This window comes from Hylobates moloch, unplaced genomic scaffold, assembly GCF_009828535.3.
Source record: "Hylobates moloch isolate HMO894 unplaced genomic scaffold, HMol_V3 SCAFFOLD_5, whole genome shotgun sequence".
Lineage (NCBI taxonomy): Eukaryota > Metazoa > Chordata > Mammalia > Primates > Hylobatidae > Hylobates > Hylobates moloch.
Genome location: NW_026652280.1, coordinates 58,792,739 through 58,936,917, shown reverse-complemented (window position 1 = coordinate 58,936,917; position 144,179 = coordinate 58,792,739). Strand labels below are relative to the sequence as shown.

The window sequence follows — 144,179 nt, the reverse complement described above, 5'->3', positions numbered from 1 at the left end:
GAGGCTGAGGTGGGAGAATTGCCTATTTAAAAATTATGTTTTTAACTTTTTGACAATCATGACTTGATGTGCTACTTTTATAAAATGCTTCTGCCTCTAGGATGATGTAAATACTGCTTTTGTGACACAGGCCAGGAGTGTGAGACCAGCCTTAGCAACATAGGGACATAAAGAGATTCCATCTCTAGCAAAAACTAAAAACAAACAAACAAACAAAAAAAGATTAGTAGTTGTCAGGTGGGAAAAGGGAGGGGAGGGGAGAGGGCTGAATATGTGGCATGCAGGAGATTTTTAGGACAGTAAAATGGTATGGGAATTGTGATGATAGATGCATGATGTTTTACATTTGTCAAAACCCATAGAACTTTACAGCACAAAGAGTGAACTTCAATGTTTACAAATTTTTTAAAAAATCATTTAAGAGGTCAAAGGATCCCAAGAAGAAATGCAGTCTGTAACATGAGAATCTAACTGTATTACAAATGTACGAAACAACCTCACTGAAGAGGGTGGGGGGAAACATGCTGACCTAGTAACTCTGGAAATGAATGGAGTCTGCAAGACTAAAGGCAAAACGACCTGCACACCACCACTGTCCTCTAGTTGATGGAGTGGTTTCCCATGGGGCACAGATGAACAGTTCTGCTGCTGCTATACATGTTTACTGGAATTGATCAATTAAATAAATGAATGGCAGATGCAGGGGACAGTGTCTCACTCTTGGAGTGGGACTTAAACATAGGCTAGAAGGAGGCTAGAATGATCCATGCAGTCGTGGATTTGACTTGGAGATATCAGTATGAACTCATGTTTGGCTTCATATAGATACAGATGTTATGTATGCATAGATATGTGTGTATATATATAGAGTTAATATACATAAATATATTTCTGTGCTCTGTCCACTGCAAGCCCAAGAGAAAAAATACCCCAGTATCAACAAATAAACCCAATATGCAGTATCCATGAGTCCATACTGTTACAATAAATGATTGAATAATTTATTAAGTGGAGGAGAAGAGACAACACTCCCATGAAGAAGAATTCCAAATGATTTACGTAGCTACTCCATCCTCAAGGATGGGGAGTACAACTCCTCACTCCTTAGGTGTGGGCTGCAGATAACTTCTTTCCAAAGAGCACAGCATGGAAAGGAAGAGGAAGAGTGAGTTAGCGGTGGAGAAACCTGACAAACGCTACCTTAGCCCGGTGATGAAGATCAACATCAGCAGTCATAAATCATGTTGATAACATGTACCCTTGATATGATGTAATGAAAATGGCAGTTTACCTCTTGGTCTTTTCCCCCAAACCCATAAAATGGGTCTAATCATGAGGAAAACATCAGAGAAATTCCAATAGAGGGACATCCTACAAAATACCTAACCAGTACTCCACAAAACTGTCAAAGTCATTGAAAACAAAGGAGGTCTGAGAAACTGCCACACCAACAGGGGCCTAAGGAGACTTGACAACTAAATGTAGTGTGGGATCCTGGATGGGATCTTGACACAGAAACAGATATTAGGTCAAAACTAAGGGGCCGGGTGCGGTGGCTCACACCTATAATCTCAGCACTTTGGGAGGCCAAGGCAGGAGGATCACCTGAAGTCAGGAGTTCGAGACCAGCCTGACCAACATGGAGAAACCCCCTCTCTACTAAAAATACAAAATTAGCTGGGCGTGGTGGTGCAGGCCTGTAATCCCAGCTACTCGGGAGGCTGAGGCAGGAGAATCATTTGAACCTGGGAGGCAGAGGTTGCGGTGAGCCAAGACTGCACCATTGCACTCCAGCCTGGGCAGCAAGAGCGAAACTCTGTCTCCAAAAAAAACAAAAACGAAAACAAACGAACAAAAAACCACTAATGAAAACTTTGGCTAATAAAGATGTATCAGTATCAGTTCACTCATTATAACATGTATTGTGCTAATTTAAGATGTTCATAATAGGGAAAACCGAGTGCAGGGTATAAGGAAACCCTCAGTACTATCTTCTCAATTTTTCTGTACATCTAAAACTGTTATAGAAAAATAAAATATATTTTAAAAAAATAAAGATTCTTAGAATAAGACCACTAAATTAGATACAAAATTGTCCCACAGGGCAATGGAGTCATAACCTTTGGAATTATATTTTTAGCCAAACAGAAGTTAACTGCCCCTCTGCCAGACAAAAATCCTTTGCAGCTTGCCAATTATCTTCACTAACATCTAACTTTATAGTGTTTGAGCCACTATCAATATAGTCGTCAAAGTTACATTCCCCTGGAGGTTCAGATGGCCCTTGGATGGGCTTGTGGGTCAACAGTGCAGGGTGACATTTGCATGCATCTACGGTCATCCTTTTACCTAATTTTTGGATTACTTTATCTAAACAAACATAACTTGTCACCCTTGTGCTTCTTTCTTCACAGAAGCCATCACGACTAGCCAGACCCATGGTTCTTCACTGGTAGGTCACATGTAGCACTGTGGCATCCCACAAACCCATTGCTAGCATGCAGCCAAATTTCTATCACAGTATACATTTCATTTTTGGTACAACTAGAATACTTCCTGTTGCGGACATGTTCAAAAGATGAAACACAGAGGTGAGAAGGCTGTGAAAAGGGATATAGAGCTATATGCAACTCTCTGTAATTATAGGAGCAAAATGTATTTTTTATTTTTATTTTTATAGATTTAAGGGATATGAGTGTAGTTTTGTTACATAGATATATCATGTCGTGGTGAGGTCTGGGCTTTTAGTGTACCCATCACCTGAATAGTGTACATTGTTCCCAATAGGTACTGTTTTCATCCCCTAACTCCCTCCCACCTTTTGGAGTCTATTATTCCACTCTCTATGTCCATGCCTACTAATTATTTAGCTCTCACTTATGAGTGAGAAGATGTGATATTTGACTTTATGTTTCTGAGTGATTTCACTTAGGATATCGGCCTCCAGCTCCATCCATGTTACTGCAAAAGACGTGATTATATTCTTTTTTATGACTGAGCAGTATTTCATGGTGTATATGTGCCACACAAAATGTGTATTTTTATTGGGCCAGTACCAAAGTTGAATTTTATACTTATTTAAGCATGTCATTGAAAGGTTAAGGCAGTGAAAAGCTCTTCTCAAACACCATCGGCCTGAAAAAATGCCAGGTGAATGAGGCAATAACTGTGGATGCTTTTATAGACACTATGAGAAAATGTTAAACCCTAATAGTGATGGCGTGGTAATTACTGCTTACTCATTTGCTATGGTTTTGGGTATCTCATTCTCTTCAGGTATGCCACCAAAAATTTTAGCATTCGAGAATGGGCTGGAGACCTATGAGTTGAGAATCATTGAGCCAAACCGTTAGTATGTCAAGACTAAGAGGAAGCAACATTATGGGAATTGAGTGAAAGGCTGATAGATTTTATGACCCTATCTGCAAAGTTTCTGCTTTCACGATCAGGAGCTAGGCAAAAACACTTCTGGGCCCATCCAGTCCATTTCAAGAAATAGCTCATAAGTTGAGAATTCATCTCCAACCAACTGATCTCAGAAGAGAGAAATGAAGGGGTGGAGGGAAAGCAATTTTTCATCTCACTGAGCCTTAGACCACTGTCAACACTGTAATTATATTACGCGCACTGGATATTTTGGTCATTTATCGAAATAAGGTACATGGGATAATTTAAAAACTAAATTCAGTCAGTCACTTCCAAAAACATCCAGCTGGTTTGTGTGTGCAGCAATAAAGTGTGAAAGTGACACTGCATTCAAATTGTAGCCATGTGTGACTTGGCTTTTTTATTTGAGAGAAAGAAAATGGCTAGGCCCTAAGGCTTGTATTTCTCTGTGTCACTCTGACTTGCAGGAATAATGAATTCCTGCTGGTGACACAGTGTCTTGCGGAGGAGGCAAGGAGAGAGGTGGTTTGGCGCACTTCCAAAGTTGTGTGTGAGCCTTCACCACAAGAACCCTGGTTCTGTGGGAGGGACACGCAGAGGACCTTGCTGACGCAGGAGCTGGGAGTGCCACACATTTGCATGCAGACTCCCCTGAGATCCCAAAGCACTTCTCAAACATGAATTAACTTGAGCACTTTCACTGCAGGGCGCTGCGCACAGTTACTCATTCAGGTATTCATCAAAGATTCACACAGTCAACAACACAGGGCCCCCCCATTATGTTCCAGATGTTGTGCCAGGTGAGGGAGCCATTCTTGAGTTCCCTGGAAAGCAGATCCCAAGACAGATAAAACTTCACTTCCCTCCCTCACCCCCATTCTTGATTTCACTCACCATTGGCCAGCACTCGGGGGAGTCGAGGCTGCCTGCCTGATGGGCAGACCCAGAACTTCAGCACTGAGTCCTTGGCTGCCTCGGCCTCATCGAGCCACAGCTATTGCACTTGCCCATTTCCTGTTATCTCCTGAGCATGGAAGAATCAAGAGATGCCCCACTGAGTCCCCCAGGTTCCAGTCACACTCCATAATGTCAGACCAGCCCTAGCTCCTCTTGGTAATTAGGGCCAATTTCACCTGTCAATGTAGTAATTCTTTTCTTTGCCAGTTTGTTCACTGACATTGAATAGCCTCAAACGACCTGGCAGTAGTCACAGCTTCAAGTTCAACAACTGCCTGGTTTCCCCTGTGAGAACCAGAGCCATGAATATGGCAGAACCTAAACCCATAAGCTTGAGAAGCAGTGATTGTAAAGGAATCCAAAGCTACTTCTACTCCCCAGCTCCTGTACCTGTGAGTTCCAGTTATAGGGAACATAGCACCATAGCCACTGTTTTCATGCATATACAACCTACTGGAGAACAGTGCCCTAACCCTACAGGCTATAGCCCCAAAGCTAGCACCCTACCTGAGCCTTCAAATAATCTTTCCACTCTCCCCTTAGACTAGCTACTTCCAGTTGATCCAATAACTGATAAGAGCAGTGGATCTCATGGCCATGTGCCCATTGCTACAATCGGGTATTCTGTGAGTGCTGGGATGGTGGTGCTAACCGAGACATATGGGCAGCATAGGTTATCAATTCTGATAAGGACAAAGTGAAATTGAAATCAATCTGCTACCAAGTGGCTGGTCTGGTCTCCTTAAGAAATGGTGTCATGGTGAAGGCTCAGCATTAGCTGTCCACATCCACAAAAGGAGACATCCTGTCCACCTTATTGTTGAGAGCTTCCTCTGTAGTGGGAGCTCCCTGGTGGGCATTAATTTAATCTAAGTTACAAAGATAGCTGCAACCGTAAGTCCATCCTCATGCCTCTCCCTTACATTTTCTTTTCATGGACCTTCCTATCTGGTTCCTTCTGGGCCCTGACCACTTAAGCAGCCAAGCCATTCATCCTTGCCCCAGAGTCCATGCCTATCTGTTCTCAGGCCATTTCTCCCTGTTTATAAAGTGAACCACCAAGTGTACTGCTTACATTTCTGCCCATGTTCCTTAGGGCCACCCCAAGAGGGACTATATTGTAGCAGCAGTCCATTTTCAGCAAGTACCAAGACCCTGTGATCTTTCTCTTTCACTCTGCTGGTAAGTGGTAGGTAGCTGGTTAATTTTCCTGCCGTGGTAAGTTCAGGGCAGATATGTGATGTGAGACTCTTTGGCACTTAAGTTTGTGCATTTCCTTGGCAACTTACCCTGGGAGTAATGCGAGGCTGGGGAATGCATAGTTTCTCCCATAAGCTTGCCCAGTGGGTGGTCACTCCTATTCTAGTGACTAGCCAGAACATGACACCCTCTATGGAGCAGATCAGAAAAAATGCCTATAGTGCCAGATCCCACTCTGCCTAGTTTTCAGGTGCACACTTTAGGCTGTGGCTGTTATTGCCCATTTGGAAGCCACTGCTATAGAAGAATGAAAAGCCACAATTTAGACTGGGCCAATCCTGGCTCACAAATTGTGTTCCAGCCAGCTGAGAGACTGGCATCTCCTAGGGGAAGAGAAAAGTTAAGAAATCTGCAAGAGGCCTGCCTTGTGTTGATTTTTCCAGGGATTTAGAAGTTGCTGGATGCTTCAAAGTATTGAGTGACTAATTTCCCTTCCTTTTTTCTAAAATCTCACATGGTGAGCATTTGTTTCCTGAAAACCTGCCAAAACAATAATTTTTTCAGAGGTGGCATATTATTTTAAAATGTAAAACGAAGTCCTGATAGCAAATATTATCCATATAGGTACTTGAATTTGCATATAGCAACTTAAGAAGTATTGCCTTCTTTTGGTTTAGGGGCTTGGGGGAGAGAGAGAGAGAAAGAGAGAGGGAGAGAGAGAGAGAACTTGCAATGTTTCTGAAGTGCTTGTATTTCTGAAATTCAGGCTTGCTTATGAGATGAGAACAGTCAATCCAGGACAGTTGGCAACTCCAGGTAAAAATGAGCCTATGATTTGTTTTTAGTTGTGTTATTACACCTCTTGAGCCAGGGTTGCAAACTGGCTGTGCCCTGGAGAAAGGAGAGAACTGGACACCACCCACACCTTCCTTTAGGGAAGCCTCCAGACAGCCTGGAGCAGGACCATGCTGGAACTGACCACACCAGGCCTCCCTGAGCTGTCCTGAATCACAGTAGTACCCTCCAAACCAATGTTCACATAAGTCTACTCTGCACAGGCCTGTCTAGATGCAGATGCAGATGCAGATTTGCTACATGGGTGCTTGTCCATGTCATAAGAAGTTAGGCAGGAGGATGGTGATAAAACAGTATGGGAACCACTACCTGTTCTTGCCATTTAGTAAAGGTGTAGACCCTGTATTCCAGAAAAGTGCTTATTGAAAGTAAGGTATTTTATCTCAAGAAGCAGATGTGCTTGGGTACACACAGACATATAGATGGGAACAACAGACACTGGGGACTCCAAAAGGGGAAATGGAGGGAAGGGGGAAGGACTTAAAATTCTTCTATTGGGTACTATGGTATGTTCACTAGCTGGGTGACGGGATCAACAGAAGCCCAAACCTCAGCATCATGCAATATACCCTTGTAACAAACCTGCACATGTGCTCCCTGAATCTAGAATAAAAATAAAAGGTATGAAAAGAAAAAAAAAGAAGTAAATGTGCAATTAATCTGGAATTTTAAAACATTTTCCAAAAATAATAATAAAACTTATTTTAAAAGAAACAGTGTAAATGCCTTGTGTATTATGAAATTTCTTTGATTAATAAGTCATGTTATTTATGAACTTTTGCAGGATCAACCTTTCAACCTACTGTACAAATTACTAATTGATCATTTGGGAAAGGAACCAAAGGAAGTCCTTTTCATCACACTAATGCAAAAAGACACACAAAGCATGACCCAGATATTAAAAAGGGGTCAGCACTTTTAGCGGATGCCATTCATGGTTGAACCGAGGAGGCTGCTGTCTGGGAGCCTTAAAAACAAAGAAAATGATGAAGGAAAGGTCGGGGAAAATACTGGCCAGGGTGAGACACACTGGTGAGATCAGGAGGATTTGAGAGGGGTCTTGCTTCAATAAAAAGATAAGATGTAAAAGGATCCCATTTTTCTAGCTTCTTCCTCACACTCCTAAAAATTTGAATCCAAATAGACAGCATCCGTGATTGCAATGTAGGTACCCTTTCCATCATGGTTCCATCAATTAGAAGAAGAATGCATTAATTAGGATAACACTAGTTGCTATAACAAACAGACCCTTATAATAGTATATAAGGTTCAAAGACAAATAGAAGTTTACTTCTTGCCCTAATTCAGTGTGAGGTAGATATTCCTAGTTGCTTGACAGCTCTCTTCCACATAGTGATTCAGGAACCCAGGTTCTGTCATTTCTCAGGGCTTTGTCATCTTCTGCATCAAGAATCTAGAAAGGGAACGAGGATGAAGAGGGCACATGTGCCTCTTTAAAACCCTGGCTCAAAAGTGACATATAAAAAACTTCTACTGATAAACCATTGGCTAGAACTCATTTATGTGCTATGCCTACCTGCAAGGGTGCTAGAAATGTAGTCTAGCTACATGCCCAAGAAAAAGAAGCAATGGATTTTTTGGTGAACAGGTAGCCAGCTGCTTAGAAGCAGATGAATGCTTTATTCGTGTCTTCATGAATACCTCCTGCTGCACGTTGCAGGGTTTGTGGTAAGTAAACATTAGTGAAATAAAGGAACACTTGAACGACTACTGAGATCATAGTAGTAATAATAATAAAAGCACTTATTGGGAGCAGATCATACGCACCCTTCTAAGTCATTTTCACATATTAATCCTCAAAATTTTGTGTTATTTTACAAGTGAGGAAACATGCACAGAGAGATTAAGCAATTTACTGAAAATCATATTGCTGGTAAGTGGCAAAGTTGGATTTTGAGTCCAGATTTCTTATTCTTATCCACTATGTTTTGCTGCCTCCCAGAGTGTAACTTTTAATCACAACTTTTATTCATGCTCACAAGAAACCATCTTTTGGAATGCTATAAACCAAAGTTTAGCATAATATAGTGTAGTGTTTCTCAGATTGGATTCATGGGTGGAGCCCATTGAGATCGCTATGACAATTCTTAAGTTTTGGATTTCCATTGCAATGATAACCTTTAAAACAAAACCATGGAAGGTATGAATCCCAGCATGCAAACCTATTTATGTAAATATATCACTTAATTTTCTATAATTAAACTTAATTTCTAATTTTGAGTCTACCATTCCACCAGGAGGACAGGCAACTTAACCTCAGGTCTCTTTCTTCCCCTCACCCCACATCTCCAGGGTTTTGTCACAATTTCATGGCCTTTCACAGAGCCCAACACCAAAGGATGTGGGGGGTGTGGTGTGGGAGGAATGACATCTGTCTAAACAAGTGGCCCCTGAGATGTGGCCCTCCAACCTCACCCTAGTGCCTCCCACTGACCAAATCTAAGCAGAAGCAAAAGGCAAGAGGGCCCAATTATGCAATTTATACAGGTCAGCCCTCAGGGGCACAGATAAGGGTGGAGACGGAGAGTAGATGTGGAGGCAGGAATGGAAGATAACCAACACACTGAAGAAGGGTGTACTCTGAAATGCCCCTATCATCTGGAAATTTAGGGAACACAAACCAAGAAGCTTGCAAGCAATAGCTGCTTTTCTTTTTTTATTTTTTCTTTTTTTTTTTTTTTACTTTTATTTATTTATTTTTTGAGATGGCGTCTCGCTCTGTTGCCCAGGCTGGAGTACAGTGTTGTGAGCTCGGTTCACTGCAATCTCCACCTCTGGGCTTAAGCCATCCTCCTGCCTCAGCCTACCAAGTAGCTGGGACCTCAGGGGCATGCCACAAAGCCTGGCTAGTTTTTGTGGGTTTTTTTTGTAGAGACGGGGGGTTTGCCATGTTGCCCAAGCTGGTCTTGAACTCCTGAACTCAAACGATCTGTCCACCTTGGCCTCCCAAAGTGCTGGGATTACAGGTATGAGCCACCGTGCCCAGCCCAATTGCTGCTTTTCTGACCAATCAGATCTCTCCCATGAGGTCATCGGCATAGAACCTAAGCACCTGCTTGAGTGGCTGGGGTAGGAAGAAAGGGAAGAGCTGTAGAAGAAAATCACAGAGAGAAATCAATCAATAATTAATTTCTCAGAACACTGTATCAGCAATATTAACACGTTGTTTAAGCCTCTGGATGACCATCTGACAATGTTACTGCCCCCAAGAGTTCAGGACTTGCATTTGCATATAACAGTGTACTAGAACCAAGTATTTCTTCATTCACCAACTCCTACAGTCAGGAAATATTTACTGAACACCTTCTATGTGCCACGCACTATTCTAGATACTAAGAAAACGGCAGTGAAAAAGGCAGACAAACGACCCACCCTCAAGGAGTAGACATTCCAGTAACATAATTCTATTTTTATTACCATGCGCTAAGGTGGTGTTAAAAGAAAAACTTCAGCCAAATTAAATTTAAAGGAGTTTCATTGAACAATGAGTGATTCGCCAATCAGGCAGCCCGCAGAATCACAACAGACTCAGACTAGGGGTGCCTCGTGGTCAGAACAGATTTATAGACACAAAAAAGTAAAATGACACACAGGAATCGGCAGTGAGGTGCAGAAAAAGCTGGACTGGTTACAGGTTGGCATTTACCTTATTTGAACACAGTTTGAACACTCAGCAGCGTATGACTGGTTGAAGCACAGCCGCTGGGACTGGCCGAGACTCATCTGTTGTTACAGGCACATACTCCTAAATTAGGTTTTTAATCTTATCTACTAATTACGTTAGGTTGCAGTTCATCCACAAGGACTCAAATATAGACGTATGGAGTCCTTCTCGGGCCATATTTAGTTTGCTTTAACAATGGATTTCATAATAAAATAATCATCTGAGTCAAGCAGAGGCTAAATTTTATCACGATGTGCTGTAAAAATCTTGGACTTTTCACAGCGGTTCAAAGAGAAAATAATAATGTCAAAATGGAATCATCCCACAGCAGACAGCAGTAGAGAACAGCTTTAAACTTTAAACATTAAAAGTGATGGCGAAAACCGCAATTACTTTTGCATCAATCTAATATATTGCGAGTCTCCATTTCATTTCAACAAAATGATATTCATTGCCTATTAGTAATGTTAGTTTGAATGTTATTGATGTTTTGTTCCCATTTAATTTGTATATTTACATTTAGTTCTGTGGTTTTATAAATGCCATAGGCATGAGATGTTTACATCTAGTTTTATGCTTGTTTATTTAAGAAACATAAAATAATTTTAGTCAACAGAAGGGGTCTGTGGAAATGTTTTCCTTTAAAACAAAATTTATACCTCATCCAAATTTGGAAAACCCTGGGGTAGTATGATTAGCCTTGATCTTATTCAAATCCCAGCTTCCCCACTTACCACCAGCTTATTCAATCTCTATCAGTATCTACTTCATCCTCTGTATAATGGAGATATTAATACATTATAGGGATTGTGCTGACAATTGAATGAGAAAAGCCATGTAAAAAAGTTGTCTGGGGCCAGGCCCAGTGGCTCATGCCTGTAATCCCAGCACTTTGGGAGTCCAAGGTGGGCAGATCACGAGGTCAGGAGTTAGAGACCAGCCTGGCCAACATGGTGAAACCCCATCTCTACTAAAAATACAAAAATTAGCTGGGCATGGTGGCGTGCACCTATAATCCCAGCTACTCGGGAGGCTGAGGCAGGAGAATTACTTGAACCCAGGAGGCGGAGGTTGCAGTGAGCCAAGATCTCATCACTGCATTCCAGCCTGGGCGACAGAGCAAGACTGTCTCAGAAAAAAAAAAGAGTTGTCTGGTACTTGGCACATCCTCGGTAAAAGCTGATTTACATTCCCTTTCTGATAACATTTTCAAAATGAATGATAAAAAGAAAATACTTGAAATGGGAACTAATAAGGCCATATCTTTAAAAAAGTCTTCTCAGGAAAATGGAACCATAATTTAGCCTGGAAATTTCCAGAGTCTTGGCACCTAGAAAACTGATAAACATGCAAATGAAAGAAAAAAGGAGGAAGAAGCCATAGCTAAATAAGAAAGGCAATATTCATGCTACAAATCTAAGTGAAAGTCTAGCTCCAGTTTTGTGGGGTTTTTTTGTTTGTTTGTTTGTTTTTACTTTAAGTTCCAGGATACATGTGCAGAACGTGCAGGTTTGTTACATAGGTATACATGTGCCATGGTGGCTTGCTGTACCTATCAACTTGTCATCTAGGTTTTAAGCCCTGCATGCATTAGGTATTTGACCTAATGCTCTCCTTCCCCTTGCCCCCCACCCCCTGACAGGCCTCTGTGTGTGATGTTCCCCTCCCTGTGTCCAAGAGTTCTAACTGTTCAACTCCCACTTATGAGTGAGAACATGCGGTGTTTGGTTTTCTTTTCTTGTGTTAATTTGCTGAGAATGATGGTTTCCAGCTTCATCCATGTCCCTGCAAGGGACATGATCTCATTCTTTTTTATGGCTGCATAGTATTCCATGGTGTATATGTGCCACATTTTCTTTACCCAGCCTGTCAGTGATGGGCATTTGGGTTGGTTCCAAGTCTTTGCTATTGTAAATAGTGCAGCAATAAACATACATGTGCATGTGTCTTTACAGTGGAATGATTTATAATCCTTTGGGTATATACCCAGTAACGGGATTGCTGGGTCAAATGATATTTCTGGTTCTAGATCCTTGAGGAATCGCCACAGTTTCCACAATGGTTGAACTAATTTACACTCCCATCGACAGTGTAAAAGTGTTCCTATTTCTCCACAGCCTCGCCAGCCTAGCTCCAATTTTTTTTTTTTTTTTTTTTTTGAGACGGAGTCTTGATCTGTCGCCCAGGCTGGAGTGCAGTGGCACGATCTCTGCTCACTGCAAGCTCTGCCTCCCAGGTTCACGCCATTCTCCTGCCTCAGCCTCCCACGTAACTGGGACTACAGGTGCCCGCCACCTGCCCGGCTAATTTTTTGTATTTTTAGTAGAGATGGGGTTTCACCGTGTTAGCCAGGATGGTCTCGATCTCCTGACCTCGTGATCCGCCCGCCTCAGCCTCCCAAAGTGCTGAGATTACAGGTGTGAGCCACCTTGCTCAGCCTGTTGCCCCTTACTTTCAAAGCCCTTTTGGTCTTTATGTCTGCAAGGGCTTAAAGTTCATTTCAAGTCTTGCCTTTAAACATGGCTCCTATTTGATTTGTTAACCCAAGTAATGGCTTTGTCTGTTCTCTTGGCCCTGTAACTCTCTCTAACTTGGAAACTTTAGTTACTACTTTAATCAGCATTTTCTCTCTCCTAGTGACTTTAACCCTCAGTTAAGAGAGATGGACTTATTTTGCTCCTCTTGGAAAGAAGAATCACTTCCTTATTGGGGTTCGACCTAAAACTGGATTTCCACATTGCTTAGGGCAATGGTTCTTTTAGTGTAACATCGGCAATTCCGTCTCCAATCCTCTGCCCCACTCCCACACACACATTTTAAGAAAAACTTCTCAAGACTCTGACTCTGTAACTGAGAGCAGGGGCAATGAACACAACTGAATGGATCAGGGAGGGATAACTACAGCTTAATTTAAGAAGAGGCTTTTTTTTAGATGGAGTCTCCCTCTGTCACCCAGGCTGGAATGCAGTGGCATGATCTCAGCTCACTGCAACCTCTGCCTCCCAGGTTCAAGCAATGCTCCCGTTTTCACCTCCCAAGTAGCTAGGATTATAGGCACCACCACACCTGGCTAATTTTTGTATTTTTAGTAAAGACAGGGTTTTACCATGTTGGCCATAGCTGGTCTCAAACTCCTGACCTTAAGTGATCTGCCCACCTCGGCCTCCTAAAGCGCTGGGATAACAGGTGTGAGCCACCATGACTGGCCTAAGCTGAGTCTTAAATAAAGAAGGATTTGACCAGTTACAGCAGAGGAGAAAGACATTCCAAGAAGAAGCAAAAACATATGCAAAAGTTATTAGGTATGAAAGGAACTGAGAGTAGCTGAGACTGACTGGTGAGTATATGGGTGTGAGGAGAGGAAAGATGAGAAAAGTATAATATAGTCATGTATTGCTTAGCGATGAGGATGCATTCTGAGAAATGCATTGTTATGTGATGTTGTTGTGCAAATATCCTAGAGCATACTTATACAAATCTAGATGGTAGAGCCTACTGTACATGCAGGCTATATAGAATAGCCTATGACAACTAGGCTACAAAGCTATACAGCATGCTACTGTACTGAATATCATAGGCAATTGTAACACAATGGTAAGTGTACATCTCAACCTATCTAAATATAGAAAAGGTATAGTAAAAGTATGGTATAATAATGTTATGGGACCATCATATATTACACATATACAAAATATACATATCTAAATATCATTGTACAGCAAATGACTGTATATAGTTATGACTTTGGAGCAGTACACACCCAAGTGCAAATCCCAGTTTGTGTAGAGATATTTTAAGTTCTGAGTTTTAGTTTCCCAATTTGCAAACAGTATCTTTAAAAACAAGGAATGAGATCATGTATATAAAATATGAAACATAATGATGGCATGTGATGTGTGCTTAGCATATAGTAACTTATTAATATGAATATATATATATTTTTAAATTGAGACAGGATCTCACCCTGTCATCCAGGCTGGAGTGAAGTGGTGCAACCATTGCTCACTGCAGCCTCAAACTCCTGGGCTCAAGCGATCCTCCTGCCTCAGCCTCCTAAGCAGCTGTGACTACAAGCAGGCACCACCATGCCTGGCTAATTTTAAAAAGTTTTTTTGTAGAGACAGGGTCTTACTATTTGCCCAGGCTAGTCTCAAACTCCTGGCCTCAAGCAATTCTCTCACCTCCCAAAACGTTGGAATTACAGGTATAAGCCACCATGCTGGGCTAATATGAATATAAGACTGAACGGTTAGGCAAGGGCAATTTATAAACAGTTTTGAACACAGAGTTAACTATGTCTTGAAAGCCATTTGGAACCACTGAAGGATTTTCAGCTGGGGAATAGATTGATCAGCTTTATTTTCATTAGGGAAGACATTCAACTACAAGGCAGTGAGCTAAACACTATGGGAAAGATGTTTGAACCAAAATGCTATTTTTTTTTTTTTTTTAGATGGAGTCTCACTCTGTCACCCAGGCTGGAGTACAGTGGCACGATCTCGGCTCACTGCAACCTCCGCCTCCCAGGTTCAAGAGACTCTCCTGCCTCAGCCTCCTGAGTAGCTGGGACTACAGGTGCGTGCCACCATGCCCGGCTAGTTTTTGTATTTTTAGCAGAGATGGGGTTTCACCATGTTGGCCAGGCTGGTCTCGAACTCCTGACCTAGGGTGATCCACCCACCTTGGCCTCCCAAAGTGCTGGGATTACAGGCGTAAGCCACCGCACCAGGCCTCAAAATGCTATCTTAAACTCCTGGTGTATAATTTGTTGCCATCAATGCTGAGAATCTAGTGTAGGTCTGTTGCTAACTTCAAAACAGGAAACTATTCATTTCTTTCCACTTTTTTACAAAGTGGGTGGAATCTGGTGTTGGGTCAAAAAACAGTGTAGTGGAAAGTCTAACCAGAACCAAGTGGCAGATCTCTCTTCCAGCCCTGAGGGCAAAGTGCTTCATTTTCCTCTTAGAGGTGTTAATAAAATAATACACGCTAAAGGTCACAAAACCTTGTGAAATGATCACAGTTTAGTAATTCCCCCAATGCAGATGTGTACCACTTATTTTCTAAACTGACATAAACAGCTATTAGAAAAGAAACAGTTTGAAAGAAAACCACTAAAGTCCAGATGAGCCTTCCTGACATCTGCAGTATAGAGATGCTGAGTGACTCGAAACTAACGAAAATGAAGTACAGTATTCTAACACAACACTTGCTGTGACAGTAACTTACTTAAAATTTCCATTGACTAAGATAGTTGAAGGTCAGTATCAGAATCCACTCCAGACAGTAATACATCTAAATACAAAAAGTTTGTGTGTGTCTCTGTTTTCCCACTATACTACTTTGAAGGAAATATTTCCATGCAAATGCTGTCCTCGTGTGGTCGGAACCAGTTACTTCAAAGAAGATATTCCAGTGGAATCTAAAATAATTTGTGTTACTATGGAAGGAGACAAAGTAAGTTAAATTATCACATTTTAATGGGTAAAAAAAAAGGGGATTCATCTCCAAAATGCTTTTTCCTTGGCAATCCCCAGAATTTTCTCTCTTTCTCTTGTGGCTTTCTCATTAAAATCAATTTTGCTGATTATATTCCTGTTGAAAATTATGAAAGTAAGACATGATCACTGCAACCAGTGAGACTTGTTTGTTCTTTCATTTTCACTGCCTGACACACTTATCAAATAAATGTTTTAAAATTTATTCATCGATTCATTGATTGATACTTGGCATTTCCAATTCTGTGGCATTGTCAATGATACTACAATAAACATTTTTCTATGTCTGTGTGTATACACAGTTGTACATGCATAAGAAATCCTCTTGTGTTCAGACCTAGAAAATTCAGGGTGGAAGGGTATTACATCTTCAGCCTTACTAGAATGTGAGATTCTTCCCTGAAATGGTTGTACCAAATTACATTTCCATCCGCTGAGTACACTCGCCCAACTTCCTCACTCACATTCACGTTTTTTAACTTGCGTCAATCTGCGAGATGAGAAAACGATGTCTCAGTGTTGTTTTATGCATTTGCCTGATTACTTGCGAGGGGTTAAGCAGTTTTTCATGTTTCCTCTTCTCTATCAATTTCCTGTTTATGTCTTTTGCCATTTTAACTGGATTATTTGCCATTTTCTTACCGATTTATAAAAGTTTTTAATATATTGTAGACACTAATCACTAGTTATATATGCTGCAAATATCTTCTACCACTCTAAGTCTCATCTTTCACTTTTATTATACTGTCTTTTGATAGGTTAATGTTAATTTCAATGTAGCCAAGATTATCAATCTTCTCCTTTTTGGTTGATGTTTTTTGTATTTTGTGAAATCTCTCTCTACTCCAAGATAATTAAGATATATTCTAAACAATTTAGTTTTGCATTTCATACTATATCTTTAATCCACTTGGAATCTTTTTGTATGATACAAGGGATCAAATTTTATTTTATTTATTTATTTACTTATTTTGAGATGGAGTTTCACTCTTGTCAGCTAGGCTGGAGTGCAGTGGCGCAATCTTGGCTCTCTGAAACCTCTGCCTCCCGGGTTCAAGCGATTCTCCTGTCTCAGCCTCCGGAGTAGCTGGGATTACAGGCACACGCCACCACGCCCAGCTAATTCTTGTATTTCTAGTAGAGACGAGGTTTCACCGTGTTAGCCAGGCTGGTCTCAAACTCCTGACCTCAGGTGATCCATCCACCTTGGTCTCCCAAAAGTGTTGGGATTACAGGCGTGAGCCACCAGGCTCGGCCTCATTTTATTTTTTAACAGATGTTCCAGGGTGATTCATCAAACAATTTCCCATTTCCCTATTGACTGCTTTACAGTGGGATACAATGAAACATAGGTGAAGTTTCTATATATACGTGTGCGTCTGTTTAGGGGCTCCCTGTTCTCTTCCTTTAGTCTGTCTATCCCTAAACCATTACTATGGCATCTCAATTGCTATAGCTAAGAAATTTACAGTAAGTAGGGTGAGTTTTAATTTTGATGAAGTCCAATACACCAATTGTTTTTCTTCTACGGTAAATGAACTTTGCATTATATCTGAGAAATCTTTGCCTAACAGGCGTTCACGAAGGCATTCTATTTTCTCTCCTAAAGCATCACAGTTTTAGCTTTCATATGAATGTGTATAATTGAATTTAAAAAAGTAATTTTTCTGTAAGACAAAAGTTAGGGTCGAGGTTCATTTTTTTTCCCCATGTTAATATTCAGTTCCTCCAGCACCATTTACAGGCATACCTCAGAGACATTGAGGGTTCAGATCCAGACCACCACAATAAAGTGAATGTTGCAATAAAGCAAGCCATACTAGTTTTTTTTGGTTTCCCTGTGCATATCTAAAATTTGTGTTTATACTATACTTCGGTCTATTTAGTGTGCAATAGCATTAAGTCTTAAAAAACAATGTACATACCTTAATTTAAAAATGCGTTATGCCAGGCGCAGTGGCTCACATCTGTAATCCCAGCACTTTGGGAGGCCGAGGGCAGTAGATCGCTTAAGTCCAGGAGTTTAAGACCAGCCTGGGCGACATGGTGAGACCCTGTCTCCTCCAAAAACAAAAAAATTAGCTGGGTGTGGTGGCTCACGCCTGTGGTCCAAGCTACTCAGGAGGCTGAGGTGGGAGGATCACTTGAGCTCGGGAGGCAGAGGTTGCAGTGAGCCGAAATCACACCACTGTACTCCAGCATGGGTGACAGAGCGAGGCCCTGCCTCAAAAATAAAAACCAAAAATCAAAAAAAATTCTTTATTACTAAAAAAAAATACAGCCATTATCTTTTGCTGGTGGAGAGTCTTGTCTTTTTTTTTTTTAGATGGAGTCTCACTTCTTCGCCCAGGCTGGAGTGCAATGGCGCAATGTTAGCTCACTGCAACCTCCACCTCCCGGGTTCAAGCAGTTCTCCTGCCTCAGCCTCCCCAGTAGGTGGGATTACAGGCATGTGCCACCATGACTGGCTGATTTTGGTATTTTTAGTAGAGATGGGGTTTTGCCCTGTTGGCCAGGCTGGTCTCGAACTCCTGACCTCAAGTGATCCACTCGCCTTGGGCTCCCAAAGTGCTGGGATTACAGGGATAAGCCACTGCGCCCAGCTGAGAGTTGTCTTAATGTTGATGGTGCTGATTGACCAGGGTAGTGGTTGCTGAAGGCTGGGGGAGCTGTGGCAATTTCTTAAGACAGCAATGAAGTTTATATCAATTGACTCTTCCGTCACAAATTGTTTCACTGTAGCATGTGATGCTATTTGATAGCATTTTACTCACAGTAGAACTTCTTTCAAAGTTAGAGTCAGTCCTCTCACAAACCCTGCTGCCCACTGCTTTACCAATTAAGTCTATATAATATTCTAAATTCTTCATTGAAATTCAATGTTCTCAACAATGTTCACAGCAACTTCACCAGGAAGAGTCCACCTCAAGAAATCACTTTCTTTGCTGATCCATGAGAAGCAACCCCTCATCCACTCAAGTTTGATCGTGAAATTGCAGCAATTCAGTCATATCTTCAGCATCCTCTTCTAATTCTAGTTCTCTTGCTATTTCTACCACATCTGCAATGACTTCCTCCACTGAAGTCTTAACCCTTCAAAGTCATCCATGAGGGGTGGGATCTAATTCTTCCAAATTCCTATTAATGTTGATATTTTGACCTCCAATGAATCACAAATATTCTTTTTAAATTTTTTTTTTTTTGAGACAGAGTTTCGCTCTTGTTGCTCAGGCTGGAGTGCAATGGCATGATCTCGGCTCATTGCAACCTCCACCTCCCGGGTTCAAGCGATTCTCTTGCCTCAGCCTCCTGAGTAGCTGGGATTACAGGCATGCGCCACCACTCTAGCTAATTTTGTATTTTTAGTAGAGACGGGGTTTCTCCATGTTGGTCAGGCTGGTCTTGAACTCCCGACTTCAGGTGATCCACCCGCCTCAGCATCCCAAAGTGCTGGGATTACAGGTGTGAGCCACTGCACCCGGCTAACATTTTTTTATTTTTGTTTTTGTAGCGATAGGGTCCCACTGTGTTGCCCAGGTTGGTCTTGAACTACTGGACTCAAGTGGTCCTTCCGCCTCAGCCTCCCAAAGTGCTGGGATTACAGGTGTGAGCCACTGTGTCTGGCGCACAAATGCTCCAAATGGTATGTAGAATGGGAAATTCTTTCCAGAAGGTGTTTTATTTACTCTGCCCAGATTCATTGAGGAATCACTATCTATAGCAGCTATAACCTTACTAAATGTAATTTTTTTCACAAAATGTAATTCTTAAATAATAAGACTTGGAAATTACTCCTTGATCCATGGGCTGCAAAATGAATGTTGTGTTAACATAAAAACATTTTAATCAACTTGTATATCTTCATCAGAGCTCTGGGGCAACTAGGTGCATTGTCAATGCACAGTCATATTTTACAGAAATCTTTTTTTCTGAGCAGTACATCTCAACAATGAGCTTAAAATGTTCAGTAAACCATGCTGCAAACAGATGTGCTGTCATCCAGGCACAGAGTAGATTCACATAATTCTTAAAGGCTCTAAGATTCTCAGAACAGTAAATGAGCATTGGCTTCAACTTAAAGTCACCAGCTGCATTAGCCCCTACCAAGAGAGTCAGCCTGTCCTTTGAAGCCAAGCATTGATTTCTCTCTGGCTGTGAAAGTCCTAGACAGCATCTTTTCCAAATATCAGGCTGTCTTGTCTCCTTCATCAATGATCTTAGCTAGATCTTCTGGATAACTTGCTGTAACTTCCATCAGCACTCTCTGCTTCACTTTGCATTTTTATGGTATGGAGATGGCTTCTTTTCTTAAATCTTGGTGAACCAACTTCTACTAGCTTCAAACTTTTCTTCTGCAGCTTCCTTACTTCTCTCAGCTTTCATAGAATTGAAGAGCATTAGGGCCTTATTACATATTAGGCTTTGGCTTAAGGGTATGTTGCGGAGAGTTTGATATTTAATCCAGACCACTCAAACTTTCTCCATATCAGCAATAAGTCTGTTTCACTTTCTTATCATTCATGTGTTTACTAGAGTAGCACTTTTAACTTCCTTCAAGAACTTTCACCAGCCTGTGCAACATAGTGGGACCCAATCTCTGCAAAAAATTTAAAAATTAGCCAGGCATTGGTGGGGTGCACCTGTGGTCCCAGTTTCTTAGGAGGCGGAGGTAAGAGGTTGGCTTGAGCCTGGGAAGTCGAGGCTGTAGTGAGCCATGATCATGCCATTGTATTCTACCCTGAGTGACAGAGTGAGACCCTGTCTGAAAAAAGAAAAAAGCAAAAATTTTAAAAGAAAGAAAGAAAAAAAAGAACTTTTCCTTTGCATTCACAACTTGGCTGTTTAGCACAAGAGACATAGCTTGTGGCCTGTTTCAGCTTTTGTCATGCCTTCCTCACTAAGCTTAATCATTCCTTGCTTTTGATTTAAAGTGAGAGACGTCCGACCCAGCTTGGTGGCTCACACCTGTAATGCCAGCGCTTTGGGAGACTGAGGCAGGAGAATCACTTGAGGCCAGGAGTTCAGGCTGAAGTGAACTATGATTATGCCACTGTTACTCCACCCTGGGCAACAGAGTGAGACCCTATTTAAAAAAATATATCTAAAGTAAGAGATGTGCAACTCTTCCTTTCACTTGAACATGTCGAGGTCATTACAGGGTTATTAATTAGCCTCCTTTCAATATTGTCTTGTCTCAGGGAATAGGGAGGCCCAAGGAGATGAACAGAGACCAGGAAATGTCAGTAGGTGCAGCAGTCAATGGAGTAGTCCAAAGACACACAACTTCTGCTGATTAAGTTCGCTGTCTTATATGGGTGCAATTCATGACACCCCAAAACAATTATAATAGTAATGTCAAGGATCCCTAATCACAGATCACCATAACAGATATAATACCAAAAAGTTTGAAATATAGAGAGAATTACAAAAATGTGACACAGAGACACAAAGTGAGCACATGATGTTGGGAAAATGGTACCAATAGACTTGCTCAACACAGAGTTGCCATGAACATTCAACTTGCAGAAAAAACAAAAACAAAAACAAACAAACAAAAGAAACAGGCCAGATGCAGTGGTTCATGCCTGTATTCACAGCACTTTGGGAGGCCAGGGTGGGAGGACTGCTTGAGCCCAGGAGTTCAAGACCACCCTGGTCATCATGGTGAAACCCCATCTCTACAAAAAATACAAAAATTGGGGCCGGGCGCGGTGGCTCACGCTTGTAATCCCAGCACTTTGGGAGGCCGAGGCGGGTGGATCACGAGGTCAGGAGATCGAGACCACGGTGAAACCCCGTCTCTACTAAAAATACAAAAAAAAATTAGCCGGGCGTTGTGGCGGGCGCCTGTAGTCCCAGCTACTCGGAGAGGCTGAGGCAGGAGAATGGCGTGAACCCGGGAGGCGGAGCTTGCAGTGAGCCAAGATTGCGCCACTGCACTCCAGCCTGGGCGACAGAGCGAGACTCCGTCTCAAAAAAAAAAAAAAAAAAAAAAAAATTTAGGTGGATGTGGTGGCATGAACTTCAGCTACTCGGGAAGCTGAAGTGGGAGGATCACCTGAGCCTTCAGGAGGTTGACTCTGCAGTGAGCCATGACCGCACCACTGCACTCCAGCCTGGGCGACAAAGTGAGACCCTGTCTCAAACCCCCCCACCAAAAAAAAAAAAAAAAACCCACAACAACAACAAAACTACAATATCGCAATAAAGCGAAACACAATAAAACAAGGCATGCTGGTATTACATAGATCTTCATTTTCTATATTGGATTCTATTCACACTTTTGTCAAAAACCAAATAACCAACAGTCTGCATCTGTTTTTGCACACTCTGTTCTGTTCCTTTGGTCTACTTTTCTACCCTTATGACACTATTTCAGTACCTTAATTACAGTAGCTTTATAAAGTCTCAAAATCCGGTAGTGTAATTCCTCTATTATTCTTCGAGATTATTTTAGCTATTAAAATTCCTTTGCATGTCTGTGTAAATTTTAGAATCAGCTACTCAATTGTTACAAAAAGTTTGCTGGGAGTTTTATTAAGAGTGTTTTGAATCTATGATTAATTTGGGGAGAATTGATATGTTTATAATACTTAATCTTCAAAACCATTAAGACGGTTTGTCTGTTCAAAGACAAACCATTAAGACAATGTGTCACTAGGCTTGAAATTTCTTCTATAAGGAAGAAATATTTTATCTTCTTTATCTCAGCAATATTTTAAAATTCTTGTACATCTTTTAGGAAATTCATTATTAGGTACTTGGGGTTTATACAACAGTAAACAGTGTGATTTTTAATATTATTTTCCAAATTTTTAGAATTACTATGTAGAAATAAAAATAGATTGATCTTATTTTATAATCTTGCTAAATTAACTTATTCATACTGAGTTATATATCTTTTTTTTTTTTTTTTGAGACAGAGTCTCTCTCTGTCACCAGACTGGAGTGCAGTGGCACGATCTTGGCTCACTGCAACCTCCACCTCCCGGGTTCAAGCGATTCTCCTGCCTCAGCCTCCTGAGTAGATGAGATTACAGACATGCACCCCACGCCCATGCTCAGCTAATTTTTATGTTTTTAGTAGAGACAGGGTTTCACCACATTGGCCAGGATGGTCTCGATCTCCTGACCTCATGATCCTCCCACCTCGGTCCCTCAAAGTGCTGGGATTACAGGCAAGAGCCACTGCGCCCGGCCTATATACCTTTATTATCTTTTAATTTTCTATGTAAATAATCATGTCATCTGCAAATAAAGATGCTGTACTTGTGCCTTTTCAATCCTGTGCCTTTTGTTGCTTTTTAAAATCTTAATTCAATGGCTAAGACCTTCATTATAATGTTGAATAAAACTGGGTGAATGTGGACATCATCTTGTTCTAGGCTTTTTAGGGGCAAAGATTTTAATATTTCACTATTATGATGTTAAAGATTTTTAAAGATATCTTTTATCATACTGAAAATTTCCCCTCTATTTCTAGTTGGCTGTGTTTTTAAAAATCATGAATAGATGTTGAATTTCATCACCTTTCCTGCATTTATTAAGATGCTTATATTTATATTTTTCTCCTTTATTCTGATAACAGTGAATGATATAGACTTACTTCAGATGTTAAATCAAGCCTATATTCCTGGAATAAACCTTACTTGGTCATGATATACTATCCTTTTGATATTTTATTGGATTTCTGTTTTTTTAGGTTTTTAAGACAGAGTCTTGATCTGTCATCCAGGCTGGAGTGCAGGGGCATCATCTCGGCTCACTGCAACCTTTGCCTCCTAGGTTCAAGCAATTCTTGTGCTTCTGCCTCCCGAGTAGCTGGGATTACAAGTGCAAGCCACCATGCCCAGCTAATTTTTGTATTTTTAGTAGAGATGGAGTTTCACCACGTTGGCCAGGCTGGTCTCAAACTCCTGACCTCAAGTGATCCGCCCACCTCAGCTTCCCAAAATGCTGGGATTACAGGCATGAGCCACCGTGCCCAGCCAGGATTTCCTTTTTTCTTTTGGGACTTTTATACCTAAGTTCATAAAGGATATTTATCTGTAATTTTATTTTCTTGTACTTGTAAGGTTGTGATATCAGAATTATGCTAGGTTCACAAAACAAGTTGGTAGATGGTTTCTGTTTATTCTCTAAAGAGTTTGTGTAAGATTGGTATCATTTCTTCCTTAAATGTATGGTAGAATTTATCAATGCAGCCATCTAGACCTAAAGTTTGCTCTGGGGAAAGCTTTTAATTACCAATTGCATTTCTTTAACAGATATAGGACTATTCATATTTTCTATTTCTTCTTTGTCAGTTTTAGTAACTTGTGTTTTATAAAAATTTTCTGTCTTCTAAATTTTCCAATTTAAGGGCCTAAAGTTTTTCATACTAACCTATTATTATTATTATTATTATTATTATTGAGAAAGGGTCTTGCTCTGTCACCCAGGCTGGAGTGCAGTGGCACTATTGTAGCTCCCTGCAGCCTCAAACTCCTGGGCTTAAGCAATCCTCTCAACTCAACTTCCCAAGTAGCTGGGACAACAGGTGTGTGCCACCATGCCTGGCTAATTTTTTAAATTAATTTTTTGTAGAGATAGGGCCTCCCTGTGTTGCCCAGGATGGTCTCAAACTCCTGAGCTCAAGTGATCCTCTTGCCTTAGCCTCTCAAAGTACTGGGATTACAGGTGTGAGCCACCATTCCTGGCACATCATATTATATTTTTAATGCCTGTAGGATCTGTAACAATGTCCCTTTTTCATTTCTGATATTGATAATTTTGCTCCTCTATTTTATTCCTGATTATATTGCTAAAGGTTAATTTATTAATCTTTTCAAAAAACCAACTTTTGGTTTTGTTCATTTTGTCTATTATTTGTTTTCTATTCTGTTGCCCTTATATTTATTATTTACTTGTCTACTTTCTTAGGGTTTCATTTGCTCTTCTTTTGCTCACTTCTTGAGATGGACATTTACTAAATTGATTTTAACCTTTCTTCTAATATATGCATCCAAGGTATACAAATTATACTACAAAATAAAATATGGTAAAGCTACAGATTTTGCTCAATCATTGCTCTAGCTGCATCCACAAATACTAGTAAGTTTCTGGGTTTGTTTGGTTTTTGATTTTTTGAGACAGGGTCTGGCTCTGTACCCAGGCTGGAGTGCAACGGCATGATCTTGGCTCACTGCAACTTTCAACTCCCAGAATAAAATCATCCTCCCACCTCAGCCTTCCAGGTAGCTGAGATTACAGGCTCATGCCATCACGCCCAGCTAATTTTTGTATTTTTGGTAGAGACGGGATTTCGCTGTGTGGCCCAGGCTGGTCTCGAACTCCTGGGCCCAAGTGATCTGCTTGCCTCAGTTTCCCAAAGTGCTAGGATTACAGGCGTGAGCCACTGCACCCAGTCATATTGGTAAGTTATCATTATCATTACCATCAGTATACAAAATTTTCTAAATTCCCTGGTGATTTCTTCTTCGACCTATGCTCTTTCAGGATTTTGTTGCTTAATTCCCAAATAGTTGATTTTTCTAGATATCCTTTGTTTTTCATTTCTAAATTCCATTATGGTAAGAGAACAAATTCTGTATCATTTTAATCCTTTGGTTGTTTTGAGACTCACATTATGACCAAGCATATGGTCTATTTTGGTGAATGATCCCTGTGTACTTGAAAAATTCATTCTGCATTTGTTGGGTGTACTGTTTTAGAAATATCAATTATGTCAAGTTTGAAAATAGTGTTCAAATATTGTATTTTTTATATATGTTCTATCAAATACTGAGAGAAATGTATTAAGATCTCCAACTATAATTATAGATTTCTCTATCCTTTCAGTTCTGCCAATTTTTGCTTCATATGAAGTTTTGTTTTTAAATAGATCCATGTTTAGGACTGTTATGTTTTCCTGATTAGATTATTGTTTAAGAGATTAGCTTTTTACTTCTAATAATACTCTTTGTCTAGAAGGCTTTTTCCTCAATATAGTAATACTGTATTTCTCATGATTAGTGTTTGCTTATTTTTCCATTCTTTTACTTTAAGCCTGTTCTTAAAGTGCATTCTTTGGAACAGTATATAGTTGAATCTTGTTTTCTCTTTTTTCTTTATTTTTTGAGAAAGGGTCTTTCTCTGTCACCCAGGCTGGTGTGCAATGACACGATTGTAGCTCACTGCAGCCTCGAACTCCTGGGCCCAAGCAATCCTCTCACCTCAGCTTCCCAATTGGCTAGAACTGCAGGGGCACACCACGCCTGGCTAATTTTTATCGTTAAACCAGGCTGATCTCAAGCGATCCTCTTGCCTCAGCCTCCCAAAGTTCTAGGATTACAGGCATACCTGGCCAGAGGCTTGTTTTCTTAATCCAAACTGACAGTATATGATTTTTATTTGATATTTAGTCTATGTACATTTTAATAAACATTTTATTGTGGAATAACATTGTAGGTACAGAAAAGATGCAAAAATACTACAGAGGTCCTGAATACCCCTCACCCATTCTCTACAAATGTTAATATCTTATATAACCATAGTACTTTCATCAACACTGAAAAACCAAAACTAGCACATTACAATCAAATAAATTCCAGACTTTATTTGGGTGTCACCAGTTTTTTCATTAATGTCCTTTTTCTGTTCCAGAATCCTATTCAGGATTCCATATTGCATTTATTTTTTATTCCACCAATTTTATTATTATTCTACCATTTACTTTTAATGCAATTACTAATAACGGATAGGTTTAAGTCTGTCAGCATGCTATTTGTTTTCTATTTGTCCCATCTTATCTTGTTCCTCCTTTCCTGACATCTTTTGGTTAATCAAGTATTTTTTAGTATTCTGTTTTATCTAGAGACTTGCCTGCACTACTATATCTTCTTGGCCCTCATTGACAACTTCTCCCTGGTGGGCCCCACTGAGCATCCAGACACCAAAGACAAAGATATTTTTTAAATGTTGCTCTGCTCCCCACACAGGGCTCAACACTCAAGTTTCAAGGCTGCCTCTCCCCACCGAAGACTGGCTTGCTGGCGGCAGTGGAAGGAAGGGGAACCGAAGACAGGAGGACATGTCTGGCCAGGCCAGCTCTGGCTGTAACTGTCATGTGACCAAGCAATATCAAAGAGCTGGAGTTCTCAGAGCAAGAAATGTCACTGGAGCAAGAACTAGCAGAGGGAGTCACAGATAGGGAACACCCAATAGTGAGTTGTGAAACTTTTTTCAGTTTCTACACTATCGATAAAAAAAAAAAAAAAATTCCACTATACTAAATTATATTTCTGGTTCTTTTAAATTAAAATATTATGTAATCATTGCCATATAATGAGGTGATCAAAGAATATGCAGCCTAAAATGTTGGGGGAGGCTAAGTGCAGTGGCTCATGCCTGTAATCTCAGCATTTTGAGAGTCCAAGGTGGGAGGATCACTTGGCCCAGAAGTTTGAGAACAGCCTGGGCAACGTGGCGAGGCCCCATCTCTTAAAAAACACAAAATGTTGGGAGAAAGTACTACAGAGAGATATCAGGCAGTCAATGTTATTCTGGATTTTATAACATTTGTGACATCCATAATGTATCACCATTTCTATTGTCATTCCAAATCAATATTCACTTTCATTTTGTATTTGTAATTTTGAATTATTCTTCTTAAAGACCCCCCTTCCCAAATTGTGTGAACGTCAGCCTAGATTGACCTTTGCTCTATGTCTGCTTTTGTTTCTACCATTCTAATTTACAAAATATATACATACATATATGTACAGTACTTACACATATTTTCACATTCTCTCTCTCTCACACACACACACACACACACACACACAGAGAGATTTTGTAGTTTGCTTTTTGTTCTAACTCTTGTTATATGAGCTACTTTTTTTTTTTTTTTTTTTCATTTTCTCCAGTGACCTTGGGGTGTACATATTATTTTGGATTCTACTGGTGATTTCCTTTTATGTTCTTAAAAACTATATCCTTAAACCTCTATTTTTTTAATTAGCCAAGATCCAATAAAGCAGTTTATTTTGGCTTTCCTTATGTAAGAGTATGATAAAAATTCAGCACATTTTTCTGCCTTATATTGTACGTCTCTTGGCCCTGGTTCACATCCTCTGGACCCAGTTTTACTGTAACCACTGCTATGGCAACGAGCTCCACACAGGTGAAATTGACAGCACTTCACTTCAGCTGCATCAATTTTTTTCTGCCCCAGGGCGTCTCTAATGTTGTGCCATTGCCTAGAACACCTGAGGGAATCCTCCATTCAGTTACACGTGCATGACAGCAACATCCCATGTGTCAGCCGTACATGAAGGGGGTTGGAAGCCAATGAACACGCCCACACCTGTTCTGTCACAAGAATGGAGCAGGGTTGTGGGGGCAGGGGGTAGGGGTGAAGAGCAAGGGAGGAGTGAGAAATGTGCTGAGCAGTCCTCCAGTCCCTGCTATGAGGACTCAACAATCTTAGCCTTCCTTTATGATCATCAACATTTAATGAAAAAGCACCAGTCCTGTGAGGAAAATCACGCTCCACAGAGTGGAAGCAAAGAGACCAATGAAAGCAAATGATCCTCCACTGTTCATGCAAAAAAATTAAGAACTTTTCAAAAACTTTTCTGTATTCAATTAGATTCCAGATGGCTACCGTGTGCAGAGTGAACTTCCAGAGTTGCGAAGTCCTGACCCACGTGGCCCTGCTGCCAACTTCAATCCGCACATTTTGCTAACTGTCCTCCAGTCACACGGGCCTCCTGTCAGTTCCCAGATAGACGGACCTCCTTCCTAACATGGGCCATTGCACATGCTGCTCCTTCAACCTGGAGCGCTCATCCTTGCCTTCCCTTGCCAAATCCCCTTCCCATAAAATGATTATACAACTAATTCCTTCACATCTTTATGTTTTTGCTTAAATAGCACTTCCTCACAGAGGCCTTTCCTAACAACCCTATTTAAAGTTAAATACTACCCAAGTATTCTCCACTTCAGTCTCTCATTTCTTTGACTTTGAGTGTTGTTGGGGCTACGTTACTTAAGCACTTCGCCTCGGTTTTAACATCTGTAAAATGGGAATAAAGGATACCTACCTCATAAGGTTGAAAAGAAGATTAAATGAATAGCACTTAGAATTCAAGCACACAACAACACTCAGTAGATCCTACCATTTACCACATAGTAAAATTCTTTTATATTTTTATTTATTTAAAAAACCCTGGCCAGGCACAGTGGCTTACACCTGTAATCCCAGCACTTTGAGAGGCTGAGGTGGGTGGATCACTTGAGGCCAGGAGTTTTGAGACCAGCCTGGCCAACATGGCGAAACCCCATCTCTACTAAAAATACAAAAATTAGCTGGGCATGGTGCTGTGTGCCTGTAGTCCCAGCTATTCAGGAGGCTGAGGCACGAGAATCACTTGAACCCAGGAGGCCAAGGTTGCAGTGAGCCAAGATCATACCACTGCACTGCCTGGGCGACAGAGCGAGACTCCATCTCAAAAATAAATAAATAACCCTGCTCCCACACAGAATAAAGGCCCTATTAGGGTAGTGACTCTTCTTTGTTCACAGTGCTAGGTTCACATATATTTGTTGAGAATAAACAAAGAAATTATTTTCTGAATACAAATAAAAAATTACTACATTATTAGTATCTTAGGGCAGTGTGGTGGCCATGATAATGCTCTCCTCAGATCTTCAGCTGTGGGGACCACAGTTGACTGACAGCTCAGACCCTCTGGATCAACCACCACATTTGCACCAAGGCCATGCTTTCTGAGGGTCCCAGTCAATGAATGAGGATGGCAAAGGTACTAGTACAGGCCCATTCTGACAAACTGCAGGAGTCTCCGCAAAGCCAACCCTTTCTTGGAATTGCACTGAACCCAGAAACTTCTTACCCAATCCACATTCCTTCCTTTTCTCCTCCTGTGTGTCAGACCTGCGCTGCTGTCTGCAAGTTCTCCCTCCCTGCTCTTGCTCTCTCCATAGTAAATCTCTTGCACATCCAATGTATGGTGTAATGTATCTGTGTCTGCTTCTATGTAGACCCAAACGAACACAATCAGGATCTTCAGAAGCAAATCCTGAGGTGATAATTCACAAGCAAATGATTTGTTAAGATAATATTCTCAGGGAGAGAGAAAAGCAGGACAGGAAAGGGGAACAAGCCAAACAATGGTATAATTTCAGGCAAATCCCTTGCCTAACCCTGCAGGGAAGCTGAGCATGCCTGGGCAAAAAGTGACCCACTATTCCATCTCTCACTTTGAATTACGCTCATTATGTGGTCCAACTGAGCCCACCAAACAGGATTTTACAATATATGCTAGATAATGATATATACAGTACCTGCAATATAATAAAATAGTGCTACATATATATTTCAATAATATTACACCTTTGCCTGGCAGATAGTAAGCACTCAATATATTGAACAAATAGTACAATATCAACAATATAAAATGCTTGAAAATTGCCACTATGCTATAAAAATATAGCCTCCCTACATAGCTTTCATGAAAATTACTCTTTTTCCAAGAAAATTTAAGCTCTAGAATATAAAGGGCCGTCCTTTTCCTTTTTTTTTTTTTTTTGAGATAGAGTCACACTCTGTCACCCAGGCTAGAGTGCAGTGGCACAATTTCTGCTCACTGAAACCTCCACCTCCCCCTCCCACGTTCCAGCGATTCTCCTGCCTCAGCTTTCTGGGTAGCTAGGATTATAGGCGCAGCCACCACACCCAGCTAATTTTTTGTATTTTTAGTAGAGATGGGTTTTCACCATGTTGGTCAGGCTGGTCTCAAACTCCTGGCCTCAAGTGATCCACCCACCTTGGCCTCCCAAAGTGCTGGGATTACAGGTGTGAGTCACTGTGCCCGGTCATTTTTTTCATTTTTATTCTTCTCAGTTCCATTCCTTTCACAATGCAGGAGTCTCATTCTTTTTATCCAACTTTGCCACTCAAACATCAGTTCTCTTTAAATAAATATAATTATTTCAATCCACTTAAACTACAAATGAGAGAAAGGGAGAGATGGCTGGGGCCCAAATGCTGAACCAGGCAAACCTGCAATCCAATATCCTAATGTGGCCGACCAGTAAGCATGGAGCAAAAAGTTTCCTTCTGCCTGGACAATAGTCAGGATAAGAACTAGAAGAAAAGCAGTTTAAACTGCCTCCTTAGTCCTTTCCTCCCAGATCTTACCATTCCAACGGTAAACTGAACTCAAGTAAGGCCACACTAAGGAAAAAAAGAGGAATGAAGATGTGAATGCCTAGAACGGATCTAAACCATCCATCCTAGATTCTCCCATGCAAGTTATTTCCTAACAGAGAGGCAGTCCTTCATCCATCTCACTTCACCAGCTAGCATAAGAGGAAAAACAGATGCTCAGTAAATATAAGTGAAAAGGTTACATGTTCCTGGATGTCTGCCCTCTGGATGTTATTACCCACTTAAAAACAAACAAACAAACAAAAAAACCAAAAAACAAAAAACTCTTATTTTTTTTTTTTTTCTTTGAGATGGGAGTTTTGCTCTTGTTGCCCAGGCTGGAGTGCAATGGCAGGATCTCAGCTCGCTGAAACCTCCGCCTCCCAGGTTCAAGCGATTCTCCTGACTCAGCCTCCCAAGTAGCTGGGATTACAGGTGCCTGCCACCATGCCTGGCTGATTTTTCTATTTTTAGTAGAGATAAGGTTTCACCATGTTGGCCAGGCTGGTCTCAAACTCCTGACCTCAGGTGATCCAGCTGGCTCGGCCTCCCAAAGTAGTGGGATTACAGGCGTGAGCCACCATGCCGGGCCTATGTTTTATTATTAATGACACTATGGTCCTCGCCCTTATCCAATTATAAGGAAATAATTTCTGAAACATTGAATATGCCCATGGTAAAGAATCAAGAGTTAAGACTTAAGAAAAATACAGGCTTTGGGATGACAGCTAGGCTCAAATCCCAAACTTAGCTTTCTCTAGCCATGTGACCTACAGCCAATGAGGCTGTATCCTCATTAATATATAACTAAGTAAAAAATTGTTGTAAGGACTAGAAGTAATATAAGAAAAGTGCCAGGCCAGGCACAGTGGCTCACGCCTGTAATTCCAGCACTTTGGGAGGCCGAGGCAGGACTACTTGAGCCCAGGAGTTCAAGACCAGCCTAGGCAACATAGCAAAACCCTGTCTTACAAAAATAAAAAAATTAGCTGAGCGTGGTGGCACATGCCTCTAGTCCCAGCTACTTGGGAAATAGAGGCAGGAGGATCATTTGAGCCCAGGAGTTTGGGGATACAGTCAGCTATGATCAAACCACTACACTCCAGTCTGGATGACAGAATGAGACCCTGTCTCTTAAGAAAAAAATGTACTTGCCTCTGAGCTCTTAGTTGTGTTCCAGATGGTTATCTGTAATATGATAATCCTATTACAACAATTACTATCAGATAAACAAAGTATAATTCTGAATTAAATCATTTTTATTTTGCCAATTTGTAAATTTAATGTATAAAACCAAACCTGAATGATCTTGCTGATTCTTAAAAAGCCTGTAACGTTTCGGGTAGTCATTATTGTTCACAATTCCCGCTTAGGAGTAAGATTCTGCAGTTATCTTTTCCTTAGCTTCCTGTATTCTTATTGTGTATGTTAACTAAAAAATCATAAGATCTATAGATTTAGAAAAGGAGAGACTTTGTTTCTTATAAGGAGTTACAGCCTGCAAGGTGGCCATTCTGCAGGCTGGGAAGCCTGCCTCCAGCCAAGACCAGATACAGACACCTGAGAGGAGGAGTTGGAGTAGGAACTTTATGCTTAACAGGTTGGCTAAACATACATATTCAACAAGTTAGAGGAGCGGCTATGAATATTCATGAAGGTGGTCTTGACACATGCATATTAAACAAATATGCATGTTTAACAGACAACCCATGTTCACTTTGGGGTGGGGACTTAACATTTAAATGTATTACAGTTAGGTCCTATACATCAAAACATCTTTTCAGGACAGGAAGTTACGTAAGCATGCAATCACTATAAACTGGCTAGAACCAGTCCATGGTCAGTGACCTTCTTATCAGGAGAAAGTAAGTGAAATCAGTAAAAGCTGTAGTTGCGGCTGGTGGGAGAGGGTTGTTAATGTCTGGTGGTCGATGAACTGCAGATTGTTTTAATACTGTAAGGCCAGCGCTTGTTTAGCTGCTAAAGAAAAACCCTGAAGCATAATGAGAACATAGCTTATTCTTTAAGCGTAGGGATGCATGACTTTTAACCCTTGCCTGGCATGGGCTTAGGTCCTGTTCATATGTTCATACTTTGGTACCTTATTGCCATGGAGTCAATTCCGTCAGTCTTATCATCTCCGTTTTTTTTTTTTTTTTTTTTTTTTGAAACAGAGTTTCACTCTTGTCGCCCAGGCTGGAGAGCAATGGCACAATCTCTGCTCACTGCAACCTCCGCCTCCCGGGTTCAAACGATTCTCCTGCCTCAGCCTCCCGAGTAGCTGGGATTACAGGTGCGTGCCACCACGCCCGGCTGATTTTTGTATTTTTAGTAGAGACAGGGTTTCACTATGTTTGCCATACCTCAGGTGATCCACTCCTGACCTCAGGTGACCCACCTGCTTCGGCGTCCCAAAGTGCTGGGATTACAGGCGTAAGCCACCGCGCCCGGCCTCTATTTTAACTTTATGACCAGTCAGCGATCTCCTCTAAATCACAAAAGGGAGAGGGTATAACCAGGTTCATCTGACCTCCCATCCCGTTATGTCTGGGAACTCAGTTGTTAAGATTTTTCTGGTGTCCCCTTGGCCCCAAGGGGGTCTGTTCAGTTGTTGGGGGGCTTAGGATTTTAAATTTACAGACTTCGAAGAAAGGAACAAGATACTCGTGTAAGGGAATAAGAGGAAGTTACCCGAGTCTGGTTCAGTGCTTCCTTCTCCACCGTGTAACTCCAACTTAGAGTTACTGCCACTCGGCTTCTATTGGCCACGTCTCTCCTGGGAAGGGAGGCAAGGGACGAAATGGCGAGGGAGACAAGGTTTTTGCTAGGGAAGCCTCGGCCCAGGACGCAGCGCCACCCGTTTTCCAATCAGCGCCGGGCACTGCATTCCTCCTAGGTCTCTTTCTTTCAGTAGAGACCTTTTAATAATAAATACTACTTACATTGCTTTACAATTCACAGTTGCGGTCATTATTTCAGTCGAGCTTTTCAACAGCTCTGTGAGACCGGTATTATTTCTATTTCGGAGCAGAGAGAACAGTGCCCATGAGCCACGGGGCTCATACATCCGGAGCCTATCATCACTCCGAATCTTAAGCTCCCGGGATGACCGCAGACCGGCGGCCCAGGACCACTGCTCCAGCCGTTTCCCCAGGTAATCCACGCGCCTTGGGTTACCTTTTGCGCGGCGCAGTTAGCCGCAACCAGCCGCCATTTACCCGCTTTCCCCAAACCAGGAAAACCACAGAAACGCAGGTGCGTGGCCAGTCTCTTCCACGCCCGGGAGCGCAGAGCTTACAGACCAAGGCCGCCCAAGTCCCCTCACCCCAAAGGCTACCCAAGAACCCCGACTAGGCTGTTTGGCTGACTCAGGCGCCCAACGCCCACCCGAACTGAGTCGCCAGGGAAACTTCCAACTGCCACCTCGCCCCACCGGTGTTCACAGGCCGCTCTAGCCGGACTCAGAGACTGCAGTCTCGTTGCTCCCGGCTTGACGTCATCGGCAGGCGACGCAGCGCAGTGGCGGGCACGCGCAGCCGAGAAAATGTCTCCGACGCCGCCGCTCTTCAGTTTGCCCGAAGCGCGGACGCGGTTTACGGTGAGCTGTAGGCGGGAGGGTGCAGGCCTGACCCGGCGCTATGCTTTGCCCTCTTCTCCCTGAAATTACTCGAATTTTGCCCTGGGGTAAAGTGAGACAGAGGTGTGACCGCCTCATCGTCCGCTCCGGGCCCCGTCGGAGGTTGAGGGGTAGGGAAAGACGCACTACCCGCCTCTTCCTTGTGGGCTGGGCTGTCCGCCTCCGCCCACCCGCCAGCGGGTCCCCGGACTCAGTGCTGGGAGCCTCGGCTCCCCGCTTGGAGTGCCCACCTGCAGACTACTACTGGTCGGGTCCATCCTCTCAGCTCGTTTAGTGGGGCAGGTGTCTCGAGAAGGGGAAGGGGAGCTGCTGAAGGGGGAGGGTGGGAGTGGTTTCAGTCCAAAGACCTGGCTCCCGCCCCCGGCTTCTGAGCTGCCAAGTGCTTGTTCCCGCCGTCTCTTCACCACCCCTTAACCCACCGTGTCTCACTCCTAAGCGATCGATGAGATCTTAAGCGGGAAAAGGCAGATAGATCACCTTGGGAAGGGTAACCAGATGCTATTTTATTATTGCTCCATGTGGAAGGGTGGTTTTGAGCATTTGGGAAACACTTGACAGAGCACTTTCTCATTTAACTATTAGAGTAACACTGTGAAGTAGGCTAAGTTGGTTATTCCTGGTACATGAGATAGAAGCTGACACCCCCCAAAAAGTTGTGACTTCACTGGTTTTTCTGACTTTAGACACTCTGTTCTTTTTATGTTGCTCGTCACAGCAACGTAAGTATGAAGAACACTTTTAAGTTGCCTGACTCTAGTCGTCTCTAGCATTTGCACCAACATTTCTCAGATAATCGGCTGTGTTTAGGTAGTTATAGGGATGCCAGGATGAAAATTCTGTGAAAGAAAAATTCATCCTTTGTAGTAAGTAGTTTTCTTGTTTGCAGGGTTTTATATATATAGTGTGAGGGTTTTTTTAAATGGATTATATTTTGTGTATGTCATCATAATCGTTTTCTTTGTGTGTGTTTTGCTGCAATCTCTGGTGCTTTGAAAGCCTGCTAAGAGTAACTGTTAGGACTATCCAAGATCATATTAGCGGCCGGGCACGATGGCTCACGCCTGTAAATCCAGTACTTTGGGAGGCCGAGGAGGGCGGATCACCTGAGGTCAACAGTTCAAGGCCAGCCTGGCCAACATGGCGAAACCCCGTCTCTACTAAAAATACAAAAATTAGCCAGGCGTGGTGGTGGGCACTGTAATCCCATCTACTTGGGAGGCTGAGGCAGGAGAATCGCTTGAACCCAGACAGCGGAGGTTGCAGTGAGCCAAGATCATGCGAGTGCACAACACCTGGGCAACAGAGGGAGACTCCATCTCAAAAAAAAAACCAGAAAAAAAAAAAAATCATACTAGCCCTGAAAAGGACCATGAAATTGGTGATCATCTAGTTCAATGTTTCTCAAGCTTCTTGTGAAATGCAGATTCTGGTTCAGTAAGTCTGGAAGGGAGCCTGAGATTCTGCATTTCTACCAGCTTCCTAGGTGATGCCACTATAGCTGCTGCTGGTAGTAAAAATCTACAACAACCCTCTTATTTAACTGGTGACGAAAATGAAGCACAAAGAGATAAAGGAACAGGCCCCAAATTACTCAGCCTGTTAGTGGCAGAGCAAGGAATATTTAGGATAGATCTAATTCCTGTGAGGTAATATGATGACTTTCTAAGTGTATGTGAGTGTTCATAGAATGAATGCCTTTTGCAATATTTTTGTCTTTAAGTTATGATTACTTTAAAACAATCTACAGATTGTCAGCCTGGTTTTATTGAGTGCTACGTGTCAGGGACTGAACAAGATACCTACAGGAGGCGAGACCTGACATGGGTGTGGGAGAATGGATAGAATTTGGATGAGCAGGTAGGAAGAGCAACATGAATGTGTGAATACAGTAGAATGAGTTTGATAGAAAGTGATGAAAAATGGCTAGACTTTAGTGCAAAGTATGTGTTAGGGAGTACTGGGAATTAAGTTTGAGTAAATTGAGTGGGATAACATTATCAAGGACCTTAAGGGAGCTATGAAGCTTCAAAACTAAAATGTGCAAATAAGGAGCCATTTGGAGATTTTTTTTTTTTAAGCACAATACTCTCATGAATGTGATATTTAAAGAGACAGAAATATCACCTAGAATGAAAAAGTCCAGCAAGGAAGCTCTTGCCCGATGTAAAGTGATGAGGATCCATATCATTAAGTAGCACTGGAATAAGGATTACTGAGAGAATGATAGGTAATTTTTCCCAGGTATAAGCCTTTTTTAGTTAGAAAGATACACTATCAATGAATGATATATTTTTCAGTAAATAATAAGCAAAATCTTTACAATTATTTGCCATTTTAATTTTTTTTTAGAAGTCTACCAGAGAGGCCTTGAACAACAAAAACATCAAGCCATTGTTAAGTACCTTCAGCCAGGTACCTGGCAGGTAAGGCATTGATATCTATGAAAAATACTTGCCTCAATCTTTATACATACCCTGAGCTGTTTGAAAAATGAGGATGTCTTTTGTTTTTAATAGTGAAAATGAAAAAAAATGTACCCTTGACCAAGCTTTCAGAGGTGTTCTAGAAGAAGAAATTGTAAGTATGTTTTTCCATTGTTAAAATTTTGCTGACAAATTAATAAACCATGTTATTTAAAAATTGCTTTTTTTCTTAGACTGGATATTTAAACATCTTTTTTTAGAGTAAGCTTTCTGCTTTGTAAAAGTTGACTTGATGACGGTATACAAGTTCTGTAACGATTTTGATAGCACAGGTACATTTTCAGGGTTTGGTTTAATAAATGACAAGAGCCCTCTCCAAGTGAGATAAGAAAAGTTGACATGAGGTCTTAGGAAGAACTAGAGGTGAAGGTGGGCTCTCTCACTTTCCTGTATAAGCAGTGACACATCCTGTAGTGGCATGAAAGGTCTAGTCCAAGAATATTTAGCTTAGGAGCTGGGGTTCCATTGCCTCATTTTCCTCTGGCATCCTCCTCATCAGTAAACTTAAATAACTGAGGGCTCTCCAGCTTCGGTAGAGAAGTCTAACCATGAAAAATCTGAATTTATTTACCAATAATGGGACACCTGAATGAAAGGAAAAGTTTCAACAGTTTCTTCTTGGTCAAGCAAAGGTTGGGTCCCCAAAAGCTAGATTCCCTTCTATTGTCCATAATACAATGTCCCTTTCTCTCAGACAAGTCTGATTGAAAAATGATTCTTTCATTTTCTTCAGACTTAGTCACTTTTCCATTGTGAGGCATTGGGAAAGTTATTTTCCTTTTCTGTGCTTCAGTTTCTTTTGTGAGAGGGGAAATACCATTCTTTCAGTGTTGTTGTGTGTAAAACAGCACTTAATGAACACTCAGTAAATGCCGGTTATTATGATTTTATAGAACCTAAGCACTACCTTCCATTAAAACCACCCCTCAGACACATGGGTGTATTAGTAGTTAATTCTCCTAGCCCTGCCTTTGCCCTGTGCCACTGGCTGAGTTATGGCTTCAGCACTTCTGTCCTTGATTAGCTTATAGCCTTCATCTTGCTAATATAACCATTTTCCTGAGACCATTGGATTTTGAGTGAGTTGCCTACCTGTTACTTGACATACTTCTACAACTATTGATTCTATAGGTTACTGTTAAATTTTTGTAACTTCATATTAGAAAATATTGTTTTCTATAAGAAGTATTGTATTCCATATTTCTGATAGTCAATTTAATATCAGAGTACATGTTTTTACTGTTAATCGAGTTTAGTCTGAACTCTTGCCCCTAAATTAAATTGTTTCTCCTCTGTTGGTAGATAAATCATTCATCATGTGAAAACGTTTTAGCTATTATTTCTCTTGCTATTGGGGGAGTAACTGAAGGTAAGTATGGTTCTGTTTTGTTTTGTTTAAAGTAATCTTGGACATGACATGCTTATTTAAAACGTCTTCTCCCCATACTTCTCCACCTATCTGATTTTGTTTATTCTTCAAGTTCTGCCTGACTCCCAACTTTGCCAAGAAGTCCCAATTGAATTAGTTCACTCTTATTTCTCATCTCTATTATGCAGTGCACATTTTGGCACTTTCTTGGTTCTCCAGTTGTTTTGTTCATTCAGTAAATTTTCATTGAGCATCTACTATGTGCCTGGTACTGAGCTAGGACCTGGAGATTCAATGGTGAATAAAACATATTCCCCTGCTTATGTGGAGCTAATGAAAGAAACAGATGTATGCATGCCTTACTATGGTGTAAGTACTATGGTCAAAGTGGGAATGAAGTGTAGTTAGAGGGAATAGAGCCAACATGGCTCTCTAAACTTCAGTCTAAAGGAGTCAGGAGAGGTTTTAGAAAAGAACATGAGAACTAGAATGTGGGGTATGAAGAATTTGTTAGACATACTAAGAAGGGAATAGCTAGAGAATTGTGTAGAGCAGAAGGAGGAGAGGACAATGAGGATGATGAGGAAAGAAGCAGGTTAGGTCCATTTATAAAGGGCATTGGGTGCCATACTAAAGAGCAGCTGCGGGCCGGGCACGGTGTCTCACGCCTGTAATCCTAGCACTTTGGGAGGCTGAGACGGGCGGATCACGAGGTCAGGAGATCGAGACCATCCTGGCTAACACGGTGAAACCCCGTCTGTACTAAAAATACAAAAAATTAGCCGGGTACGGTGGTGGGCGCCTGTAGTCCCAGCTACTCGGGAGGCCGAGGCAGGAGAATGGTGTGAACCCAGGAGGCAGAGCTTGCAGTGAGCTGAGCTTGCGCCACTGCACTCCAGCCTGGGCAACAGAGCAAGACTCCATCTCAAAAAAAAAAAAAGAGCAGCTGCAGATGAATGATTCCATTTGAAGTGACTGCTGGCAGGAAAACTGGGCAGGGGCCTGTTAAAATGGCTGTGTGCGATAGCTTTAGAAGACTTTGGGTAAACAATGCACATAGTACACAGTGCCTAACACATAATAGGAGCTCATTAAATATTTGCAGAAAGAAGAAATAAAAAATCAGTTTATCAGCATTCTTCTTTAACCAATTTGGTTAAAATACTCATTTGATTAATTCAAATAATATATGTGAAAACTCCTTTTTAATCTGTAAAGCATTATTCACATTATGTGTTGTTTTGATGCTTCTATAAAAACTGGCACACACCTCCAAGTATAGGGGCAAACTATTTTGTGAACTTAAGTTCATAAATTCACGTTGTTAAACTTTTATACAAGTTTAGGCATAGTTAGGTGAGTTCCACAATGTAATATTCCTTGTCTAGTTTCTGTCAAACAGTGTACAGTGTGTCCTTAGTTCATCGATTACCTTTATACATTACTCTTGCACAGCTGGTGATGTTTTTAATGAAGAAGTTGTACAAAGTCTAGTCTATACTTGGAACTTTTGAGAAGGACTTAAGAGCTTAAACTGTAAAGGCATAAGTGCATTTTTATTTTAGGGAGAATTTTTCTGTTTGAGACAGACTATAATTGCTTATGTGACATGTTTTTAAATTATCCATAAATATATTTTGTTAAATTCAATTTGGCCGATATTTATTGAACTTCTATTCAGTTTGAGACGCTACTGGTTAAAGCATGCAAAAATGCCTAACCTTAAAAAGCTCATAGTCTACATTCAAAGGTGACTAGTTAGGATGTGCTAAATGCTGCAGTATATTTATGTAGAGTGTGCTTCAAAAGCATTGATGAAGTAGCCTGCTTCAGGATATCAGAGTTATTTAGATGAGCTGACATTCGCTCTATGCTTAGAAAGATGGAGTTGAAATTTACCATGTGGTAAAGAGGAGGAAGAGTATGCAGAAAACAACATTGTGAACAAAACCATGGAAGGATGAGCGTGGCATGGTGTTTGGGAACTGGGGAGTGGGAACTAGAGAGGGATGTCTGTGGCCCAGGTAAGGGTAAGGAGAGAGATTGGTGTGGAAGCTGGGACACAGGTTGTGAAAGCTCTTGGGGGAAATCACATTATAACCCAATGGTTCCTAGACTTGCTGGCTCATCAGAACCACCAGTGAATCTATTTTTAGATGAGATTCCCAAACCTTGCTTGGTTCTACTGACTCAGAATTTTGGCAGTAGAATCTAGAAAAAGTTCTGTAATTATTAAATGTGAGTTAACTTATTCCAGGCTATACTGCAACTAAGGGCAGAGAATATGCTTCTCAAATCTCTTGGATGTGCAGGGTATATAGTATCATTGAATCTAAGTATTGTTAGGGACTTTAGAGGTCACCTAGTCCAGTCTCATCTCTGGCCTAGACTGCTTCCCTGCTGTAACATCCCTGATGGGTGGTCATTCAGCCTCTGCTGAATCATGCTCATTAGTGGAGCTCACTGTTTGAGTCCTGTTAGACAAATGTGGTTATTGGTGTGTTCTCTTGTATTGAGTTGAAATGTGCTGTTTTATTTCACCCACTGCTTCTAGGCAATATCCCTCACGTCGCATTCCAGATACGATCTTACTAGTGCAGAGTATAGCTGGAAATATTTCTTCCTTTTTTCTGAACATAGTATATTAATGCACTGTTTTGGGCTTAGATCACCCTAGATATTTTTCCTCCGTATACCATGCCTAAGTAACTACTTTTCTTAAACACTTATGAGTGTTAGTAAGTACTCATTGCCTTAAAATAGAAGGAAGAATGAGTAGGGATGTAAAAGTATTCTAAGTAGTCTAGATAGACTAAGTAGACCTTTTCTTAAGAAAAATCTTAATTTTGTTGTTCTTTAAACAGTAACTTTCTACTTTTCCATTCTTTCCCCTGAAACAATACTGTTATTTTAAATGTTAAATCATAGTTAATATCAAACCTTGTTATTTTTTGAAGATAATCTTTTCAAATCACAAAGACAATTTAACAACATTACAGAACATTTGGAAATGAGAAGAAGGGAAAACAGTACTCTTAATTCCTCTACTTTTAAAAACTACCATTTATCTGGTATAATGGTTTTTAGTTTCTATAGTCTTTTAAGAATTTTTTTTATGTCATAACCATATGTACATACAATTTTGAATCCTGCCTTTTTCACTTAGCATATCATAAGCATTTTTCCAAGTTATTATAGTCGTTATAACCATCGTTTTTAATTGGCTGCATTATATTCTTTTGAATAGCTTAGTGGTGAAGAAAACAGACTGTGGAGCCAGACTGCCTGGGTTCGTATCCCAGCTCTACCACTTACTGGCTCTATGATCTTGGTTAAGTTATTTAACCTCTCTGTGTCTCAGTTTTCCCATTCTATAAAATGCAAATAATGATATATTCTACCTCATAGGGTTATAAGGATTAAATGTATTAGCATATGTAAAGTACTTAGTGTGCCTGACATATAGTAAATGCTCTAGATCTTGTCAAGAATTACTGTCATCATTACTGAGTGCACATATCAAAAATTACTTAAGTATGTCCTGTTTGGGGACTTTTAGGTTGCTTCCATTTCTTGTCCTTTTAAAACCTTATTATGAGTAACAAAGTGTACCTTTTAAGATATTCAGAATTATTTTTCATAGGCTATTTTACTCTACAGTTTTTTAAACTTTTAAATTGGCTTGTGCTCCACTTGAAGGTATTTGTACCGCATCTACACCTTTTGTATTGTTGGGAGATGTTTTGGATTGTCTTCCTTTGGATCAGTGTGACACAATATTCACTTTTGTGGAAAAAAATGTTGCTACTTGGAAATCAGTAAGTGCCTTAGTTTCTTTTCCTGCTAACTTTATCTTTCTATAGATCCAGAATTCTGAGAGTAGATTTTTTTTTTTAATTTATTTGTAGTATTGCTGATTGCCAACAAGTTTGTGCCTATGAAAAAATTATATACTGCTCTCTCGGGAGAGCCAAATAAAAACCATGTGTGGAGAAAAACTTGAAATACAAAATTTGATTTAATTTGTGTAATAAAAATTAACTTGAAAATTCACACTTTCACATGTTTAAAACAGTTACTTAGTATCATGTTATCTTATATCTGAAAATATTTTTATTTCATTGAAAATGTTATTTGCTTAAAAAAGTGAAAGTGGCATGGTAGATTCTCAGTGCATGTTAGTGTTCTTTAATATTTTACTTCCGGCAACTTATTATTGAAGAATGTGTAACAAATTCTGAAGAAGAGTGATAATTTCCATCTTAATTTCAGAATACATTCTATTCTGCTGGGAAAAATTACTTACTACGTATGTGCAATGGTAAGTAATTGAGTGAAAAATGATTGCTTTTTAAAATGTAAATATGCCCAGAAGAACACATGGTTGAATTAATAAATACCAGTGATAACATTTTAAAGATAGATTAGGTATCTGCATTTTTAACGAACAGTCTGATTTGTTAGAACTCATTATTCACTTTAAACTGTTTTTGTTCTGGGCATAAGCTTAAAGTTAGAAATGTAGTAAAGTTTGTCTTTTTCATGTCATGTTGAACTTGTTTTGTTCCTAATTTATAGTACTTTTTTGTGGCAGTGGTTTCGGCCCCCAATTTAAGAACTACTGCTTTAGGAAAATACTCTTGACAAACTGGTTTAGAAACTTTTAGGTATGGTTGTAATAAACATAGAATTATCTTTTCTGTGTAATGTTCATTTTCATATATTGTTAGATCTCCTAAGAAGATTGTCTAAATCCCAGAATACAGTCTTCTGTGGACGGATTCAGCTCTTTTTGGCCAGGCTTTTCCCTCTGTCTGAGAAATCAGGTAAGCTTTTATGCATTAAATGAGTTTTCTGCAGGAAAATCTTTTCCAGTTTTTAATAGATTAAAATCTGTCATGATAATGAGAAAAATGGTTCTAAAAAGTTGAAAGACATCATAGAAATTTCACTTTATTTTCTTTTACTTATAAATAGTTATAGCAGTCCTAGTATATAATACAGGTAATCCTGAAACAAAGTCATGGATTCTTTTAAGTTCAAAGCTTATTAACGTACAGTTGAATCACACTGAAACATGTAGATATAAACCATCATATCTATATTTCATAATGTATGCCTATGTTTGTGTTTCCATTTTCTCTCTCAGTCACAACTATTTAGCCATATAGACTTCCTTTCATTTCTCTTTTTTTAACAAATTTTTATTGTGAAATATAATGCTCATATAGAAAAGTACATAAAGCAAATGATAATGAAACAAATACTGTATAACCACTATCTAGCTCCTGAAATGGGACATTGCTTGTTCTCCAGAGCCTTCCCCCTCCCCAGTATGTTCAAATATGCGAGATTTTAATATCTCCTTGCTTCAATTCTCCCTTCCTTAATATTGGGCTAATGTACCACCTACTTTATATGTTCTGAGGATTAAATGAATTAAAACATGTGAAGAGCTTACAATAGTGCCTGCATGTAGAAAGACCTATAGTGTATGTTAGCAGTGGTTTATGTGCTTTCTTTTTGTCATCCTATGTCTGTGTTGTTTTCTTTCATACTTATTTTATGTGGTCAAGGTTAGTACAGATTTACCACTTCTGTATTTCTGGCTTTCTGTCTGTGATCATTTTCCCTTTTAGTGCAGGTCTGTGTTTTGCCTAAAAATCGTTGCTTCTCCTTTTTTTTTTTTCCTTTCTTTCTTCCAAACTCCTGTTAATATTGATATTTTGACCTCCTCCCAATAGATATAAGATTCTAGATTGGCACTAGATACAGGATTTCATCTCATGGGAAATAATCTTTACTTTGTCTTCTGTTTCCCATTTTTCTATTGTCAAGTCAGATGTCAGTCTCACTTCTTGAAGATAATCTAGATTTTTTTCTCTGCGCTTAAGATTTTTTTTCTCCTTTGGTTTTCTTTTAGTTTTCCTATGGTGTATCTCTGTGTAAATTTCTTTTTATTTGTCCTGCTTAGGATTGTGGACATCTTGAATGTATGGATTAGAGTCTTTCATCAAGTTTGTAAAAATTTAGCCATTATCTCTTCAAATATTGTGTATGCCTCTTTTTCTGGAACTTCAATTAAACATCCATTATACCTTCTCACTGTATCCTCTGTTTTTTACTCCTTATATATTTTTTCATCTGTTTCTCTCTCTCTACCTGATTCTGAATAATTTCTTAAGAATTTTTTTTAGTTTTCTAAACTTGGTAAGCATTGTTACTTTATCGTCTGTATCTGGTAATGCCAATACCTTAAATAAGTCTTGGTGGGTCTGTTTCTCCTGTCTGTTTTGACTGTTTCTCACTCATGGTATCTTGCCTCTTTGTGTGTCTGGTTATCACTGGCTGTTATGTTTGAGAAGATGTGCTCATTGCTGCTGGAGTATCACTACTTCTAGGCCCTCTCAGAGACCAGACCTAGGAAAGACATATGTGTATACTAATGATACTCATCTGTATTTGTTTCTGTATCTGTCAGTATATATTTTACATGAACAGCAGCAAAAAATATATGAGATTCTACCGATACCTGTGAGTTGAATCCAGCACCGGTAGATCTGTTTATTAACCTCTTTCTCTAACAGTAAGAAACTTGGCTCTCATTAACTATAATGTATTTACTTATTTGTTATACATTATCACTTTTTCATTAATATAATTTACATTTGTGCGTCAACAGAATTATAAATTCTATAATGCATTCTGTGGAATTGTTCTGGAATAGTCATGAATAATAAGGATCAACTCTATTATAGTGTATATAGAATTCTGTTTACAGACATACCGTGGGTTTTGTTCCAGACCACCACAATAAAGTGAATATTGCAATAAAGCAATATTCATTCAACCAACATTTTTTGGTTTCCCAGTGCATATAAAAGTTATGTTTACACTATGCTGTAGTCTATTAAGTATGCAATAGCATCTAAAAAAATGTACATACCGTACTTTTAAAATACTGCTAAAAACCGGTAATGACCACCAAAGCCTTTTGCAAGTTGTCATCTTTTTGCTGGTGGGGGGTCTTACCTTGATGTTGATGGCTGCTGACTGATCCAGGGTGGTGGTTGCTGAAGGTTGGGGTGGCTATGACAATTTCTTAAAATAGCACAATGACGTTTGCCACACCCATTGACTCTTCCTTTCACGAAAGATTTCTCTGTAGCACATGATGTTGTTTGGTAACATCCACAGTAGAACTTTCAAAGTTAGGGTCAGTCCTCTCAAACCCTGCCGCTGCTTTATCAACTAAGTTTATGTAATATTCGAAACTCTGTCTCAGAAAAAAAATATAAAACAAGCCGAGATTGCACCATTGCACTCCAGCCTGGGCAACAGTAGTGAAACTCTGTCTCAGAAATAAATCCTTTGTTGTCATTCAACAGTGTTCACAGCATCTTCACCAGGAGTAGAATTCATCTCGAGAAACCACTTTCTTTGCCCATTCGTAAGAAGCAACTCCTGATCTGTTTCAAGTCCAATCATGAGATTGCAGCAATTCTGTCATATCTTCAGGCTCCACTTCTAATTATAGTTCTCTTGCTGTTTCTACTACGTAGATCTGCAGTTACTTCCTCCACTGGTCTTGAACCCCTCAAAGTCATCTATGAGTGTTGGAATCAACCTCTTCCAAACTCCTGTTAATGTGAATATTTTTACCTCCTTTCATGAATCACAAGTGTTCTTTATGGCATCTAGATTTGTAGGTCCTTTCCAGAAGGTGTTCCATTTACTTTGCTCAGATTCATAAAAAAATCACTATGGTAGCTATAGTCTCATGAAATGTATTTCTTAGATAATAAGACTTGAAAGTTGAAATAACCCTTTGATCCACTGGCTGCAAAATGGATGATGTATTAGCAGGCATGAAAACAACATTAATTTCCTTGCCCATCTCCATCAGAGCTCTTGGATGACCAGGTGCATTGTGAATAAGCAATAATATTGTGAAAGGAAATCTTTTTTTCTGAGCAGTAAGTCTCAACAGTGGCCTTAAAATAGTCAGTAAACCATGCTGTAAACAGATGTGCTGTCATCAGGGTTTGTCTTTTTATGGATGGAGCCAAGGCAGAGTAGATTTAGCATAATTCTCAGGAGCCCCAGGATTTTCAGAATGGTAAATGAACATTGGCTTCAACTTAAAGTCACCAGCTGCATTAGCTCCTAAAAAGAGAGTCAGCCTGTCCCTTGAAGGCAAGCAGTGATTTCTCTCTAGCTATGAAAGTCCTAGATGGCATCTTCCAATATCAGAATGTTTCATCTGCATTGAAAAATCTGTTGAGTGTAGCCACCTTCATCAATGTTCTTAGCTAGATCTTCTGATAACTTACTGCAGCTTCTCCATTGGTAGTTGCTGCTTCACCTTGCACTGTTATGTTATGGAGAGGGCTTTTTTCTTTAAACCTCCATAAACCAACTTCTGCTAGCTTCGTACTTTTCTTCTGTGGTGTCCTCACCTGTCTCAGCCTTCACAGAGTTGAAGAGAGTTAAAGCCTTTCTCTGGTGGTTTGCTTGTCTATCCAGACCACTTAGACTTTCTCTGTATCAGCAGTAAGGCTATTTTGCTTTCTTATCATTCGTGTATTCACTGGAGTAGCACTTTTAACTTCCCTCAAGAACTTTATCTTTGCATTTACAACTTGGCTAACTGTTAAGCGCAAGAGAACTTTCAGCCTCTCGCGGCTTTTGACATGCCTTAATTACTAAGCTTAATCATTTCTACGTTTTTATTTAAAGTGAGAGATGTGAGACTCATCCTTTTACTTGACACTTAGAGTCCATTGTAGGGTTATTAGTTGGCCCAAATTCAATATTTTGTCTTGTCTGAGGGAATAAGGAGGCCCAAGGAGAGAGAGAGAGAGTCATGGGAACAGTTGATCGGTGAAGCAGTCAGAACACACACAGCATTTATTGATTGAATTTGCTATCTTACCAGCTTAGGCAACATGGCAAAAGCCCGTCTCTACTAAAAATACAAAAAAATTTAGCCAGGCATGGTGGTGCTTGCCTGTAGTCCCAGCTACTCAGGAGGCTGAGGTGGGAGGATCATCTGAGCTTGGGAAGCTGAGCCTGCAGTGAGCCATGATCATGCCACTGCACTGCAGCCTGGGTGACAGGAGTGAGTCACTGTCTCAAAAAAAAAAAAAAAAAGTTTACTGTCTTAGATCTTAGATCGGTGCAGTTTGTGGCAAAAACAAATCTGTGGCAAAACAATGACAATGTTAACCTCAAAGATCACTGAACACAGATCATCATAACAGATACAATAATAATGAAAAAGTTTGAAATATTGTGAGAATTACCAAAATGTGACAGAGGAAGTGAGCATATGCTGTTGAAATAATGGTGCTGATAGACTTGCACGATGCAGGATTGCCATTCAATTTATTTAAAAAACAAGAAACTGTGAAGAACAACAAAACAAGGTATGCCCATACTCCAAAGGTACTTTTAAGAAATGAATTTTTGAAAGGATTTGAAAATCAAATGTGTTAATTTTGACTGCTCTTTATGTATTTAGCATTTTGTAGTTTTGATTATGACACAAGTTATATTCATACATAAGTTTAGGTGTCACTGGACTTGCTTTGAATCTTTTTTTGTTTTTTTACTAGGTCTTAACTTGCAGAGTCAGTTTAATCTGGAAAATGTCACTGTTTTCAATACCAATGAGCAGGAAAGCACCCTGGGTCAGAAGGTGAGGCTGATTTGAAATCTTCTCAGATAACATATTCACAAGTTTGTTATTAAGATAACTTATGTGGGGCCAGGGACAGTGGCTCACACTTGTAATCCTAGCACTTTGGGAGGCTGAGCTGGGCAGATCACTTGAGCCTAGGAGTTCAAGACCAGCCTGGACAACATGGCAAATCCTCATTCTTACAAAAAAGTACAAAAATTAGCAGGGCATGGTGGTGCATGCCTGTGGTCCCAGCTACTCGAGAGGCTGAGGTGGGAGAATCACCTTAGCCCAGGGAGGTCAAGCTGCAGTGAGCCTTAATCATGCTACTGTACTCCAGCCTGGGCGACAGAGTGAGACCCTGTCTCATTAAAAAAAAAAAAAAAATTCATGTAAATGGGCCTATAAGTCATCAAAAATTTAAAAACTTTTAACTTTATTTCCAACTTATGGAAATAATGTTTTGTATGTAAAAAATTCAAGCAGTGTTTAAGATAGAATGTACAGTTATTCTGTAATCCAAGGTAGACCATGGTAGATTATGGCATAGCTTTCTATTAAAGTGGATTAACAAAGTAGCTATACTTTCTGTTTTAATAGTGTTAATCATAAGGTAGATTATAGAGTAGATGTACTTTCTGTTTTAAACATTGGGTTATTTTTTGCAGAATATTTTTTCTATAAATTCATATTATTTCTATAACCATTCATAACATTCTCTGTCTCACCGTACCAGGACTTTTTGTGTATATGTACAAACGTTGTTTTTCTCCAGAATGAGGTCATTCATACTATTCTGAAATTCACTTTCTTCCTTTAAGATTTAAATTTATCTTAGTTTTTAAATGGCTCTTGATAAATCTGAGTGTATATATCACATTTCTCTGCCTGTGGACATTTAGATTATCTCTGATAGTGAAAAACAATGTTACAGTGTCTAGTAGTGTATAATATTGCATCAGTCTGCATCGTCTGCATCAATTATGCAGATGTCTTTTTAGGATAAATTCCAGTAAGTAAAATTACTGGGTTAAAATATATGCATATTTCATATTTCAATAGCTATTGCCTGGTTACTTCTCAAAAAGGTTATACCAATTTATACAGCCACCAGTGGCACATGGAGAATGCCTGCCCTTTTTCCCCACAGCCTCACCCCAACAGTGTGAATTATCAATTTTTAAAAAATATTGGCTTAATTGATGTATATATTTGAAAAATAAGTCTTCTTAGTTTTAATTTCATTTCCTTGATCATTATTGGTGTTGAGGAACTTATGTTGGTTGGAATTTATTTTTCTTCTGTGAATTAGCTATTGATGCTGTTTGCTCATTTTATTGTTGAATTGTCTTTGTGCATTTCCAAAACATTTAGCCTTTTATTCCCAGAGGGAATCTATTGATTATGTTTAGAAATGCAGATTTGAAACTTTCTACTGTTTTCATGACTGTGTTATATCATTGTCATACTGCTCTTGAGTTCTTCTGTCCATCAGGTAAAATTCTGATTGCCTTACAGATTAACTATAGGTCTAGATAGTGACTAGACTTCTCTAACTGTGGGTTGCCTAGGAATGTGTAACTGACCTGTTATTCTAGCATTTATCTCTTTGCCTGATGACTGCTTCATGACAGGCTATACATTTTTTTTTAATTTAGCACACTGAAGATAGAGAAGAAGGAATGGATGTAGAAGAAGGCGAAATGGGAGATGAGGAAGCTCCAACAACATGGTGAGTTTTCAGACCTTAAGCTTTTTGACTTACAGAGATAATCTTTTAATTTATTGAGTATCCTCTCTGGAGTGAGGAGATAGACAAGGAGGAAAGAAATTATAAGAAATTTCTTTCATTTGTAATTTTCATGTATATTACTTAAAATAATAAATCGTAAATCACTAATGGGCTTTATCTGCTGGTTTCTATATTATGTGCAGACAGTTCATTGTTTATATACCCTACGCTATGCATAATCCCAGCATTTGAAAAGCCAACCACAGGCAACATTAGGAGCTCCTCCCCTTAATCCCTTCCATTAAATTTGTGGACCCAGTGCCTGTGTGTATTGGGCTAACTTTTAATGAAGTAGGCAAGTTAAGAAGCCTTTCCTCCTTCTCTCCCCTTGCTCTTTAAACTGTTTCTTATCTCCTCCTCTGTAGCCCTGTGCTTTTCTTCCAGAAGCAATCCTCAGTGGCATAGATAGGTTCTAGAAACTGCAACATTAAGTGAAATGATGTATAATGAAATCAATTTTCCCATAGGCTAACAAACAAAAGTTAGGTTCTTATGGCCTATTTCTGGTCACAAAACAATCACCAAACTCCTAGATAAAGATCAAAATGCTTCTGTTATTAAACATTAAATAAATGTGAGCTATACATGCATTTGAGAAAGATTAATAAAAACAAGTAAGATAATTATTTGCCTAGTTATTCCAGTTTAAGGTTGCGGGTGGCCAGAGCCTGTCACAGCAGCTCAGAGCGCAGGGCGAGAACCAACCCTGTCCAGGACGCCATCCGCTCACAGTGTGTATACCCACACACCCACACTCACTTATCCTGGAACCATTTAGACATGCCAGTTATTTTCATGTACACCTCTTTGGGATGCAGGAGGGAATCTGACTACCTAGAGAAAACCCACACAGACATAGGGAGACTATGCAAACTCTACATAGACCGTGGCCCCAGCCAGGAATCGATTTTTTTTTTTCTCATCAACGTTACAATAAAACAATGTTGAAGGAAACATCGTTATTTGAAGACCTTCCGTAATTTCTTCCTAGTGCTGGCTTAGAAGCAATGAGCAAGAGAAAAGAGAAGGCATTAAGGAAAATTTTCCTTCACTGGCACTCTTCCAGGTGTCTGAGGTGATGAGAGTCATTAGTTATAATTGAAAGAATTTCTGTTACTGTTTAGAAGATCAAGATGGGATTCCTGTATCTGCCCAGGGAGATGCATTTCTGGCATCCCAGATTTCAAATTCAAACACATCTCCAGCAGAAACATTAGAAGTGGTGTGGCTCCAAGCTTAACTCCAATAATTCCTGGTCATGTGACCTGGGGCCAATTACTTAACCTTCTACAACACAGTTTCAACATCTTTAAAATGTAGTAATACCATCTGCCCTCTACAGTTAAGAGGATTAAATAAGACGATGAACAGAAATAGTCTATTAAGGCACTAATTGTTTATATGTAGTGGTAAGTGTAAAGCACTAAGAATATTGTCTATTCAGGGTCTAGTGGCTATTATTTGTTATCGTTATTTTTTTTTTTTAGAGACCTATTTATTCATTATACAGGGATAGAGTAGGCTTTAGGGTCTGGCCTGAGCAACATAAGGCCTCTGGGGCAAGTTAGTAGGCTACAAGATGATGAGTCACCTGAAGTGTAAACGGCCCAAAAGACACTGGCCAGTGCAGTTTTGTCTACTTAGATTTTGCCTAAGACTGTATAGACAATTCATCCCTATTGGTTATGTTTGTAAATCACTTAAATAAGACTCAACACTCAGCTGCCTCTGTCACAGTCACTAATGTTGAATAGAGGGAGAAAATATGTGAGGAATTACTTTGTGAACAGCTGTATCACCAGATGGTCTTAGGCACTGTAATTTACAAAGCAGAACTCATTACCCATCTACCTACAATATGAAGTCCATTTCAGATTTGGCTCAAATACACCGATAAACATTTTTGTTAAGAAATTTCAATGTATAACATCCTGTAAAATAGCTGAACATTTTCAAAAAATGTATCAAGTTTTCCAGAGTTTTTTTGGTTAAAATAGTTACAAGACATTCTATTTTACATAGTAACTGGGTCTCTGATTTGTTATTATTTGCAAATACAATAATTGGTTACATTTGCTTTGTGTGGATAAACAGAAAATTCAGAAGTTTCTGTGGAGTGGTGAAGGTGGAAGGCAAATTGCAAGTGGGTTGAAGAATGAACAGGAAGGTAATGAAGTGGTGACATGGAGTATAGACAACTCTTTGAAGAATTTTATTCAGCTGTGAAGGAACAGAGCAAGGGACAGCATCTAGGAGAGGGGACTTTAAATTTTAAAAAATATATTAATGCCTCAACTGTAAAAACTGCCTAACAGTAATATATTAACACTACTTCAAAATTTATTCTGTAAGACACCTCAAATACCCACCAAGCCAATTAAAGATAAAAGGGAAGAGATCAAAAGCCTGTTAAGGTAGGAGATGGTAATTAGCAACTTGGAATAATATTGTTATTGGTATCAAGCATTAAATTAGATGTGAATTTCTTAGCAATTGAGACAAAAAGGGACATATAATGGTTGCATGATTCTCATTCTCTGTTAGAGGTAGCCCCATTTTTAAGAGACAAACTCCTGGTACATTTCAAGAGGTATTTATTACATTCAATCTTACATGTTGTAACTGAGTAACATTTTGTTACTCAGTGTGTGTGTGCACATGCGCTTCAGAAACATTATCAAATGTATGGAACTATACAAATACTGGTTCTTGTTCTTTCATGGATGTAAATAATTTATATAGTGCTATTTCTTTTCTCTATTTGCTTTAACGTTTTAGGGAATGTTCTTTTTGTGGCTTTTTTTTTTTCTTTTTTGAGACGGAATCTTGCTCTGTCACCCAGGCTGGAGTGCAGTGCTGAGATCTTGGCTCACTGCAAGCTCTGCCTCCTGGGTTCAAGCGATTCTCCTGCCTCAGCCTCCTGAGTAGCTGGGATTACAGGCATGCACCACAACACCTGGGTAATTTTTGTATCTTTAGTGGAGATGGGGTTTTAGTATGTTGGCCAGGCTGGTCTCGAACTCCTGACCTCGTGATCCACCCGCCTCAGCCTCCCAAAGTGCTGCGATTACAGGCGTGAGCCACCGCGCCCAGCCTGTGGCTTTTTTTAAAAACCCAATTCATAGAAAACCCAGAGGTATAATCTTATTGTAAATCAGTGAAGCTGCTTTAATTATAGAGAGAGGTTAATGTGTAGATCATTGTTTTCCTACTTTCAGAGTTGTTACTAGGGAAAAGTTTAGGAAGAGTGAAAGTAAACCTGCCCATTAGAGTCTTTCAGATACTACTAATTCATGATGAAAGCTTTGGCAAGAACTAGATTTAGATTTTGGTTAGTTAAAAGTCAGTATTCTTCACTGTTGATTTTCATGTGCTTCAGATGCTAGCCGTTTATCAGATATTAGCTGTTTTAAAAATTAAAAGAATAGGCCGGGCGCAGTGGTTCATGCCTGTAATCCCAGCACTTTGGGAGGCTGAGGTGGGCGGATCACGAAGTCAGGAGCTCGAGACCATCCTGGATAACACGGTGAAACGCTGTCTCTACTAAAAATACAAAAGATTAGCCGGGCATGGTAGCGGGTGCCTGTAGTCCCAGCTATTCAGGAGGCTGAGGCAGGAGAATCGCTTGAACTCGGGAGGCGGAGCTTGCAGTGAGCCGAGATCGTGCCACTGCCCTCCAGCCTGGGCAACAGAGTGAGACTCCTTTAAAAAAAACAAAACTAAAATTAAAAGAATATGTATTGACACTGTAGATTTGTGACATATCAAGATTAGAAGTTGAATTAGTAATGCCATAATAAAGTCACTAGATAAAGGGCTTATTTTTGTGATGCTAACTTGATATGTACCATATATGTTTTTCTCATACTAGTGCTTCTTAGGATATAATATTACTAGTTAGGATATAATACCTGCGACTTTTAACATAGATTCAGATTAACATTGGTTTAAACAACATAAAAGTTGATTTTTTCCCCCTCATATCGAAGTCTAGAAGTAGGCAGTCCAAGGCTGGTAAGGGAGCGCTGCTCAGTGAGATTGCCTAGACCCAGGTTTCTTCTACCTTCTTCTTCCATCATCTTGGTGTTTACCCTTTTTCCTGTAGTGCAAGGTGGCTCACGCTCACATCTGTATTCTAGCCAGCAGGAAGAGGAAAAGGCCAGTGATAAAATATGGCCCAAAAGTTGCACATATGACTTCTACTCTCAACTGATTGGCCAGAATTTAATCACATGACCATACTAGCAGCAAGGTTGGTTGGGAAACATAATCATTAATTCTGAATAACCATGTGTCCTGCCAAAATTCAGGGGCTCCACCAGTGTAGATAAAGAGAGTCTATTGGTGTCTATGAGTTCCCTAAAATGATTTGTAAAAGTTTATATAAGCATTTGTGAATGTGTACTTTTCTGATAACTTTCATTAACTTCTGAAAACGGTTTGTGACCAAAGCTAAGTTAAGAATATTTAGATATTTGTAAAAGAATTTGAATGATTTATTTAATATAACATTTATTTTATTAGCTCTATTCCAATTGATTACAACCTGTATCGAAAATTCTGGTCACTTCAGGATTACTTCAGGAACCCTGTGCAATGCTATGAGAAGATTTCATGGAAAACTTTTCTCAAGGTGAGTTGCCAGTGACAGACTATCAGAAGCCCTGTATTTTATAGCCAGTGATAGAGCTAAAACTTAATCTTGTCTAACATACTTTTCACTATATAATTCTGCCTCTTACATTTTTATGCCAATTTCATAACAAGCTAAATTATAAATTAATATTTAAACCACTAATATTGTGAAGTAGTATATAAGAATCGGATATTTAAAAGTTCGTCGTTACAGCCTTGCTTTTTTTTGAATATGATGAGTGTTGTCAACATAAATTGATGATATTTTACAGAATATATTCTATCTTTGTACCAAATTATTTTAGCTATGTTGTTGAAACAGAAGTCCTCAAGCCATGGCTTTCGGCCAGATCTAACCTACTGCTTGTAAACAAAGGTTTATTGGAATAGTACCATGACCATCCACTTACCTGTGGCTGTTTTTGCACTATAATGGCACAGCTGACTAGTTGCAACTGAGATTATAAAGGCCACAAAGCCTGAAATACTTACTCTCTGGTCCTTTACAGAAAAAGTTTGCCAATCCTGTTTTAGAAGAATTTGTTATATTTTTCTTGGCTACTTAAAGATCAGTTGTCCTTTTTTGTCATAATCAAAATCTAAGATAAATAGGTAGTTCTCAGAATAGCATGGTGTGTGTTATGTTATTTTTAATAGTTTTTGTTTTATATGCAATTTTTTGTGGGGGCAGCACCATCCAAATTCAGATTAAGTGGTTAGTGAGAAATAATCTGGAATTGTCTTCTAACTGGACAGAATTTGGTGGAATTTATTTGCTCAGTCTTTAGCACAAGAAATGCGTAAGAGTTTCCACAGGTGGTTAAACAATTTCACTGGTAAATTTCTGTACACTCTTAAAAATGTTCCCTTCTCTATTTGTCCCTTACACAAACTTCTTAAATCATATTTCTTTGTTTTTTTTTTTTTTTTTTTTTTGAGACGGAGCCTCCCAGGTTCAAGAGATTCTTCAGCCTCAGTCTCCTGAGTAGCTGGGACTACAGGTGCCCGCCACCATGCCTGGCTAATTTTTGTATTTTTAGTTGAGACGGGGTTTCACCATGTTGGCCAGGCTGGTCTCAAACTCCTGATCTCAAGTTACCCACCCACCTCCACCTCCTGAAGTGCTGGGATTACAGGCATGAGCCACCACCACTGGCCAAGAAATCATATTTCTTTAGGAGTAGGGAACTTGTACCTACTTTTACAACAAGTGAAATATCATACAAAATAGTTTTTACTCCCATTTTGCTATCATAATTTTTATTGTTAGTGTGCCTTGCAATATACAATATACATACATGATTGACTGGGAGTAAATTCTAGGCATTTTGATGCATAAAAGCACTAAACACATTTGGGTAACAATGTCGAATAAAACTAATATTTTTATTTTGCAGTATTCTGAAGAAGTTTTAGCTGTTTTTAAGAGTTATAAATTAGATGATACTCAGGCCTCAAGAAAAAAGATGGAAGAATTGAAAACAGGAGGAGAGCATGTATATTTTGCAAAATTTTTAACAAGTGAAAAGGTATAAGTTTTTCTTTTTCATTAAGCATAATAAGAAATGGTCTTGTTTTATTTCCGTTTAGCTGACAGCCTTTCTAAGTTAAACTGAATAGAAATGTTTCTTATTTTACTTTGGGTTAAAGCTGATTGATTAATGTTAGTTTGAAAGTCCCATTTCTTCCTTTCAGAAGTAGGACTAATTTGGTTTCAAAGGTGAAAGTAGTTCTACATTAAGTCTGTTTTGTAGACTAATTTTGGAATAAATGCAGTTTAATTACTTTCATGTCTATATATTTTAAATGTCAAGTTAGGATTTAATTTGTATATGAAAATATTTCATAATTATTATTTAGGTACAAGTAAGGGGTTTAAGAGTTCCTTGTTAATCTTATTTATACATTTTAAAAAGTAAATTTTGTTCAAATATAATGCTACAAGATTATGTAAAGTTTCTAGTCAAGATGGCACATTGAGTTTATGTTTCGACTCACTCCCTTTGCTCCAAACACATAGCAATGACGGGTAAAATATAAACGAGAAAACAAAAGAGACAAGGCTGGGCTTCCAGAAACAAGATAAATATCTTCATGGACCAGAAATGCCAAGTAGTGAGCAAAACTGCAGCCTGGGCCTGCTGGACTCTCTATCCAAGGCAGGTGGTGGTGTCCAGGAATTTGGCTACAAGTAACAGAGACTAAATGTGCACCATGTGGGACAAGGGGCCAGAGCCAGATTCACTTCTTGAAGCCAAGGACTAGGGTGGAACTTTTATCCACTTTTGGAAAGAAACTAAGAAAAAATATTGCCAGTCTTCTGCCAAGGGCTATGGTTTTATAGGAAGTTATGAGCCTAGGGATAACAAAGACAGCTTTGTGTCCATCTGCTTGTTCAGTGACCAGATATGTGATATGCTCAGTACACTTATGAAACAGCTGCTCCAAGAAGTCATCATAAGACTTCTTCTAGACTTTTGGACTCAGGGGCCCTAGTAGAAGCAGATGCAAAACTGCTAGACAGGGAAGGATGTACACAGAGAGGGAGGGGAAAGGAAGTAAACAAACATCCCAAAAGAAAAGGCTCCTGTTCAAAACTCTGATAAATTAAAATTCCAAAATCCATAAATCTAATGCTAAGAAGGATCACCAGCAAAATCAACTCTTGGGATATGCATATATTTATTCCAGATGAAATATATAGCCTGACCAAGACTTTATATATATTTTGGATACTCAAAAAGATAATTGATGAGATAACATCTATTGAAAAGGAACAAGAAATCATGAAACAAAAGCAGGCTGAAATGAAATAGGACAGTCGATACAACTAATTGGGAGTCTTGGAAATGAAAAATACAATAATTGGAACCAAAACTCAGCACACAGAATTAAACTATACACTGGACATAGATGAACAAAGAACTAGTGAACTGAAGAAGGTGATGAGAACTTCATCCAGCAAGCAGCACAGACAGTTTTTTTTTTTTTTAAGTGAAAGAGCAGTTAAAAGCCATGGTGAATAGATTGGGAATTTCCAACATCTGTCTAGTAGGATTTCCAAAGAAGAAAATGGAGGGAATGGTAGAGAAACTGGATTGCAGAGAATTGAAGGAAATCTCAAATCCTCAGCTTAAAAGTGTGCCACAACTGCCAAGCAGGATAAAGAAAGAGAAATCTACTCTTCATTACATCATGCCATAACTGTGGGCATTCAGAGAAAACCTAAAAGCCACTAAGGGATAAGAAAGACAAATATACTGGGAAGGCACAGCAGTTTGACTGTTAGCAGATTTCTGACATACCAACTATTAATACCAGAAGACAGTAGAGAAATATTAAAGTGCTGAAAGAAAAATGACATTCAATCTAGAATTTTATACTGAGTTAAATATACTCAAGACTGTCGATGAAAGAAAGACATTTTTATTTAAAGACCAGGATAACTTACCACTCAGTGACCCTCATTTTGAAAAAAACTACTCAAGGATGTTCTTCAGGAGGAAGGAAATTGAACCCATAAGAATGGAGTGGGATACAGAAGGCAACGGTGAGCACAAAAATTGAAAAATATGACAGTAAATTTACTATTGACTATAAACACAAAAAAGTCATGAATGATTTAAAATTTTTTTAATTAAAAAATTTTATTAACGTGGAACTTAACTAGATGACAGTAATAATATGGAAGGGGAAAGCAGAGATGTTTAGTGAGTAATTTAAAATTACGGCAGTCCTTGTAATCTTCAGGAGTAGGAAAGGAATACTGAATATTCCTTTTCATGTATATTAAAAGGGTAACCACCAAAAGAAAAGCAACTTGTTGCTCTCAAAGAGCAGAGATCAAAGGGAGGCAGGGAGGAACCTAGACTACTTTATAAATCCAGCAAATGGCAGGAAAAAGGAAGAGAAAGGAGGGGAGAAATACATCAGTAATAACAAGTATAGACTGATTTAATTTACCTAATAAGACTTTATCAGATTGGATTTTTAAAACTCCAGCTATGTTTGTTAATTTAAGTGAAACAAATATAGAAACCTTTTGGTTGACTAAAGAATTCAAAAGTTTTATTCTACCTCATGTGGAAGAAAATCCCAAAGCTCTTCTTGCTTAACAAAGAACCTTCCCAAGGTTATCTACTTTTAGAATGCAGAGGTTTCAGTTTAATATTATCAGGGCAAAAAAGTTACAAAATAAAACAACCAGTAAGAGTTGTGTACTTTTAAGAGTTACAGGTCCACATTTCTCAGGACATGACAGCTATTTCAAAACTCTGGATGTCTTAATTGATTTTTTTTTTTTTTTTTGAGACGGAGTTTCGCTCTGTCGCGCAGGCTGGAGTGCAATGGCGCGGTCTTGGCTCACTGCAACCTCCGCCACCTGGGTTTAAGCGATTCTCCTGCCTCCACCTCCTGAACAAATAGCATTTCTAAAGCAGGATTAAACATTTTCAGAGAAATCTCCACATTGGAATATGGGATTGATGCTTTTATATCATTCTCCATTCACTTTATCACACTTGGCTTTCTAATAGTATCTCTCCTTTTCTGAATCTTTGTTAACTTGCTTTCACCAGCAGTTAGAACATGAACTTTCAGGATTAAGCACTGAAATTGCATTAATTAATATCACGAGGAAGGTAAAAACAGCTTTGAGAAGCTTAAAACTTACCATAGGAATAAGAAAAAGGCACAAAATTGTACCAAAGAGAATGTGAGGCATGTAATGTTTTGCATCTTTATTTCCCTTTGTTGCCCCTTAAGCAACAACTTTGTCTTAAATTTACAGTCCCCCTTGTACATTCTTCATATTTTTCGGTGTATTTTTAGTTTTTACTACTTAATATACAAGTGAAAATATTTGTAATGCATTACCTGTATCATGAAAAATATGCAACATTTTATAAGCTTTACTGCTGCACTGAAAGAAGCCTTCCAGCATCTCTATACCTTACATGGTGTTTTGATACTAGGATTCCCAAAAAGGCCTTCACACCTAAATATATGCCAGTTTTGGGCCTGATATTACTTTCAACTTTTGATATAGATTTGGTAAGTCATGAGAAAGGTATGGATTTTTCAGGGATATGGGTACCATATTCCTTTCCAGTAAGAGCTAGCTAAAGTGAAATCTAAAGCTATGATTATTTGGAGCATAACTCTATAGCCTATCATTTCACTGGTGAGCAGGTTTAGAAAAGTGCTTGTCATTACAAGGTTAGATCTTTCATCTCTGTAATAGAGCCTGTGACCCCATCCAATGGGAATATTATTATCCAGAAGCATTGTGTTTTGTTACATGAATCTGGTCAGACTTTTCCTTAGGGATAGTCCGGAAATAATGCTTGGCAAGGATGATACAAACTTTTTTTTTTTTTTTGAGACACTTTTTTTTTTTTTTTGGCCCACTGCAACTTCCATCTCCTGGGTTCAAGCGATTCTCGTGCCTCAGCCTCCTGGGTAGCTGGGATTACAGGTGCCCAACACCACCCCTGGCCAATTTTTGTATTTTTAATAGAGACAGGTTTTTTGCCATGTTGGCCAGGCTGGTCTCGAACTCCCAACCTCAGGTGATCTGCCTGCCTCAGCCTTCCAGGGTGCAGGGATTACAGACGTGAGCCACCACGCCCAGCCAGATGATATAAACTTTATAGCTGGAGATAGGCCAGTCATGTGGCAACTACAGGTAGCTAGAGGTTCTACAAATAAAATGGGTGTCTGTAAATTATCATATCTTCCTTCTTAAAGACAGAAGTTTCCCCTAGAAACAAAGTGCCACATTTTTGTGCTACCTGGAGTGTGATTCTAAATACTAATGCCCAACAGTATAGTTCCCTTGTTAGCAGAGCAAAGTAATCCAGGGATACTACTTGCTGAATGTAGTGCTGATATACCTGGGTTGTTTATTTTTTAATGGAGTGGAAAAGTATCTGTTCTTTAAGGTTAGTCCAGGATCATACTCAGAAATTTTAAGGGAGGATTTTACCTCTAATCGTTCAACTTATACCAAATAAAAGGCACTGGTATTATAGGGATTCCTCCCTCTGTACTATGTAGCATGTAAAAGCAGAACAACATTTCAAAATGTTTAAGTACCATGAGTATTACCATGATGGTTAAAGGAATATATTTTTGGATCTTTTAAGTTCTCACAGAAAAGAGTATAATAATACTAATTAGGTATAGGCTTTAGGGTTACCCAGTCCTTTAGAATAATACACTTCTCACTTTCCCTCTGAGACTCAATGACCAAAATGATCAGATGGAATACTCAGTGGCTAGCAGTTACCAGGGTTAGGTTACCCACAGTTATGTACTGTTGACCCTAGTGTGGTCATTAGGCCGTTCATTTTCATGAAGAAAAGAAAATTCACAATTTTGCTTCGTCTCTTCATTGTGTGAAGAGGCCTCTAGTTAGGACTTTTGGTCATTTTTTTAAAAAAGTTCCTGGCAGTAAGAAACTGTCCATATAGTCATTCTGCCTTAAATGTTTTGTACTTTTTATGTCCATTTGAGAGGTTGAATCTTTATGTAGTAAAGGCTAAGATAAGTCTCTTATAAGATACACTATAGCCCAGTTAGGAGCAAATGAAGGCAGAAGCAAGACCCTCATGTTAACAAGTGGGCAGGCTAACCACTATCCTACAATTTTTTTTTTTATCTCATTAGTTGTTTTTGGCATGGGAGGCTTTTAGATAGCTCTGGAACAGGGTTGCACAGCAGGAGGTGAGCGGTGGGCAAGCAAGTGAAGCTTCATCTGTATTTACAGCTGCTCTCCATCACTCATATTACCACCTGAGCTCCGCCTCCTATCAGATCAGCAGCAGCATTAGATTCTCATAGGAACATGAACCCTATTGTAAACTGATCATGAGGAATCTAGGATGTGTGCTCCTTATGAGAATCTAATGCCTGATGATCTGTCACTGTCTCCCACCACCCCCAGATGGGACCTTCTAGTTGCAGGAAAACAAGCTCAGGGCTCCCACTGATTCTACATTATGGTGAGTTGTATATGTATTTCATTATATATTACAATATAATAATAATAGAAATGAAGTACACAATAAATGTAATGCACTTGAATCATCCCAAAACCATTCCCTCTACCCCATAACCCCTGGTCTCTGGAAAAATCGTCTTCCATGAAACCAATCCCTGGTGCCAAAAAGGTTGGGGATCCCTGCTTTAGAAGTCTTTTGCTGACAGTCATGTCAGTCTTAGCATGTGGGTGTGCTTTCACTCATCCTGTTAAGGTAAATACTATAGCCAAAACCTTTTCATATGATTGTAAAATTGACTTGTAGTGGTCCTCAGGGCGGAAGGCATGAACTACCCTCTGTTTTGACATTTTTGAACTCTCTGGTCCTGACAGAACAGCTCTTTAAATATCATTGAGCATATTAGAAAACTTAGAACATACTCTGCCATTGTTATTTTTAGAATAACTTCTGTGTGTGAGTCAAGCCATGGTTATACAAGCAAGATAAGAAAGTAAAGTGATTGATGCTACCAAGTAGCAGCCCTCTAGGAAAGACTAAAGACAAGGTGCAGAAGATGTACTGCCAAAGTAGGCTCTGAATTTGGAGCCTAATCTTGAAGAGACACAGTCTGAAAGGCTTAGCAGAGAAGACTAGTTATTTGATAAGATAAAGAGCAGAGATAGAATAAGAAGTCGCCCAACCTTCTTAATTAGCCAAAGTAATAGAAATTAATACTGGCTATAACAGAAAGACCATTACAAATTTTAGATCCTCTAGAAATGAGAACTCTCATTATTTTTACAACAGTGTATAGTCATGATTACACAAAAGCATAACGAAGTCATATTTATAAATGTTAATAGACCTTTGAAAAGAAAATGTTCTCTGATGAGGACAATAATTTTGGACTCCTGGACAGACTCTATAGAGGGCAAAAAAATATTACCTGGTTATAAACGGACTTCATACCCAGAGGAAAAAAAAATTTTTTATCTGTGTTAATTGGGCTCCCTCCTCTATTATATACAAGTGTTTATTAGTTTTCAGTATACTTTGATATGCATGTTTTAATAGATCAGTGTTTAATAACAGTATTATTTAAAACTTTTAAATTGGTTTTTAAAACAATTCTATCAAGCATGTTTAATATGTAAACATTAACTGATTTATTTCATCCTGAGTGTTATGAAGAACAAACATGTTAAGGTATGGTCAGAGATACATAGGTTTAAAAACATATGAATCAGGCTAGGCACAATGGCTCATGCCTGTGTCCCAGCACTTTGGGAGGCCGAGGCAGACAGATCACTTGAGGTCAGGCGTTTGAGACCAGCCTGGCCAACATAGCGAAACTCTGTCTCTACTGAAAATACAAAAAATTAGCCGGGTATGGTGGCAGGTGCCTATAATCCCAGCTACTCGGGAGGCTGAGGTAGGAGAATTGTTTAAACCCAGGAGGCAGAGGTTGCAATGAGCTGAGATCACACCACTGCACTCCATCCTGGGCAACACAGTGAGACTCTGTCTCAAAAAATAAATAATAAAATAAAAGAATCATATGTTAGGGACTTTTTATGTTTTCTGTGTCTGAATTTTAATTTTTTGTAGAAATTTTTTCAATACTCTGTAAATCCTATAGAGTATTAAAACTTTACCAGATAGCATAAGAATATTCTGTAAATTCATATAATTTTCAGTATTGTCTGAGGTTTATGAAAACCAATATATAGACACTGGCTGTTTAGTCACAGCTTGATTTAGTTGTTCACCCATGTTTATGTGTAAATAATCCTAAGTTAATAATACAGATAACAACAAAATAACCAATATTAATTAGAAAGTTTCATTTTAGCCTTTTAAAGGCAGAAAAGTCTTATGTTTATTAAAATTCTATATTTGTATCTTTTTTCTACCTTGTGGTTTAATCAAAGTCATAAAGTCATCTTTTAAACTGAAGACTTTCAAACACTAATGTAAAACATTAAAGAGTTTGTTTTACATTGATTATGAGTATTAAGGAAAATGAAATTTAAATTTTTGGTATTTATTTTATTGAGGAATACGGTAGCCTTCTAAGTCTACTTCACAGTACAGTCATTCACCCCATAATGGCACCACATAATGACCACATAACTGGTCAACAGTGGACCCCATGTACAACAGTGGTTCTGTAAGATTATAGATTATAATACTGTATTTTTACTTTGCCTTTTCTATGTTTAGATGTTTAGATACACAAATCCTTAACCATTGTGTTACAGTTGCCTACAGTATTCAGTGCAGTAACATGCTCTACAGGTTCGTAGCCTAGGAGCCATAGGCTGTACCATATAGCCTAGGTGTGTAGTAGGCAATACTATTGTTAAGTACACTCTATGATATTCACACAATGGGGAAATTGCCTAATGACACCTTTCTTAGAATGTATCCCTGTAGGTAAGCGACACATTACTGTATTAGTACAGAAAGTTGCTTAAAACTTTTTAATTTGAGGCTGTATCTTCAGGTTACCTTTTTACTAAATAAAAGGATTGAGGCTTGATAGCTCCTGCCTTCAATGGGCATCTCCTTTTATCTTATAACTCAGCAGGGACACTGAGAGACCTTTAAACTAAAATTAGATTTTTCATTTTTTTAAGAACTTTTTTTTGAAAGACAGTTTGAAAAGAATTATTAGAAAGTAGAGCTGGGTGCAGTGGCTCATGCCTGTAATCCCAGCACTTTGGGAGGCCAAGGTGGGCAAATCACTTGGGGTCAGGAGTTCAAGACCAGCCTGGCCAACATGGTGAAACCCCATCTCCACAAAATACAAAAATTAGCCAGGCGTGGTGGTGCGTACCTGTAATCCCAGCCACCCTAGAGGCGGAGGCATGGGAATCTATTGAACCTGGGAGGCAGAGGTTGTGGTGAGCCAAGGTCGCACCACTGCACTCCAGCCTGGGCAACAGAGTGAGACTCCATCTCAAAGAAAAAAAAAAAAAAAGAAGGAATACTATTTAGATTTATAATTTAGTTGTTTTTATACAATTGTTTATACATTCTTTTTCTCAGAAACCAAATGTTTTCTATTTCAATTGAGTAAGTTATATGGAAGGTACTATTCCAGGTAGAAAACTATTTTACAGTTTAGTCCTCTAGACCCTAATTTAATATCTAACATATTTGTGAAAATTGAAAGTTTAAATTGTTTAAAAGTTTAAAGTTTAAAGTGAAATATTTGTAAACATACTAACTGTGGAACCTGTATTTTTTTTTTCCTAATCTGGGGAGGAAATGGGTATATTCAAAACATTTGGAGTTTAGGCTTGATTTCTTAATTGTCTGGGCAGATTTTAACACCTCGTCCAGGATTATGTAAGCAATTAGTGGTGCCTTTCAGCAATTTTAAAAGGAAATCCAGTATGTGAAACTGGGTGTAGTGGCTCACGCCTGTAATCGCAGCACTTTGAGAGGTCAAGATGGGTGGATCACTTGAGGCCAGGAGTTTGAGATCAGCCTGGCCAACATAGTGAAACCCCATCTCTACTAAAAATACAAAATTTAGCTGGGCGTGGTAGTGCGCACCTGTAGTCCCAGCTGCTCAGGAGGCTGAGGCAGAATTGCTTGAACCTGGGAGGCAGAGGTTGTAGTAAGCCATGATTGTGCCACTGCACTCCAGCCTGGGTGACAGAGCAAGACTCTGTCTCAAAAAAAAAAAAAAAAAAAAAAAAAAATCCAGTACATGAGAGATTTAGTACTTTTCTAGAAATCTCTCAAGCCACACAGTCTGATCAGACTTATATACTGTAGAAACTGTACAACTGTGTTCTTTTCATAGACTTAATACTTTTTTGAGAAATATGCAACTGCTGCAGTCATGCTACAGAAAGACTACCCTATTGCCCACTCCCTGACACACAATTCATATGGGTTTTCACATAAAAGAAAAAAAAAGCCTAACACTCAGTCAACAGGAAAATTATTAAATTATTAGGCCAACTAGAGGTCATACAAGAGCACTTTGAAGGAGTGAAAACATTCTGAACTAACTCAAGGTTAATAGAAGCGATCCTTTTGTGTACTGTACCTCATTTGGGCTCAAGAGCAAAACATAAAATCACATTTACACAGATGCTCTGAGCTTCCCATGTACCAAATTGCCATTGGTACATTTGTCTTCCGGGGTCACCAGTTTCCTTTTAATGAGGTTTGCATCTTAGAATCTTATTCTTTCCTAGTTATGCAAAGCTAAGTTCTGTAATTCCATGATTTTCAGTAAGAAGGAAAAAAGCAGACCTAAGAAGCTTAAAACTTATGTGGAAAAGAAAAGAACACAAAATTTAATAAATGGAAGATGGAGCAGTTTGTATCCACAGGGGATATATACCTAAAACAAAACTCATGATTGAAATATTAGGATGGAAAGAGACATACCAGGCTAATACCAACAAAAAGAAAGCTACATAAATAACAAATAAAATAGAATTTAAGGGAAACAGTATAACTAGGACAAGGAACACTACATAATAAAGGAATGAACCACCAAGAAGGTGTCATGAACTTATATGTATTTAACAATATACCCTCAAAATATATTAAGCAAAAACTTACAAAATTATGAGAAGTTGGCCCACAATCACAGTATGTATTTTTAACTGCTTCTGATGGATCAGGTTGACTAAAGATTAGTTAAGTGTATGGAAGATTTGAACAATGACAGTAATAAGCTTGATGTAGTATAGAACAAATAGAAGCAATATATTTCTTTTTGTGTATATGTGGAACATTCACAAAATTTGACCATGTACTAGGTCACAAAGAAATTCTCAGCAAATTTCAAAGATTATACACAAAGAACACATTCTCTGGCCACATTTCTCTGTAATCAAATTAGAATTCTAAATTAGAGCTGCGAAAGGATAGCTTAAAAAAAGGCAAATATATGAAAACATAAAAATGCATTTCCCAGGAGTTAAAGAAGAAATCATAATGGAAATTCCAAATTTGTAATAAATGTATATCAAAATTGTAATTATAGGAAGAATTACATGTCAGAAGTGTGTGTTGCAAATAAAGGGAGATGTAAAGGGACAGTTAAAGCTTCATAGACATTAATGGAAAAAATGTCAAGAAAGAGTGACAAATTGAGCGTTCAACTCAAGAAGTTAGAAAAAGTACAAAATAAAGCTCAAGAAAATGGAAGTAATAATAGCACAACTTAGTGAAATAAACTATAAAACATATCAGCAAAACTGAAAGTTATTTGAAAAGAAAATGTTGTAAAAAGAAATCCAGAGCCTGTGCAAGGAAAATGAAAAGATACCAGCAAACAATATTAACAGTAAAAATTGACATAGAGATATTTGAAATGATTAAGAGGATATTATGAACAACTTCTACGAATAAATTTTGAAGCCTAATAAAATGGGAATTCTTTAGAATATTTTAATGACCAAAATAGACTCTCAAAAAAAAAAATAGAAAACCAAATAAATGAACAACCATTAAAGAAATACCAGCCAGAATGACACTTTTTGAATGACATCAGGCCCAGAGGTTTTTTAGGCACATCTTATCAACACTTCAAAGAATAAATAATTTCTACCATAAATGAAAATTTTCAGAAGTTAGAAAAAGAGAAGCCCCCCAGTTCATTATGTAAGATTATAACTTAAAATCCCAATAAGGACAGAACAAGGAAAAATGTGTATATATATTTGTCTCACATATAAATAGAATGTTTTCTACTTATAGAAATAGAAAATGTTTTATAAACTCACAAATTAAATGAAGTAGTTATTTTTTTTTAAATAGAGACATACAGTTTATCCTAGGAATGTAAGTATGGTTCATCAGAAAGATGAATATAATGCCAGATTAACAACAGATTGGCTGGGTGTGTTGGCTTACGCCTGTAATCCCAGCACTTTGCAAGGCCAAGGCCGGAGGATTGCTTGAGCCCAGGAGTTCAAGACCAGCCTGGGCAACACAGCAAGACCATGTCTGAAAAAAAAAAAAAAAAAAACAGATTAAAGATTTTTAAGATCTGTAGGATCATCTCAGAAGCCAAGAAAATTCAATAAAATCTAATATTCAATACAAAAAGTAGAAAGGAATGTTCTCTGAGTTGATAAAAGGACTGATTTTAAAAACCCTATTGCAAACATCATACACAATTATGAAACTTTAAAAAGTATTCCCATTAAATCCAAAAAGAAGACATGGATGGACACTAACCATATTTCTGTTCAACACCGTCCTGGAGGATCTAACCATTTCAATAAGAGAAAAAAACAAAAAAGGAGTAAGAGTTATAAATATTGGAAAGAGTAAACTATCCCCATTTGAAGACAATATAATTGTCTACAGAGAAAAAATCCAAGAGAACCAAGAAACTGTTAGAACTAATGAAACTTCAGCAAGATTGCAAGAGAAACATCAATAGTGTTCTTATAAACCAGTAATCAATTACATGTTATTCAGAATAGCAGTGAAAGCTCTCCAATACCTAGGCGTAATCTTCATAGAGAAACATTACAAAAATGGAGCAGTGTTTCTACATTTATAGATACAGACCCAGTGCCCCGTCTCCCCAGATTTATTGATTAAGTATATTTTGAGTCAGTATCTAAATGGGTTTTTTAAGTTATACCCAAAGGAATATAAATTGTTTTATTATAAAGACCAAGTGGGTTTTTTCATGGGAACTCAAAAAGTTAGTCTTAATATTTCTATGGAAAAGCAAAGAGCCAAGAGTAAGAAAAATAGGAAGAGAGCGGGAACACTTGCTGTGTCAGATATTAAGACCTATACAGCAATAGTAATTAGGGCAGGTAATTATTAGTACTAGTATACAGAAGAAGAAAACTAAAACAATAGAAAGTCCAAATTGTAGAAAAGGTTAATATACAAAAGAGATTGCATTATAAACTAGAGAGGAAAGGATGAATTATTTATTTATTTATTTTGAGACAGAGTTTCACTCTTATTGCCCAGGCGAGTGCAATGGCGCCATCTTGGCTCATCGCAACCTTCACCTCCTGGGTTCAAGTGATTCTCTTGCCTCAGCCTCCCGAGTAACTGGGATTACAGGCATGTGCCACCATGCCCGGGTAATTTTATATTTTTAGTAGGGACAAGGTCTCCATGTTGGTCAGGCTGGTCTCAAACTCCCAATCTCAGGTGATCTGCCTGCCTCAGCCTCCCAAAGTGCTGGGATTACAGGTGTGAGCCACCAGGCCTGGCCTATTCTTAATAAATGTTGCTTGGACAATTCATTATCCATATGGAAAAATTAAAATTCACAGTCTATACCTCAGTACAGTCAATTCTAGGTTAATCAATTCCAGGTTAATTGAAAGTATGAGAAAAGCAAGACTTTTAAACATTTAGAAGAAAACATGAAATATGTACATTTGGAGTAGGGAGAGATTTCTTGAGCTACAAAAAGCACAAATTGTGAGGGAAAAATATCAATTTAAGATTTAAGATTTAATATTAAGATGTAAAAGTCTTGAATAGTAAAAGATACCATAGGCAAAGTAAAAAGACAAGGCATAGACTAGGAGAAGATTATTTGTCACCTATATAACCGGGAAAAATGAGTATTCAAAATATTCCATTGATAAAAGACAACCAAATGGAAAACTGAAAAGATGATAAGAAAAAGTAATTTAAAGTTGTAGAAAACCGAATCGTGAACGAGCTTATAAAAGTTGCTAAGCATCTCTAGTGCAGATAAAATGATGAGATAACCATTTCACACCTAGCAAACTGGCCAAAATTGAAAAGTCTAACAATACTAGTATTGGCAGAGATGTGGGAAAATGAGAACTTTTATACACTGTTGAAATATAAATTGAATCAACCACTTTGCAGAATACTTTTGTAAAAACTAGTGAAGTTAAAATTTGTTCCTAAATATGGCCCCCTACACAGGACCCACATACACAAGGAAATCTCTAAGAAGATTCACTGTACCATTGTTTGTAAATGATATATTTGTAAATGAAAGTTTAGAAACAGTATCAATGTTCACAAGCAGAAGACTGGGTGATAAGATAATTTTATGTGACAGTTCTATAAAGCACTGAAAATGGATTAATTATAGCAGGGGTTGGCAAATCTGGCCTATCATCTATTTTTGTAGATAATTTTTATTGGGCCAGGTACAGTGGCTGTAATCCCAGCACTTTGGGAGGCCAAGGCAGGAGGATTGCTTGAAACCAGGAGTTTGAGACCAGCCTGAGCAACAAAGTGATACCCCCATCTCTACAAAAAAATTTTAAAATGAGGTGAGTGTGGTGGCATATGCCTGTAGTCCCAGCTACAGGGGAGGCTGAGGCAGGAGAATCGCTTGAGCCCAGGAGGTCAAGGCTGCAGTGAGCCATATTCATGCTCCTGCATTCCAGTCTGGGTGACAGAGTCAGATCCTATCTCAGAAAACAATAAATAAGAATAATAATTTTTATTGGAACACAGCCACCCTCATTCATTTAGATTGTCTCTGACTGCTTTTTCTCTGTAACAGCAGAGAGAAAGAGTTGTGACAGAGTTATATAGTCCATAAAGCCTAAAATAGTTTCTGGCTGGTCCTTAAAAGATTTGCCAATCCCTGAACTAGAACAACATGTATTAAGATGGGTAAATTTCAAACATAGTGTTATATGAAAATAGCAAATTGCAGAATAGCACATACTGTGTAGAGTTTGAAACAATGCAAAGTACATCCATATATTATGTATAGATGTTTATATATGTAGTAATATAAAATGTGTATAAAAATCCTAACCGTGACATACATGGTAGTGGTTACCATAGTAGAGGGAGGGAGGGAAATAGGAGTGGGGAGGTTATAGAGGGAGCTTCAACAGTGTCTATGATATTCTGTTTCTTTAACAGATATGTAACAAGTAAAAATGTTAGGATTTTATATGTAACTGGGTAGTGGGTACATGAATGTTGTATTACTTAACTATACCTGTTTGAACATTTAAAATATTTCATAATTTAAAAATTGGATAATTTGATCTCAGCTGATGTGTTATGACAATTGGTAAGATTTTAATGAGAATGTTCTGAATATTTTGTTTTCTAGCACACATTTTTTATGTATTTTGTGTTAAATTGATAGAAATGGAAGATTTCATACAGTTTAATTTTACCCAGGAATATTATTTATATGTAAAATTGATTGACAAAAAGGCATGTAAGGATGACTAAAATGAAAAGCATGAGCCTTTTTAGGTTTAGAATATCGGGAAAACTGAGGCCTGAGCTAAGATGTGCCATAAAAGCCAAGGACAGTAGCCTAGTCCAATGATGTATGCCTGAAGTTCCAGCTATTTAGGAGACCAGGGCGGGAGGATCACTTGGGCCCAGGAGTTCAAGTTCAGCCTGGGCAACATAGCGAGACCCTTCTGTACTAAATACATACATACATACAGCTAAGGATAATAAAAGCCCTTTGCTCAAGATACAAAGACATTTACAAAGAAACATTTGGGCCAGGCATGATGGCCTACACCTGTAATCCCAGCACTTTGTAAGGCTGAGGCTGAAGGATTGCTTGAAGCCAGGAGTTGAAAACAGCCTGGGCAACAAAGTGAGACTCTGTCTCTACAAAAAATTTAAAAGAAAAAAATTAGCTGGGCATTGTGGCATACGCCTGTGGTCCTAGCTACTCAGGAGGCTGAGGGGAGAGAATTGCTTGAGGCCCTGAGTTCAAGGCTGCAGTGAGCTATGATGGTGCCATTGCACTCCAGCCTGAGAAACAGAGTGAGACCCTGTCTCTAAAAATAATAATAATGAAATGTTTGACCCATGACAGTGTAAATGATACAATTTTTTAAATAACCAAAGAAAAATGGAACTAGATAGTAGATATTATGAAAGAAAGGGTACAGTTGAGTGTATTAGTTTTACTCTCAGCTGTGTCACTAACTAGCTGTGTAACCTTGCCTAGGTAGTTTTAACTTTTCTGGACCTAGTTTCCTTAAGTATAATGTGAAGCAGTTAGCTTGAATCACATAAGGTCCTTTCCACCCCTGATTCAGTGTTTTGTTGACTCCTATTTTCAATCCATTGTTTCTATCGAGGAAAATCTTTCAACATAAAAAAATAAAATGAACAGCTAGTAAACATCACCTAGCCACTTTGGTTCATCTCTTTAAGCTAGGGGTTCACATCTCTATGCCAGATGTATTGAACTGTGTACTTTGGTCCTTCAAATAGGCCAGTCTCTTATTTGGCTCCCCATCTTGCTCCCCTGTCCCCCAACCCCCACTCTCCACCTTTAGATTTGTTCCTTGTTGAGAGTTTAGATGCTGCTTTCTCCAGGAAGCCTTCCTAGAGTTGCTTGGGCAAATGGATGTTGGAGCCTCTCATTGAATTAGCCAACACTGGAGAACAGCTTTTGTGGAGGAAATTGATGTTTTACTTTGTTCATGAAATCCGATCAAGTGTCAGTTGAACATTCAAGTAGAGATGTGTAATAGGTTGTCGAGTATACAAATCTGGAGATTAGGAAGAAGATCTAGGTTGAGAGTATAGTTGTAGGAGTTACCAGTTTATAAATGGTAATTCAGACTGTAGAGTATATGAAATGAGCTAAAGGGGAGAGTGTAGATTCAGAAGAGAAGAAAATACTGAATCAAATCCTGAAGAAAACCCACGTTTAAGGGAGAAAGAAGGGACAAGAGGAGAAGATTGAAGAGTAACCTGTGAGATTAGAGAAAAACTAGAAAAGCATGCACTCATGGAAGCCAAGCATATCAAGTAGGATGAGGACAGTAAAGAGTGTTCACAGGATTTAACAACAAATAAGTCATTGGTGATCTTGACAAAACACTTTCTTCCCCCTCCCCAAGACGGAGTCTTGCTCTGTTGCCCAGGCTGGAGTGCAGTGGCATGGTCTGGGCTCACTGCAACCTCCGCCTCCCAGGTTTAAGCTATTCTCCTGCCTCAGCCTCCAGAGTAGCTGGAATTACAGGGCGTGCACTACCACGCCCCGCTAATTTTTTTTTTTAAATAGAGACGGGGGTTTCACCATGTTGGCCAGGCTGGTCTCGAACTCCTGATCTCGTGATCCGCCCGCCTTGGCCTCCCAAAGTGCTGGGATTACAGGCATGAACCACCACGCCCAGCCGACAAAACCACTTTCAATGGATTAGCTGATGAGGTGGTCAGATGATAGCAGGTTGAGGGGCTGATTGGCAACAGTGCCTATAGTCAATTATTTTAAGAAGCTTTGCTGTTAAAGGGTGAGGTGAGAATGTGGGAGATTTTTGAGGGAGCTTTTTCAATGCTTATGGAAAGGAGCTTGGAAAGAAGAGGTTGTAGATCCAGAAACCAGGGCAGTTAGTTGATGGAACTCAGTTGTTAGGGATATTGGGATTCCAGATGGAAGGTAATCCAGATGGAATACCTTTAGCCGTGAAGGAGTTGTGACAGAAGGAAATGAAGTGAACAAAGGTGTGGGTGCAGCTGATTTGTCATTTTGGGGGCCAAGAAGTGAAATGCTTTCCAATTTAATTTTTCTCCTCATTGAAGGCAAAAGTAGTTATCTACTGAAAGTGAGAAGGGGTGGTAAGGTAGTATTTTTGCTAAGTGGAAAGGGTTTGAAATCATTACTGTGAAGAATAGGAGAGAGAATGGCCTTGAAGAATAAAGAAAGATTGCTGATTAAAAACAGATGTTTAAGGTGGAGACAACATACCAGTGGTGCCCTCTGCATAGCTGTGTAATTTGGTATATTCACTCAGGCACCTCACTTTCAGCCGAGATTGGAAGCCTGAGGGTTGGCACAGAGAAGGTGACTAACAGTTGGTTTATTCAAGGTTGCTGTTTGCTCACTAGACATGACAGAAGAAATATGGGACAAGTGTGTTGAGGAAGTTGGCAAGAAAATGGCCAAAGAGATTAACCATGAAGTCTAGACCAGGAGTTGGCAGACTATCGCCTACAGGCCAAATCTGGCCTACCACCTGTGTTGGTTGTTTTTGGTGATTTTGGTTTTTTTTCTCCCCCTTACGTTTTAGATGTTTAAATACCTACATAATATCCATTATATGTCTCTTAGCCCACATAACCTATTAATAAAAATATTTACTATTTGACACTTCAAGAAAAAGTTTGCTGACTCCTTATCTAGACTAAAACAGGATTATAATAAAATAGGATGGCACTAACAGGCAGAGAATAGATGGGTCAAGGGCCTTAAAGTCTCGGTAAGATCCAAATATTAGGTATATTGGAAGCAACTGAGCAAGAGACCTGGGAAGAATAGAGTCTGTGGTGAGATAGGATTGTGAGTTGAAGACTTCAGATCTGGGGCAGCTGTGAGTGACCCCAGGTCTAGCTGTGGCCACAGTAGTGGGTAGCTGGAGCAGAGATGGGCCTGTCCGTGGAGTTAAGGGCAAGGAACTAACAGCCTGAGTGGAGACAGTCAAGTTGCCCAGGGGCTGGAGGAAGGGAAGGCTGATGGCCAGCCATTCACATTTCCAATTTGGGATAGGAGAGTTAATATAAGTAACAATCAAATATATTCAGTCCTTAAATGTGAGGGAAGCCTGACTGGAAGGCTGATCATTAATTTTTTTTTTTTTTTAAACCTGGAGCCACAGTGTGGAAGGGGTTGCTAGTGAATAGGAAGGCTTGTGTGTGTTAGGTGGCATTAGTAAATGGTACCAACCACGTAAAGCAGAGCCACCAGCACTTGGGACGTTGAACCAAAACCAATCTCCGACGCTTCCAGCTGCCTTACTGGTGATTCATTTAGATGAACGTGGCTTTCCTTTGTTACTGTAGTTTTTGAAGGCAGAACTAGCATGAGTTTGTGGATACAGACTTCAGCTTTCCTTCAGTGTTCTGTGCACACAATCAGAATGACCTTCCTTCGTCGCCGCAGGTTATTCTTACAGCTGGATGGCAGGGTCATTGAAGAAGAACTTCCTCATAAGTGACCTTCAAGTCCTTTCTAATCCAGATTCTGTGATAATACAAGTATGATGCAATTTTCACTAAAAGCTAAAAAAACAAAGCCCATCTAATTAGAGATGATCTTCACCTCTAATTTCTTGTTTATTGTCAAGTAATACCTCTGTTGCAGGCACTTTATAGGGCTACAAAAATGAGTGGTCCCCGTTGATACTGTGCTGTTATCCATATCTTCTTTAGCCATTATTTCTTCATATGTGAGAAAGTAGTAGCTTCAGTTTTACTTTTAAATTTTTTTTTTTTTTTTTAAATTTAGAGTCTTGCTATGTTGTTCAGACTGATCTCGAACTCCTGAGCTCAAGTGATCCTCCTCAGCTTCCTGAGTAGCTGGGACTATAATAGGCTTTGTGCCACCATGCCCAGCTTACTTTTTTCTATTTCTGCCTTATTTTATCCTCATGTCAGGACCACAGATAACAGCATTGTTATCCACCAACAAGAATGTGTCATGGCATAAAACAGTCAAGAAATCTAAATGAAACTTTGACTGGGCTGTCTTTGGGCTTGTGCGGTAATGCCTCACATGCAGTGAACTCTCAACAAATGGTTTTTAAATTGAATTGGAATCTTCCATTTCTATGTTAGCACATTTTATACCTTTAGGCAAAACTTGATTTTAATGTGTTGTTTTCGTATGTGTTTGCTTGTTTCTTGAGTAGCTGATGGATTTACAACTGAGTGACAGTAACTTTCGTCGACACATCCTGTTGCAGTATCTCATTTTATTCCAATATCTCAAGGGGCAGGTCAAATTCAAAAGGTAAGATAATATGGGTAGTAAACAATTTGTAAACAGTAGCCAAGAATAAAAAGGACTTGCTTATGATTTTTCTTACGTATGTGTCCATTTCATGTTAAGGCTGTATCCCTAAAACACATGTATTGCAGCTGATATATTGAAGGCTTTTAGATATTAGGATATTTAAGGAAAAGATGTTAAATATATCTGTCAGTGTGAGTTTTTCCTGCCCAACTCCAGGGCTTGCCAGGAGTTGTCGTCTTTATTGGCAGGTGGAGGTCTCTGTTCCAAACTTCCGTCATTCCCTTCTCACCTCCCTCAGACCTCCTTCAAAGCTGATTTGCAGACTATGCCAGTAATACATCTCTCACAAGGTGTGGAGCTCTGTAGGACATTCAAGCTAAAAGATGCAAAGAAAATCTTTAAGCAAAAAGGAGTTCATTTATTTGGGGTTTCACAAAACCTCATTAGGCTCTCTACTATCTATCTAAATACTTCCATCCATTTCCTCCCGTCCTGTCCATAACTGAAGGTGGAGCCCACTGTTACTTAACGGTATTTGTGTTAAGGACACTGAGCAATGCAGTATTAGTTGTATAATGATTTTACTACCTGCTGGATTTGAATCCCAGGCTTGTCATTTGCTGGCTGCAGTGCACCTCTTTCAGACTTGTAATTTTAAGGTAGTAGCACATGGTAAACACTCAAAAAATGTTATTTCTTATCCTTCTATCTATTTTGGAGGTTTGGTATAGCATCGTAGGAAGATCAGGGACTTTGGAGTGAGACGTAGGTTTGAATTAAAGCTTTATGGCCTTGGGCAAATCAGTGAGTCACTATAGTCTCTGTTTAATATGTACATGTACTTGTTCCAAGAATTCAATGAATAATGTACGTAAAGTGTTCAGATCCTAGCCGTCAATATTTATTGGATGTCTTTAAATCACCTAGTGCATTATGAGAGCTCAGTTAGTGGCAGCTATTAACAATTTGGGTTTGGCTGTTGCCTTTTCTAGGGTTTGGGTGTTTTTATTCGTTGTATTTTGAATGAATCTTAATGTAGTATGCCATACTGAATGTGCATCATGTATACATATATCTTAATATCAAATCAGAGGTTTTCGTTTCACACTCAGCTTATTTTAGGAAACATTTATTGCTCTGTTCATAGTGAATGTGATTGATTAATTGAATGTTTTATTCCCTGCATATGCTTTATTCCCTGCATATGCTTTTATGTCTTCAGTACCAACCGTCTTGAGGAAGAAGTGCAAGAATTTTCTCTTATAATCCTCTCATTTGTGACTATTCTTGTCTTGGAAATTTTTGACACTATCCACAGTATAGTTACATGTTACATGCCTTGTGTTTTTTAAACCTTAAAGTTGAATATGCATTGCTGTAACTCAAGCATGCTTTCATTGCTTTGTTCCCTAGTTCAAACTATGTTTTAACTGATGAACAATCACTTTGGATTGAAGATACTACAAAATCAGTTTATCAAGTAAGTTCAACACGCAACAAACCCATGATTGAAAAAATGGAAATTTAGGATTTTCTTTGTTTCAGCCCCAAATAGGAAAATAAGGATAAAGTTAAGCTCAGGTACAAGACCACAAACACTCCTTGGTTCTCTGCCTACAAACCACTCCTATGATGCAGAAAGTTGTTGAAAGCTTAGTATATTCTTTCTAATCACAGCTACTATCTGAAAACCCCCCCGATGGAGAAAGATTTTCAAAGATGGTAGAGGTATGTGTTTTTTATGTTTACATCCTCTTCTTAGCACGAAATAGAACTTCAGAGGATTCCATTAACCAAAATGTAATCGCTTTGTTTTTCCCAGCATATATTAAACACTGAAGAAAACTGGAACTCGTGGAAAAATGAAGGTTGCCCAAGTTTTGTGAAAGAAAGGTAAATACTCATCACAAGAACGATGAGAAAGGCTTTTGAAAATATGCTCCGATATGATTATAGCATGTAAAGATACATATATATATTTCATATACAAAATGTAAGTTGAACTCTGTAAAAGAGTACAACCACTTTGATTTACCTCTGTATTTTTTAAACCTCATAAATTTCTTGCCATTAAATTCCTGGAACAAACATCTTATTATTGAGAAGAATACTGTGTATCTACTCCGGGTAATTTGCCGTATAATGTGGCATTTTTGTCTTATATCTGATAATTGTTCTATCATAATATGAAGTTTTCGTTTTGTTTTTTTTTTTTTTTTTTTTTGAGATGGAGTCTCACTCCATCACCCAGGCTGGAGTGCAGTGGCGTGATCTCGGCTCACCGCAGCCTCTGCCTCTTGGGTTCAAGCGATTCTCATGCCTTAGCCTCCTGAGTTGCTGGGATTACAGGCGCCTACCACCATGCCTGGCTAATTTTTGTATTTTTAGTAGAGACAGGGTTTCACCATGTTGGCCAGGCTGGTCTCGAACTCCTGACCTCAGGTGATCCACCTACCTCAGCCTCCCAAAGTGCTGGGATTACAGGCATGAGCCACCATGCCCAGCCAGTTTTCATCTTTTTTAAGAGGAAAACAATAACTAAATCTTCTTTTACATTAAACATTCTTCTATTGCTGTTATCCATTTGTAATTCAAAAAATAGCGTATGTTTTGTTCACCACAGAACATCAGATACCAAACCTACGAGAATAATTCGGAAGAGAACAGCACCCGAGGACTTCCTAGGGAAAGGACCCAGCAAAAAGATTCTGATGGGAAAGTAGGTGAACTTGTCTTCATGTGGGATGTTCTTAGTTATTTTTATATTTTGAAGATGTTACTATAAGAACTCTCCATCCAAAATATAGTATGAATTTGTGTTTGGTACACACATAGCTAGCCAACACAAACCGCACTCTCTATACTGCCCATTGTGTGAGTTCATGCACCAGATAAACCTTCATTTTGTCTCCAGCTTCTGAAATCTGTCTCTAGGCTGTGCCATTTTTTCCATTTCAGACAGTAGAATTGTTTAGATTCTAGTTGTTGCAAGGTACCATAATCCTTGAGTTCTCTTACCTTCCAGTTAACTATTCATTGCTTTATATTGTGCTTGAATATTTTTAGAAAAAACTGATTATATCATTATCATTAGTCATGATTAATGATTATGTGCTCATATAGAGAATAATTTTAGGTATTTTAAATACCAAAAATTATCGAGAAAAGTAAAACTCATACTATCAACATCCCCAAATCCACTGTACATTGTATTGTTTTTCTATTCAGTTTCAAGGCACATGAGGATGGTGTCCATAAAAAATGTATTTATTTCTGTGTCTGTTTTGTAGTGAGGAGTTAACAAGGCTTTGGAATCTTTGTCCTGATAATATGGAAGCCTGTAAATCAGAGACAAGGCAAGTTGAACATTTTTCAAATGAAGTGTTGCTTTTGTCAAGTGTTGAGTAGAATGGAGCCTTTTCTCAGCTATGATCGGAGCTCAAACAAAATTTAAAAGTTTATTGTGGTTGACTTTTGGCACAGCAGAGTATAACTTCCCACCATAAAACTCCTCAAAGTGGCCGAGCACGGTGGCTCATGCCTGTAATCCCAGCACTTTGGGAGGCCGAGGCAGGCGGATCACAAGGTCAGGAGATCAAGACCATCCTGGCTAACACGGTGAAACCCCGTCTCTACTAAAAATACAAAAAATTAGCTGGGTGTGGTGGTGGGCGCCTGTAGTCCCAGCTACTCGGGAGGCTGAGGCAGGAGAATGGCGTGAACCTGGGAGGCAGAGCTTGCAGTGAGCCGAGATTGTGCCACTGCACTCCAGCCTGGGCAACACAGCGAGACTCCCGTCTCAAAAAAAAAAAAAAAAAAAAAAAAAAAAAAAAAACTCCTCAAAGTGCTGATAAAATAATTTTAGAAATCACAAAAAAATAAAGATTCACAAAAGGAATCAAAACTACAAACAAAGGAGTAAGCCTATGAACTGATACGGTTCTAGGGCAGCAGTACTAATGATTCCCAGCTTTGAGAACCAGGGAACTTGGGTTTTAATAGTCACAAAAGTTCATTGAACTTGCAAAATGGTTAAGTTTAATAGCAGTCTAGACATAGGTAAAGTAAAAATTAATGGGTTAATGATTAAGAAATCACCCAGAAAGCAATACAGAAGGAGCAGAGTTAGAAACGATGACTTAATGATAGTTGAGGAGGTCCAGCAAACATCTGATGGCAGAAAGAAATAATAGAGAATGGGAAAGAGGCAGTAATTGAGTTAATTATTAAGAATAGGCATGAATTCATAGGTTCAAGAAGTATAATACTTAAGGAGGATAAACCAAATAAATCCATATCTCTGTACATGATAATAAAGTCACCAGAGAGAAAAAACAGACAACCTACAAAGGAGTAAAGTTAAACAGTTGACTTCAAGAACAACAAATCAGAAGACAGTGGAATGAGTGCTTGAAAATGTCTTTCACATTTTCTATTATTTCTGTCTGCCATTAGATGTTTGCTGGACCTCCTCAGCTATCATTAACTCATCGTTTCCAACTCTTGCTCCCTCTGTATTGCTTTCTGGGTGATTTCTTAATCATTAATCCATTAATTCTTACTTTTCCTATGTCTAGACTGCTGTTAAACCTGCCCGTTTTGTAAATTCAATGACTATATTTTCTCATTTCTAGAAGTATTATTTGCTTTTTCAACATTTCAACTCAAAAATTCTGTAACAAGTTAAACAGTTGTGGTTAATTGAGTGATTGACTAAAACTATGAGAAATTACCAACAGTCCCTAGTAAAAAAGCTGTCTTAAGGAAACTGAACCCAGAAAGGAGTAAATTGCAGAAAGGATTACTGTGCAGACACTTTGGTAAACATGAAGAAATCTGAATAAATCTTATCAATAATTCACTGTTATAAAATAGTAATAATTATTATTTAGGGTTATTTTAAAAGGTAAACTTGCTAAAAGTGACATGTAAGACAAGAAGGGGTGGTCAGAATTAAAGAATATTATGGTTTAAGTCAAACATGCTTGTAAAGTATGTGAAAGAAATGGAATATGTAATTTTTAAATAAATTGAGGGGTAAAGAAGGTAAATACAGAAAATTTAAGCAAATAAATTAGAAGGTAGGAGAGGAGAAAAAAAACACAGAAAACACAACAGAAAGTACAAAACAGTATGGTTAAATTCAAATATAAATGGAAATGGACTTTCTGGCTCAAAGACAGAAATTGGTGTTATAGTTTAAAGATCCATTGGCCGGGTGCGGTGGCGCACACCTGTAATCCCAGCACTTTGGGAGGCCGAGACGGGCGGATCATGAGGTCAGGAGATAGAGACCATCCTGGCTAACACGGTGAAACCCCATCTCTACTAAAAATACAAAAAATTAGCCAGGTGTGGTGGCAGGCGCCTGTAGTGTCAGCTACTTGGGAGGCTGAGGCAGGAGAATGGCATGAACCTGGGAGGCAGAGCTTGCAGTGAGTCGAGATTGTACCACTGCACTCCAGCCTGGGCGACAGAGCGAGACTCCATCTCAAAAAAAAAAAAAAAGATCCATCTATATGTTTATAAGAAATATACCTTAAAAGTAAAGATATGGAAAGGTTGAAACTGAAAGAACTTTTAAAAGATGTAATTTTTAAAAGGCAGTTATATTGATATCAGGCAGAAAAGGCTTAAAAGCAGAAAGCATTATTAAAAATAAAGGCAATCATTGCATAAAGATGAAAGGAAAAAATAGAAATATACACATTTTAAACTTTATTTTCTAAGAATGTGTTCTCAAAAATTTGACAAAATTCGAATGAGAAGTTGACTCAGGGTGAGTTTTCACCATCCACCACACAGAAAACCTACCATCTAGTAGGATTTTGACAGACCTTTCTCAGAATTTAATAAATTTGGTGGAAAAAAACTTAGTGTAATACATTTAGAATTTAACAAAATAATTAACAGGCTTGGTCTTACAGAAACCACAAGTTTTTGTAAATTATATGTGAATAGCAAAAGCAAAAATACTTAAAACTCCTTTAAACACACTTCTAAATAACCCTGGAATCAAAGAAGTCACAATGGAAATTAGAAAATGTAGAGCTAAATGATAATGAAAACACTACATGTTCAGACTTTGAGATCTAACTCAATAGAACACAGAAGAGAAATGTATAGCCTTAAGTGTTTACACTTTCAAAAAGAATGAAATCTAAAAACCAAGCTAAGTAAGAGTCTGACCCTGAGAGTCATTCAGAAGAAAAGTAAACTCATAGAAGTAGAAAGTAAAATAAGATTGGAAATCAGTAAAATAGCCAACAAACAATGGAGAAGATCAACAAAATCAAGATTTTTTTTTAAGACCAGGAAAAATAGATAAAATTCTAGCATGATTGATTCCTGCCAAATCGATGAGAGTAAATCAACCCAGTAGAAAAATGGACAAAGGAATAGTCAGATTCAGAAGTAGAAACCTTAATAAACCTCTGAGAAGATGTGGAACTTCACTAGTAACTGGAGTACAGTTAAAAACTACAGCAAGCAGTTTTCACAGCTGAGAGATTCCGTAATTTAAAAATCCCCAGATTTTATAAGAATTATGGATAAAAATAATTTGCCAGTGCTGCTGGTAGGAGTCTAATGGCACACTCACTCTATCTGAATGTTAAAGATGTCTGTGCCCTGCTAGTAGGTGTGTTGATCAGAATAGTGTTTTTAAAAACTAAGTTTGAGAATCATTGGTGGCTTGTAAAGTCAATTTAGTAATTTCAACTAGCATTTTTTAAATGAAATAGGAAATATACTTTTGTGAAACATTAGCTTTACTTATATATATCTGGTACATATGTTTGCATATATGTGTGTACTGGGTTGCAGTGTAAAAGGAATTTCTTACTGTGGGTTGCAGTGGAAGTTTGAAGGCCCAGTGCCTAAAGAAATCAGTTCATCTACAAGGAGACAGGTGCAAGAATGTTCATTTAACATTATCAGAGCAAAGAGTGGGAAGACAAATATCTCTGGGTAGGACATGGATAACTTGTGGCATGTTCATAAAATGGAATATAGTATCTATAGTATTAGAAAACGAATGGATATTGGGATAGTTTTCTTAAGAGAGCCCATTTTCCTAGTTTTACTCTAGAAGATGTCTTCTGATCCTGAGATCTCATTTCTTTGCTTGACCCTGTATCAAAATTTTATTTCTAAAAACAAATTCAAGAAAGATGCATTTTAAAAATCAACCATGCTACCATGGTAACAATTTAAATAAAAGCTAAAGGTTAAACCCTTGAAATCGTATTATGGTCTGATTATTAGTTTTGGTTTAATTCTGGTTTAAAGAAAAAATAATTCATGGATAGGGACATAATGTAAAAGTTTATTATTTGCTATTCAAATGCTATAAAATCCCCTGGCTGCCCTCTTTGAATAGCAACATTATTTATATATTATAGTGTGTAATTAAAGTATATAATATTATATGTGGTAAATACTATGTAATATTGTTTAGTATTAGACTATCCCCTCTTTATTTATTGTCCTTTTTGAATTTAGTTTTGAGGGTTTTACTTCCTTAAAAGTCTGGAGTTCCCAAGTAATCAAAACTGTAACTAAAAGTATGGGGCCATTAGAATCTTGTCTTGCCACCACTTTATGAGTATTTATTATTAAGAATATATGTCATCCTCACTAGTTATTTTATACTGCTCAGGGAATACATGCCCACTTTGGAGGAATTCTTTGAAGAAGCGATTGAACAGGCAGACCCTGAAAATATGGTTGAAAATGAATATAAGTAAGTAATGTTTCCCATTAGCTCGTTTTAATTTTCTTCAATTTGTTTTTTCCTTAGGAATTGTATGTATACTAGAAAGCTTATTAAGAGAGGCAGTAGATAGAGTAGTGCTTTTTCTCTTAGGTGAGTTTATGTTCCAAGTTCATGTTAGTACACATCCTGATTTCAAAGATTATTCCTGTTAACTAAGCGTGACTTGGAATCACCCTTGTTTCAAAATATAAGAAAAAAAAAACTCCCCCTGACCCCCATTTCTCTCCAACTATTAGTTCTTTTCTCTCTACCCTTCAAAGCACAGTATCTCACAGCAGCTGTTAACCTATCCTGTTCCCTTAATGTTTTCTTCTCTTGGCGTCCATGAGAATCCAAATCCATGGTTCTTCTGTTTGCCCTTTGCCCTCGTTGCCCACTCCACCTCACTTTCCAGTTCAGCCTCCTCATTCTCTGCCTAACTCAAATTTTGGAGTAACATCAGGAATTGGTCTTAGCCTCTTTATCTAGAACCTTCTGGGTGACAACACAGTTTCATGGCTTTAAATAGCAATTGAAGAGTAGTGGTTTAAAGGCAAGAGGCCTCTGGTCAGAATGCATAGGTTTGATCCCCTCTACCACTTACTTACTAGGCAACTAAGGCTAATTTAATAATTGAACCGCCATTTCCCTTTCCTCATCTGTTAAATAGTAACAGTACCCATTTCACAGGGTTATTCTGAGGATTAAATAAGACAGTGCACTTTCAACCCTACAGGGCATGTAGTTAGCACTCAGTATTTGTGACTAGTGTGACCCTGTGACCAGAGTTGTTAATTACTGTGACCTCTTAACTAATCTCTCTAGCTGTGGTCAGTGCTCCATGCATCAGCCAGTGATCTTTAAAATAGTTGTCCAAGTCTAATCTGCTTAAAATCTCCCAGTGAGTGCCTATTCCAAACTCCTTCCCAGGGCCTAAAAGACCTCCTTGGTCTGGCTCATACTCTCCTATGTGGCCATGCCTCCCCTCTGCTTTAACCACAGCAGGCCTGTTGGTCCTCTTTCCCTTTCCCATCAGGACCTTCACACTTTACTGTCTCACTTGCTTGAACCACTTTTCCCCCAAGGTTCCCGTGGCTTTAAGTCCCCCTGGCTGGGAAGCTCTTTCCCTCCCTGGTCTCCTCTTTTGCATTCTCGTGGTTTTTATTTCATGGCACTTACCACTATCCAAATGAGAAGGTGGCACTTACCACCTTCTCATTTCTCATGTTTTCCTCATCCTTATGAAACTGGGTTATACCTTGTGTGTTTATCACAAGCGATGCCTGCCAACACATTCTGCATTACTGTGCCTCAGGTACTCTCCACAGCTCCTGAGTGCCTGGCTCAAAAGTGTTTGTCGATTAAAAGAGTATTAATTTATCACTGTTACATAAGACTAGGTGGACTCATTCCTAAAGTGATAGTTCAAATTATTATCTCCAAAGAGGGTTTTGTGGAGAATAAGAAAAATGATGTGTATAATTGACAGTGAATTTTGAAAATGCCTAAAATAATCAAATTGTTTAAATAGAGATATGTCAGAGAGGAAGGCTCTTAACTGTTTAGGCAAAGCCTCACAGCAGGTGTTAACTTGGGAAGAGTCCCCAGTGTCTACAGGTAGTTTTTGTTAAGTCTTCAGGGGTACCTGCACATCCTAAAGGTAACATATGCTCATTTCTAAGAGGTGACCAAATAAACCAAATTGCTATTCTTAGGGGAGGGAGAGACTTCCAATCCAAAACTCTTAAATGGAATAAATTTGTGATTTGGTTTCTTCTGCAGCATTGCATATTTATGGAGCATTATCTTTAGAATTTCTCTGTATACCACCCTGATCACTGTTATACTTCATTAGGGAACAGTTCACAGATTCCAAATAGCTAGATGGATGATTCCTGTTGTATACATACTGCATCCAGCCAGTACTGCACACACTTGTTGACTTGTTAAAATTAAACAAAATGAACGGAAACTTTGAAAATGTGTTTGCTGCATATGAGCCTGCCTCTTCAGACATTGTTGGTTCCTGTTATTAGTTACATGTGCATCTGTTGGTTTGTTATTATCAGTGGACTACATACCGAAAGTTCTTCAGGAATAAGATTCGAATGAAAAGAATGGTACTTTGAGCTATTTACCTTAAATATAGAATTACACATGGCAGAACTAAGCAGAAGGGAATATAGAAATACAAAACTATAAATTACAAGCCTGACATCTCTTTTGATAGGGCTGTGAACAATTCAAATTATGGTTGGAGAGCCCTGAGACTATTAGCACGGAGAAGCCCTCACTTCTTCCAGCCAACCAACCAGCAGTTTAAAAGTTTACCAGAATATCTTGAAAATATGGTAATAAAGCTAGCCAAGGAATTACCGGTAAGTACCATAGATCAACTTTTCATACCCTTTAGTTGACGTCTTCTTTAAAATTGCTATCACTATGTGAGCAAAAAACTGACAATCATGTGAAAAACCAGTGATCCACAAGCTCCCATGTTTTAGAATGAGGGAAAAACACATTGGAATATACATTTACAGGAAATACATGAGTTGATAAAGTAGTAACTGATAATTTTCTATACAGCATGTAATTTAAAGTTCAACGGGGCTGTGGGTGTGGTGGCTTACGCCTGTAATCCCAGCACTTTGGGAGGCCTAGGCGGGCGGATCACGAGGTCAGGAGATTGAGACCATCCTGGCCAACATGGTGAAACCCCGTCTCTACTAAAATATAAAAAATTAGCCAGGCATGGTGGCACGTGCCTGTAGTCCCAGCTACTCAAGAGGCTGAGGCAAGGGAATTGCTTGAACCCGGGAGGCGGAGGTTGCAGTGAGCCGAGATCTCGCCACTGCACTCCAGCCTGGTGACAGAGCAAGACTCCGTCTCAAAAAAATTAAAGTTCATGATACTTCAGGTAAACTGTTATGCACCTATACACACAGACAAGAATTTTTTCCTGTTTGCCAATGCATTATATTGTCTTTTATTAAAGATAAAAGATAAGAATCAGAAACTTTTAAGGATACTGTTGCTACTGGCTTCCTTGAGGCCGTCTTTACTAAATAAACCCTGGGTATTTGCAAATCCTGGAACTGTGCTTTTCACTGCCTTCCTGCTTCTCATATTGGGGGCGGGGAGTCTTTCCAACTCTGGAGTCTTCCCAAGTTCACTCCTTCTTCAGGTGAAGATAGTCCCACTTAGGATCCTTACCTGACACTGTCATTTAATGCTCTCAGGGGTGAGGTTCTGGCACCCTGTGCTTGGAATCTCACAACCATCCTTATCCAAACAAAGTACCTGTTACCTTACTTCAGAGGCTGGCATTCTTTCAAACATTCTTCTTTCTCATTTTTAGCCTCCTTCTGAAGAAATAAAAACAGGTGAGGATGAAGATGAGGAAGATAATGATGCTTTACTGAAGGAAAATGAAAGTAAGAACTGAATTTTCTTGATTATCTAACAAAATTGAAGAAGATTGGGGTTCTTTGTTGATAGGTACATTATTTAATTTGATCGACTTCTCAACTTCTCCCATTTTATCTCAACTGTTTCTGACTTATAGTGAGGAATTTAAAACATTGCTTAATAATAACTTTAAAAACACTACATTTTATGCAATAAAATTGGGAAGTAATGGTACTTTAAAAGGGAATTAAAATACATTTGAGGGCGACCCATACCCCTGTTAATTATTGGTTATTGGAGGGGGAGCACCTCATTTCAGGGAAAGCCTACATAATTATAACATAGGTAACAGCTTTAGCTTTGATTTTTGACCATGCTTATTAAGAGTGGTATTGAACTTATGGAGAATATAAAAAATAATTGTTTACTTTTAAAATAAAGTCTACTAAAGGTGGTTAATAAAACTCATTGGCCCCACAGCTTTCCATTTCTGTTGTATACTTAGAATTGCACATAATTTATATTCTCTTCATTTTCTAGGTCCTGATGTTCGGCGAGACAAACCTGTAACAGGAGAACAAATAGAGGTATTTGCCAACAAGCTGGGTGAACAATGGAAGATTCTGGCTCCCTACTTGGAAATGAAAGACTCAGAAATTAGGCAGATTGAGTGTGACAGTGAAGACATGAAGATGAGAGCTAAGCAGCTCCTGGTTGCCTGGCAAGATCAAGAGGGAGTTCATGCAACACCTGAGAATCTGATTAATGCACTGAATAAGTCTGGATTAAGTGACCTTGCAGAAAGTCTAACTAATGACAATGAGACAAATAGTTAGCTTCTTTTTTTTTCTTTTTATTAAAACTGTGATAGATTTTGTTACCAAGCAGCATTTGATAAGAGGTCCACTGGTTTTGGTAAACAATAAACATTTTTATAACAATTGTTGTACAGTCGGCTGGTGCTCTAAGAACAATAGAACACATATTGGCTCAAACCAGAGTTTGGGGAGGTTGGGTTGAGATAATGACCTAAACGAAGTGACCTCAAGATCACAAAATATATTTTTGTTAAGTAGATGTATTTATAATGAAGTTAAATAAGCACTATTTAGGGATATGTTGTTTCCTATACCAAATTAGTTTCCTGTGTGCTGTTTGTTAGTAGTTACAAAATTTATCCTGAAATCCCAGAATAACAGACACTTTCTGAAACCATATGACTGCTCTGTTCTCACTTATTCGTGCTTTCAAGCAGAGGATCAACAAATGATGGTTTGTTCTGCCTGCCACGAGTCTTGATCATTAAAATTGTACTGGCACCCAGCTGTGCTCACTCATACTGTCTATGACTCCAGCGACACGATAACAGCAAAGCTAAGGAGCTGCAACACTTTATAGCCTGCAAAGCCTGAAATAATTTACTATCATCTATTTTGTCCATTACAGAAAATGTTTGCCAACTTTAAAAGAAATGAAGTCTAAAACCTCACTTTTCCTTCTAGCCTTACAAAAATTGCCTGACCTCTCAAGACTTACTTAATCACTTCAGGGATTCTTGTGACATTCATTCAAATGAGATAGATTTATGTGAACACACCCTATACACAGCAAAGCACTAAGTAGTAGTAGCAGAGGACCGTACCACCGACTTCTCCTGTTCCCACATAAGCATTTCCCTTTAGGGCTCTAAGATGAGGTCATCATTGTTTTTAATCCTGAAGAAGGGCTGCTGAGTGCAGATTATTCTGTAAACACTCTTAGGCCTAACCTAGCTAGTCAAGCAGTAATTTAGCACAGCTCTAATGTTGAGATGGCCTCGGTGTGAGTGGCACAGCATATAAGGCACATTCAGGAATCAAGACTTTTTTTTTTTTTGCCTACTCTCCCTTCTCAAAGACCTTACAGGCAAGGCTGAATTCTAAAATAGCCTTATTAGTTTAAAATGACACTGGTATAACTCCCATTTCTACTTGAAAAAACTCTTTGGAATAATGCTTTTTTAGATCAAATAATAAAATGAAATCAAGCTTTTTATAATGATAAGGAATTACGATTTTAAAAATTCTAATATATTCCATACTTTGCTCTAAACATAGCTCACCTGGTCTAGTAGCTACAGCATTTAGTAGCTACAGTCAGAAAATCTAAATTCTAATTAACTGTTCTGACCAAATGAGACAATGAATAAAAAAGACTGCAAAGTTACAAGCATCATACAAATATACATGAATCATTATAATTTTTATGGTCTCATCCTCCTCATTCTATTCTTAATCCCCTCCACAAAGTAGAAAGTATTGATTGCCAAGTCAAAGTTTAGGTGAGAAAGCTATTTACAAATAAGTTTCCCTGCAATGCTTATTTTATCCCCTCCTAGTGTTCACAGATTGCATCACATCAGATTTGAAAGTCAAATGGCTGTAATTTTCTATTTTTAATAGTTATCAGTGTTGTGCTCTGCAGAGCATTAAAACAACATACACAAAGAAAGATATGAGATGTTACGATAATCCCCAAACTTTGTTATAAATAACTCAAAATCAGAGCCAAACTGGCTGGTATTCTATGCTTTATCCTTTCCCTAGCAATCAGTCAAAGGTCCTGGAACAAAGATGAGTAACTAATGTATTAAAATGTAAGAAGCCTATCATATTGAAATACCTCATATGCTTGGTATTTTCTACTATCACCTTAAAATCACTAAAATTCTGAAACAGACATTAAGATTTGGGGATTTTTTCTTTTTTTTCTTTTTTTTTTTTTTTTTTAGACAGAGTCTCTCTGTCACCCAGGCTGCAGTGGCGTGATCTCAGCTCACTGCAACTTCTGCCTTCCAGGTTCAAGCAATTCTCCCACCTCAGCCTCCCAAGTAGCTGGGATTACAGGTGTGCACCACCACATCCAGCTAATTTTTGTATTTTTAGTAGAGACAGGGTTTCACCATGTGGCCAGGCTGGTCTTGAACTCAATCTCAAGTGATCCACCTGCCTCAGCCTCCCAAAGTGCTGGGATTGCAGGCGTGAGCCACCGCGCCCAGCCAAGATTTGGGGAATTAAAGGAAATACAAACACAACTAAGCCAAGGAAAGAATCTGACTGATAACATCACTGCATTCAGCATCCAAAGAAATCCATTACTTTTACAACTTTGTATTTCTTTTTAAAATACAGGCAGGCAAAGAAGATAACAAATATTTTTAAATGGATGCTTAACAGCACAGTGTTAATAACCATCTTCAAAAATTGTACAGTATTAAACATATCTTCAGCCAAGCTCCAACACTCAGAAGACAAAAGACTTGAGGTCAAAAGCTATTAATCCCTCTTTTTTTAATTATTATTATTAAATGTCCTCATTTTCTAAAAATAAGCAACCAGAGCTTGTCAACATTTTCTTAAGACTATTACAAAGCCATTCCAAAGTTAAATGTACAATCCACAGTACATCAGAGAGAGACACAATAATAAATGTATAATCAAATGTACTATTATTGATCACAATTTATTTTAAAGTCAGGAAAAGCCTACAATAGGCTGGACAAATACTTGATTGTGCCCATGTTTCCATGGGATGGACAGCAGCACTGAGTCACACAATGAGAGCAACACTTCCTTTTCCACCTTCCTGGAAAAATGTTTGTTAGATAAGGCAAAGGATGGGTGGCTACAGAATGGTGGTTTGAACCATGCAAGAACAACAAATAATAGGTAATAGGTGTGCAATAAACATCTGATTGCTGAATCTTGAGTGAAAAAGGCAGCAAGAAAAATGACCACAGAAGGAAATGGTTGAAAGGCATTTCAACTCTGAACTTTTTAAAATAATGCAAGAAATAATAAGCTTTTAAAAAATGTCTTTCTGCCACCTTTATATAGGGCAGCACAATCCAAAGATAATTTTCTCTTCTCTGTAATTTTTTAGGTTGGTGCACAGAGTGGTCTGCTTCTGTCCTCTTTTGTTCCAAATGAGGTGAAACATAAAACCACCTTTGTGTCTTCCTCTAAAGCTCTGGATTATAGAAATGATCAACAAATAACACTTATTTTCACATCTAAGCATAAATAGCTGAAATGAAGATTACTATTCACTTTCCTCTTCCATTATTTCAACTCTGCGAGGCCCATAGAGTAGAACGTAAGCGATATGCCAGTCTCCACCACCAGAAAGCCGTAAGATATCTTCTGGTGTTACAATGCTGACTTTGTCATCATCAAACTTAATCCATTCATCTAAATAACAGGGAGAAGAAGATGAATTAATGTTTTGCAGGATTCTTCTCAGAGTTCCACTGCAAAAAAGGTATCAACTCATCAGAGGCACAGCAGTGCTCCACTGGCCACACCAACAGTCCTCCAAGTGCAGCCCAGTGACCACACAGGCTTAAGGGCACTGCAGGGGTTCCACCAGGTTACAACTACTTCAATGACACCACTAGAGCACTGCTTGCCTTTTCCACCCGCATTCTCTCAAGTGTACTCTGGAATTTTCCAGAGGCTACATAATGTATGATAATGCAACAGACTGAATGCGAATACTAACAGGAGAACCCAGCTACCTCCTATTTAAGCCAGACAACAGAAATACATAAAAATGTAAATCAGTACCATTTCTCACTCATTTTGTTTTTACATTACTATGTAATGGGCTTATTACTATCATTTTTAAAACTAACTTTCTTAATTTCTCAGTTTTAATTTCTAATACAGTAAATATTAAGAGAGGCAAACCTCATAAACCAAAGCTCTTTGGGGCTTCAAGAATGTAAAGTGGTTCTGAGCCCCAAAGTTTGAAAACCACACTACTATAAAGTTTATAATAAATGAACTGTTAAAATAATATTGAACAGCTGAAAAAAGAATACTCTTTACCTTGTTTCCTTTTCACCCATGATACATAATGACCTGAAGAACTAGACCTTCCCTGGTGTGTTAGTACTGCTTGTAAGTCATAGTATCCACAATTATTGGAGCCAATATCTAAAGAAAGATGTAAATCCATTAATATTAGACAATGAATAGACATGTGCCTTCTCAAGCTAAGTAACAATCAGGAATAATTCAAGTTCACATTAGGAAAGTATTATCAGAATCCAGTAAGATACTACTGTCCAATCATAGTTAAGGCTTCATGATTGATGTTTTAAGAAGTAACTTACTCATAGAACTGTATGCCAACGAGTAAATTTACTATATGTCATTAAGGTAAACTGTTCAAGAAACCTGACATTTTGTTTGAAAAGCACATCAGAATAAGTATATATGGGGTAAGACATAAATTTTACCTTAAAAAGACACACATACAATAACTCAATTAAAATGAAAATGTTACTTACCATCAGCAAAAGAAAAGGGTTCATACTTAACTTCTTTCTGGGGACTACTCTTTTTGTCACTCTGAGGAGAAAAAAAATGTTTAATTTTAAATCATGATTTTGGAAATAAAATTTGAATTCTCTATAAGTGTTCAATTTCATAAATATTTACTGTCTACAGTGCAAAGCACAGAGACAAAATACAGTCTACCTTCCAAATTACTAAAATGATATAACCACAGTTAAAACTGTAAATCCAGCAGTCCTACACTTTAATATAAAATCTTGTTACAGTACAGTTAACAGACACCCTGAACATGATGACCAATTTTAAACCACTAAAGTGAGAGCATACGAGTGAATACAGCAGTACAGCTAAACAGTGCTCTAGGGCAGAAAAGGAAAACCCAATTCCCCAGTGTTACCAAAATACTATCAAACCACAGACGTGGGGGAAAAAAAAAACTACCTCTAAAACAAGAATTCCTGCAATTTGTATTAAACCTCCTGAGCCATGTCCACTTACCATGCCAGCACAAATGAACTGAAATATTTTTCAGGAAAGACTTACCTACATTAAACAGGTATGATTGAAATTAGACAAGGACTCTTAGGAGGAACTCACTGCTTCAACTCATTTTAGCATGTAACATGAGAAAAATAACTTATCTAGGAATACAGCATAAAGTTCTTTAAAACTATAATGGTAATGAAGGCAATGCCAGCAGCTTACAGGTAGCTGTGATGGCAAGAAGTCAAAGGATTCCACAACAAAAAATGGCAACTAGGTTAATCACATCTTTTTTATACAGATAATGAAACCACCTACAGCAACCACTGAAAAAACTATACAAAGAAACACATTTAAAAACATTATAAAGTAAAACAGGATTCTAAAACACAGTTCAAGTAACCCACAAGAAGACAAAAAAAAAAGCAAAACATCAAAAAAGCAGAATTAAACCCTAACATGTCAATAATTGCACTAAATGTAAATAGTCTATACCTAAATCACATTTAAATTTAATATAATTTAGGCCAGGTACAGTGGCTCACACCGAGGCGGGCGGATCACTTGAGGTCGGGAGCTCGAGACCAGCCTGGCCAACATGATGAAACCCTGTGTCTAATAAAAATACAAAAATTAGCCGGGCATGGTGGCACTCGCCTGTAATCCCAGCTACTCGGGAGGCTGAGGCACGAGAATTGCTTGAACCCAGCAGGCAGAGGTTGCACTGAGCCGAGATTGTACCTATGCACTCCAGCCTGGGCGACACAGCAAGACTCAGTCTCAAATAAATAAATGAATGTAACAGAATTTAAATCAAGTAAGTGTGTTCTCTCACCATAATGGCATCAAAGTAGAATCAACAGAAACATAACAGGAAAATTACTTAGACCCTTCTAAATAACCCATGGCCAAAGAGGAAGTCTCAAGATAAATTTTTAAAAATACAAGGAACAGAATGAAAATAAAAATACCATATATCAAAATTCATAGGATATAGTGAAATCACTGCTGAAAGGGAAATTTATATCACAAGGCAAGCAGAATAAAGGAAATAAGAGCAGAAATCAATACAATTAAAAACAGAAAATAGAGAAAAATCCATGAAACAAAGCCAATTCTTTAAAAATATCGATAAAATTAATAATCCTCAAGCAAGGGGGACAAACACAAATTACTAGTATCATCAATGAAACGGGATGGATCTCACTCACTAAACACTCTACAGACATCAAAAGGGTAATAAATAAATACTAGAAACAACCCTACATACAAATTTGATAAGCTTATGAGATGGATCAATTCTGGGAAAACAAATTACAAAAACAAATACAATATGAAATAGATCATTTGAATAGCCCTATATCTACGAAGGAAATTAAATTTGAAATGTAAAAACTCCTGAAAATGTGCCTGCCTATGTTTAGGCAATAGAAAAAATAAATAAATAAATAAAATACAATAAAATAAAATAAACAAATAAAAGTTCCTGAAAGTAAAATCTCTAAGCACAGACTGTTCCACCAATTCTATCAAATGTTTAAAAAAAAATAACACCAATTCTACATAATCTCTTCAAAACACTAATGGATAAAAACAGCTAATAAATTCAGCAAAGTCAAGGATTTAAGATCCATATACAAAGTTAATTTTATTTCTATATGCTAGCTTTACTAGCCACTCTAGACAATGAAATTAAGAAAGGAATGCCATTTACAAAAGCATCAAAAAGAATAAACTATTTAGGAATAAATTTAACCAAAAAAGTCCAAGGCTTGTACACTGAAAACTATAAAACATTATGAAAAAAATTAAAGACCTAAATGAATAGAAAGACACATGAAGTTTATGGATTGTAAGACTTAATACTTTTTATTTTTTGAGACAGAGTCTTACTCGGTCACCCAGACTGGAGTGCAGCGGCACCATTTTGGCTCACTATGACCTCCGTTTCCCATGCTCAAGTGATCCTCCCACCTTAGCCTTCTGAAAAGCTGGGACTACAGGCACACACTACCACGCCTGGCTAATTTTTGTATTTTTTATGGAGACAGGATTTCGCCATGTTGCCCAGGCTGGTCTCGAACTTCTGGACTCAAGCAATCTGCCCACCTTGGCCTCCCAAAGTGCTGAGATTAGTCTTAATACTATTAAGATGGTAATACTTTTTAATTGATCCACAGATTCAATGTAATCCCCGTCAATCTTTTTTGAAGAAATGGACAAGCTGATCCTAAAATATACATGGAAATGCAAGGGACTCAGAATAGTTAAATAACTTTCAAAAAGAAGAACAAAAGTGAAGGCTGATACTTCACAATTTCAAGTCTTATTAGAAAACTACAGTAATCAAGACAGTCTGGTATGAGCATCAGGACAGACATATAGACCAACGAAATAAAATTAACAGTCTAGAAATACACTCATACATACAGATGGTCAAATTAATCTCTACAAAGGTTCCAAGACCATTTGATGGGCAAAGAACAGTCTTCTTAAAAAATGGTGCTGAGACAACCAGATATTCACATGCAAAAGAATGAATCTGAACCCACACCTCACACTATATAAAAAGTTAACCCTCAACGAATCAAAGACCTAAATGGAAGAACTAAAACCACAGAACTCTCAGAAAAAAACATACGTATAAATCTCTGACGGCATGGACTAGGCACTGTCGCCCAGACTGGAGTGCAGTAGCGTGATCTCAGCTCACTACAACCTCCGCCTCCCCGCTTCAAGCGATTCTCCTGCCTCAGCCTCCCAAGTAGCTGGGATTATAGGTCCGCACCACCACACCCGGCTAATTTTTTGTATTTTTAGTAGAGACAGGGTTTCACCATGTTTGCCAGGCTGGTCTCGAACCCCTGACCTCAAGTGATCTGCCTGCCTCAGCCTCTCAAAGTGCTGGGATTACAGGTGACAGCCACCATGCCGAGCCCGGCAATGCTTTCTTAGATATGACACCAATAGCACAAGCAACTAAACAAAAAAATAGACTGGATTTCATAAAAATTAAAAAAACCTTTCCTCTGCAAAAGACCCTAGATTAAGAGGATGAAAACATAAGCTACAGACTAGGAGAAAATATTCACAAACCACATATCCAACAAAGGTCTAGAATATGGAGAACTCTCAAAATTCAAGAGTGAAAAAACAGTCCAATTAGAAAATAGGGAAAAGACAAGAGGAAGCATTTCACAAAAGAGGATATACAGATAGCAAATAAACACATGAAGACATGCTCAGCTTCATCAGCCACTAGGAAGGTGCAAAGGAAAACACAGTATCACTATAAACCTATCCAATGGCTGAAATGAAAAATAGTGACAACACCAAATGCAGAGAAAGTGAATCAGTCACACGTTGCTGGTGGCAATGTAAAATGGTACAGCCACTCTAGAAAGTATCTGGCAGTTTCTTGAAACACTAAACATGCAACTACCATGCAATCTAACAACTGCATTCCTAGGCATTCATTGCAGAGAAATGGAACTTACATTTGCATTAAAACCTGTACACAAATGTTTACAGCAGGTTTATTCATCACAGACAAAAACTAGAAACAACCCAGGTGTTCTTCAATTGGTGAATGGTGAAGCAGATTGTGGTAAACTCACACCAGGGAATACTGATCAGCAATGAAATGGAAGGAGCAACTGATATGCACAACACCCTGGATGAGTCGCCAGAGAATTATGCTGAGTGAGAAAGGTTATATTAAAAAGTGAAAGAGTTTTTATTCCATTTGTATAATTTTTTTTTTAGAAACAGGGTCTTGCTTTGTTATATAGGTTGGAGTGCTGCAGCACAATCATGGCTCATTACAGCATTTAACTCTTGGCCTCAAGCGATCCTCTCATCTCAGCCTCCCAGGTAGCTGGGACTACCAGTGTATGCCACCACATCCAACTGATTTTTTTTTATTTTCATATTTTGTAGAGACAGGGTTTCACTATGTTGCCCAGGACAGTCTCGAACTCCTGGCCTAAAGTGATCCTCCTGCCTCAGATTCCCAAAGTCCTGGGATTACTAGCGTGAGCCACCATGCCTGGCCAACTTTCTTGAAATGACAAAAATTATAGAAATGAATGGGTTGGTAGTTGTCAGGAATTAAGGAAGGGGTATGGCAGAAGAAAAGTGGCCCTGTGGTAATAATGCAAGATCTTTGTGGTGACGGAAATGTACTGTATTTTGACTGCATCAAGGTCAACGCTAGGTAAGGTTTTATGTGAAGTACTTTGAGGAGATAAGTATAAAAGGAATATGAGCTACAGATTACGGGGGGAAAGAAAATATCAAGCTTTTTCTACCACAAAGGACTCATTTACTCTAAGTAGAGTTCCTGTTTCTCATGCCTAAAGGCCAGGTGTGGCGGTTCATGCCTATAATCCCCAGCACTCTGGGAGGCCTAGGTGGGCAGATCGCCTGAGCTCAGGAGTTCGAGACTAGCCTGAGCAACATGGCAAAACCCTGTCTCTACCAAAAATACAAAAAAATAGCTGGGCATGGTGGCACACGCCTGTGGTCCCAGCTACTTGGGAGGGTGAGGTGGGAGGATCATTTGCGCCTGGGGGGTTGAGACTGCAGTGAGCCTGAGTGACAAAGGAAGACCTTGTCACACACACAAAAAAAGGAAAATAAAATAAAACACATGCAAAACTTTAAAGATCTGCACCAATATATGGAGGATGTGTATACCTGCTAATTGTAATACAGATTCATCCATTTTTATTAATACTATACAAAGTATAGTTCTGAAGGAAAAATGAAGCAGGAAAAAAAAGACAGAGTAATTGCTGAGCACTGATGGGAGATTAAGATATTAAGAGTATAAAGTCAGCAGTAAGAACCTACTGTATTTGGCTGCTGATTCACTTTTTTATCTTCTAGATCCTTGAATTTGGATCGAAAAGACACCATTTTCTCCTGAAGTTCTGGTGTACACAGTTCATACATATCCAACATAAGAGGAAATTTAACATCCTATATACAAACAAAAAACATGTGTAAACACATTTATAAAGATATTTATTTACATTTATAAAGATATTTATTTAAAGTATCACATATCTGAAGTAATTCTTTCGTAATTCAGATACAGTTGAAAATAAAATCTGTGAAAATCACTTGGAAATCTGCAGTTGAAAACCTCTTAAGAGTGCCTATTTTCAAGAATGATCTGGTTCTAACTTTTTTAACGTGAGAAATTTTTAAAACATGTTTTTCCATTAAATACTCTAACCCACAAAACTAACTACAGAGGAAGTACCAAAATTTACCTGAGGAAAGAAACATCTCAGAAATATTAGACAAGCTGCTGTGAAAATAATGGATCTCCCAAACTGGAATAAACTTATGTTTGTTTTTTTTTTAATTTGAAATACAACTTTACATAGAAATAGTAGTGATATAGTTCAATAGCTTATAGTAGTATATATTTAAAGTATAAAACACTAGATACTTAAACTACACTTAACCTTCTCATACAACGCTAAGTATACTGGAAAATATACTAAGAATTTAAGCTCAAAAGGCTAAAATGATAGGCCCCTCCCAGGACTCTATGGAGATGTAGCAGAACTACAACTCAACAAAAACAGATTCTGAGGCTGGATCCTAAATCAAGGGATTACAATTTAAGTACTCTTTGGGCACCAGTGATTTAACTCTTTCTCCTTTCATCTGAAAGAAAGGAACTCTTTGGGAGGCCCAGGCAGGCGGATCAAGAGGTCAGGAGATTGAGACCACGGTGAAACCCCATCTCTACTAAAAATACAAAAAAAATTAGCCGGGCGTGGTGGCGGGCACCTGTAGTCCCAGCTACTCAGGAGGTTGGGGCTGGAGAATGGCATGAACCCGGGAGGCAGAGCTTGCAGTGAGCCGAGATCACGCCACTGCACTCCAGCCTGGGTGACAGAGCCAGACCCCATCTCAAAAAAAAAAGAAAGAAACCACCTAGAATATAGTGCAGAGTGTTATCACTCCCTACCTCATGCCCATCTCCAAGCCTACTGAATCAGTATCCCTGAAGCTGAGGACGTGGTCTAGGGCACTATTTCTGGGTAGTGCAGGAGAGCCATCAGAATTGTATATGAATCTTTTAAAAAATATAATATCCTAGGCCCCACCGAAGACCTACCCAGATGTTTGGGGGTGAGGGAGAAGCCAGGCATGTGTACAATTAAAAATAAAAAAGAAATAGATAATTCTAATATACGTTCTGAGTTAAGAGTCACTTGTCTAATATTAATAACTCCCCTAAATATTTCAAAGAAAGCTTAACTATTCCTAAAGGAATAATGAAAGCAATTGTAAGTTAGCAATTACCTTCAAAGAATTACATTTCTTATACAAAGTAAAGTTCATTACTAACCTTAAGAACTTTGGCATTCACAGATTCCTTCTCTTTATAAAAAAATCGAACCATCTGAATGGTCAAGTAAGCAGGTAGCCGGCTGATCTTGGACTGAGGAGAGAAAATGGACAGAAATCCCATTACATCAAAATACCATACAAGTTTTAATTCTTTGGTGGTAAAAATTAAGACTGGATAAAATTAATTAACTGGAAATATTTCAATGAAGCGGAATTTGGCTTCGAAAGGACTGCATAACTTACAGATTTGATATACAAGGCATTTCTTTGCAACGTTGGAGACTGTTTGGTGATTTCTTCCTGAAGTCGCTAAAAAAGAACATAACAGAAGACCAAACATTAGTTTTAAAAATTTTATTTCTGCAATATAGAATCACACCACTAAGCCTTTTAAAAACTAGCACTACTTAATAGGCAATATACAGTACATCAATGGGTTTATACCACTGAGACACAATTTGATGACAATATGGGAAGACTTTTACATACTGTTGAATTCTTATAAGGCTTCAAATAATTTACATTGTTGTGGATTCCTCCGAGTGTAAATATTGTTTGCTCTTTTTTAGTCATGCCCCAAATGATGCTTAGATTCAGAGAATTTTACATTATATTTTATATAACAAAGCTTTGTCATTCCTGTTTATTATCAGAATATTCACTCTAGAGGAAAATTAAGAGAGCCCAAGAAACTCCTGTTCTTTACGTTTTATGTATAAAAGCCAATCAGCACCAATCAATTATTGTTAAATTTGAAAAAAGTCGTAACACAGAAACCTCTGTTAACCTAACAGATGTGGGAAAGCCTTTAGCTACTGCACACATCTCAACCAGCATGATCATCTTTCCGCTTCTTACAGCCCGTGTAACAGTGGAAACGGTATTTATCCCTCTGGGCATCATTTGGAAAAGGTGGTAGTGGTAATCTATGTTATAGTGTTATTGTTAGAATTACAGTCAGTACATGTAGAAAACCTGGTAAAATACTTGGCATATACTCTACATTTAACAAACATTCACTACTATTTCTAATGTTATAGAAAGAATTAGCACTACTTATGTGCTCTGCTTTAAGAAAATAAACAAAAAAGAAAATAGAATTAAAATAACCTACTGGTAATGTTTAAGCATGTTACACTTGTATAATAATTTTTAACGTCTGATTTTTTAAAAATTACTAATCATATTACAAAAGGAATCACTGTGGAGTAGCTTTTTAACATTTAACCAAGTTTATTCAGCAGCAAAGCAGTAGAGAAACCAAGCCAAATTACTCAGGAATTATCAGAACAAAAGATAAAATATCTTAAAAGTTATAAAGGAAATAAATACATTTTAGGAATACATGTTTTTCAAGAAAGTATATCTGGTGAAATCTTAATATTATCACCAATCCACTATCATCTAGACCTTCTGGGTATGTTCGGTTTTCCTATACTTTTACAAAATTGTGAAGAAAATACTATCCTGGAGAGTCCCTGCCAAAGCACTCCACTCCACACTCTCCAATTCACACTGAGACTTCATTTGCTGGTATATCCTGAAACTTGCACACCATGCCTTACATGATTTGGCTCCTGGGAGTTAAGTAGTTTTGTGTGTTTTTAAATGAATTTCTCTTAAAAGTCACCATGTTCATATCCACGCTGGCTCAAAACTCTCCCCTAGGTATCGTAAGACAGAGCATGACTCACTCTCTCTTCTTCTTATGCCCATTTACCAACCCTTCCCCTTGCCAACCTTACCCCAAACTGTAGATGAGAGCCCCCAGATAACAAATCATCTTGTTTATCAATATAATCCATGTCCTGCTTCAGTGTTTATCAACCCACCCCCTCTGCCCAAACTAGGCCTCTGCACAGAAGACCTATTCCAATGCCTCATCATTTTTCACTGACTTTTCTTCCTTCAAGACTTCTCTTTATTGGTCATGGTTAAAGGAGACAGCAAAGAGGATCAACCAAAATTTTTAAAAATTCTGCCCTCCAGGACCTTCTTCAAATATCTAGATGTTGCAATGGCTAACTTTTATTCATGTATTTATTTTTCATACAACTGTGTTTAGGAAGAAGCTAACTTTTAAAATAAATAATCCTGGCTGGGCACGGTGGCTCATTCCTGTAATCCCAGCACTTTGGGAGGCCGAGGTGGGCGGATCACAAGGTCAGGAGATCGAGACCATCCAGCCTAACATGGCAAAACCCTGTCTCTACCAAAAATACGAAAAATCAGCCAGGCGTGGTGGCACGCACCTGTAGTCCCAGCTACTCAGGAGGCTAAGGCAGGAGAATCGCTTGAACCTGGGAGTCAGAGGTTGCAGTGAGCCGAGATTGTGCCACTGCACTCCAGCCTGGGCGACAGAGAGAGACTCCGTCTCAAAAAAAAAAAAAAAAAAAGAAAGAAATAAAATAAAATAAAATAAAATAAACAATCCTAATTATCAGTGCTTTTGAAGTGGAATCACATGAACTGTAATTTGAAAACTATTAAAAGATACCAGTTCAAATGGGGAGATCCTTCGAGAGATATACATATCCCCAAAGCATATCAAATTAATAAGTCAGCAAGCAAAACCATTATGTTTTATCCATGGGCTTATTAGCAGAGTGGAAGCTGACATTTTATGTGAGTCCGTATTCTTTAGTATGGCACTGGAAAGGCAGCAGTAACTGAATAATGAAAGAAGCAAGTTCTAGTTCTGGCTCTGCCAAAAGCCAGTTAGGTTACTTAAATTCCAGGGCCTCAACTGCAAGACAATGCAATGGCAGAACAACTACATGCCCTGATTTGCACAGAAAAATCCCAGTTTATACTGCATAATTACTAACATACCCTCATTCACTCTCCACCAGTGTCCTGGTTTAGACAATACATTATATGATCACCCTTAATGCTTAAGAGCACAAACCCACAAACAACCCTATAGTTACTCTCATTTTCACGTAAGAAAACAGAAGCTTAGGTTAAGTAATTTTCCTTAAAGTTAATAGTTCAACTAAGTTGTAGGGCCCATGAAAACAACTATCTCTAAGGAAAAATCTTAACAAACATGTAAATTATTCAACAAACATTTCTTGAGTGCTTTAAAATAAAGCAAGGTACAGCACAAAGCACTAGGTGCTTCTTCACAGTGTGAAGCAGGAACATCCAGTGATTAAAAAGTGAGACATCCCAATATTTGTTAGCATATGCAACCATGTCAATAATGCTTTTGTCTATGAAATGAAGAGCTAGTTGAAGTTTGTTTGATTTCTGACTATACAGTTGATTTTGTTAGTCACAGTAATTATGTTCTACAAAGTCACCACAAGCACTGAATCAGTGAATACTGAACCACTGCTCCTAGGAGAAATACAGGATTAGATTCCCGCCAGCCTTTGATCACAACATTTTCATCAACCAATCAATACATAACCTTGTTTTATGTGTGTTTCTGTTTAAAGACACCTTATTTCACATACTGTGTTGATTAATTAACACTGAACTCAGAGCCAACAGCACAACTCGGGCCCAACTGAAGCTTCTCTAACAAGTATATTTTCTTAGTAAGGCACATCACAGCCTTCCCACACTTAGAAACATTAGACAGCACTCAGCCCTGTGCTTGGGGGGTCATCTTAAACAGTGAAATAACCAACAAAAAGCAGAAATTTTTTTTTTAAAACAACGGTGCTAACATTCCTGCTAAAATGACATTTGTTTACCAAGCTGAAACAAGAAGGCCAAGTACTTGTTTGACCTCAGATGGGACTGTGTGTATCGGGCAACTCAAAATGTGTATTGCTCTGCACATGTCTACAAATGACCATTAAAGCCCTGCAAATAATGACTTTGGCTTACTCGCAAACATGGAATTCACAAACAACAAGGATGGACTGGGATTGTCCTTACCAATTTAAGTCCTGTAAAAAGATACTTGACTTCCTGATTGATAAAACAGCTAAGCTGAAGTTGATTTTCCTTTCCTTTGGTGACTTCTTCTTCTTCAGATTCTGTACATTTCATGCTTTGTAAACTAAGATAAGGAATATGCCAACGGGTATTCAATTTGTTATATACTCTTGAATATAATACATTATCCTAATTCCATTAAAATTAATAGTATCATTCATTAGCATTTAAAACATTTTAGTCTCCCAAGATTCATTTCAACATACTTAAGAATATTCATTTGGCTACCAACAATTCTTGAAACAACGAGTAATAAATGTGCATTAAAAGATAAACTGCAATAAACTCTAAACTATAAGCTGGTATTTAGTATGGTCTTATAATGGTCTTAGACGCCCAAAGGTACATAAACATAAATTTTTTCTAAGTTTTTCTAACCGTGACCTGGAAAACAGTACTTTCTTGATTCATGTTTTATTAACTGGTTCAATCTCATGTATATAGTTGATACACACCATTTTATACAATTAAAAAATTCTTTTTTTATTTTAAAAGTTATTATTAACAGTCACTTTGACATATAAGAAATTAATTCTTTATAAGGTGAATGAAAATGAGGTAGACTCTGCTAAAGATGTTCTTAGGAAAAAATAAATATCCTTCAATAAATAAATTTAAAATAATTATATTAATCAAAACATAATGAATAATCCTATTATCCTTCAAGATCACTCCAATAGGTATATTTTTCCAAATTCCTAATTTCCATTATTGTATTTTTTTAGGTATAAAAACCTCTGGGCTGGGCACGGTGGCTCACACCTGGAGGGTGAGGCGGGTAAATCACCTAAAGTCAGGAGTTCAATACCAGCCTGACCAAGAGGGTGAAACCCCATCTCTACTAAAAATACAAAAAATTAGCTGGGCATGGTGGCATGCGCCTGTAATCCCAGCTACTTGGGAGGCTGAGGCAGAACTGTTTGAACCTGGGAGGCGGAGGTTGCAGCGAGTCAAGATCACACCATTGCACTCCAGCCTGGGCGACAAGAGCAAGACTCCATCTCAAAAAAAAAAACCTCTGAAGTATGTTTCTTCCACCCACCACCAATCAATCAGCCAGTGATGCTATTTATGCCAATTCTAATAAGGTATGAGTATAGTCTATATCTTAGCTCATAAGGATACGTAGTTTCAAACTCAACACCGAAGAACTGATCAATTAAACTTTTCTTTTTAGAAGGTGTTGCTGCCGATGCAGATGAAGAGTCTGTCTGCAAAAATTAAAATAAAATAAAAATTCCAACTTTATATAAATATCAATGTAGATTTTCTTCCACACAATCCAGTTTAGTAATACATATTTAAGTTTTTAAAAATGTAGTCCCTTACTGTAAAATCCTTCAAAAAACATTACCAAAGATCAACAATGAATTAAGTTTAATAAATAATACATTAAATTTAAATGTCGTATGCAAGCTTCCAAATTCTGAGTACAGATTGAGCATCTGAAGTATTTAAATACACATCTACCTATAAGATGAACTTATTTTAAGCCTTTGAGGGGAAAAAAATATAAAAAAATCAAGGTATAACAAAAGTCTACAATCACAAATATATTTCAATTACCTCTTTAACAGAATCATCCTCTATGGCTTCCAATTTCTGTTGCAATACTCGCATCATTTGTATCCAACATTCGTTAGCATCCTATAATGTAAAAAAAGACAAAGTAAGTAATCCTGGCAGTGAATGATCTATAAAGTTCTTCCAAAATAATCACTGTCTCCTAGGCAAGAAAGTGGTTTCCTTCTTTAAAAGTATTAAGCCAGGTAAGACATACGATCTTCCAAAAAATAAAGAATTCCAGAATAGCTTATTCATTCAACAGACATCTGCTGAGCTCCAATTTGTGCTAAACTCTGTACTAGATACTCAGCATAACAGCAGTGAAAATATAAAATTCAAGTAGAGATAAGGGTTATGAAGCGAAAAAAAGGATGGAAACAGTAAGTGATCAGGGGAAGGGAAGTGTCCTATTTCAATTAGGTCATCAGGGAAAGCCTGAGGCTTTGTTTGGCCTTGGAGCCATGAGACCTGAAGGAGGTGAGGGAGCTGGTCTTGCACTTATCTGACAGCCAAAGAACAAGAGCAAAGACCCTGCAGGAAGAGGGCACTTGAAGGGTTTAAGGAAGCCTGTGTGGCTGGAGAGAGGCAAGCAAGGGGCAGAGTGGTAGTGATGAACTCAGAGAGAAAGCCAGGGGCTAGAGGATTTAGGACTGCGGTAGAAAATCACTAGGGAGTACTGAACAAGGGGCCAACATAATCCTATCTTCATTTTAAAAAGGATACTGCGGGCTGTGTAGAGAAACTGCAAAAGGGCAAAGGCAGAGGCCAGATGGTCAGTTAAGACTACTGTGCCGCTCCAGGCAAGAGACAGCCGTGGCATGAACTAGAAAAGACTGATGTTTATATTTCGAACTATGTTCCAATAAGTATGGTAAATGTAGGAAACCTAAGTTTTACATTTACAGAATGAAAAATACCTTGCCCTAATTACCTGTTGAAGATACTGTCCTTGTTCACCCTTCTCGGCAAACTGTGGGAAAGCCATGTGCAAAAACTGCAGTAGAATAATAGGTGGAATACTGGAAGAAGTTTTATCCATGGAATCAAACAAATCTCTAAGGGCTTAAAGACAAAGCAAACGTTGCCTTAGTAAAACAGTCACATATTTAATACACGCGACTGTAAATTAATTTTAATTAATACAAACAAAAACCTACTCAATTTTTTTTTTTTTTTGAGATGGAGTCTTGCTCCATTGCCCAGGCTGGAGTGCAGTGGCGCGATCTCGGCTCACTGCAACCTCTGCCTTCTGGGTTCAAGCAATTCTCCTGCCTCAGCCTCCAGAGTAGCTGGGATTACAGGCACACGCCATCATTCCCAGCTAATTTTTTGTATATTTTTTTTAGTAGAGACGGGGTTTCACCATGCTGGCCAGGCTCTGGTCTCCAACTCCTGACCTCATGATCCGCTCACTTCAGCCTGTAACCCCAGCTATTCAGGAGGCTGAGGCAGGAGAACTGCTTGAACCCAGAAGGGCCTCCCGAGTAGCTGGGATTACAGGAGCATGCCACCATGCCTGGCTAATTTTTGCATTTTTTTTTAGTAGAGACAGGGTTTCACCATGTTGGCCAGGCTGGTCTCGAACTCCTGACCTTGTGATCTGCCCACCTCGGCCTCCCAAAGTGCTGGGATTACAGGTGTGAGCCACCACGCCCAGCCGCTTAAATATTTTTAAGTGTATCTACTCTTTGACAATTGTTGGACTCTCAATAAGAAAAAAAAAAATCATTTTTAAATCTTAAAGAACTCACCAGAAGACCTTACAAAGCAATCACTAGCTGTAAACAACTCTGAGCCCTGCCTCGCTCTCTCTTCTTGCCAGCCTTTGTCTTCCCAAACAAAGCAGGGTGTTTTAATTCAGTACAAAGAACACATAACCTCTGTTTAGGGACAAACAGGCATAATGTAATTGTTCTGCTACTCTGCCAAGATCAGGATAGAGGTCACCTCTCCCAACTTACCTCCCTTTAAACCTATAGTTGGTTCTCATCTACTCAACTCCTGGAGATTTAAATCTGGGTCCTTAAACAGCGGACTCTACTGGACAGCTAAGAACCAAAACTACTAAGAATTTACCTTCTTCAGAAAATCTTCTTTTCACTTACCCCTCTCAGCAGCATGAATCTCACAGTCATGGACTAGTCTGTTCTCTTGGAGTTCGAACCATTTCTTCTCTGCTGACTTCCTAGTGATCATACCTTGCCCTCCTTCATGTACAGCAAAACTCTTCCTCTAGCTTATCTCAACTTGTATGTTTTATTAATACCCAAGATGTGAAATGTCACCTAACATCATTACACAGACTGAACCCACCAAATACTGCAGCATCTTAGCACAAAGCAGGGGCTCAATAAAATGTTCCTGAATAACAAAACTGAACACAATGTTTAAAAAATATTTTTGGAAGGAAGGCTGAAATTTGGGCATCACTACCAAGCTAATTATTTTTTTAAATAAAAGCCTACATTTTAACAATACTTTATATACTACTCAAAAAAACAGATTTAAGATCTAGTATATATCATCAACAGAGCATCTCAAAAGTATTTCATTAGTTTGAAAGAAAAAAGTCAAGAAGAAATATAGATTAAAAGAGACTAATAAGACATAACAACTAAATGCAATGTGGGATCTTAAACTGAATCCTGAAGCAGGAAAAAAAAAACTTTTTTAATGGACAATACTGGGACAGTTGGCAAAATCTGAATAAAGACTGTATTTTAAGGTACTGTGTGAAACTCCCAAATTCTAAAAAAAAAAGTTTGTTTTTTGAGACAGTGTCTCAGTCTGTTGCCCAGGCTGGAGTGCAGTGACACAATCTCAGCTCACTGTAACCTCAGCCTCCCAGGTTCAAGTGATTCTCGTGCCTCAGCCTCCCGAGTAGCTGGGATTACAGACATGCACCAACACACCTGGCTAATTTTTGTATTTTTAGTAGAGATGGGGTTTCGCCATGTTGGCCAGGCTGGTCTCAAACCCCTGGCCTTAAGTGATCTGCCCGCCTCAGCCTCCCAAAGTGCTGGGATTACAAGCATAAGCCACCACACCCAGCCCAGATTCTGAAAATTAAGAATTGTCTTGTGGTTATGAATGTCCTTATTGTTAGGAAATACATACTGAAGTATTCAGGAATAAAACACCTGCTGTCCGGCGCCTTATTCTAAAATGGTTCAGAAAAAAATTACGTGCATAACGGAAAAATGAGAAACCAAATGGGACTAAAAGTTAGTAACTGGTGAATTCTTACAACTTTTCTGTAAATTTAAATGTATTTCAAAACAAAAAGTTAAAAAATCAAGAAGCAAAAATGTAAAGAACAGTATTTTTCATCGCATCAATACTATTAGCTGCATATATGATGCTGGAGAAGCTGCTGAAATTCTAAGCTATTCTAAGATACATGAGCCGTCAAATGAAGTAGATATAAGCGATCACACTTTTTCACTAAAAACTTCATTTCAACAAGTAAGTCTACTTTAGGAAAAAAGGTTAGAGTAAAAGCTCTCTAACTGCAAATGACACAAAAGAAACCTGTTTATAATATCAAAAATCAATGGTTGACAACGAAATTAACACTTCATACCTCTTGGATGGCTATAGTCAAAAAGACATACAATACTAAGTGCTGGTAAGGACATGGAGAAATCAGAACCCTCATAACCTTCTGGGGGAAATGTAAAATGGTGCGACTCCTTTGGAAAATTCTGGCAGTTCCTCACAAGGTTAAATATAGTAACCATATGACCCAGCAATTAATTCCACTCCTAGATACCTACCAAAGAGAAATGAAAGCATTTGTCCACACCAAGACTTGTACACGAATGTCAGGAGTATTTGTAATAGTCGAAAAGTGGAAACAACCCAAATATCCACCAATGATGAATGGATAAATGATATGTGGCATGTCCATACAAGGCACTCTTATTTAGCAATAAAAAAGAATGAAGCACTGATACATGTCACAATGTGGATGAATTCTGAAAACATTATACTAAGTGAAAGACACCAGTCACAAGAGACTACATATTATTTAATTCCATTTAGAGCAAAAGTCCAGAGTAGGCAAATCTAGAGAGAAAGAACACATAGATAAATGTTCGGGTAGGGCTAGAAATGGGAAAGGAGGTGACTGCTAGATGTTATGAAGTTGCTTTTTGGAATGATAATGTTCTAAAATTAACATTTTAGTAACATTTGCACAACTCTGTGGATAAACTAAAAAACAATGATTATACACTTTAAATGGGCAGACTTTATGATATGTACACTATATCAACAAAGCTGTTAGAGAGAGAGTAAAAAAAAAAAGGCATGGCTGTAAAACCCTATTGACCTAACCCAAAGATTTAACAGTATCAAAATGTACAAAATTAGGTGAGGGGTATATTCTCTTATGCAATGAAGAAACCAGTTATTTCTATCCTTTAAGATTACTATTTCTCCTCACACACATCACTTCTTTACACCAATACTCACTAAGATCCTCTTTTATAATGATACATCAATTGTGATAAAACCCGTCGCTGGCTATCCCCAGAGTCAACCCCAAAGATATATTATACAAATCAAACCTGAAGCCAAAATTATAATTTAATCCAAAAAATCCAAAGATTATTTTTCACAAAGGACAGACATCACTGATTTATAATCTGGATGATAAAATAAGTACCAAGTTGTTTAACTTAAGTATAATGTACACTCCAAGCTTAATGAGGTGATGTTTTACAAAAGACATTCTGTAAACTGCAAAGGATTGTGAACGAAAAATAAAATGTCTTACTCCTATCAAAAAGTAGTATATTTAGTATACAAACCTGCAGTAATATACTGCGCTGAAGCCATTTCCCCTGAAGCTCTCAAGGCACCTGCATACCTAGGAACATTAAAGCAGAATTAAACAATAGAATTCAATTCATTCTAACACTCAAATGGGAAGAAACCAGTTAAAAGGAGTTATTATGACACCCTCAACTGCAAGTTCCTCAGAGCTGTTCCCACCTTTCCTTTTCTTCTCTTCTGGTCTTGCATTATATGGAGAAAAAAAGAATGCTGAAAAGGGAATTTAGATGTAGCCTACTTGAGGCTCTTTCCCTTTGTCAAACTCATATAAAACAAACATTTTATTTTTTATTTTCTGAGACAGAGTTTTGCTCTTGTCGCCCAAGTTGGAGTACAATGGCATGATCTCGACTCACTGCAACCTCTACCTCCTGGGTTCAAGCAATTTCTCCTGCCTCAGCCTCCCAAGCAGTTGGGATTACAGGCGTCCGCCACCATGCCCAGCTAATTTTTGTATTTCTAGTAGAGACAGGGTTTCACCATGTTGGCCAGGCTGGTCTCAAACTCCTGACCTCAGGTGATCCACCCACCTCGGCCTCCCAAAGTGCTGGGATTACAGGCATGAGCCACTGTACCCAGCTAAACAAATATTTTCTGAGAGTATTGTGAAACAAAACTATTCATTAATTACAAAGAAAATAAAATAACACAATCTCTGAAATAACTTGGAAGAAATAAGCATTAGATCAAAAACACTCAATCAAAAACCATACACCTACACTCAGCATTAGTTTGCTGTGTATCATTAAATAGGTCACTTAAGGTTTTAGGTCAGTTTGCTCATCTGTAAACTGAGGAGCTTCTATTGAATGATTTCTAAATTCACTTTCAGCTTTATGATCCTCACTTAATTTACAACAGTACAAAAAACTGGCCATGCAAATTCCTTTTCAAATGACTATTCAAACCACAGTCATTACTCACACAATGTCTTATGACAAAAGCTCAGAAATTATCATTCAGTTAATGAACTGTTAAGAATTGTCTTGTGGTTATGAAGCAAAAATGTAAAGAACAGTATTTTTCATCGCATCAATACTATTAGCTGCATATATGATGCTGGAGAAGCTGCTGAAATTCTAAGTTATTCTAAGATACATGAGCCGTCAAATGAAGTAGATATAAGCGATCACACTTTTTCACTAAAAAATTCATTTCAACAAGTAAGTCTACTTTAGGAAAAAAGGTTAGAGTAAAAGCTCTCTAACTGCAAATGACACAAAAGAAACCTGTTTATAATATCAAAAATCAATGACTGACAACGAAATTAACACTTCATACCTCTTGGATGGCTATAGTCAAAAAGACATACAATACTAAGTGGGAGGGAGACTGCATATGCACTATGATTAAACTATGCGTACATACTACACACCCATTAGAGTGATTAAAACCAAAATTAAAAAAAAACTAGTATCACCCAATATTGGCAAGATTGTGGAACAATCAGAATTACTGATCTAGTCAATAATAATATGAATGGATCTCCAAGCTAGATACTGAGTGAAACAAGCCAGAACAAAAGAAAAGCACGACCTGTAGGATTCCATTTATTTTACGTTTCAGAATGTGCAAACTAATATGAAATCAGTAGTTGCTGGAAGGGGCTGGAGAGGATAAGGATTAACTGAGAAAAGGCACGCACAAGAAATTTTCTGAGATGATAGAAATGTTCTATACTTTGCTAGGCAAATGGATTACAGAGAATTTGCATTTGTCAAAACTGATCAAACCAAACACTTAAGATATATGCATTTCACTAGATGTGAATTATATCTCAATTTAAAAAGCAAAACCTCTATGCTTATGTTAAGTAGTACGAAAGAAATCACAGAGAGTATTGTGTTAAACTGTACTCAATTGAAGGATTTTGTTTTTCCCTTTTTCATTTGTTTGCATCTTTCGGAAACTGCTGTGACGCAACAAATTTTCTTAATTTTTCAACACACAATAATTCACAATAATGCCTGAATTATGTGTGTTCATTTTTAAAAACCTGAAAATCATTACATTTCCCTGTTAAGACATTTTAGCAACTTCTTAAAAGGCATTTTTGAAATTAAAATGAAGTACTAATATAGCAGACATATCCCAGAACATCACTTGGGTATGTAATTAGCTATATAATTGCTGCTGTTACTGAATTTTACTTCTTGTTATAGGGTAACATGAATATGTAACTATTTCTACATTTATGGCAAAGATACACTAATGAATTATCAACCTTTTTTGTAACTAAGGAAGATCATATGTAATTTAATATCCAAAAAAATTCCCATATTAGAGCAATAAAATGTAATTCCTAATTAATGTAAAACCATCCATTAAGCCAAATAACATTAACACTGAAGTTTATAAAGAAAAACTTAGAAAATAAAAAGAGAAACTGACAGAAATACTGAGAGGTTTTACAGTCAAAAGTACTGAGAATCTTTCCTTATCTCTGTCAAGTCAATAAATAAAAAGTAATGATATAGAAAATCTGAACATAATAAAATTAACCTAATGTCTATTATACTTTGACACCTACAAAGAGAGGACATTTTGACTTTTCTAGTCCCTATGAAATATTCAATCATACATCAGATCAAAAAGACAAACTCAAATTTCCAAAAACCAAAAGTTATGTAGGCCACAATCCTTACCTATAGTGAAATAAAGTACATTTTATAACATATGCTTTCATATATGTGTTTCTAAATCCACTGGCTAAATAACTTGGCTTAAACTCTTGGGGGTGGGTGTGGAACAAATGAAAAACACATATAATGCTAATGAAAATATGAATTGGTACCTCCGTTTTTGAAACTGGTTGGCAAAACATACTAAAACTGAATATATACATCCTTTTATGACCCAGCAGTTTCACTCATATATATTTTGTGCATATACATACATACTCATATATACCCAACAGAAACAAATGCATGTGCCCAAAAATGTACTAGAATATTCAGAGTATATTTTTTCATAATCACCAAAAACTGAACATAAACCAAACATTCATCAAAGAAGAATGGATAATAAATTGGTAGTACAGGACACAATGGAATACTATACTATACAGCATGAATATAAATGAACCAACAATACACAGAACATGGATACACTAAACATCATGAACCAGACCCATTACCCAGTCATCAGCCAGACAAATGGGCCCAATTTGTACATTTCCGTTCATAAAGACTTCAAAATTGGTAAAACTGATCTATGAGATTAGAAGTCAGGATAGTATTTCCAATTTGGGAAACATAAACGGTGGTAGTGATTAAGATCTGTGAGGGGATTTTCAGAGTGCTAGAAGGGTTCTGCCTTTATTTTGGGTATATGGATGTGTTCACCCTGGGACAATTCATTGAGTTGTACACTTATAATTTGTATACTTTCGCATGTTATAATTCAATAATCAAAAACGCGCCAGGCACGGTGGCTCATGCCTGTAATCCCAGCACTTGGGAGGCCGAGGCAGGTGGATCACGAGGTCAAGAGATCGAGACCATCCTGGCCAACATGATGAAACCCTGTATCTAATAAAAATACAAAAACTAGCTGGGCGTTGTGACACGCACCTGTAGTCCCAGCTACTTGGGAGGCTGAGGCAGGAGAATCACTTGAACTCAGGAGGCAGAGGCTCCTGAGCTGAGATCGTGCCACTGCACTCCAGCCTGGAGGCAGAGTGAGACTCCATCTCAAAAACAAAAACAAAAACAAAAACAAAAAAACTGAGCTAAAAGGAAAAGATAAGAGACTTTCTAGTGGTTTTTGTTAACATTTGAACAGCCTCATCTAACAAATAGAGAACAAGCAAAATCTCAGAACTAAATGCTTTCATTACTACACAAGGGTAAGTAAACAATCCACATATGAAACTTTAAGTTAGAAAATAGACAATAAAACAAGCCTAAGGTAAACAGAAATAAGAAAAAATTAATACAAACAAAAGTAGGATGAAACAGACAGCTCAAAAAACTGAATGAACAAATCCAATACCCAATTCTTCGAAAACTAAAATACAAATCTCTAGCAAGAAAATCAAGGGAGGAAAACACAAATATAACAAATAAGAAACAAAAATACAAAAAAAAAACCATACAGGTCCAATAGTAGAATAACTCAAGCTGAAATAATTTAAAGACAGGACAATTTTGTAGGAAAATATAAATTACCAAAACTGATTTTGGAAGAGAGTAAGTACATTTAAAACATCCCAAAGGCCAAGCACGGTGGCTCAGGCCTGTAATCCCAGCCCTTTGGGAGGCCAAGGACGGGGGATCACCCGAGGTCAGGAGTTCGAGACCATCCTGGCCAACATGGTGAAACCACGTCTCTAAACCACTAAAAATACAAAAAATTAGCTAGGAGTAGTGGCGGGTGCCTGTAATCCCAGCTACTTGGGAGGCTGAGGCAGGAGAATCACTTGAACCCAGGAGGCGGAGGTTGCAGTGAGCCGAAATCATGCCACTGCACTCCAGCCTGGGCAACACAGCAAGACTCTGTCTCAAAATAAAATAAAATAAAATACCCCAAAAAGGCTGAGTGCAGACAATTTCATGGGCAAGGCTTTCAACAACAGATCAGTCCTATAAAAAACATGAAAGAAAATAAAAGTTCCAGTAAAAGATGGACATAGAGCTAGCATAACTCTAACACCAAACCCTCACAAAGAAAAAAAGCCAGAGGGAGACAGAATGCTATAAATCAGTCTTACTAACAAATGACCCCAAAAAATCCTTTTAAAATGTTCCAGCAAATTAAATTCAGCGCTATATATTGAAAGAATACGAATGTATCAGGAATATAGTCTACTATTAGGCTAACGATTAACATAATGTATCACAAATAGATCCAGTGAGAAAAATCTTAGAACTAGGTCAACAAACAACATTTGACGATTTTAACATGTATTTCTTATTTTTAAAAAATCTCCAGTAAACAAATGGAGGGATACTTTCTTAACATTCTTAAGAATATTTCCACCAAACCTGAGGGGAGGACAAGGAGAAGAAAAGAAAAAAAGAGTATTTCCACAAAACCCAAGACCAATATTTAACCCTAAAATACAAGAGTCTTACTAAAATCAAAAACAAGAGAGAATTCCACAACCATCTACTATTTAACACTGTGTTAAAAGTTCTAGCCAGTGAAACACGAAAGAAACATGAAGTAAACTACCTGAAACAGACAAAACTAACCTGAGTAATGGATTTGATAATCTATTTAGAAAATCCAAATACTAATAGAAAATATGCCTTATTTCCTCATAAATATATCATAAATAAATCATAATCATAAATACCATCATAAATAAAATGTGCTTTCAGGGTAAATAAATGTGTTTTCAAGGTAAATAAAAACCACATTAAAATTTTCATAGAATATAAGGACTATTTCAATATTAGGGGAAAGTATATCTTGGAACCATGGAAATCTGATATTTGAAATTAGTATGCCTGATTTCTTCCCATCAGCTAGCAGGGCCAATAACAAAATGAACAAGGGAAAATTCATCTAACATTACAAAACACAAAAATTCAAAACAGTCGGAAATAAAACACGTGAAAAAAATCCATCTTACTGAAAGTAAAATAAGACCTGAAACAATGGGGAGACAGCCTATATTTCCTGGATGGGGAGGCTAAATATTGCAAAAATGTCGATTTATCCCAAACTTAAAGCCATTATGGTCAAAATCCCAAAGGCTGACACTCCCACTATATATCCATTTAGAGGGAGAAAGGCGTATTGAACAACATGACTATGAAGTTCAAAGAGATGTAAAATATGGATCAAACTATCCAGTAATATACTGAAAGTAACAAGGATGCATTACTATACACCAGATGGTTAAAATGGCATAATACAAACACATATCAAAAATCAGACCTCAATAAATAAACCCAATTCGAAAATCTAGGAACAGGTCTCAAAAATATTTAATAATAATACATATGATAAAAGATCCATGTGTATCAATATACAATAAATGGTGATGGGAGAACAAAAGAGAAACCTAGATTTTTACCTTATAAGAGAAATGTAAGTCACCAATAAACTCATGAGTAAAAAGTAGTTCAATCTTACCAGTAATCAAAAAATATTTATCATTATAATATTTTACATTGATGAATATGTACAGAATGTAGCATTCATTATTTTTCTACCTTTTGGGATAACAACTGCCAATATCTAAAAGGTCAAACTATCCACTCTAATTTATTAACCCACCAATTCCACTTCCAGAAATTGATCCAAAGAATCCTATGCATCAAGATGTACTGCAGAATTGTTAATATGTAAGCATAAAAACAAAGACATGACCACAAATTTAAGACTGTTCGAGGCCGGGCGCGGTGGCTCACGCTTGTAATCCCAGCACTTTGGGAGGCTGAGGCGGGCGGACCACAAGGTCAGGAGATCGAGACCACGGTGAAACCCCATCTCTACTAAAAATACAAAAAAATTAGCCGGGCGTGGTGGCGGGCGCCTGTAGTCCCAGCTGCTCGGAGAGGCTGAGGCAGGAGAATGGCGTGAACCCAGGAGGCGGAGCTTGCAGTGAGCCGAGATTGCGCCACTGTACTCCAGCCTGGGCGACAAAGCGAGACTCTGTCTCAAAAAAAAAAAAAAAAAAAAAGACTGTTCGAATTGGTTATAAAAAACACATACATTGCTACACGTATGTTTAAAGAAAAAACCCAAATATAACACAAATCTTCATCCCTTTCTCTTTTTTTTTTGAGACACAGTCTCACTCTGTCGCCCAGGCTGGAGTGCAGTGGTGCAATCTCGGCTCGCTGCAGCCTCCGCTCCCGGGTTCAAGCGACCCTCCTGCCTCAGCCTCCCGAGTAGCTGGGATTATAGGTGCCCGCCACCAAACCTGGCTAATTTTTGTATTTTTAATAGAGACGGGGTTTCACCATGTTAGCCAAGCTGATCTTGAACTCCTGACCTTCGGTGATCTGCCCACCTCAGCCTCCCAAAGTGCTGGGATTATAAGCATGAGCCACTGCTCCCGGCCCATCTCTTTCTTTTTTTAAGAGACAGGGTCTCATTGCATTGCCCAGGCTGCAGTGCAGTGGCATCATCACAGCTCACTGCAGTTTGCAAACTCCTGGGCTCAAGCATTCCTCCCAGCTCAGCCTCACGAGTCGCTGGAACTACAGGTGCACACCACCACACTTATTTCTTTTTTACTGTAGAGATGCGGGTCTCACTATGTTGCCCAGGCTGGTCTTAAACTTCTGGCCTCAAGCTATAGATTCAGCCTCCCAAAGCACTGGGATCACAGGCATGAGCCCTCACATCCAACCCAGGGCACATCTTCAATCTCTATGAATTAAATGTATGATGCATTTTCATCATATCCTGACATAAGGGCTGAGAAGATGGCTGAGAAAAAGTGAATATCAAATATGTAGACTTTTCTATTTAAATTTTTTTTGTCAAGAACAAGTTGAAATCAATTACTTAGAATGAAGATATGTGTGCCAGATGTGGTGGCTCACACCTGTAATCCCAGTATTTTGGCAGACTGAGCTGGGAGGATTGATTGAGGCCAGGAGTTTGAAACCAGCCTGAGCAACATAGCCATCTCTTGTCTCTACTTAAAAAAAAAAAAAAAAAAATCAGCTGGGCATAGTGGTGCATGCCTGAGGTCCCAGCTACTCGGGAAGCCAAGTCAGGAGGATCCTTGAGCCCAAGAGGTCAAGGCTGCAGTGATCTGTGATCGTGCCACTCCAGAGCCTGGGCAACAGAGCGAGGGCCTGTCTCAAAAAATAAAAAATAATTTAAAAATTTTTTAAATTTTAAATGAAGATATGCCCTCAACAAGCTAAAAAAAAAGAAAATAGTTTAAGTAGTGTAAGCAATCCCACACGCAATTCCACTCAATGAACATATCCCCTAGACAGTTTTGAGATGAGATATGGGGCTCTTCTGTTCCCTCCGAGCGTCTCAGTTCTTGCACGCCTCTCATAATATGAGCATCTCACTGAACTGAATGAGACTCTAGTGTTTACAGATAAATATTTTCAGCCGGGCACAGTGGCTCACGCCTGTAATCCCAGCACTTTGGGAGGCTGAGGCAGGCAGATGACTTGTGAGGATTTTGAAACCAGCCTGGACAATATAGCAAAACCCGTCTCTACTAAAACTACAAAAATTAGTCAAGCATGGTGGCACACACCTGTAATTCCAGCTGCTTGGGAGGCTGAGACAGAAGAATCACTCAAGCCCGGGAGGCAGAGGCTGCAGTGAGCTGAGATCGCACCACTGCACTGCAGCCTGGGTGAGGAAGTGAGACTGTCTCAAAAATAAATAAATGAAAAATAAGAAAAAAAATGAAAGAAAATCAGCAATCTAGTAACTGTTAACGCTGTGTATATTGAGAGCTGGGGCTTGATAGTCTCCAATACAACAGATACGGCCAGGTGATACTGTCTTTTGAGAAGTAATTTATAGAATTTTAGGATGATTTTTTATAACATATAGTTTTCATTCTAGGTTCTAAATTGAGAATCTAACTCCAGGAGTATGATGAGATTCCACTATTGGGTGGCATTAAGCAAGCCATTTCAAACCTTATTTTTACCCGCGGCTACAGTTCTTGGTCCTTACTGCCTCTTAAGCTAATCCAGTCTATTTCTCTTGAACACACTTTCCTTCTACCCTCCATCATTATATTATATTTTATTTTATTTTTTGAGACAGGGCCTCACTCTATTACCCAGTCTGGAGTGCAGTGGCACGCTGATGGCTCACTGCAGGCTTGACCTCCCAGGCTCGTGCAATCTCCCACCTCAGCCTCTGAGTAGCTGGGACTACAGGCACACACCACCATGCCCGGCTGATTTTTGGTTTTTTGTTTGTTTGTTTTGTAGAGGTGGGGTTTTGCCATGTTGCTGAGGCTAGTCTCAAATTCCTAAGCTCAAGTGAGATACCTGCCTTGGCCTCCCAAAGTACTGGGATTACAGGCGTGAGCCATCACACTCAGGACCCATACCTCCCTCTCTAAAGAACCTACTAAAGACAAGTTCTGCTAAGTATTTGTGAGGATGATCTTCCTCATCTCCAGCTGTAAAACACCTCTCATGGAATGTTTTTCTGTTCTTTCATTCTTGTTGTATCAGTTAGTGCCATTTTTCCAAAGACATACCACCATCCATGACATCTTGTATCAATTATGTTAGTAAGTGCACTCTTCTTGAGAAAATTTAGAATTCAAAAACTACTTCTTTTGTTTGGCATCAGAGGCTGCTGTACAAAAAAAAGAAAAAATACTAAAAATGAAAACCAAAAAGCAAAAAAAGTAACTTTCACTTTTTATTTTTTTTAAAAAAAGGAAAAACAAAAAATACTTCTTTTGGTTTCAGGAAAATAGAACCACATAGGATGGAATCTCCCCTGCTTACACAGAACTCTTTCCAAAACATAAAAGAGCACTCTCCCAGGAACAGAGGCTAAAAGGCATCCAAGAAGAAAACAGTGAAGAGGAAATCTTGGAAGTGAGCCAAGGCTATCTCCATCAGCCACTCCCAAGGGTGCTAGCCAGAAAGCTACCCCAGCAAACTACCTATTCAGATAATTTGCAACTGGGACATAAGGAAGAGAATATGGTTGCATGATATAAGCACACAACCTTTAAACAAATGAGGGAAGAACAACCCTTACAACCAAAAAGAACAGAGTTAAAAGGCCAAACAAAGAAAAAAAAAAGCTTTAAATAAAAATACTTCAGAGCCTCAGAAAAATAAAAGCAGGATTTAGATCCAAAAATTAAGAATAAGGAGTTATAAAAAAGAACAGAAGGTCATGATAAATAAGCAGTGAAACAAAGTAGACGTATGAATCAGTAAAATGTAAGACAGAACTGAGGCATTTTCCTAGAGCACATCACATAAAAATTATAAAAATTTAAAACACGGAGGAAAGTTAGAAGACTAAAAAACAGATCTAGAAATTTTAATATGTATAAGAAACCAGGTAGAGGAGAAGCAGTATCTAAAGAAATAATGACCAAGAAATGTTCTAGAGTTTGCGACAAGAGTCCTCAGACTAAAAGTGCTCACTGAGTACTTTTTTTTTTTTTTGAGACAGAGTCTCGCTCGGTCGCCCAGGCTGGAGTGCAGTGGCTCCATCTCCGCTCACTGCAAGCTCCGCTTCCTGGGTTCATGCCGTTCTCTTGCCTCAGCCTCCCAAGTAGCTGGGACTACAGGTACCTGCCACCATGCCCAGCTGATTTTATTTTGTATTTTTTTAGTAGAGACGGGGTTTCACCGTGTTAGCCAGGATGGTCGCGATCTCCTGACCTCGTGATCTGCCCACCTTGGCCTCCCAAAGTGCTGGGATTACAGGCGTGAGCCACCATGCCCGGCCTCTCACTGAGTACTTTTATAAGATAAATAAAATCCACAGTCTCACATTCTTGGAAAACTGGAGGAAAGAAAATAAAAAAGAGAAAATCCTAAAAGCTATTAACAGAAAAGAATAAAAATCAAAACTGATATCAGACCTCTCATCAGTAAGCATGGACACACAAAAATAGTGGAGAAATAACTACCAATCACTGAGGAAAAATGGCTTTGACCTAGACTCTTGCTCCAAGCAATATTATCATCCAAGGATAAGAGGAAAGGGTAAAATAAAGCAATATTTTGGGATATATATAAACGACACAGTAAGATTCACCAGCAATTTTTTAAGCAAAACTAAAATAAAAACTATTAAAGAATAAAATAATAATCTTAGCTACCTAGAATTCAGAGGATAATTTGAATGTCAGTACTCTGCTTAAAATCTTCCAATGGTTTCTCTTCGCCCACAACACAAAGTCCACACTTCTTAAAAATGACTTCAAGATTTCTGGCTGGCCCCTGCTAATCTCCCATCTATCACCGTTTCTACATCCATCCTTCTCCAGGCAGTTGCACTGAGTATGTTGCAGTCTCCTGCCTCCAGACTCTTGCTTAAAAACTTTTTCCTCCAGTCCACTCTCACACTTCCCTAACCTCTCATCCAGGCTGGGATAATACCTAACTGTTTAAATACCAGTTACTCTAAGAAGTCTTCCCAAACCATCCTCAGATACCCCTGATGAACTCCCTTAGATGTTCTCATAGCAGCCTACATTTCCCGTCAAAGCAGTTCTGAAACAGTACCTGTTCACTTGATAGTCTTTCTCTATTAGACTGTAGGTGCCTTGAAAACAGATACTGTGTCTTGTTCACTGATAATACGTCAGCTGCAATCTATGCAATTTCTCATAAATACCTGACAACTATTCACTTCAGAGAAATGTAGAAAACCTTTAAAGTCACTCTTTCAGATTTTTGCACAGTCCTTCTCTCCCTTCTCTTCTGCTCAGTTCTATCACAACACTTCACAATAGACTGAGGGGAAAAAACAAAAATCAATATTCATAAAGCTGTCTAGAAACCAAATTGTAGTTCAGAATTCTATCATAAAGAACTGACAATTTATGTATCAAGACAGTTGTATAAATTTAGTCAGAATTAAGTTACATATTTTTTAAGTTACATTTATACTCACTGGAAGAAAGGGCCCTAATTTGTAGACCATTTCACAGGTTCTCAAAACATTTGTAATTAATTCTTCACTCTTTTCCTTTCATATGATGGTATAAAAACAAAATGTTCTTTCTTTTTTGAAACCAGTACATATAAATGGAAAAGAATCCAGGGTCCAGAAATGAACCTATACATTAAGGTCAACTGACTTTCAAAAAAGGTGCTAAGACAATTTAGTGGGGAAACAATAGCCTTCAACAAATGATGCTGGAAGAACTCGATATACACATGCAAAATAATAGGCAAATACCTCCCTCCCTCCCACCATACATAAAAATTAACCACAGGCCTCAATAGAAGAACTAAAAGTATATTAACTCTTGAAAAACAACAACGAAGTAAGTCTTTGTAACCTAGAATTAGACAATGGCTTCTTACATAGGAAACCAAAAGCATATGTGACAAAAGAAAAAATTAAGATTAAACTACATCAAAATTAAAAAACATTTGCATTACAAACATACCATCAAGAAAAGTAAAAGGACACTGCATACAACAGACTTAGGAAAAAAATAAATTTTTAAAAAAGAAAGTAAAATGACAGCTTATAGTATAGAAGAAAAGATTTGCATATTATCCATTGGGTAAGGAACTTGTATATACATAAAAACACAATTGAATTTTTGAAAAGACAAATAACCCAATTAAAACACAGGCAAAAGATTTAAATAGACATTTCTCCAAAGAAGATACACAAACGGCCAATAAGCACATGTAAAGATGCCCAACATCATTAGCCACTAAAAACAATGTGCATGACAACCACAATGAGATACCACACTTCATACCGCTAGATGACTTAATCAAAGACAGACAATATTGGCAATTTTCTCACATTGCTGGTGAGAATGTAAAATGGTACCATCACTTTGGAAAATCATTGTGGCAGTTCCTCAAAACATTAAACATAAGAGTTACTATATGAAAACGTTCATCTACACAAAAAAACATGAACGTTCACAGCAGCATTACTCATAACAGCCAAAAAGGAGAAACAATTCAAATTTCCATCAACAAAATGAATGGATAAATAAAATGTGATATATCCATAAAATGAAATATTATTCAGCCATAAAATACGAATGAGGTATTATATATGCTGTAACATGAATGAACCATGGAAACATGCTAAATGAAAGAAGTCAGTCACAAAAAGACCACATATTATATGATTAAATTTATATGAAATGCCCAGAATGAGCAAATCTATGACAGAAAGTAGATTAATGGTTGGCTAGGGCTAGAGGTGGGTGAAAGGGTTTAAGGAGTGACTGCCAGTGAGTATGACACTTCTTTTGGAGGGGGCAGAAAATGTCCTAAAATCAATTGTGGTGATGGTTGCACAAACTTGTAAATACTATAAAAATCAAACACTTTAAAATGGTGAATTGTATAATAAATTAATTATATCTCAATTAAGATGCTAAAGAAAGCAAAACAAAACAATACTACTCATCCAAATGTGAACATCCCTTACCCAAAAAAGACTGCAGTCTTACCTTTTAAGGGCATCTTTGAGTTCAGGCACAGAACGAATACACTGAACTGTGGCATTCATGTAACAAGTGTTACCAAGGTTTGTCAATCCACATGGTAACTCCATCTAGTTAAAAAAAAAAAAAAGGATTAAATCATTAAACCATTTTTACAAAATGACATGGCATATATGAATCACTAAAATTCTCATTTTGAATCAAGTACCATTTACTAGCTTCTACCAATTTATATTCTGCCTTCACTCTAAAGAAACAATTTCCCCCCAAAAAAATGTTGACTTGGATCATGCTGGCCATCATATTATGTTTTAGTTTCCTTCTTAAAAATAATAAGAGAATAATCACACTAGTCTTGCCTTTTTTGCAGGTTTATCAAGAGAAGAGAATAGGCAAAATATGCATAGAAACACTTCAAAACAAAAAGCAAAATAACAGATTGGGCACAGTGGCTCACGCCTGTAATCCCAGCACTTTGAAAGGCTGAGGTAGAAGGATTGCTTGAGGTCAGAAGTTCAAGATCAGCCTAGGCAACACAGCAAGACCCCATCTCTACAAAAAAAAAATTTTTTTTTTTTTTAATTTGCTGGGCATGATGGTGCACGCCTACAATTTTTGCTACTCAGGAGCCTGAGGTGGGAGGATCACTTGAACCCAGGAAGTTGAGGTTACAGTGAGCTATGATCACACCACTGCACTCCAGCCGGGGTGACAGAGCAAGACCCATCTCAAGGAAAAAAAAAAAAAGCAAAAACAAAAAACAAAGAAAAACCCATGAAAATGAATGAATGCCACTAAATAAATGCTAGGTGTTAAAAAAAAAAAAATTGACATGTGTTGGCCAGTTTCTAAACTGATTTTGCATTTAAACTCAGGATAAAATGTATGTATTTTCCACATGAAGGATTTAAAAAATTTAAATATCCCAGCATTTAAACTACTCTTTGACCCTGTTTTCTCATAAAATAATAATAGTAAACACTTACATAGTACTATCTGCCAGAAACATATTTATTACAGATATTAGCTAAATATACATAAGTTAAGCCTAAGTAAATTCACTTGGAAGTCTGAAAACCAGTAGTAAGGTGTACAATACAAAAAAAAAAAAAAAAACCCTAGCTGTGCATTATTTAACTACAGAAGGACTCCCTTAAGCTAATCAAAAATAATAAAACTCTTATTTACTGCTAAAAATATCTATCTTGGTATTAATGATTAAGTTTTCAAGACATTTAGATGCTACTTTCTGAAAGACACCTTAATAATGGTCCTTCAAAAAGTAGTGATCAAACATATAAAATCTGGTGTGTCTTACAGCAGATGCTAACTGTTCTTCTGTCATGTCTTCTACGAAGACAGTTTTGGCTGAGGGTTCTTCTGGAAGAGCATCTGCTGACCCCATCATTAGTAGAGTCATTCCCTGTTTTTAAAAAAAGTAATTTCATGAAAATCCTTAAAAGCTGGTAATGTTTATGTCAAACAAAAGAAGCCAGGCACAAAAGAACACATATTATATAATTCTATTTGCCAAAAAAAGTAAATCTACAGAAAGTAGATTAGTTGCCGCCTAGGACTGGAGATGGGAAGAGGGAGTGACTTTAAATGGTACAAGATTCTTTTTGGGGTAGTGGAAATGTTCTAAAATTAGATTGTGGTGAAGGCTGCAAAAATCTGTAAATACACTACTAAAAAATTACTGCATTGTTTAAAACAAGTAAAAAACACTGGGGTGGCTGTTTGAGGCCAAGGCAAAGGTGTACAAAGAAACTTTTTAGTGATGAAACTTCTAAATCGTGATTGTGGTAGTGGTTACATGACAATATAGAATTGCCCAAAGTCATCAAACTGTACATCAAACAAAAGTGAATTTTACTCTATATAAACTGTACCCAAATAAAGCTGAAGGAAAAAATAAATGTTGCTATAAAAACACCTAATAGTGTTTACAATATTGAAGCAGAGGGAATTCCTCAAATGATCATTAACATTTAGTGGCATCATCTCTCTCCACAACAAACTAACAACTAATAAAATTCAGACCAGGCATGGTGGCTCATGCCTGTAAATCTTAGCACTTTGGGAGGCCAAGGCTGGTGGATGGTTGGAGTCCAGTTCAAGACTAGCCTGGCCAACATGGCGAAATCCCATCTCTACAAAAAATACCAATATTAGTTGGGCATAGGGGTGCATGCCTGTAGTCCCAGCTACTTAGGGGCTAAAGTGGGAGGATCACTGGAGCCTAGGACGTTGAGGCTGCGGTGAGTTGTGATCACACCCCTCGCATTCCAGCCTGGGCGACAGAGTGAGACCCTGTCTCAAAAAATAAAACAAACAAACAAACACTAATAAAATTCTTTCTGTGAATGTCTATTGTGTAACTGTAGTGGTTGTTTACATTTAAATACAAATATTTTTAGAGCATTAAATTCTCCATTACTAAAAAATATCAAACCAAATACAGAGTAAATTTGTTCAAAATATCCAATTATATAATTCTACACATTAATCTAAGTAAATAGTTTTATTTAATACATATGCAAACACTCTATACAGTCAACAGAAGGACAAGGAAGACACTGTCATTGTAAAGCTCATAATCTTAAAATATGAACAACATCTTACTCTCTTACTCAATATCTTAATTGGAAGGCATGAACACATGAGACAAAGAAAAAGGTAGGACCAGAAGTGGAGATTAAACAAAAAAAAAAAAAAAAAAAAGAACAAGGAAGGAAAAATGATAGCCAGAAGACTAAAAATATCCAGATGATGATTAAAATTAGGAAATTAGTAAGGCCAACAAATTCAGTTAAGAATACCTACAATTAAATGTAATGACCTTTATTCTATCACTTTTTATTTCTACATAGACATTTTATAAGATCATTGCAAAGCAGTAAAGCAGTACTAAGCCATCACTACAGAATTTTTTTTTTTTTTTTTTAGAGACAGAGACTCACTCTGTCACCCAGGCAAGAGTGCAGTGGCACAATTATAGGTCACTGTAGCCTCAAACTTCTGGCCTCGAGTGATCCCCCCATCTCAGCCTCCCAAAGTGCTGGGACTGCAGGTATAAGCCACCCTACCAGGCCAAGAATCTTTTTCCAAAGACAACTGTCTCAAGAGCCAACTATTTAAAGAATATACTAGCAATAACCAGTTGGAAAACACAATAGAAGAAATGCCAACATATATCTAAGAATAAGCATAACAAGAAAAATGTAATACTTTAATGAGAGAATAAAGCTTTACTTAAGGATATTAAAAAAAAAGCACCTAAATAAACTGAAAGACATGACAAGTTCTGAACGTGAAAAATTACTATAAAGATGCAATTATAGTTATACAAATTTAATGAAATTCCTTTACAAAACCTTGCAAAATGATTCATTCATGCAGCAAATTTATACTCATGATAATAGCTAAGAAATTTCTGAAAAATAAAGAGACTAAAACAATGCCCTTAAAAATTATTAGGAAAAGGGATTATATAATGAAAAATATTGAGAAAAACTGTGTACGTTAGAAAAAAACATACTATCAGCTCTCTCTACTTCATACCATACCACAACCATAATGAATTAAAGGTAAAGATTTAAATGTAAAAAAATTAATATTCATAAAAGAAGGCAAGTGAATCAAAAAACTCATGCATTGTTGGAAGATTTTCTAAAATTGACAACTATTAAAAAGACTGATGTAACTAGCTACACAAATCTTAAAAATGTCTATAAAACATTTGAAAACAATAAACTAGGGGCAAAACTATACCATATATACTAAGCACTCAAAAAAGCAAATCTATAAGAAAAAGCAAATACATACTACAAAAATGAGCAAAAGAGATTTAAAAAAAAGGCTTAAAATTAATGAACTAGGTAAGCTTCTACCTTAAGCTAGAAAAAGAAAAAATTAAAACCAAGCCATGTGTGGTGGTGCACACCTGTAGTCTAAGGTAGTCGGAAGGCTAAGGTGGGAGTACTGCTTGAGCCTAGGAGCTCAAGGACAGCCTGAGCAACATAGCAAGTCCCCATCTCTAAAACAAACCAAAAAAAGTCACCACCATTTGCCTGGGTTTCAGCACTTCATTCAACAAAATATGATTATATAAAAATTTTCAAAATTTTTAAAACATTAAAACCGAAGTAGAAAGAAAGCAAAGAGAAAAAATTAACGAAGTAATAAATGAACAGGCCAAATGTTTTTTTCTGGGGGGGGGGCCACAATCAATGAAACTGATAAAACTCTGGCTTGATGATAAAGGAAACAGCCAAATCATAATTTGCCAATACTAGAGAGGAAAACGAAAAAACAGCACTACACATTCTAGAATTAAAGGATAATAACAGTAGAATATGACAATCAATTCAACAACTTAAATTAAATGAACCAATTCCTTAAGAAATACTGATTATCAAACTGATATGAAAGAAAACATACTATCTAAATAGTCCTACATTTATTAAAGACACTAAATTCTTAATTTAAAGTCTTCCTACAAAGAAAACTCCAAACCCAGATGAAGTCTAGTGAACTAGGCAACATTTAAAGAAAAAATATCCCAGTGGAGTGGGAGCAGAAATAAAAAAGAAAGAAAAAATATTAATACAAACTCAGAAAAGAGGGGATGCTTCCTAACTTATTGTATAAGACCAACATTACACTGATAGCAAAACCAGATAAAAAAGAATACAAGAAAACTACAAACCATTATCTCTTATGAAAAGAGACACAAAAAACCTTAACAAAAGACAAGCAAATAGAATCTAGCAATATATAATGTCCAAGTGGGGTTTATCCCAACAATATAAGTTCTGTTCAATACTCAAAAGTCGGTGTAGTTTAATGGATAAAATGAGAGGAAGAAATGATATAGAAAAGGCATTTAACGAAATGACAAAATTCAACTTCCATTCATGACAAAACCTCTCAGCAAGCTAGAAACAGAGTTCCTGAACCTGATGATGAACATCTATAAACTACCTCCAGCCAGGACTGGAGTCTTTTCCCCTAAGGTCAGGAAAAAGGCAATGATGTCCACTATCGACCACTTCTACTCAGCATTGTTTAAAGTCTTAAGCATTGCAATAAAGAAAAAAAGAGAAACAAAATGCACAAAGATTAAAAACGAAGAAATAAAACTGTCCTTATTTGCAGATGACATGTATACCTACAATATCCTAATAATATATGAAATAAAGTCACAGGATACAAAGTCAATTATAAAAATTAACTTTATTTTTATATACTAGCAAGCAATTGGAAAATGACATTTCAAAAACACCACAGCTGGGTGCAATGGCTCACGCCTGTAATCCCAGCACTTTGAGAGGCCAAGGTAGGAGGATTGCTTGAGGCCAGTTTGAGAACAGCCTGGCCAACATGGCAAAACCCCATCTCTACTAAAAACACAAAAATTAGTTCAGCATGGTGGCACATTCCTGTAGACCTAGCTACTCGGGAGGCTGAGGCACGAGAACCAATTGAACCTGGGAGGCAGAGACTACAGTGAGCCATGATCACGTCACTGCACTCCAGCCTAGGCAACAGAGCAAGACTCTGTCTCAAAAACAAAAACAAAAAATTAGCCAAGCACAATGGCGCAAGCCTGTAGTCCCAACTACTCAGGAGGGTGAGGTGGGAGAACCCCTTGAGCCCAAGAATTCAAGGCTGCAGTGAGCTATGATTGTGCCACTGCACTCCAGCCGACAAAGCAAGACCTCGTCTTTAAAAAAAAAAAAAAAAAAAAAAGAAAAGAAAAGTACCACTTACAATAACATTAAAAACCATGAAACAAGCCAGGTGCAGTGGCTCACGCCTATAATCCCAGCACTTGGGGAGGCCGAGGCGGGCGGATCACTTTAAGTTAGGAGTTTGAGACCAGCCTGGCCAACATGGTGACACCCTGTCTCTACTAAAAATACAAAAATCAGTCAGGCATGGTGGCAAGTGCCTATAATCCCAGTTACTCAGGAGGCTGAGGAAGGAGAATCACTTGAACCCAGGAGGTGGAGTCTGCAGTGAGCTGAGATCACGCCACTGCACTCCAGCCTGGGCATCAGAGCAAGACTGTCTCAAAAAAAAAAAAAAAAGTGAAATACTTAACAATATGTGCAACAAAATATGTGTAAGTCCCAACACTGAACATTTAAATAAAGGAAAGGTTTACCATGTTTGTGAATTAGAAGACTCAATATTGAGATGTCCCAGACTTACAGATTCAGTGCAATTCCAATCAAAATCCCAGCAGGCTCGTATGGAGAAAATGACAAGCAGAATCTAAAAATGTGCAATAGATGTACAAAGTTCCCAAAATAGCCAACACAACTTTAAAAAAGAAAAACAACTGGAAGGCTTAGACGACCTGATTTCAAGGCCTGAAGAATCAAAACAGCAGGGGATGGGTACTGGTAAAAAGGTACATATAAAAATCAATGGAAGAAAACAGAATCCAGAAATAAACCCATATGTTTATGGTCAACTGATTTTCAACAAAGGCACTGAGGAAGAATGGAAAAGAATAGTCTTTTCAACAAATGTTGCTCACTACACTAAATATTCATGTGAAAAAAATAACCTCAACCATTGCTTAACAGCAAACACAAGAATTTACTAAAACAGACAATAGACCAGGTGCGGTGGCTCACACCTGTAATCCCAGCACTTTGGGAGGCCGAGGCGGGCGGATCGCCTGAGGTTGGGAGTTCAAGACCAGCCTGACCGACATGGAGACCAGTCTGACCAACAACATACTAAAAAAAATACAAACAATTAGCTGGGTGTGGTGGTGCATGCCTGTAATCCCAGCTACTCGGGAGTCTGAGGCAGAAGAATTGCTTGAACCTGGGAGAGGGAGGTTGCGGTGGGCCGAGATCGCGCCATTGCACTCCAGCCTGGGCAACAAGAACAAAACTCCGTCTCAGAAAAAAAAAACAGACAATATAGGCTGGGCATGGTGGCTCACGCCTGTAATCCCAGCACTTTGGGAGGCCGAGGCGGGCTGATCACGAGGTCAGGAGATCGAGACCATCCTGGCTAACATGGTGAAACCCTGTCTCTACTAAAAAAAATACAAAAAAATTGGCTGGGTGTGGTGGCGGGCACCTGCAGTCCCAGCTACTCGGGAGGCTGAGGCAGGAGAATGGCGTGAACCAGGAGCAGGAGGTGGAGCTTGCAGTGAGCCGAGATCCTCCCACTGCACTCCAGCCTGGGCAACAGAGTGAGACTCTGTCTCAAAAAAAAAAAAAAACCAGACAATATATCTAAATGTTACAGCTAAAACTTATCAAGCTTTACAAGAAAACAGAAAAAAAAATATATCTTGTAAACTTGGCACAGGCGAAGATTTCTTACAACATAGTACAAATCACTAAAAAATGTGATAAACTGACTTAGATAAAATTAGCTTCTATCCAACAAAAGAGTATTACATAGATTAAAACACAGGGATACCTTAAAGATATTAGTTTGGGTTCCAGAGCATGAGAAAGCAAATATCACAATAAACCAAGTCACACAAAAATTTTTCCCCAGTGCATACAAACATCATGTTTATATCAGTCTGTGAAGTATGCAATGGCATTATGTCTAAAAAGGAATGCACATACCTTAATTTTAAAATAATTTATTGCTTACAAAAAAAAAAAAAAGCTGACAATCATCTAAGCCTTCAGTTAATCATCTTCTTGCAGGGCAGGGGGTCTTGTTTCCAAGTTGATGGCTACTGACTGATCACAGCACTGGTTCCTGAAGCCTGGGTAATTGCTTAAAATGAGACAACAATGAAATCTGCCACACTGACTGACTTCTTTTCATGAAAGAGTTCTCTGTAGCTTGCAGTGCTGTTTAACAGCATTTTATCCACAGTAGGACTTCTTTCAAAACTGGAGTCAAACCTCTCAAATCCTGCTGCTGCTTTATCAAGTAAGCCTATGTAATATTTTAAATCCTTTATTGTCATTTCAACAACATTCACAGCTTCTTCACTAGGAGTAGAGTCTATCTCAAGAAATTACTTTCTTTGCACATCTATAAGTTACCTCCTCACCTGTTCAAGTTGTATCATGAGATTGTGGCAATTCAGTCACAATTTCAAGCTCCATTTTTCTATTCTTTTTCGTTTTTTAGATACATGGTCTCGCTCTGTCAGTGTAGTGGCACAATCATAGCTCACTGTAACCTCAAACTCCTAGGCTTAAGCGATCCTACTGCCTCAGTCTCCAGAGTAGCTAGGACTACAGGTATACACCATCATGCCCAACCAATTTTATTTTTTGTAGAGACAGGGTCTCACTGTGTTGCCCAGGCTGGTCTCAAACTCCCAGCCTGAAGCTCTCCTCCTGTCTCAGACTCCCAAAGTGCTGGGATTATAGGAGTAAGCCACCGTGCCTGGCCACTTCTAATTCTAGTTTTCTTCCTATTTCTACCACATGTGCAGCTGTATCCTCAACTCAAGTTTTGAACTCCTCAAAGTCATCCATGAGGGTTAGAATCAACTTCTTTCAAACTCCTGGTAATACTGATTTTATTTTAACTTCCTCCCATGAATGTTCCTCCTAATGGTATCAAGAATGGTGAATCCTTTCCAGAAGGTTTTTAATTGATTTTGCCCAGATTCATGGAGAAATAACTTTATAGGGAAACTTCAGCCTTACAAAATATAGCTCTTAAATAATAAGATTTGAAAGTAGAAATTACTCCCTGATCCATGGGCTGCAGAATAGTTGTTGTAGCAGACACGAAAACAACATTCATCTCGTTTATCTCTCTCAAAACTCCTGAGTGACTAGATGCATTGTCAATGAGCAGTAATATTTTGGAAGGAATCTTTCTGAACAGTAAGTCTCAATGGTGGCCTTAAAATATTCAGTACTCCATACTGTAAACAGATGTACTGGCATCTGGGCTTTGTTGTTCCATATACAGAGCACAGGCAGAGCAGATTTAGCATCATTCTTAAGAGATCCATGGTTTTGGGAATGGTAAATGAGCACTGGTTTCAACTTAAAAGTCATTAGCTGAGCCTGGCCTTTGAACCCAGGCACTAACTTCTCCTCTCTAGCTATGAAAGGTTTAGACAGCATCTTTTTCCAATATCAGGCTGCTTCATCCACATTGAAAATCTGTTGTATAGTGTAGCTACCTTCATCGACAATCTTAGCTAGATCTTCTGGATAACTTACTGCAGCTTCTCCATCAGCACTTACTGTTTCACCTTGCACTTTTATGTTACAGAGATTGCTTCTTTCTTTAAACCTTGTGAACCAACTTCTGCTAGCTTCAATTTATATATATATATAATATATATAAAATATATATATATATATATATATATGTTTTTTAAGTTCCAGGGTACATGTCCAGGATGTGCAGGTTTGTTACACAGGTAAACATTGTGTCGTGGTGGTTTGCTGCACCTATAGACCCATCACCTAGGTATTAAGCCCAGCATGGATTAGCTATTTATCCTGATGCTCTCCCCACATCCCACTGCCTGACAGGCCCCCGCATGTGCTGTTCTCCTCCCTGGGTCCATGTATTCTCATTGTTCAGCTCCCACTTACAAGTGACAACATGCGGTGTTCGGTTTTCCGTTCCTGTGTTAGTCTGATGAGGATAATGTAGCTTCCTCACCTCTCTCAGCCTTCACAGAATTAAAGAGAATTAGGGTCTTGCTCTGGTTAGGCTTTGACTTAAGGAAATGTTGTGGCTAGTCTGATCTTCTATCCACACCACTTAAACTTTCTCCATATCAGCAATAAGGCTGCTTTGCTTTATCACTCGTGTGTTCATTGCAGTAACACTTCAAGAACTTATCTTTTAAATTATAAATTTCCTTTGAAAACTGGACCTTTGTATTCACAACTTGGTTAACTGCTGCAAAATGCCTAGCTTTTGGCCTGTCTTGGCTTTACACAGGCCTTCTTCACTAAGCTTAATCATTTCTAGCTTTCTGTTGGAAGTAAAAGACATGAAACTCTTCCTTTCTCTTGAACGCTTAGAGGCCATTGTAGGGTTATTTATTTATTTATTTATTTATTTTTGAGACAGAGTCTCGCTCTGTCGGCCAGGCTGGAGTGCAGTGGCATGATCTCAGCTCACTGCAACCTCCATCTCCCGGGCTCAAGCAATTCTCCTGCCTCAGCCTCCTGAATAGCTGGGATTACAGGCATGTGCCATCACGCCCGGCTATTTTTCTATCTTTAGTGGAGACGGGGTTTCACCATGTTGGCCAGGCTGATCTCGAACTCCTGAACTCAGGAATCCACCCACCTCGGCCTCCCAAAGTGCTAGGATTACAAGTGTGAGCCACCGCGCTCAGCCTGTAGGGTTATTAATTGGCCTAATTTCAATACTGTCTTGTCTCAGGGAATAGGGAGGCCCGAGAAGAGGGAGGAGGGAACTGTGGGTTGGTGAGGCTGTCAGAACACGCATTTGCCGATCAAGTTTGCCGTCTTACAGGTGTGATTCATGACACCCCAAAACAATTACAAAAGTAACATCAAAGATCAATATACTTGACATGAGAGTAATGAAAATGTTTCAAATATTGCAAGAATCACCAAAATGTGACAAAGAGACACGAAGTGAACATAGGCTGCTGGAAAAATGGTGCCTATAAACTTGCTCGATGCAAGGTGGCCACAAACCTTCAACTTATAAAAATCACAATTATCTGTGAAGCACAATAAAATGAGGTGTGCCTTTATATGAAACTCTGGGGTCAATCATAATATTTAAGAGGGCAAAAGGGTCACAAAACCAAGAAATTTGAGAACTGCACATCCCAGAAATGCAAGGTTTAAGTTAAAAATCAATGAGAATAACCACACTACCAACAGAAAAAAAGAAAAAAAATCATACCATCATTTTAACAAACAGAAAAAACACTTAACAAAATTTAACGGTCTTTCATAATTTTAAGTTGTAGTGAACTAGAATAAGACAAGATGTCCACTCTTTTTTTTTTTTGAGGTAGAGTCTTGCTCTGTTGCCCAGGTTGCAGTGCAGTGGTGTGATCTCAGCTCACTGCAACCTCCGCTTCCCAAGGCCAAGCAATTCTCTTGGCGCACACCATGACACTCGGCTAATTTTTGTATTTTTAATAGAGACGGGCTTTCACCATGTTGGCCAGGCTGGTCTCGAACTCCTGACCTTAAGTGATCCACCCTCCTTGGCCTCCCAAAGTGCTGGGATTACAGGTGTGAGCCACCACACCTGGCCAAGATGTCCACTCGTATCACTTTTTTTTTTTTTTTTTGAGATGGAGTCTTGCTCTGTTGCCCAGGCTGGAGTACAGTGGCGCAATCTCGGCTCACTGCAACCTCTGCCTCCTAGGCTCACGCCATTCTCCTGCCTCAGCCTCCTGAGTAGCTGGGACTACAGGAGCCTGCCACCACGCACAGCTAATTGTTTTGTATTTTTTTTTAGTAGAGACGGAGTTTCACCATGTTAGCCAGGATGGCCTCGATCTCCTGACCTCGTGATCCACCTGCCTCGGCCTCCCAAAGTGCTGGGATTACAGGCGTTAGCCACCGTGCCCGGCCACTCTTATCACTTTCTATTAACACTGTATTAGAAATCCTATTAAAAAGTAGGACAAGGCCTGGCACAGTGGCTCACGCCTGTAATCCCAGCACTTTGGGAGATCAAGGCAGGCAGATCACTTGAGGTCAGGAGTTCGTGACCAGCCTGGCCAACGTGGCAAAACCCCGTCTCTACAAAAATACAAAAATTAGCCAGGCGTGGTGGTAGGCGTCTGTAATCCCAGCTACTCGGGAGGTTGAGGCAGGAGAATCACATGAACCCAGGAGGCAGATAATGCAGTGAGCCAAGATCACACCACCACACTCTAGCCTGGGCGACAAAGTAAGACTCTGTCTCAAAAAAAAAAAAAAAAAAAAAGAAGTGATTGGCTTATCAATTATATGTCAATAAAGTTTAAGAAATCTGAAAGTCATGAATATTGAAAAGGGAGAAGTAAAATTGTCATTATTTGCAGATAACACGTTTATGTACACAGAAAACCCAATGGAATCTGCCAACACACAACAGGAATTAGTAAGTGAATTGCTTACAAGAACAAAGAATGAAAATAAACTTAGAAAAATCAATTGTATTTTGGCCGGGTGCGGTGGCTCACGCCTGTAATCCTAGCACTTTGGGCGGCCAAGGTTGGCGGATCACCTGAGGTCAGTAGTTCGAAACCAGCCTGACCAACATGGAGAAACCCCATCTCTACTAAAAATACAAAAATTAGCTGGGCGTGGTGGTGGGCTCCTGTAATCCCAGCTCAGGTAGGAGAATTGCTTTAACCCGGGAGGTGGAGGTTGCAGCGAGCTGAGATCACGCCATTGCACTCCAGCCTGGGCAGTAAGAGTGAGATTCAGTCTCAAAAAAAAAAAAAAAAAAAAAAAAAAAAAAGAGAAAAATCAACTGTATTTTTACATTCTAGCCATGAACACTGGAAATAATTTTTTAATATTATTTTAAGCAGTGAACAAATGTTAAGTTTCAATAATTTAAGAGAAGTCACGCAAGGGCTGAGCACAGTGACTCACACCTGTTAATCCCAGCACTTTGGGAGGCCACGGCAGGAGTATCGCTTGAGCCCTGGAGTTCAAGACCAGCCTGGGCAACATAGTGACACCCCCATCTCTACAAAAAATAATTAAAATTAATTAATTAACTGGGCATGGTAACACACGCCTGTGGTCCCAGCTACTCGGGAGGCTGAGATGGAAGGACTGCCTGAGCCTGGGAGTTTGAAGCCGCAGCGAGCTGTGATCATGCCACTGTGCTCCAGCATACGTGAGAGTGAGACCCTGTCTCAAAAAAAAAAAACCATTCATGCAAAACCTCTATGTTTAAAAACTACAACTCTGCTAAGAGAAAAACAGAGACCTACTAAGGAAGTACATCATATTCAAGGATTTTAATACTCAATATTGTTAAGATGTTTATTCTCCCCAAATTGAGCTACAGATTCAATGTAATCTCAAACAAAATCTCAAAGAGGAGAAAGTTGGAGAGCATAAGAACATATACTATCTTATTTCAAGACTCTTTTTTGGAGACGGAGTCTCGCTCTATTGCCAGGCTGGAGTGCAGTGGCACGATCTCGGCTCACTGCAATCTCCGCCTCCTAGGTTCAAGCGATTCTCCTGCCTCCTGCCTCAGCCTCCCAAGTAGCTAGGATTATAGGCGTGCACCACCACACCCAGCTAAATTTTTTTTCAAGACTTTTATTATAAGGCTTTAGTAATCACAACCATTTGGTACTAGTGTAACTTAAACTACTAGATCAATGAAACAAAAACCCAAAAACAAACCTATTAACTAGTTTTCAAGAAAGAGCCCAACACAAGTCAATGGGAAAAGGCAAGTATTTTCAACAGATAGTGCTGGAACAACTGGATATACATATGAAAAAAAAGTCATCTGGAATGTATTTTGGTATCATAACGAGGTTACTGCATTATAATAAACATTCATAAGATAATACTTACATTTTTTATTTTGATGTTTCCCCAATCATCATCCTGTTTCAAAGACAAACAAAAGACATTTAACCACTGCTGTACAAGCTGAACACAGTCTTTAATAATCAATTTATTTTAATCTACTTCAAAACAGAATAAAATTTATCCTATATGCAGATTTTATTTAAAACTATGGCAATAAAATACAAATTTTTTGGCCAGGCATGGTGGCTCACACCTGTAATCCCAGCACTTTGGGAGGCTGAGGCAGGCAAATCACCTGCGGTCAGGAGTTCGAAACCAGCCTGACCAATATGAAGAAACTCCATCTCTACTAAAAATACAAAAAGTAGCTGAGCATGGTGGTGCACACCTGTAATTCCCACTACTCGGGAGGCTGAGGCAAGATAATTGCTTGAACCCAGGAGGCGGAAATTACAGTGAGCCGAGATCTCACCACTGCACTCCAGCCTGGGCAACAGAGCAAGGCTCCATCTCAAAAAAAAAAAAAAATTTTTTTTTAAACACAAGCGGTACTGAAGCCAGGGTTTCAAATAATTTGCTTCAACTGCATAAGGTAACACTATATAAAAGGCAGTAACCTGTATTTACAGCATCAAATACTAAAAAACACATAAGTATAAAAAAATACTTTTAGCAAGTACTAGAAAACACTTGACTAATGACAAATGATAGATCCTATTTTTTGGACGTTTGGAACCGGCAGAGCTAATAAATAACTAGCTTACATGGAAAGAATGAAGAGTTAATGTCTATAACACATCTATAAAGCAGGTAAATACCTTCCTTTCAATAGGTTGAATAAAAATCAAGAATTTTTTTTTTAAATGCATGATTAGTCCAGAGTAATATTTTAATTTACTGCAGCTAGGCCTTTCCCCTCAGATAAAGTCGATTCCACATTACTCCCTTTTATAGAAGGTATTGGGTATCCAATAGGCTTGTCTACCCTTCATTAGTGCCACTAATTATCTCCTTTATCTGCTTTAAAATGGAACAGTAACTTCCTAAAAGCCCTTCTCAATTTAAGGGCTATGACTGCTAAACATAACGAATGATAACTAAGATCACTTACCCAAGATCACACAAAACTGGGAAGTGAACACAGATCTGCTTGATTTATAAATCATATGCTCTTTGGGTGCCTTACTATGTTACTTAAACCTCTCTGACACTCATTTATAAAATGTCCTCATTTATAAGATATGGATAACATACAGCTGAGAATTAAAGAAAATATAATAACAGCCTGACACAAAATAAGTACTCAATAAATGGTAACTATTAGCAGTCAAAGTTTCATTTAATTCGCATACTTCTATAATTCTCGACAGCATACCACTAGTACAGTGTTCAGCACAAATTAGGCTACGAAGTTCACTAAAGGCCAAAGGTTCATACTGTACCTTCAGGGGTAAACAAAGATTTTCCTCCAACGTGTGTTTTACTGCCCAGCGGGGGTAGCCAGTCTTTATCTCTAAAGTTAACTATAGATCTTTAGCATTTTATCTAACTTTTGAAGGAAGTATTTTTTAAAACTATACTTATATTATTAAAAACAATAATAGAGGCCGGGTGTGGTGGCTCACGCCTGTAATCCCAGCACTTTGGGAGGCCTGAGGCGGGCAGATCACTTGAGGTCAGGAGTTCGAGACCAGCGCCAACATGGTGAAACAGTCTCTACCAAAAATACAAACATTTGTCACGCATGGTGGCGGTGACCTGTAATCCCAGCTATTCGGGAGACTGAGGCAGAACAATCACTTGAGCCTGGGAGGCAGTGGTTGCAGTGAGCCGAGATGGAGACACTGCACTCCAGTCCCTGAGTGACAGAGGGAGACTCAATCCCCAAAATAATAATAATAATAGATATTTTCTTATCTTTTCTGCAGTCCTTCATCAATGATGCTGGCAAGAATAGAGTCTTAACTATGGTCACTGAGATCATTCCAAAGTAAGTAAAGAAAAAAATTAGGTTTCTTCTCTTTTTAAACAAAAATTTTTTCCTCCCATCTCCAGGTAGGAGTTAGGTAACAATTACTGTTTAGAAAAAAGAGGGCTGGGTGCAGTGGCTCACGCCTGTAATCCCAGCACTCTGGGAGGCCGAGGTGGACAGATCACTTGAGGTCAGGAGTTCAAGACCAGACTGGCCAACATGGTGAAACCCCATCTCTACTAAAAATACAAAAATTAGCCAGGCATGGTGGTGGACACCTGTAATCCCAGCTACTCAGGAGGCTGAGGCGTAAGAATCGCTTGAACCCAGGAGGCACAGGTTGCAGTGAGCCAAGATAAAGCCACTGCACTCCAGCGTGGGCAACAGAACAAGACTCGTCTCAAAAAAAAAAGAAAAAGAAAAAAACAGCTCTTTGTTAATGGGTAGGATGCAATAAAGGCCAAAAAAAAAAAAAAAATGAACAGTTTTCCAGAACCAGGGCTTTGGTAAAAATGCTGAAGTGCTTTGAATTTCAACATACAAATGCAGGTATAAAATTACATTCTGTAATAGTTTAAGAAAACAAACCTATCTGTATTGTTCCATATTTTTAAACTGAGATAAAATTTTCCAACCTCATTACAGAAAATTACTAAGGAAATATTAATTGATTTCATTTTAGTCTAAACAAAATAAAACTAATACTTTTAATACATCCTCATAGGAAAAAAAATTCACACAACACAGATAACTATAAAGTGTTCCACTCTCCTGACCCACAGAGGTATCTGGTAATACAACACATTTTAAAATAAAATTTAAATGATGCTTTTAGAACACAGTCATGTCCTTTGCAGCAACAAGGATGGAGCTGGAGATCATTACCTGCTAGTTCCTTAGTAAACTAACGCAGGAACAGAAAAGCACACTACATGTTCTCATTTGTAAGTGGGAGCTAAATAATGAGAACACATAGACACACAGAGAGGAACAATAGACACTGGAGCTTACTTGAGGCTGGAGAGTAGGAGGAGGAAGAGGATCGGAAAAAAAAAAAACAAAACTACCTATCAGGTACGATGCTTAGTATCCGGGTGATGAAATCCGTACTTCAAAACCCTGTGACACGAGTTTACCTATATAACAAACCTGCACATGTATCTCAGAACCTAAAAGTTAAAAACAAATAAAAGTAAAAAGAGTTTTAAAACGATGTTTTTATAATACTATATAGTGTTGTGAAACGGCTACAATGTTTCTCCCTTACTCTAACAGGCATAAGACAGTTTTAACCCCATAGCTGACATACTCTCATCATATAAAAAAAGCACTTCAAATGCTACACTAAAATTAAATAATTTTCTGGTGTTATTTTTCAAAAAGTATACAATAATAGTAATGTGATGAAAATTTGGACTACATTTTACCTTTAGCGTTCCTCCTTTCACCATAACTTTCTGTCTGGCAGGCTGGACTCCAGTCAACGCAAACAGCTGAGCCTTGAATACCATTGGAGGTTCATCTGTATTCAATTCCACACCTTCAAATTTCTCCTTTCCCCATTTTACAGTAACTGCGAACAAAATCACAATTTTTTTAATTAAAAAATAACAAGATTTACAGACCCTTAGAAGATCACCAATTAGGCAGTTATCGAGAGTCAAAACAGGTCATTCATCTTTCTATGCCCATAACGCTTACCTAATCAAGAGCAGTATGCATGCAGTAGGTGCTGAATAAAATTTCACTGGATCAAACCTAACTTCTCATTTCATAGTTAAAGAAACTGAGACTTCAGCAGGCTGGGCGTGGTGGCTCACGCCTGTAATCCCACTACTTTGGGAGGCTGAGGCAGGCGGATCACGAGGTCAGGAGTTCAAGACCAGCCTGTCTCTAATAAAAATACAAAAATTAGCCAGGTATGGTGGCGCATGCCTGTAATCCCAGCTACTCAGGAGGCTGAGGCAGGAGAATCGCTTGAACCTGGGAGGCGAAGGTTGCAGTGAGCCAAGATCGCGCCACTGCACTCCAGCCTGGGCAACAGTGCGAGACTCCATCTCAAAAAAAAAAAAAGGAAGCTGAGACTTCAGAGAAGTAGATTGATTCGCTTACGTCATAAAATTGGTTAATAAACTTCCAAGTCTTCTGAATCCTACTTCAACAATATGATCATATTGAAATATTTCCCAAAATGATAAGTTTCGCAGCCCCCACAATGTGTTTAATTGAAGAATCATTCACATAGCACACAGCATTGGAAAAGAAGAGAGAGAGAAATGTTAGATAGTTTAAGAGAAGAAAAAAAATTCCTGGGAGAATAAAGCACATCTAGAACAACTTAAGGAACACAGATTCTGAGTCATAAGAAATGTGAGAGAATTGAAAAGTGTCATTTCTGAACAAGAGGTGCTCAATTAAGAAAAAATCCAAAGACGTATCTAAATCATTTAAAAATATATATAGAAATCCCACTTCACAGCCATTAGAATGGCTATTCTTTTTAAAATTTAACAGAAAATAATAAGTGCTAGCAAAGATGTGGAGAAACTGGAACACTTGTACACTGCTGGTGGGAATAAAAGTAAACATAGAATTACCATATGATCCAGCAATTTCATTTCTGGGTATACCCAGAAGATTGGAAAGCAAGCACTCAAACAAATATTTGTACACCCATGTTTACAGCAGCATTATTCACAACAGCCGAAAAAGTGGGAGCAATTCAAGCGTCCATCAAAAGATTAATAGACAAAGAAAATGTGGTATATACATACAATGGAATATTATTCAACCTTAAAAAGGAAAGAAACTCTTACACATGCTGCAACATGGATGATTCCGGTTATATGAGATACCTAAAGTGGTCAAATTCATACACACAAAAAGAGAATGGTGTTTGCCAGAGGATGCGGATGAAGGTGATAGTTGCGAAACAGTGTGAATATACTTAATGCTACAAAACTGTATATGTAAAAATCATTAAAATGGTACACTTTATTTCATATATTTTACCACAATAAAAAATTTCAATTAGCCTCATAAAATAGCTAACTTTCGAAATATATATTTTTAAAACCCAAAGATATATATTGTTTCCACTGAAAATTTTATACCTTCTCAAAAATAAGAATCTCACAACTGTTAACTGCTTTCTAACTCCTGAAATCAGAATTTGAAAACCTCACCCAGACACCAAATCCCAGTCCTAACATCAGTTCAATTAATATGTTGAGTATTCATTTAATGATAAGCCTGGTACAAAGTACTGGGAAGACTCTCCATAAACTTATAGCCTAATAAGGGGGGGTGGGAGGAGGCTAGAGTAATTAACTACGTAAGTATTAAAAAGGCTACAGCAACAAAGTGGAATGCTTCATAAATGAGGAAAGATTTCCTGGATGAAGTGTTAACTTCTGAGTTATCACTATCAATTTTGAATCTCAAAGAAAAGATTAGGTGTTATTCAGAGACTAGGAGAGGACAGAAGTATTCCCAGAAAAGAAGGAAAACATTCCACAGCATAAAGCAGCATGGTGTGTTCTAAGATGTAAGTAATTAATTACCAGAGTGAAGGGAAAGCAGCAGTAGATGAAACTGGAAGCTGGCTAAGGATCAAATTATGGAAGATAAGTCATCCTAAAACATACATAAAGAGGTGGGGAATGGTGGCTCATGCCTGTAATCCCAGCACTTTGGGAGGCTGAGGCAGGTGGATCACCTGAGGTCAGGGGTTCGAGACCAGCCTGGCTAATACGGTGAAACCTCGTTTCTACTAAAAATACAAAAATTAACTAGGCATGGTGGCAGGCGCCTGTAATTCCAGCTACTCGCGAGACTGAGACAGGAGAATCGCTTGAAACCAGGAGATGGAGGTTGCAGTGAACCAAGATCGTGCCATTGCACTCCAGACTGGGCAACAAGGGCAAAACTCGGTCTCAAAAAAATAAAAAAAATAAAAAAATAAAATATGTAAAGGCTTTATGTTGTAGGCAATGTGTTATTCCTGAAAGGCTGTCATAAAGGTCACTTTAGTCTGGTTTGAATACTATTCGATCACTCTTGCAGCAGCAGAGAAATCGGGCTTGAAGAGGGCACACTGTAATCACTAAAATAAACTAGAAGCATATTACAATAGTACAAGCTAAAGATGCTACAGGATTAAACCGAAACAGTACTAGAAGTAAAGGAGAGGAACCTACCTGAAATTTATTGCGCTATTGCCATGAGTAAGTTACTTAAAACTTTTTGCTTATGCTTACAAAAGGAATTATACCAGTACCACAGGATTATGTTGAAGATTAAAACAAAGCAATATGTACAAAACCCTAACTCTATAAGAGGCACAGGTGTGTGTTTATTTTTAGAGACGGGGGTCTTGCTCTGTCACCCAGGCTGGAGTGCAGTGGCGTGATCATAGATCACAGCACCCTCTAACTCCTTGGCTCAAGTGATCCAACTCAGCTTCCCGAGTAGCTGGGATTAAAAGCATACACCATGGCCCCTGGCTTTAATTTTTAACTGCACTTATCCTTAACCATTTAATAATCTAGATAGGTAAATTTCTTTTTCTCTTTTCTTGAGACCCGGTTTCGCTTTTTTCACCCAGGCTGAAGTGCAATGGCGCGATCTTGGCTCACTACAACCTCCGCTTCACAGGTTCAAGCGATTCTCCTGCCTCAGCCTCCCCAGTAGCTGGGATTACAGGCGCCTGCCACCACTCTCGACTGATTTTTGTATTTTTAGTAGAGACACGGTTTCAACATGTTGGCCAGGCGGTCTCGAACTCCTGACCTCAAGTGATCCGCCCGCCTCGCGCCTCCCAAAGAGCTGGGATTACAGGCGTGAGCCACCGCGCTCAGACTATTTAATTTTCTACTAAATCTTATGAAATAGTACTTAAAATGTTCTCTTCATTTTAATATAGAGCTTTTTGCTGACCCTCAAAATACAGATTCTCAATATGGAGAGGTCAAAGGAAGGGACCTTAGAAATCTACTTGAGTTCCTTCATTTGGGGGATGAGGAAAAGATCTGATTAAATATTTAAGATAAAGTTCAAATTTTAAAAAAGAAACTCTGGTCAGTGCTGGCATTTTTTGAGGAAACAGAGGGGTTTTGTTTTATGTGTGTGAATCTACTGGTGTGTTTAAGTATTAGAATATTTCAAGAGCCATTCTACTGTTGCTATGGCTTTACAAAGGGGTTGGGCAATCATTAAGAATTCGATTCAAGATTCTAGACCATCAAGAATCCACCTTGAGATCAAACAATAATTTTGATTCGTATCATGCTTTGTAAATGCTGAATCTTCAATAAAGGAACTGTGACAGAATAAACAGGGATGGTCAATGAATCACACATCTAGAGCCAATTGGAGACACCACACATATTTTAGGTGCCATTTTGAGTAAGACTAGGGAGCAGCAAGGTCCATTCCCTAAGTAAAAGTGATCCCTGGCCAGTACCTTGGACTGTCAGCAAGCAAACAATACAAGCCCTTGTCAAACGCCAATCAAGAAATGACACCCCGGGATACGTGTATTCATCTACTTCTGAAAGCTCACACCGTGTTTCGGATACAGAAATCCAATGCAACGTCTGATGAAACGAAAACGAAGCAAAAGGGTTTACAATCTGCCTCGGGACAAAACTAAAACTGGTACCAAAGGGGCGGTCGAACAAAGGCAAGGGGCAAGAGAAAGGCGAAGGGCGACGAAGGGCGGCGAACGCCGCTTGGCAACCCCAAGAAGGGTCCCTCCATCCCGCCCCTTCTTCCCCGCTCCCTTCCACGGCGACCACTGAGAAGCCCAAAGGAATCTCCCTGCACCTCCAGCCTGGTTCCCAGCGCCCCAGACACACCCTCACTTTCACCGCACACCAGGGCAGCGTCAGAAACCATTCTGCAGAGTCACGACTTTGAGAGGCTTACCCATCTCCACTCCCCCCACCCATCGGTGGCCCAGGGGGACGGCGCTCCCCTGCCACGCAAGGCTCCGACCCAGCCGGGAGAGGGGATGGTGCCAGGGTCATCTCCGCGCCGCCGGCCCCGCGCACCCCACCCCGGCCCCTCCCAGTCCATGCCGGGCGCCCGCCCATGCAGGCCAGGCCTACGCGGCGGCCTAGCGCCGACCCGGTGTGTTGCGCGCGAGGCCAGGACAGGGCTCACCGGAGTAGAGCGGCATGGCGGGGCGCGGCGGGAGGCGGCGGCGCAGGAGAGCTGGGCCTGACAAGGGCGGCAAAGGGACGCGGACCAGAAGCAGCTGCGGCGGCGGCCGAGGCGGAGGCGCGGTGGTGGCGGCGGCTTCGGTGCGACGAGTCTCATTCAAACCGGCCACTGCCGATGACGCAGCAACACGCAGAACACCCGTGCAGCTCCGGAGCGACTGCAGGGAGGAGACGGGGCGGCAGGACCGGGGCGGGGCCTAGAGGTGGCGAGAGGAGGGAGGAGGGGGAAGGCGGTAGAGGGGTGGCGGGAAGGAAGGAGGGAGCAAGTGAGGAACGGGCGCGGGGCCCCATCCACCGCAGCAGGTGCGCGCCTGCGCACCGCCGCCCATCGCCGTGCGCCTACTGGCCACGTGGTCTTGGCGCGGCCCAGCCCTGCGGCAGATGAAGTGGGAACTTGGTATACAACCTGGTGTCTGAGGCTGAGGCGGGAGAATCGCTTGAGCCCAGGAGGTCGAGGCTGCAGTGAGCTGTGATGGTGCCACTGCACTCCAGCCTGGGCGACAGAGCGAGAGCCTGCCTCAAAATAAAATAAATAAAATTAGTGGTTGTAAAGTCAGAGGTGTTTTGAAACCCAGCTGTTACTAGGTAGCTGTATGATGTCTGCAAG

General features: G+C 38.6%; 2 protein-coding genes across 4 annotated transcripts; one reads left to right on the top strand and one right to left on the bottom strand.

The window, feature by feature from the left end:
- Nucleotides 1–34,298: 34,298 nt before the first annotated feature.
- THOC1 (THO complex subunit 1) lies at nucleotides 34,299–87,491 on the top strand. 2 transcript variants are annotated; one of them, XM_032152677.2, is made up of 21 exons: nucleotides 34,301–34,391; nucleotides 36,780–36,853; nucleotides 36,947–37,007; nucleotides 38,216–38,282; nucleotides 41,982–42,100; nucleotides 42,555–42,603; nucleotides 43,013–43,108; nucleotides 47,900–47,982; nucleotides 49,623–49,696; nucleotides 54,281–54,389; nucleotides 55,789–55,920; nucleotides 75,009–75,109; nucleotides 76,526–76,592; nucleotides 76,790–76,840; nucleotides 76,935–77,005; nucleotides 77,736–77,831; nucleotides 78,403–78,468; nucleotides 82,773–82,856; nucleotides 85,099–85,246; nucleotides 86,227–86,302; nucleotides 86,817–87,491. In XM_032152677.2, the coding sequence occupies exons 1-21, from the start codon at nucleotides 34,338–34,340 to the stop codon at nucleotides 87,110–87,112; spliced, it is 1,974 nt and encodes a 657-aa protein (XP_032008568.1). In that variant the 5' UTR covers nucleotides 34,301–34,337; the 3' UTR covers nucleotides 87,113–87,491. The 2 variants fall into 2 exon arrangements, with proteins under 2 accessions (XP_058294551.1, XP_032008568.1); XM_058438568.1 differs by lacking the exon at nucleotides 55,789–55,920 and having other exon boundaries at nucleotides 34,299–34,391.
- Nucleotides 87,492–89,588: 2,097 nt separating this feature from the next.
- Nucleotides 89,589–143,876, bottom strand: USP14 (ubiquitin specific peptidase 14). Of its 2 annotated transcripts, none has more exons than XM_032152678.2 (16): nucleotides 143,514–143,876; nucleotides 138,776–138,921; nucleotides 135,419–135,451; nucleotides 123,226–123,330; nucleotides 121,914–122,017; nucleotides 108,805–108,863; nucleotides 104,922–105,052; nucleotides 103,991–104,071; nucleotides 103,550–103,635; nucleotides 102,365–102,479; nucleotides 98,717–98,782; nucleotides 98,472–98,564; nucleotides 96,953–97,081; nucleotides 91,609–91,669; nucleotides 91,145–91,252; nucleotides 89,589–90,505 (listed from the first exon to the last, which is right to left on the bottom strand). In XM_032152678.2, exons 1-16 carry the CDS (start codon nucleotides 143,527–143,529, stop codon nucleotides 90,357–90,359), a joined length of 1,482 nt encoding a protein of 493 aa, XP_032008569.1. In that variant the 5' UTR covers nucleotides 143,530–143,876; the 3' UTR covers nucleotides 89,589–90,356. The 2 variants fall into 2 exon arrangements, with proteins under 2 accessions (XP_032008569.1, XP_058294552.1); XM_058438569.1 differs by lacking the exon at nucleotides 143,514–143,876 and adding an exon at nucleotides 143,277–143,379.
- Between the last annotated feature and the right edge of the window lie 303 nt (nucleotides 143,877–144,179).

Bases quoted from the DNA above. Each gene is read 5' to 3' on its own strand.
- USP14 (XM_032152678.2), bottom strand. The intron at 135,452-138,775 runs GTAAAATGTAGT...TCTTTGAAACAG, and splicing joins TGAAAGGAGGAACGCTAAAG to GATGATGATTGGGGAAACAT. The intron at 97,082-98,471 runs GTTAGTAATGAA...GTTTGTATATAG, and splicing joins TGAATGCCAAAGTTCTTAAG to GATGTTAAATTTCCTCTTAT.
- THOC1 (XM_032152677.2), top strand. From the start codon at position 34,338: ATGTCTCCGACGCCGCCGCTCTTCAGTTTGCCCGAAGCGCGGACGCGG. The intron at 76,841-76,934 runs GTATGTGTTTTT...TGTTTTTCCCAG, and splicing joins GATTTTCAAAGATGGTAGAG to CATATATTAAACACTGAAGA. The intron at 78,469-82,772 runs GCAAGTTGAACA...TATACTGCTCAG, and splicing joins GCCTGTAAATCAGAGACAAG to GGAATACATGCCCACTTTGG.